This window comes from Hyperolius riggenbachi, chromosome 2 (genome assembly GCF_040937935.1).
Source record: "Hyperolius riggenbachi isolate aHypRig1 chromosome 2, aHypRig1.pri, whole genome shotgun sequence".
Lineage (NCBI taxonomy): Eukaryota > Metazoa > Chordata > Amphibia > Anura > Hyperoliidae > Hyperolius > Hyperolius riggenbachi.
The window spans coordinates 540,905,784-541,049,962 of NC_090647.1; the positions used below are offsets into that span (position 1 = coordinate 540,905,784).

The 144,179-nt window shown below is 47.2% G+C and overlaps 1 protein-coding gene across 2 annotated transcripts; it reads right to left on the reverse strand.

The window, feature by feature from the left end:
* Window positions 1-23,534: 23,534 nt before the first annotated feature.
* Window positions 23,535-109,499, reverse strand: LOC137545092 (uncharacterized). 2 transcript variants are annotated; one of them, XM_068266202.1, is made up of 9 exons: window positions 109,427-109,499; window positions 73,519-73,857; window positions 72,064-72,279; window positions 69,664-69,888; window positions 59,434-59,493; window positions 53,876-53,990; window positions 50,599-50,797; window positions 38,162-38,269; window positions 23,535-25,255 (listed from the first exon to the last, which is right to left on the reverse strand). In XM_068266202.1, exons 1-9 carry the CDS (start codon window positions 109,467-109,469, stop codon window positions 25,127-25,129), a joined length of 1,434 nt encoding a protein of 477 aa, XP_068122303.1. In that variant the 5' UTR covers window positions 109,470-109,499; the 3' UTR covers window positions 23,535-25,126. The 2 variants fall into 2 exon arrangements, with proteins under 2 accessions (XP_068122303.1, XP_068122304.1); XM_068266203.1 differs by lacking the exon at window positions 38,162-38,269.
* Between the last annotated feature and the right edge of the window lie 34,680 nt (window positions 109,500-144,179).

Below are 144,179 nucleotides of genomic sequence, written 5' to 3' on the forward strand. Positions count from 1 at the left end.
TAGCTCCCCATATGCTCACTGCACACAGCACGCAGGGGAGCTGCATTGTGTGCGGTCTTGTGTTGATTGAGGTCGGAAGGATATCCGACCTCAAATACCACAAGGTCGCACACAGCGCAGCTCCCCTGCATGCTGTGTGCAGAGAATAATAAGGGGAACTATAGCGGCGAGTGGAGGGGGCTGAATTATGGATGTGCAGAAGGATGGAAGAACTGCCACTTCCTCCCTGCCCATATTCAATGTTCTGCTCATTATGATTGAATAGGAGATACGGTAGGGATAGGGTGCACAGGAGGGGGGGGGAGGGGGGAGGATGGTGCTGTGTGCTAGTCACACAGCACCAGTAACAAAACATAATGAAAGTATTGGGGAGGAGGGAACCAGGTCAGGGGCACTTTAAGTAACCTATCTAAGCTGATTGTCAGTGTAGGAAAGAAACCGATTTGTAAATGAAATGCAATAAGTGATATAAGCAGGCAAGGATTAAGAGGAAATGGGGCTCTAGACAAGATAAGTTTTTGGCCACCACTGATGGTCACCTGGCTTTTTTAGTAAGATTTGGTGGAGAGTAGCATCCTCCAGACCCCTAGACTCCCTCTAGGCCCTAGGCAACTGCCTGGGTGTGCCTTGTGGATGATCCGGCTGTGGACCTAAGGCCCCGTTCACATCACAAACGTGGATGGCCATGCGTGCGGAACGCAACGTGTACGAACGCACGCCATCCGCGTTTGTGTGCGTTGCGTGGCTGATCCCACCACTGAAAAGTGAATGGGACAGCCATGCGTTTTTACAAAAAATGCGTGCAGCATGCGTTCCCGGACCGCACAGGTCCGGAACGCATGCAATGTGAACATCAGACAGTGCACTCTATGCACTGTCTGATGTCGTACGTGTCGGCCACCTGCACGCGTTTCCAAAACGCGGCTGGAAACGCGTGCAGTGTGAACGGGGCCTAAGTGGGGGGAACATTCCCTTTTTGCTGACTGGAATTCTTCTTTAAATGCTGCGTATGTTTGTATGTGTATATTATAGTTAGTCTTCCACCTCCTTTCGTGCTAATTGCAGTTATCATTTCTGATTCTTAGGAACACCAGGGAAGTTCACTAATAAACAGAAGACCAGGATCACATCTTGGGAGAAGAAAAACAAAAGAGCTGTTCCCTGGTGATCAGCACTCCTATGAGGACGACAAATTATGTGAACCTCTGAGCTGAAACTTCTGACATTTCAATGTTCTCACTTTTCTGCCTCAGCAAACCTTTACAGGGACAATCCAACCCCGTGCCAACGTGTCAAACCCCTTCTGACTCCAGCGCTGTGATTTATTTACCTGCATGATCCTGAAAGTTGGGTAGAACCTAAAAATAAGTAAACCCAGCTCGAGTACAATAGGCAATGTACTGAGGTGTGCACTCCCTTTAGCACTCGTTGGGTGATGAGAAAGAACAGCTGGTAGTAGGTGACAAGTAGTTGCAAACAGTAAATAATGGTGACACCTTGCCTGTGATGAGACATGAAACATACAGCTAGTAGGTGACTAGTGGCTAATAATAAGTGACAGCTAGCAGGTAATGAGCAGGGATGCTCATCCGGATTTCGGGTACCCAAACTACCCAGACAATCCGAACTTTTTCCACTATCCGAACTCGGATTCCGGATATCTGTGCAAATCCGAATAGCGCTATCCGAGTTAACACCGATATCTGTCCGGAATCCGGTGGGATACTGAGTTCAGATATCCGAATCCGCATACTGTAACTATGGAGATGACGTCATTGAGCCAATCAGAGGGCTCCCAGCCTAAGCCCTAGCACCCAATCACAGTAGGGAACCCTGGCCAGCCCCCCTTGTATATTAAGGAAGGGTGCCATGATGAGAAATCTCGTCCTTGCTTGTGACTGCTCCAGTGCTGCTGGCCTAGCAAGGGCTGTATACAGTGATAAACCTAAAGCTTTTCAGTGCTAAACACCTTCACTACACTATTGTTCTATTGTTTATTAGTTAGCTAGCTTGATTTAATTCAGTGACAGTCAGACTCTGTGCTGCAGCTAGGGATGGTCGCTGGATTCCGCGGAATTACGAATTCCGTGATTCTGTCTGGAAATTGGTGGATCCATTCCGTTGTCACGGAACGGAATTCCTAGATCACTATCGCGGAATTTCAGCGAAAAATTATGAAATTCTGCGGAATGCAATTTTTTTCCCCCCACTGAACTGATTTCTGCCTAAAAAACAATATTTCTGCTCAACAGACATCCTCCTCCTCCTCCCCCCTCCAAGAGAGGAGGGTCTTGTCTTCCAAGGAATTGTAGGATTTCAAAAGCCAGCTTACATACATTGGCCAGGAATCAAACCCAGGTCTAGTGCTTGGTAGGCATTTCTCCTCACCACTATAGCACCACCAACACTACATGCTAAAGCCAGCCTAGCATGTACCATTATGATATATCCAAGAGAACAATGAGCTTGCTTAGGCATTTGTAGGATGTCAAAAGCCAACTCACATACATTGGCCAGGATTCGAACCCAGGCCTACCACTCTGTAGGCTGCTATCCTAACCATTATACCACCAACACAACACACTACAATGTTACATGCTGAATCCAGCCTAGCATGTACCATTGTGATATATCCAAGATAAAAATTAGCTTGCTTAGGGAATTGTAGGATTTCAAATGCCAGCTTACATACATTGGCCGGGAATCGAACCCAGGTCTAGCACTTGGTAGGCTGCTATCCTAACCATTATACCACCAACACAACACACTACAATGCTACATGCTGAAGCCAGCCTAGCATGGTAAAGGTGATTTGGTTGCAAAGATTTTTTGCACTGAGCCTATTTGCTGATCTGTACTAAGTCAGCCATACGTGCTGGTAAGAGTATTTTAAATTACTACAAAACCCATGAGAAGACTGTGAAGTTGTGAGCAAGGATAAAAGTCGATTTTTTGGGACTTTTACTGCTACTATGGTAGTTTCCCCGTGCGATTTGTCTGCGGGGAAACTAAGGCTTTGCTCTTGCAGGGTGCCATGGAATACACCTGTATGGCCTAGTGCACACCAGAGCGTTTCGGCTGCTGTTTGCGATCCGCTTGCGGGTGCGGATCCGCTTGGGTAATGTATTTCAATGGGCTGCTGCAGATTTTGGATTGCGGATGCGTTTTTGCCTCAAAGTTAAGTATAGGAAAAACACAAACCGCTCTGAAAAACGGCACTTCAGAGCGGTTTGCCAGGCGTTTTTTGTTACAGTAGCTGTTCAGTAACAGCTTTACTGTAACAATACATGAAATCTACTACACCAAAAACGCTTCCCAAAACCGCAAAATGCTAGGTGAAACGCTACATCAAAATAAGAAAAAGCGTTTCAAAATCTGCTAGCATTTTGCGGATCTGCTAGCGTTTTTTGGTGTGCACCAGGCCTAATCCCAGTCATGGGAGGCTGAGGCTGTTGGATTACCTAGTTCAAGTTTGTATCGATTGTTTGACTTAAGGTTCACTTTAAGGGGCTATGTCTGCCGATTGGCCCATGTGGTAAAGCAAGGTGTAATAAACAAAGTACACCTAGCAGAGGATGGTTTCAATCCATCAACCTCTGGGTAATGGGCCCAGCACGCTTCCACTGCACCAGTCTGCTGCCACACAGTGAGTGCTTCATTGTAGGAAAAAGTGGCATTAAATTTCTTGGAGCAGACTCACTTCCTCCCGCCAAAAGAAACACATACATCCCCATAACTGAAAGGTTGGTGGTTCAAGCACACCCACGGATGGCTTTCTATAATCCTTTCATGATGACAAAGGCCAGAAAGAAGTAGGCAAAGGAGTGCCCATTTTTCCGTACGGCTAAACAGTCCCACTCACTTTTTCCTACAACGAAGCATTTGCTGTATGGCAGCAGAGTGGTGCAGCGGAAGTGTGCTGAGCCCATAACCCAGAGGTTGATGGATTGAAACCATCCTCTGCTAGGTGTACTTTGTTTTTTACACCTTGCTTTACCACATGGGCCAATAGGTGGCCATAGCCCCGTAAGAGAAAGTTTCATTAGGGCCTTCCTGTAACATAGATTGTAGTGTAACTATTTCAACTAATGTACCCTTCTTAAACTTGAGGACTGTATACAAATGTAAGCAGAGTGGTGCAGTGGAAGTATGCTAGGCCCGTAACCCAGAGGTTGATGGATCGAAACCATCCTTTGCTAGGCATGATTTTATTTTTGCACCTCACTTTATCGCATGGGCAAAACGGTTTCCATAGCCCTGTAAGAGAAAGTGAAATAAGGGCCCTGCCGTAACATAGACATAACATTACGGTAGCTAAGACTACTCCTGGGCCTTTCTTGTAGTTGAAGAGATGAGTGAACTGTGACACCACACTTAAAAAAAAAAACAGCTAACAGAGAAGCTTCCCCATATTGGCGCAATGGATTTGGTAAAGTCTTAAAGGGGAACTGAAGAGAGAGGTATATGGAGGCTGTCATGTTTATTTCCTTGTAGACAATACCAGCTGCCTGGCAGCCCTGCTGATCCTCTGCCTCTAATACTATTAGCCATAGCCCCTGAACAAGCATGCAGCAGATCAGGTGTTTCAGTGGTTCAGACTTATAAGTCTGATCTGACAAGACTAGCTGCATGCTTGTTTCTGGTTTTAATCAGATACTACTGCAGAGAAATAGACCAGCAGTACTGCCAGGCAACTGGTATTGATTAAAAGGAAATAAACATGACAGCCTCCATATACCTCTCTCTTCAGTTCCCCTTTAAGCCAATGTGTTGTAAGACACAAGTAAGCTTTAGGTTAGCAGGAATGGTTGAATAGCCACCTAGCTTTTCATCCTTCCCACCCTTGCCCTGGAATCTTCCAGACTTCAAATTCAGCATGTAGTGTTGGTGGTATAGTGCCTTCCAAGCAGTTGACCTGGGTTGGATTCCTGGCCAATGTATGTGAGCGTGCTTTTGACATCCTACAAATCCCTGGAAAACAAGACAAAACAAGGGAGGAGAGAGAGAGATGGCTATCTGGATTTTTTAAAAAAATCTGAATCGGTTAGCATAAAAAAGTTCGGATATCCGGAATCCAGATGAGCATCCATTAATAGGGATTATTAGATGAGCTACTTTTGATTTGATGCAACTGTTATGTTAATGTTATGCAGCTTGAAAATAGACCTGTGAAGTGCACCAGCTGATAAGTTTGATTCATTTCAGTTCACAACTGCATACATTTGCATGAAACGCATATAATATTTGGATCAAGTCAAACTGATTATCATCTCATTACCCATCCTTACTTGTTAGTACATCACCATCTCCCAGGGTGCTGAACAAAAGTCATTTTTGCATCGGTTCTAAAGCAGATTGAACGGCACATTTTAGTTAGTTTCTGCTAACTTGTGACAAAAAATACAATTTTCTATGAACTCACTATGCCCCTCGTGGAATACCTTGGGGTGTCTTCTTTCCAAAATGGGGTCATTTGTGGGGTGTTTCCCCCACCCAGCATGGGTATGTGTGAAAAGACACCCCAGACACAATATACTATTTCTCCTGAGTACGGCAATACCACATGTGCGACACTTTTTTGCTGCTGCCTAGCTGCACAAAGGGGCCCAAAGTCTAATTAGCACCTTTAAGCTTTACAGAGGTGCTCACAATTTAGCCCCCCCCCCCCCCAAAATGCTAGGGCAGTACAAGTACCCCACAAATTACCCAATTTTGGAATGTAGACACCCCAAGGTATTCACTGAGGGGCACGGTGAGTCCATGGCAGATATTTTTTTTTTGTCAGAAGTTAGTAGAAATGGAAGCACCAAGGTGTCATTTTCTGCTAACTTGTGACAAAAAATAAAATCTTCTATGATCTCACCATGCCTCTCAGTGAATATCTTGGGGTGTCTTATTTCCAAAATGGAGTAATTTGGGTAGTATTTAGACTATCCTGGCATTCTAGCACCTCAAGAAACATGACAGGTGCTCAGAACAGTCAGAGCTGCTTCAAACTGCGCAAATTCACTTTTTTAGTACCATAGTTTGTAAACGCTATAATTTCTCCCAAACCAATAAATATAAAAAAATAACACTTATTTTTTTTTTATCAAAGACATGTAGCACAATACATTTGGAAAAACGTGTATAGAAATTTTACTTTATTTGAAAAATGTTACCACAGAAAGTTAAAAATATAATTTTTGACAAAATTCCTGTCTTTTTTGATGAATATATTAAAAACAATAAAAAAAATTGCAGCAGCAATCAAATAGCACCAAAAGAAAGCTGTATTAGTGAGAAGAAAAGGAGGTAAAATTCATTTGGGTGGTAAGTTGTATGACCGAGCAATAAACCTTCATAGCTGCAGTGGTCTGAATTGTAAAAAATGGCCTGGTCCTTAAAGGGATACTGTAGGGGGGTCGGGGGAAAATGAGTTGAACTTACCCGGGGCTTCTAATGGTCCCCCGCAGACATCCTGTGTTGGCGCAGCCACTCCCCGATGCTCCGGCGCCGCCTCCAGTTCACTTCTGGAATTTCTGACTTTAAAGTCAGAAAACCACTGCGCCTACGTTGCCATGTCCTCACTCCCGCTGATGTCACCAGGAGTGTACTGCGCAGACACAGACCATACTGGGCCTCAGCAGTACGCTCTTGGTGACATCAGTGGGATCGAGGACACGGCAACGCAGTCGCAGTGGTTTTCAGACTTTAAAGTCTGAAATTCCAGAAGTGAACCGGAGGCGGGGCCGGAGCATCGGTGAGTGGCTGCGCCAACACAGGATGTCTGCGGGGGACCGTTAGAAGCCCCGTTAGACCGTTAGAGCGTAATTGGACAATGCAATGCAGGAGACCAGACCAGCAGCGGCACACAGAGCTCTTCTCTCGGTAAGTGATTCCCGCTCGCTGCCAAGTTTCCAAGTTTAGGTAGGCAGGTATATAGGTGTCCCCAGTATAGATATACCCAGGTCTATAGGTGTCCCCAGTTTAGGTAGGCAGGTCACCAGTTAGTGGGGGCCCCCATGCTGGAAGGGGGGGCAGTGGGCACAGAGTGGCGGGGAGGAGTGGAAGCCTTTCCCCCTCCCTCACCTAGGGTCCCCCTTCCGTGCTCCCCCTCCAAAATTGCAGCGGCAGCGAGCAGGAATCACTTACCGTATTTTGTTGCATGGGGTGTAAGGTTAGGTGCAATGGGGGTAATTAGTTGTCAGGGAGGTTATCACTTCTTGAGGGCGGTATTAGTTTCCCGGGAGGGGGAAGCAGGGGGGTATTTGTTGCCGACCATGGGAAGAGTGAGAGTAGGGATAGGTTAGGTTACAGTAAAATATTGACACATTTTACTGATATTTCACTATATCAATTAAGTAGTAGAATATTGGTAAATTTACTGATATTCTACTGCCGCTATATTATGTGCATTTAAACCAAATTTTTATTTATCTCCCTGTATTTGTGTGGGTTTCTTCCGGGAACTCTATTCCTCCCCCTCATGCCCAAAAGCATACTGGTAAGTAGAGATGTCATGAACATCAGATTTTGGGTTTAGGAACGTCGAATCCAAACATCCGGAAAAAGTTTGGATTCGTACGAACCGGGCGAGCCTTCATAGACTTCAATAGGCAAGCGAATTTCACAAACTACAAAGACTGTTTCTGGCCACAAAAGTGATGGAAAACTAGTTTCAAAGGCTCCATCACCTTGACAGGGGCATGGCGGAGGGGGAACCATGCCAAAAGTCCCACCAAAAATTATGGAGTTGATGCAGAGTTGGGTTTTAATCCCTAAAGGGCAGAAATCACAGTACATTCCCACATTTGAGGAAAAGGGCTGCTTTAACCATTTAAAGGGATACTGTAGGGGGGTCAGGGGAAAATGAGTTGAACTGCGAGAAGTACTGCGAGAGCGTGATTGGACAGTGTCAGTGCAGAATACCAGACCAGCGGCACACAGAGCTATCGCTCTCGGTAAGCCGTTCCGCTGGCTGGCTGGAATTCTGGAGGTGGGGGGGGGGGGGGGAGTGCGCAAGGAGGGGGGCCCTAGGTGAGGGAGAGGAGGCTTCAACCCCCTCCCCGCCGCTCTGTGCCCACTTTCCCACCTTCCTGCGCTGTGCCCCCCTCTATCCTCTTAGGAGGTCCCGCGCACCTGCCGATCCTGCAGAACTCCTGGGGATGAATGGCTGTAGACAGCCTCTGCAATCTGTATTGCATAAGCTAGAAACACGAAAATTGTTTGCTAAAACAAGAATTTTCGGCAAACAGTGTCATAAACAAAAGGGCTGCTGGGGAATCCCCGTTCCCCGGAGGCCACCTCAGAGTGTCAGAATACGCGTTATTTCACATGAATGGGTGGGTCCAGGGGATTAGGGCACCTCCTGCTCTGGTCACCTGGACCCACCATCTAGGTGAAAAATCACTGGTTTCGCCACTCTAGTGTGGCCTCCAGCGATCGGGGATTTCCCAGTGGCCATTTTGATTGCATCACTGTTTGCCGAAATTTCTTGTTTTAAAGGCAAAATTTTCGTGTTCTCAGCCTCTGCTATACAGATGCAGAGGCTGACTGTGACCATTCAGTGGTGGGAGTTCGTCAGTGTGGGAGGGTGGTGAGATGTCCTAAGAGGATACTGGCGTGGGACCACTCCTGAGGTTACTGGCGTGAGATTATCCCAAGGTAAGTATCCCTGGTTAATTTAGAACAATAAAGGACTTTTTTCGTTGTCGTGTTTTTATTTCTTTTTTTAACTCTGCTGAAATGGGTAAGGGGTACCGTGTACCCCTATACTCATTTCTCCTGGGGAGGGGGCGGCTCCCGGGGTCCGCTTGATAAAGGGGAACCCCGGATGGCACCATGAACCCCCCAGGACGTCGGCGGCCCCCACCTCCTCCTGGGGCACCGGAGGTGGGGAAGAGCCCCTTGTCCATTGACTGGACAAGGGCTCTGGGGGAGAGGGGGAGGTTGGCCGCCCCTCTCCTCCAGAGCCCCCCATACCATGGACCATGCGGGCTGGTATAGCTCAGGGTGCGAAGCCCCACGTGGCCGGGACTCCGCATTCTGGCTATCCCAGCCTGCATGGGGGACAAGGGGTTAAGGAGGTTTGGGAGGGGGGACCCCACGCTGTCTGTTTTCATGAAATGTATACAATATGTATACAGAACTCGGAATGCAGTAACCTGTTCTGCAGCAGTGTCATTTTACACAGTTTAAAAAACATTTTTCTTATGAAACTTTGAAATTGATTTGCTCAAAAACTATAAGCTCTTTTCACAATTTTTTTTTTTACCATGTTCCTACTCATCTGCTTAACATACATGCCAAATTTGGTGATGATAGCATGTACGGGGGCTTTACAATTAACCGCAGAAGTTAACACTATTTAATTCAATAGAAATGCACTCGGAACACGAAACTCGGTTTTCGCATGCGGTACACGAAATTTCGACGAAATCGGAATTTAGCTGTTCCGATCAGCCCTACCTCTAATATTTGTAGCCATAGTCCCTCAACAAGCATGCAGCAGATCAGGCGTTTCTGACATTGTCAGATCTGACAAGATTAGCTGCATGCTTGTTTCTGGTGTGATTCAGACACTATTGTAGCCAAATAGATCAGTAGGACAGCCGAGCAACTGGTATTGTTTTAAAGGAGATAAATATGGCAGCCACCATATCACTCTCACTTCAGTTCCACTTTAAGAGGGACCAAGAGGTTTTAAGATGGCGCACGGTTTGCTAGTGGTGACAACGTACCTGAATCAATAAAAGTAAGGGTTGGTTCACACTGCAAGAGCTTTTTCTAAGCGCTTGTGATTTTAAAAGCTCTTGCTAATGTAATGCTGTGTGTGTTCTCACTTGAGCGATGTGATTTTATAAAAATCATAGCCCTGCATTAGCAAGAGCTTTTCAAATCACTAGCGCTTAAAAAGCCCTGGCAGTGTGAACCAGCACTAAAAGGATTTACAGCAGCCTTTCTCAACCTTTTTACCCCGGAGGAACCCTGTAAATAACTTCTGGGTCTCAAGGAACCCCTGCAAACAATTTTTTGGTCTCGAGGAACCCCTACATTTATTTTTCAGGAGGCATGGTCTTTAAATAGGTTAGGCTGCTAATTTCACTATCTCCTATTACACTGCCACTCATTATACTGTCTCCTGACCCCCCAATTTAGTGCTTGTTGTTACAGTACCACCTATTATAGTGTGCTCTATTATACTTCCCTCACAATGGGGTAAAATGCCAAGGAACACCTGCAGAGTCCTCAAGGAACCCTGGGGTTCCAGGGAACCCTGGTTGAGAAAGCCTGTTTTACAGTATACTTGCCTGGGAGTTCTTATAGCCCCCTGTAGTCCATCTGTTTCCTTGCTGTCAGCCTAGGTAAAGTCCCTGACTGATCCAACTGGCCTTTTCTAATTAGAGTGCTGTGACCTGGAGTTGGTGGGGCACTGCTGGAGTCCTCCCTTTGCCCGCCCCCACCGCTCCGATTGCTCCTCTGGTGTCTCATCCTTACTGCCATCTGCTGCAAAAGCCAATTTGCACACTGGGTTAGGCACAACATGCGTCTGATCAGCTCAAAGAAGGCTTTGGTACAGACTCAAGAAGAGAGCTCTGTGCAGCAAAGCCGGATTATATGCTGCATTCAGCGTGGCTTTGCTGCCCAGAGCTCTCTCTTCTAGTGTGAGCCGAGCTGCCAAAGCGTGCCTGGAGCTGCTCACTCAGTCTCTGCATGCTGCTCCACCCCCTCTCACTGGGTCAACATGTTTCTTTCATTCAGCTGCCACCATTTTGGGGGTGCCCAGACAGAGAGACGGAGCATGTGTCAAAGCAGATCCAGTGAGTCCCAGAGGCAGCAGGTATGGACTGACATATGGCAGTGCAGGCCGCTCTGGACCTGCATCAGGGCCCATGCTACCGAACTACAGTGCTAATTACAACAGAGAGAGAAAATGTGTGCATCAACCAAGTGAACCTGACAAATCTGGCTTTGCAAATTTGGCCTATTGGCTAATCACGAGACATTGCTCATGCAAATATGAATTTGCTTTCGCATGCCTAAATATGCAGGGTCAAAAACCGCAAAACAATCGCCCTGCGGGAATTAGTTCATGCTATACAGCACTGTCCAGGGGCGCCACGAGGAGGCTTCCCATTGCCCCCTACAGTCAAGGATGTCCCGCCTCCTTGCACCTTTGTTGATTCTAGTCTTTGTCACCACTCGGTAGCAGCTCTATCCACACTTAGGAGTGCAGTGAAGCCGTGCCAAGAACACTGGAGATGCAAGAGTGGGGCAGCCTGGGAAAACAGCAGCTCCCAGTGACCTCTACTCCCCCCTTTCCTCTTGATTACACCCTGTAACCTCTCCCCCCTCCTGCAGCACTCAGTGACCTCTCCCCACCCATGGCAGCACCCAGTAACCTCTTCCCTGCCCCAGCAGCACTTGGTGACTTCTGCCCCCCCTTCCCCCCCAGCAGCTCCTTGTGACCTTTCCCAACCCCAAGCAGCACTCAGCGACCTCTCCCACCCATCCCCTGACACCACCCAGTGACCTTTCCTCTCCCCCCCCCCCTATCAGCACTCAGTGACCTTTACTAGAGTGACCAGATTTTTGTGGGTCCAACCTTGTACGGGGAGGGGGGTGGGTGGGAGGCAGCGCGCCGCGTCGAAAAGTGGGGAGGACTGAGGAGCACGCAGCGGCGAAGACTGGGGGGAGCCGCGCCAAAAAATGGGCGTGGCCATGACATTGTATGGGCGGAGCTAACATAATGATGTAACAGCGAGGCATAAGAAAGCAGTGTTTACGCCATGATGTGGACAAACGAGACTTTGCATCATGGGTGTGCAGAAACTGTGTGATGCTAATAGTATACCGTAACCACAAAGCAGTAAACATAGCCATCTATGACCATTAAATAATAAATGTAGTAACAGTTACCCCGGACACCAGAAAATAAACGCAATAGGCAACATGTCAGCACAAAATAACCGCAATGCGGGCAACATGTCAGTACAAAATAAAACGCAATGCGGGCAACATGTCGGTACAAAATAAACGCAATGCGGGCAACATGTCGGTACAAAATAAACGCAATGCGGGCAAACATTTCACCAGAAAAGAAACACAATGCGGGCAAACATTTCACCAGAAAAGAAACGCAATGCAGGCAAACATTTCACCAGAAAATAAACGCAATGCGGGCAAACATTTCACCAGAAAAGAAACGCAATACGGGCAAACATTTCACCAGAAAAGAAACGCACTGCGGGCAAACATTTCTCTAGAAAAGAAACAATGCGGGCAAACATTTCACCAGAAAAGAAACAATGCGGGCAAACATTTTACCAGAAAAGAAACAATGCGGGCAAACATTTCACCAGAAAAGAAACCTAATGCGGGCAAACATTTCACCTGGAAAAGAAAGCATTTACTCACCTGGCAGAAGTCTCCGGGCCTCTGGCGCGCTGCTCCTGGGACCGTCTTACTTCTCCTGCAGTCTCCCGCGCTGACAGCCTGGCAGAGCAGGGCTACGGCAAGATGGCGCCCGAAGCCCTGTACTGGAGACACAAATAGGTCTCCAGTACAGGGCTTCGGCAGCCATCTTGCCGTAGCCCTGCTCGCCTGCTGGTGTCGGAAACAGACACCGGAAGAGGAGGCTGGAGTGGGGCTGAAGGCAATGAACTGGCACGGCGTCTATAGACGCCGCTACCAGTTCATAAGGATAGAGTGGCCAGAGTCCCGAGGCCGGGACGTCCCGCTGCTGAAAGCGGGACGTTTCCCGGAACCTCATTAAGCCTGGGACAGCGGACCCCAAATCCGGGACGCGTCCCGGGCAATCCGGAACGTCTGGTCACTCTACCTTTACCCACCCATGGCAGCACGCAGTGACCCTCCCCAATCTCCCAGCGACCTTTTCCCACCTCCTGGCAGTACCCTGTAACCTTCCTCCCATGCCATCGGAAGCTCCCTATGACTTCCCTCCCCTTTACCCAGCAGCACCCATTGACCTCTCTCCTCTCAGCAGCAACCAGTAACCTCTCCCCAAGCACGGCAGCACCCAGTGACCTTTACTTCTTCACCCCCCAGTGACCTCTTGCCACCCCAGCAGCATCCAGTGACTTCTCCCCACCCCTGTCAGTATCCAGTACCTTTCCCAGTCTCCTACAGCAACCACAATGTCCTCTTACCACCCTTCCCAGGAAGCACCCAGTGACCTTACCCTCCCCCAACAGCAGCCTCAATAACCTTCATCTCCCCCCAGCAGCAGCTACAATGACCTTTCCCTCCCCCAGCAGCATCCAGTGACCTCTTGAACCTCCCAGCAGCACCCACAGGTGAACTGACCTAACTTGCCCCACATACATCATAATAAGGGCACCAGGAAAAAAAGGGTGCAGAGTATAGCCAACATTTTAAAACTTGGGCCTTGATTCATGGAGATGTGCTGCTATTACAGCAAAAGCTCCAAGACAGCGGTGCGACCTAAATCTAGTGCTACCCACTATGCGCGGTTGTGCAGTGTACCATGCCTTCCTTAGTTATGCACGCTGCTTACATAGCAACGCGTGCTCCTGTAAATCCCGGGTGCTGCTGTGAAGTATTGCAATCGCGATACATTTCAAAACGATAATTTACAAAATAACTCTCAAAATGAATTTCAAAACTATATTTTTCAAAACCGTAATTCTCAAAATGAAAAAATTCAGTTGGATGGGCACAGCGCCCACTATTTATCGGGTGCCCAAATGTATTTATGAAGATGATTTATGCAGTTGATTTTGAGGGACAGGATCAGAAGCCGCACAGGGGCCCCATGTCCTCTAGGACCCATGTACCTGCACCGGTGGCTGGATAGTGTAATGGTTAAGGGCTCTGCCTCTGACACAGGAGACCTGGGTTCAAATCTCGGCTCTGCCTGTTGAGTAAGCCAGCACCTATTTAGCAGGAGACCTTAGGCAAGTCTCCCTAACCCTGCTACTGCCTATAGAGCGCGTCTGTAACGATCGGTGTAACACAGAGAGGATCTGTTTACCGGTGATCTGCAGTATCACTGGGAATACAGATATATACCAGATTATTGATGATCTGCAGTATCACCGATAATCCGATATACAAACTAACCTCTGGACACCTGAGTAGAGTGTTTTGGTGCAAACAATAATAATGAGAGGACTGGCCTCAGAGCAGTAAGGAGTACTGCAGAATTCCTTCTGGACTCTCCCGGAGGGAGGAGTCAGGCTGAGAGAAGGAATCGACAGAACGAGAGTGACACTCAAGAGGAAGTGTCACTATCAGGACTGGGAACCGCCTCTAACAGTAAGGTCGGTTCTCGAGGTCGGGCAGATCAGGTCGTAACCACACGGACAGACAAAGTACAGAATCAGAAGGCAAAGGCGGAGTCTAAAGTACAGGCAGGGTTCGGTAACGGTATGAGAAATATCGAGGTACAAGATCAGAAGGCAGATGCAGAGTCTAAGAGCGAGCCGGGGTTCGGCAACAAAGTATCAGAAAGACAAAGTACAGGATCAGAGTTCAGGAGAATGGTCAGGCAGGCAGAAGGTCATAACAGATAATCACAATCAAACTAGTACTTTAACTATCAACAATCTCTAAGGCCTGGAACCCACTGAAATACGCAAACGCAAAACGCAACCGCTAGCGTTTTGTCTGAGCGGTTTGCAAGCGGATTCATGCACGTTTTGGGTTGTCTTTTGCAACATTGTATTTTTTTCCCCAGCGGGTGCCTAGCGTTTTGCGTTTTTATCCTGATTGGTCCTGTGAATTATTTTTCATTTTGTTACAGTGTGCTGAACCGCAAAACGCTAGCAGAACCGCTCAGTTTAGGTTTTGCTGAGCGTTTCTGCTAGCGTTTCAATACTTTACATTGAAGCGCTAACGCTCCCAAAATGCTGCATGTCCTGCGTTTGCGTTTCTGGGAAACGCAAACGCTCCTGTGGAAGTTGCCCCATCCATTAACATCAGCTGAGCGTTTTGGCAAAACGCTAGCGTATCGCAGCGCTGCCAAAATGCTCAAAAAAACGCTCTTGTGGGTTCCAGCCCTAAGTGTAGGATTACAGCTCCAGCTGGTCCCGGCACACTTTCGGATCTGACTCAGGTCTGCGTATTACCACGTAGTGATCGCAACACCAGACAACCAGCAACTGAACAGCCAGCAGTACATATACCAGAACACTCTCCAGGCCCCTCCATAATTGCTGGACCAATGAGAGTTGTGGAAAATGTCAGCTGACCAGCCTGGTCAGCTGACTCACTTCTGGCCGTCATACAAGCTCTGCCTCTGCGCGCGCGCGTGTCACTCTAAATCTTGGTGGACTATCAGTCCCAGCCACACCAGTACTGTCTTGCAATGTATCCATTGGACCGGGCGTGGGAGCCGCCGCACCGCTCACTACACCAGCGGCGGCTTCCCCACGCTCAGCCCCCATGTCAGGGACACTGCCATGCGGCAAGTCCGCCTCCTCTAATGCGGATTCCTATGCGGCATGCGGCGGTTTTTCCGCGTTGTGACGCCATGCTGGACGCGGAAACAGCCGCCTCACCCTGAGAAGCGGCGGCTTTTCCGCGTTTCTTCACAGTACCCCCCCCCCTCGAGGAGTGGACTCCGGACAACTCCTCCCAGGCTTCTCGGGATGCAAGGCATGAAACTCCTTCCTTAACTCGTCCGCATGCATGCGAGTCCCCGGTACCCATTGTCTCTCCTCAATGCCATACCCTCTCCAATGGACCAGATATTGCACCGAATTCTGGACCATGCGTGAGTCTAATATTCTCTCCACCTCGTACTCGGGTTTGTCATCCACCAACACAGGAGGAGGAGGAGCAGGGCCCACATGGACTGCCGGTTTCAGCAGGGACACATGGAAAGATCTTACGCCCCGCATGCTGGCCGGAAGATCTATGGCATAAGTGGCATTGATTTTCTTGGTCACTGAAAATGGACCCACAAACCTGGGGCCCAATTTGGCTGAGGGCTGCTTCAGGGTCAAATGACGTGTGGAAACCCAGACTAAGTCCCCTGGTCCTTTCAGGGGCACAAAATGGGCCATTTTGCTAAAACGGTCGACTACCACCCAAATGACCGACATGCCTTCAGACCTGGGCAGTTCCCCCACAAAATCCATGGACAGGTGGGTCCATGGCTCACTCAGGGTGGGCAGAGGCTGCAACCTTCCCACAGGTGCCAGCCGGGAGGGTTTACTTTTAGCACATACCGCACATTCCCTGACAAATTCCTTGCAGTCTGTTGCCATAGAAGGCCACCAAGCACACCTGGCAACCAGATCCTGCGTTCTGGCAGCTCCAGGGTGACCAGCATTCTTATGGGCGTGAAACATCTGTAGCACCTGCAGACGAAATGGCAGTGGGATAAACCTAACCCCCTCAGGTTTCCCCTCAGGGACATCCTGCTGGAAGGGACCCAAAACCTCTGTCCAATCCTCCCAGGTCTCCGTGGCTGCTAACACCAACCTCTGCGGGATGATGGACTCAGGAGCGGAGGGCTGTGCTGTCTCTGGTTCGAAACATCTGGACAGGGCATCTGCCTTGATGTTTTTGCTGCCTGGAGTGTACGTGATTATAAATCGGAACCTTGTAAAAAAATAAAGACCAACGGGCCTGACGGGGACTCAGCCTCTTTGCCCCCTCGATGTATTCTAAATTCTTGTGATCAGTGTAAACCGTGATCGTATGTTCTGCACCCTCTAACCAATGCTGCCATTCTTCAAAAGCCAACTTAATGGCCAGGAGCTCCCTGTTGCCTATATCGTAGTTTCTCTCTGCTGGGGAGAACCTACGAGAGAAGTAGGCACACGGGTGCAATCTACCCTGCAAGCCTGACCGCTGAGACAGCACAGCCCCCACTCCGACCTCTGAGGCGTCTACCTCAACAATAAATGGGAATGAGGTATCTACATGTCTTAGAATAGGTGCTGAGCAAAACAATTTTTTCAGATGAGAAAAGGCTGCAACAGCCTCAGAGGACCAGTGGTTGGTATCTGCCCCCTTTTTTGTGAGACTGGTAAGGGGGGCAATTATTGTGGAGTACCCCTTAATGAACCTCCTATAGTAGTTCGCAAAACCCAAAAATCTCTGCAAAGCCTTCAACCCCACTGGCTGTGGCCATTCTAAGACAGCTGTGACCTTGGCAGGATCCATCGACAGGCCTGAGGTGGAGATTACGTACCCTAAAAACGTGACGGTGGTTACCTCAAAAATTCACTTCTCGACTTTGGCATAAAGCATATTTTGTCTCAACTTGTCCAACACAAGTTTAACGTGGATCCTGTGCTCAGAGAGGTTGTTGGAATAGATCAGAATATCGTCGAGGTACACCAGTACAAATCTACCCAGCACCTCCCTGAAAACCTCATTGATTAATTCCTGGAAGACGGCTGGCGCATTGCACAACCCGAAGGGCATCACTAAGTACTCGTAATGCCCGTCGGGTGTGTTGAAGGCCGTCTTCCATTCATCGCCCTTTCTAATGCGGATCAGGTTGTATGCACCCCTCAGATCTAACTTAGAGAAGATCTTAGCGTCTGTGACCTGCGTGAACAAATCGTCTATCAAAGGTAACGGATAACGATTCTTTACCGTGATTTTATTCAGGCCACGGTAATCGATGCAAGGTCGGAGACCTCCGTCTTTTTTCTTAACAAAAAAGAAGTCGGCCCCAGCAGGCAACCGGCAGGCATGGGCTTCCGAATTCCGCGGAAGCTAAAATTCCGAAATTCCGCCGGAATTGGGGTTTCCGCATGGTTCCGCGGAATTCGGAATTTGCAATCCGGAATTCGGAATTTGCAATCCGGAATTCGGAATTCCGGCAAAATCGGAATCGGAATGAATTGACCAATCAGGAGATGCGGAATGAGTTGACCAATCATAATCAGCGGAGAGTTACTGCGCTAAAATAACGGTTTCAACATTTTTTTTATCCAAATTTACAAAATACAAATCAACTTTATTAACAATAGATATTTCAAATGAGCGATTGAGTGTTTCCTCCTAAATTTACGGAAATCCGTTTAAAAATTACGGAAGTCCGTTTAAAAATACGGAAAGTGCACGTGGCGGAATACCGCGGAATGTAGCGGAATTCCACCGGAATGTAGCGGAAGCGGAATTTCGGTAGTGGCGGTATGCGGAATTACCACGGAATCGGAAATTGGCTCTTCCGACCATGCCTGGCAACCGGGAGGGGCGGATGAACCCTTTGGCTAGATTGTCGCGGATGTACTCCTGCATAGCCACTTTCTCTGGTCCAGACAAGTTATACAGGTGACCCCGGGGGGGCATACAACCGGCACGGAGATCGATGGGGCAATCGAAAGGGCGATGAGGAGGTAACTTATCCGCTGCCTTGGGACAGAATACATCTGAAAATTCTGAATATTGCTCGGGAACACCCTCCACATGAATCTTAGTCTGCCCTAATATCACTTTCCCTAAACACTGCTGGGAACAGAAATCGGACCAACTGGTTAATTGTTCTGCAGCCCAATTGATCTGTGGTGAATGGAGCTGCAGCCAGGGCATACCTAAGACTATCGTGGATGTAGTCATTTGTAATACAAAAAAACTTAAACCTTCCTTATGCAGTACCCCAATAGTAACTTCCACCTCTGGTGTCTGAGACAGCGGACGGTCCCCTTGTAGCGGGGAGTCGTCCACGGCGGTAACCTGAATGGGTGGTTTTACTGGGGTGAGTAGAACGCCCAACTTCTCTGCAAACTCGGAACTCATAAAATTAGCCGCGGAGCCTGAATCAACAAAGGCCTCCGTGGCTTCAGATTTGTCCCCCCATGTAATCATACATGGAAGGAGCAAACGTTTTTCGTTTAAGGGTATGAGTCGAGCGCCTAGGGTGCTACCCTCTACAACTCCTAGGCGGTAGCGTTTCCCGGCTTATTCTTATTAGGGCAGTTACGTACCCTATGCCCTCCTTCAGCGCAGTACAGACAGAGCTGCTCAGTCATTCTCCGTCTCCGCTCCACCTGGGTCAATTTTGATCGACCTATCTGCATAGGCTCGGGTGGAGGTAGGACTGGAGCAGGTGAGACTGAGGGAGGTGACGCTACTTGAGGTGCAGCGTAAGACACTTCTCTGACACGATGACTACCCCTGGTCTATTTTTGGTAGCGCAGCCTGCGGTCAATTCGGATGGCCGCTGAGATGGCCTCATCGATAGTTCCGGGCTCGGGCTGACTTAGCATCAGATCAGAGACCTCATCGGACAGCCCTGAAAAAAAACAAACAGGGCATAAGTGTCCCACCTGGCCGTAACTGACCACCTCCTAAATTCGGCCGCGTAATCTTCAACCGGACCTTTGCCTTGACGCAAAAGCTTGAGCTTCTGCTCAGAAGTCGAGGCAAGGTCTGGGTTGTCGTAAATTACTGCCATGGCTTTAAAGAATTCCTCCACAGAGGTAAAGGCTAAGTCACCGGCAGGCAAATTGTACGCCCAGGTCTGGGAGTCACCAGACAGCAAGGTCTTAATATGACCCGTTGGGTCTCAGTCCCCGAGGATCGGGGTCTCAACTCGAAATATGATAACACTCTACTCTTAAAATTTCGAAAGTCAGACTTGTGGCCGGAAAATTTATCAGGTACGGACATACGTATGTCATCACTAGGAGGGGATCGCACCGAATCAACTGACGTCTGGAGGGTTCGCACAGAGCCTGATAGGGCATCAATTAATGCTTTGTGCTGGCCCAGTGCTTGATGGATGTTATCCACCGAAGTGGCAAGCACACCCAGGGGGTCAGCACGTGCGTCCATCTGTTTTTTGGTCTGGCGTTCTGTAATGATCGGTGTAACACAGAGAGAATCTGATTACCGGTGATCTGCAGTATCACTGGGAATACAGATATATACCCGATTATTGATGATCTGCAGTATCACCGATAATCAGATATACAAGCTAACCTCTGGACACCTGGGTAGAGTGTTTTGGTGCAAACAGTAATAATGAGACTACTGGCCTCAGAGCAGTAAGGAGTACTGCACAATTCCTTCTGGACTCTCCCGGAGGGAGGAGTCAGGCTGAGAGAAGGAATCGACAGAACGAGAGTGACACTCAAGAGGAAGTGTCACTATCAGGACTGGGAACCGCCTCTAACAGTAAGGTCGGTTCTCGAGGTCGGGCAGATCAGGTCGTAACCACACGGACAGACAAAGTACAGAATCAGAAGGCAAAGGCAGAGTCTAAAGTACAGGCAGGGTTCGGCAACAGGGTATCAGAAAGACAAAGTACAGGATCAGAGTTCAGGAGAATGGTCAGGCAGGCAGAAGGTCATAACAGATAATCACAATCAAACTAGTACTTTAACTATCAACAATCTCTAGCTAAGTGTAGGATTACAGCTCCAGCTGGTCCCGGCACACTTTCGGATCTGTCTCAGGTCTGCGTGCTACCACGTAGTGATCGCAACGCCAGACAACCAGCAACTGAACAGCCAGCAGTACATATACCAGAACACTCTCCAGGCCCCTCCCTAATTGCTGGACAAATGAGAGTTGTGGAAAATGTCAGCTGACCAGCCTGGTCAGCTGACTCACTTCTGGCCGTTATACAAGCTCTGCCTCTGCGCGCACGCGCGTGTCACTCTGAATCTTGGTGGACTATCAGTCCCAGCCACACCAGTACTGTCTTGCAATGTATCCATTGGACCGAACGTGGGAGCCGCCGCACCGCTCACTACACCAGCGGCGGCTTCCCCACGCTCAGCCCCCATGTCAGGGACACTGCCATGCGGCAAGTCCGCCGCCTCCAATGCGGATTCCGCCGCTCTGCCTATGCGGCGGTTTTTCCGCGTTGTGACGTCATGCTGGACGCGGAAACAGCCGCCTCACCCTGAGAAGCGGCGGCTTTTCCGCGTTTCTTCACAGCGTCCTAGAGGCTGCAGCTCTGGCGCTTTGAGTCCACCAGGAGAAAAGTGCTATATAAGTGTTTGTCTTTATTATTATCCTCTAGGTTTTTCTCCATGTATCTATCCCTGAAACTCATGAGAAGCAGTGATAACTTGTGCCCCAGTCATATACAAGTTTAAAATGTGTGCTACATGAATACAGTGCCTAGAGAATGTGACCTGGGTTCATGTACTTTAATCTTATCGACAGTGTTTGGATCTGTTATGAACACGCCCCCTCACATGGGGCCCGCTTCATTCACTCTGCACAGGGGCTCATCGTTGGCTTTATCCGCCACTGGACAGGGTATCTGGCACTATGTGGGAACAGGATTATCTGAACATATTTTGAGGTGGTCATGTTATCTGTGGTTTTTATTTCATATCATGGTGGCAGCGTGTATTATATGGCACATGGTTTATATCAAATGGGATGTGATATAGTTAATAACATACAATAAACACCAGGTGCTGGAGGAAGCCCCAGGTAAGTATAAAGCCTTTAAACTTTCATTATCTCAGGTTTATTTTAATTATACTATGTAAGGGCTCGTTTCCACTTCGTCACTCCCGGCGGGGGCGGAGCTTGCGATCCCATTCATTATACTGAAGCTCCCAGAAATGCAGCAAACCATGCGCGACGATTCAGCCGTTAATCGCCACGCTTAAGTAGAAACAGCAGACAGTGCACTCCTGTCCCTGCGATCGCGTTTTCATAAGCATGCATGAAAGCGCACTATATGGAAATAAACCCCAAGCAGGCATCTGCTGACTGCGGTCTTTGTGGCTTCCCCTCAATCACAGAGACACAAACCAGTTGTACACAGACAGAAACAAAACTTTATAAAACATGAAAATATATACACAATGTGCACAAATGTACAAACAAAAATGACTGTTCTGGCAAGATATGCTATGCATACATTCAAATGTTTGTGCGCTATATGTGCTTCCTGGGGAGAAGAGTGTTACAGAAGAATAAAACAATGATTTCACCTGGCAAAAAAGTGCATAAAGAACACATACATAAGACCAGATAAGCAGCTTGTGGTCACAGTGACAAATCAGAGGTTTATTTACCTCTAACCAATGAATCAGTCAATGGTAATAAGTGCAAACAGAGCTGCAGGGCAGCATGCAGGGAAGGATGGAGAGATAAATTATGAGTAGAATGCATACACACATCCAATCTTCATTAGATAATTTTATCACTACCATGTAATATGAGCACTTCCCTACACAATCTGTTCATAATATTAAAAATGTATTGGCCCTCATACTACATAGAGGTTGTAACATTGGGCAATCAAAATTGGATGTGTGTACGCAGTCTTTTTAGGTCCTTTCAGACTATGCACAGTGAGTTGCAATAAGATTGAAGCGGTGGTGAAGTTGAGTGTACGCTAGAAGTGTGATGCAGTGTATGCGGGATAATGAATGCATGCCTCGCTTCCACTGCAAATGTGCACATTGTCTGATAAATGCACAGCATGCTGCGGGCTATACTAACGGAACCCCCACATCCAATGTGAACGTACCATAGAAATGTAACTACATCATGCTGGAATGCAATTTATATTGTCCGTTAACTGTCCGTTATATTGTCCAGAACACAATGGATGCAATGAGAAAGGATTCTTGAGGCTGATAACTCTTGATTTAGCTCTCCTTGGGGTTGATGCACCGGCAGCACTGTTTTGCGAGTTACCCTATTAGCGCGACTCGCGGTAATCGAATAGCATGAGCGTTGCTATGGTAACTTGCATTACTACCATTAGTATTGTGCATACAAATCCCTGATGACGGCGCAAGGCCGAAACCGGTAGGAACTGGAGACTGGGCAACTTATATGAGATCGTTTTTTGGATTTTAAATGTGTACTGGGTTACACTATAAACTTTTAACTACTAAGGGTCCCTGTCAAAAGGACCCTGGAAGTAAGTCATTGTATATGTGATGTAGATTCAGCTTCTAATAAATGTTTATGTGATTCTTGGATGGAGAAGTGAACTTTCTCAATTTATTTCTGGTGATGGTCACTGTGGATATATGCTTTTGAGCACTGTGGGGTTACTGCAGATGCCAATTTTAGTACCAAGCGCTGTGGATTTGTATGCATTTTTCTTGGAACCGATTGTGGATGTGGTTTATCCTGAGCAGCTGGTGGAACATACACATGAGATAAAGTTTGGATCAGCGCCTGTATATACTACAAAATATGTGACCATTAGTATTGTGTGTTACCATAGGAACGCTTGTGCTACTTGAGTAGCACAGGTCACACTAATAGCATAACTCACAGTACACTGTTGCTGGTAGTAATGGTAACATTACCATGCACTGACTGCACACAGCAATATTACTGCACTTTAGGGTATCAACCCTCTAATCTCTCTAGAACTCATGATTTTTCTTTCCTTATCTGCTTAAAATAATGATCTAGAAAGATAAGTGAGACAAATCATGCATTAAAGGATACCTTGGTGCTGGTAAAATTAAAAAAAAAAAGGGTATGGGTGAGGGTGAGCAGGCATGCGTAGGAAGCACTCCTCATGCCCACCGATGCCCCCGTTCTCTTCTAAAGGTCCCCAAACCTACTTACGGGTTGGCGAGTAGTGCGCAGGTGCTGCCCATTGACGCATGTCCTTGATTGAGTGCAGGCGCCCGGGAGCATTCTGCGCATGATGGTACAACTATGTAGTGCGCATGTGCAGAGTGCTCCCAGCCATAGAATCAAGAATGTGCGTCACCAGGCAGCGCCTACGCACTACTCACCGACCTGGAAGTAGCTTCGGGGACCTTTAGAAGATAATGGAGCGGGACGGAGGAGCAGTGGGCATAAGGTCTGCTTCCTACACATGCCTGCTCTCCATTTTTACAATTTACCAGTGCTAAGGTATCCTTTAAGACAGAGAAGAAGAGATAAATCATGAGTGAAAAGAAACAAATAATTTGTGAAATTGAACAGTCTGCCAGGCCACGGCTCCACGTCTGTGTACTCGGCTCCTGACACGGATGTAGCACATGGACGCAGATTCCTGGGCATTTATTAGGTAGGATATTTTCTGATCCAACGCTTATGTGGCACAGCACTGTATTCCAGTTTACTGTAGTCATGTAAGTCTCATTATCAGGTAAGACGTTTAAATGCAAAAGGACAACCAGGCCTGTGCCTGGAGCACCCCCAGAGGATGCAGTTTTCATTTTACTTGCAGCTCCTGTGGCATGACCATTAAGCCATGGTAGCCCACTGTATAGTGCAGCCAGGTGAGGGGTTGCGTAAGGTGTTCACTCCTGGCTGAAGCAGCCTTGCCCCCTGCATAAGGAAAAGAGTGGCACTGACAGGAGATGGGAGAAGATCCAGTAGCTACACACCACATGGCTGCAAATGTCCCATTCTCTGCCCAAGTATGGAGTAGTGTAGCATAAATGGGAGGAGAGGTGGAGTTGCTCAGAAAACTGGCCCACAAACCACCAGCGAGATCTTGCTGATCCACCACAACCACCAGGAGTTAAGCAAGACCCTGTCCGTCACCCTCTAGCTGAAACGTCATCTTCTGTCTCTACTCATCACCTGTTCTTTGTCCCTTCATCCGAGTACTTGTCATCCACTTACTGCTGCTTTTCATCATATGATGGTAGTACTCATCTCACTAAAGATATGGATCAGAACTTCAGCCAGCAGCAAGGTCAATTTCTTTGAGGGTACCCTGAGCGAACAGTGGATACAATCGCATCCTTCACTTATAATGACCATATTCACGATTGGTCACACAAAGCTTGAGAGCAAACTTACCAGAGTTTGCCTATAGGACCACTGGCCCCAAACCTCATAAGGTGCAGTTAGAAATTGGAGTGCTGTCACTTATCACGCATTGTCAGTACTCATCACTTCTCATTATTGGCTGCTTGTCACCCACAAGCTGTTTCTTTTATGTCTCATCACAGGCTAGGTGTCACTTCTATTTACTGTTTGCAACTCCTTGTCACCTACTAGCTGTTCTTTCTCATCACCCAACAGGTGCTAAAGGGAGTGCACACTTCAGTACATTGTCTATTGTACATGACCAGGGTTTACTTATTTTTACGTTCTGCCCAACTTTCAGGATCATCCAGGTAAATAAATCACAGCGCTGGAGTCAGAAGGTGTTTGACACGTTGGCACGGGGTTGGATTGTCCCTGTAAAGGTTAGCGGAGGCAGAAAAGTGAGAACATTCAAATGTCAGAAGTTTCAGCTCAGAGGTTCACATAATTTGTCGTCCTCATAGGAGCGCTGATCACCAGGGAACAGCTCTTTTGTTTTTTTTCTCCCAAGATGTGATCCTGGTCTTCTTTTTTTTAGTGAACTTCCCTGGTGTTCCTAAAAGTCAGAAATGATAACTGCAATTAGCATGGAAGGAGGTGAAAGACCAGCTATATATACACATACAAACATACAAAGATACATATATATGCAGCATTTAACTACTTTCATAACAGCAGTATCTGCCCCCTTAAGGACCAGAGGGTCAGATTTATCAAGAGTGAGGGTACATTTCCACTAGTGCGTTGCGGAATTGCCGCGAATTCCCCGCGGACGAATTCGCATGCAGGAGCGAAATCGCATGCGGTTGTATGCGAATTTTACCGCAAATTCGCATACGATTTCGCATGGATGACGCTGTGTGCGAATTTAACCATGGCAGTGCCTGTGTGCTTTTTCATTGATTCCATGCGAAATCATATGCGAATTTGCATGAAAATTCGCATTAAAAAAACACCATGCGAATTCCCTATTAAATACATTGTATGCGAATCGCATGCGTGTGTGCAGTGTCCGAATTCGGATGGCTCTGCTGAGCAGATTTTTCCTGCGCAAGAAAACGCTCCATTTTCCTGACAAGTGGACACAGGCTCATTCACTTTTATTGGTTATGCGAATTTGCATGAGGGGAACGCATGCGAATTCGCGTTAGTGGAAACGCACCCTGAGACAAAATATTGGTAGGTTTTTAGATATCCGTGCAGAACTGTCTCAGGCATCTTAAGAAATCATGCAGATTCCTTCTACAACTGTTGTATAATAGGAGGAGCTAGGAACGTCTCTCAGGCAGTGCAGTGTGTGAGTTGGAATTCCTGTTGCTGAGGTAACAACACACCTGCTGTATTGATAGCAGCAGGCTCTGATGAGGAATTCAGCAGGGGGAGATTTGCACCAAACAAATAATGTTTAGCCTGCACTCTACAATCATGTCTAGCCTGCAGTTCTACATCTGTAGAACTGCTATCAAGAACTTCTTAATCTGCGCCAGTTTAGGGATGGATTTACACTTTTCTTAACTAGTGCAGCTCTAGAAATTCATGCTAAATTGCCACTATTACCTAGGATTTAAGAAGGTTCTTATCATGCAGAATTGTTCTCCCTGCTGGTTAGAACAGATTAAGAAGAAAAAACTGTTGGTAATGCATTGATAAATCTCCCCCATAGACTGCTGGCACGGTAAAATGCTGCCTCCCAATGAATCAACGCAATCATCCCACCATTCTGTCCCCGCCGCAGGTTCCTCTCTCTGTCATGGCTTACAGTGATGACAGGGTCAGGAGCCAATGAAATCGGCTCCAGACCGGCTCACACAGCTCTGCCGTCAGGGCGGGTGAGTGATCTGCGGCGGGGAGACAGCGGAACTGCGTGGCGAAATCTACGTCCTGTCAGATCCGCACAGCCCCATGCAGGACATAGATTTCAACTGCGTCGGTCCGGATTTGGTTAAAGAAGAATTCCAATTAGAGATGGGCTGAACGGTTCCAGGAGAACTTTAGGTGGTTCGCGTTCGCCAGCGAAGGCGAACTTTTGCGGAAGTTCGGTTCGCCCCCATAATGCTCCATTAGCGTCAACTTTGACCCTCTACATCACAGTCAGCAGGCACATTGTAGCCAATCAGACTACACTCACTCCTGGAGCCCCATCCCCCCTATAAAAGGCAAGGTTCTCCGGTCGTTTTACTCACTCGTCTGCCTACAGTAATTAGTTAAGGGACAGCTGCTGACAGACTCTGCTAGGGAAAGCTTAGTTAGGCTCTTGTAGGCTTGTTAGCTTGCTACTGGCTGATTGTTATTCCTTATATAGCACCCCACAACAGATTCTCCCTCCTCCCTTCCCTCTCTACCTATCTTGTCTTCCAGGGATTTGTAGGATGTCAAAAGCAAGCTTACATACCTTGGCCAGGAATCGAACCCAGGTCAACTGCTTGAAGGGCAGCTATGCTCACCACTATACTACCGACACTACAGGCTGAAGCCAGCCTAGCTGGCCTGGGAAGTATGAAAAGCTAGGTGGCCATGCAACCATTCCTGCTAACCTAAAGCTTTGTGTCTTACAACACATTGGCTTAAGACTTTACCAAATCCAATGCTCCAATATGGGGAAACTTCTCTGTTTGCTGTTGTTTTTTTTAAGTGTGGTGTCACAGTTCACTCATCTCCAACTACAAGAAAGGCCCAGGAGTAGTCTTAGCTACCTTAATATCTATGTTACGGCAGGGCCCTTAGTACACTTTCTCTTACAGGGCTATGGAAACCGTTTTGCCCATGCGATAAAGCGAGGTGCAAAAATGAAATCATGCCTAGCAGAGGATGGTTTTGATCCATCAACCTCTGGGTTATGGGCCCAGCACACTTCTGCTGCGCCACTCTGCAGTCTGCTTACATTTGTATACAATCGTCAAGTTTAAGAAGGGTACATTAGTTGAAATAGTTACACTACAATCTATGCTACAGCTAGGCCCTAATGATACTTTCTCTTAAGAGGCTATGGCGGCCATTGGTTAGTGCATTTGGCTGTTAACGAAAGGTTGGTGGTTCAAGCCCACCCAGGGATGCCTTTGTGTTTTGTGAAGGGAACTAATGTACCCTTCTTAAACTTGAAGATTGTATACAAATGTAAGCAGACTGCAGAGTGGCGCAGCAGAAGTGTGCTGGGCCCATAACCCAGAGGTTAATGGATCAAAACCAACCTCTGCTAGGCATGATTTCATTTTTGCACCTCGCTTTATTGCATGGGCAAAACGGTTTCCATAGCCCTGTAAGAGAAAGTGTAATAAGGACCCTGCCTTAACACAGATATTACGGTAGCTACGACTACTCCTAGGCCTTTCTTGTAGTTGAAGAGATGAGTGAACTGTGACAAACAAAAAACAAACAAACAAAAAAACAGCAAACAGAGAAGCTGTCACAGGAGCCCTAGTGGCTGACCCCAGAAATATGACAGATCTGGGAAGTTATGGATATGCTATGAGACTCAGGTTATTCCCAGGCAAAGGCTCTTTGAAGTTTGGAGCAGCCAGCGAGGTGTCGCCTCCCCTGCTGGGAGGGAGCCAGCGGGTCTGGCTTTTAGCCCAACTAGATTGCTTCTGCCATGGTGCTTGTCACCTTATACCTGATGGATGGGCCATCAGCACAGCTTGAAGCCAGGGACTCTCCGGGGCAGATTAGGCTCAGGCTCATTAGCATATCAAAAGAGCCATCCAGCCTTTAGGATGGTGCTCTCTCTGCTAAGAAAAGGACTTCAGCTGCCCCTACACACTCAACCCAGATTGTATCGATTTGAAGCGCAATCGATGCAGGGAATCGAGTGCGATCGCTTTTTCTTCACGGGCGGTTCCAGGACGCGCCTGCGGCCCCGCAACCGTCCGTGACAGAAGCTTCCCCATATTGGAGCATTGGATTTGGTAAAGTCTTAAGCCAATGTGTTGTAAGACACAAGTAAGCTTTAGGTTAGCAGGAATGGTTGCATGGCCACCTAGTTTTCATCCTTCCCAGGCCAGCTAGGCTGGCTTCAGCCTGTAGTGTTGGTGGTATAGTGGTGAGCATAGCTGCCCTCCAAACAGTTGACCTGTGTTCCATTCCTGGCCAAGTTATGTGAGCGTGCTTTTCTACAAATCCCTGGAAGACAAGATCCTCCTCCTCCGGAGAAGGGAGGAGGAGAGGAAGGGAGGATTCCACTCCCTGATTGATGTATATACATATAGTAGTGTAGGCCTGCAATTTAGCATTGAATGGGATTTCTCCCCTTAAAACACTGCTTTGTGTGAAAACCAAATTTTTTTTCCGGGACTTTTGACGTCCATCCCAGTCAACCATGTCTCCCTCCAGGCATTTGATGCTTTGAAACATCTTCTCCATTACTTTTCTGGCCAGCATAATTTTTTCTAATTTTTCAAGTTCGCCTCCCCATTGAAGTCTATGGTGGTTCGCGAAAGTTTGCGCAAACCGAACTTTCGCAGTAGGTTCGCGAACCTAAAATCGGAGGTTCGGCCCATCTCTAATTCCAATAAGCAAAAAATGGAATGTTCCCCCCCAATTAGGTCCAGATCTGGATCATCCAGAAGGCAAACCTAGGCAGTTGCCTGGGGCCTGGAGAGTGTCTAGGGGCCTGGTGGATGCTAGCCCCCACTAAATCTAACTGAAAACAGTCAGGTGATCATCAACGGTAGGCAAAAACTGCTGTCTTGCCCAGGGCCCCATTTCATTGAAATCTTTTTCTGCTTATATCACTTACTAGCTGATTGCCCGGCGTTGCCCGTGTATGTATTTGGCTGGTGTTGGCTCCGCCTACTTTTTCTAACACTAACACACAATTACTCACTGACCAAGTTTGTGAGCTTTGCGGTCTTTGGTATCAATAATCTGCATTGAAATGAAACAAATCTGATTGGCTGTGTCTGGCTCCACCCCTTTTTCTGAATTTGAAACCCAGACACCCAATAACCAACTGTACCAGGTTTGAGGCCTGTGCCATTAACAGTTCAAGAATAGTAGCAATTAAATATTCCCCTTGAAAAGCAACAGGTTAAGTTTGATTCACTTTTGTAGGCTCCACCCACTTTTCTGAATATTAATCCCAGTGACCCAGTGACCAACTGTGCAAAGTTTAAAAACCCTGCCATTAACAGAATGGCTGCAGTTTACATTTTCCCAGTAAAAGTTGTAATTGTCTCCACCCACTGATGACCTGGCGTTGCCCGGGTATGTATTTGACTGGTGTTGGCTCCGCCCATTTTCTAACCCTAACACACAAACACTCAATGACCAAGTTTGTGAGCTTTGGGGTCCTTGGCATCAATAATTTGTATATTCCCATAGAAATTAAACAAATCAGGCTGTTTGTGGCTCCACCCCTCCAGCATTTGAATCCCAGTCACCCAATGACCAACTGTAGCAGGTTTGAGGCATCTGCTATTAACAGTGTAAAAATGGCAGCAATTTAAATAATCCACTTGAAAATCAACAGGTGAATTTTAATTGGCCATTATAGGCTCCACCCACTTCCCCTGAATATTAATCTCAGTCACTCAGTGATCATCTGGGCAAAGATTGGGAACATTTAAATAAACAGTGTAAGAAGGGCTGCAGTTTACACTTTCCCAGTGAAATTTGTTTTTGGCACCGCCCACTTTTTGTAACCTGGACACAGTCACTAATCAATGCCCAAGTTTGTGAGTTTTGGGGTCCTTGGCATCAATAATTTGTATTTTCCCATGAAATGAAACAAATCTGATTCACTGTTTGTGGCTCTGTCCCCTTTTCTGAATTTGAACCTCAGTGACCCAATGACCGACTGTACCAGGTTTGAGGCTTGTGCCATTAACAGTTCAAGAATGGCAGCAATTTTAATATTCTCCTTGAAAAGAGACATGTGATTTTTGATTGGCATTTTTAGGCTCCACCCACTTTTCCGAATATTAATCCCAGTCACCCAGTAACCAGCTATGCTAAGTTTGAGAACCCTGCCATTAACAGTGAAGAAGGTCTGCAGTATACAATTTCCCAGAAAAATCTGTTTTAAACTCCACCCACATTTTGTAACCTTGACACACAGTCACTACTCAATGACCAAGTTTGTGAGCTTTTGGGTTCCTGGCATCAAAATTGTGCTAATGGAAGCAGTTTATCCAGCAAAGAAATCTGGCTGTTTTTGGCTCTGCCCCTTTACTGAATTTGAACCCCAAACACTTAACGACCGACTGTAGCAGGTTTGAGGCCTCTGCTATTAACAGTGTGAGAATGGCTGCAATTTCAATATTCCCCTTGAAAATCAATAGGTGAATTTTGATTGGATCTTGTAGGCGCCACCTACTTTTCCAAATATTAATCCTAGTCACCCAGTGACCAACTGTGTGAAGTTTGAGAACCCTGCCATTAACAGTGTAAGAAAAGCTGCAGTTTACATTTCCCCATGTAAAAAGTTGTTTTTGGCTCCGCCCACTATTTCTAATCTTGACATACAGTCACTTACTGACCAAGTTTATGAGCTTTGGGGTCTTTGGCATCAATAAGTTGCATTTTACCATTGAAATTAAACAAATCTGATTGGCTGTTTTTGGCCCGCTCCCTTCAGAATTTAAACCCCAGTCTCCCAGTGACTGACTGTAGCAGATGTTAGGCCTCTGCCATTAAGAGTGCATGAATGGCAGCAATGTAAATATTCCCCTTGAAAATCAAAATGTGAATTTTGATTGGCTGCTGTAGGCTCCACCCACTTTTCTGAATATTAGTCCCAGTCACCCAGAGGCCAACTGTGTCACGTTTGAGAACCCGGCCAATAACAGAATGGCTGAAATCAATCTAACAAATCTGGCTGTTTGTGGCTCCACCCCTTTAGTGAATTTGGACCTCAGTCACCCAATGACTGACTGTATCAAGTTTGAGGCCTCTGCCACTAAGTGTAAGAATGGTAGCAATGTGAATATTCCCCTTGAAAATCAATAGGTTCATTTTGATTGGCTGTTGTAGGCTCCACCCACATTTCTGAATATTCATCCCAGTCACCCAGTGGCCAATTGTGTAAAGTTTGGGAACCCTGCAATGTAAAAAATGAAGTTGTTGGCCCCACCCACTTTTTCTAACCTTGACATACAGTCACACAATTATCAAGTTTATCAGCTTTGGGGTCCTTGGTATCAATACTTTGTATATTCCCATTGAAAAATAAACAAATCTGGCTGTTTGTGGCTCCACCCCCTTCCTGAATTTGGACCCTAGTCACCCAGTGACCAACTGTACCAGGTTTGAGGCACCTGCTTTTAACAGTATAAGAGAATGGTAGCAGATGAAATATTCCCTTTGAAAATCAAAAGGTGAATTTTTATTGGCTGTTGTAGGCTCCACCCACCTTACAAAATCTTAATCTGTCACCCAATGACCAACTGTGCAAAGTTTGAGAACCCTGCCATTAACGGTGTAAGAATGGCTGCAGTTTATATTTTCCCAGTAAAAGTTGTTTTGGCTCCGCCCACTTTTTGTAACCTTGACACACAGTCACTCAATGACCAAGTTTGTGAGCTGTCAGGTTCCTGGCATCAAAAATCTGATTGGCTGTATGTGGCCCCGCCCCTTTAGTGAATTTGGACCCCAGTCACCCAATGACCGACTGTAGCAAGTTTGAAGCCTCTGCCATTAAAAGTGTAAGAATAGCAGCAGTTTAAATATTCCCCTTGAAAATCAACAGGTGAATTTTGATTGGCTGTTGTAGGCTCCACCCATTTTCTTGAATCTTAATCACATTCACCCAGTGACCAACTGTGTCAAGTTTGAGAACTCTGATTAACAGTCTAAGAATGGCTGCAGTTTACATTTTCCCATTGAAAATGAACGGCTGAAATTTGATTGGCTGTTTTATGCTCCGCCCACTTTTCCTGGATTTGTAACCTCGGTCCCCAAGTGACCAACTGTGCCAAGTGTGGGGACACTGGCTTGATTACTGTGAGAATGGCAGCCTTTTACATTTTTTCCATTGACTTGAATGGGTGGAATCTGATTTGCAGTTTGTAGCTCCGCCCAGGTGTGCAGGGGGGCCGCGAGACCCCCAGAACATATCATCCCAGGTAGTAAGGGATCTGTATACCAAGTTTCATTCAAATCGGTCAAGCCGTTTTCGCGTGATCGCGGCACATACACACACACACACGATTTTAAATATATAGATTGCATTTCATTTTCAAATAGGCTTCTTTTCTACACTTACAATCAGCTTAGATAGATTACTTCAAAGTACCCCTAACCTTTCCGTCCCCCCCCCCAATACTTTTAATGTTTTGTTACTGGTGCTGTGTGACTAGCACACAGCACCCCCCCCCCCCCCCCCACTCTGCTCAGTCATAATCTGTGACTGAGCAGTACATCAAATATGGGCAGGGAGGAAGTGGCAGTTCTTCCATCCCTCTGCGCATCCATAGTTCTGCCCCCTCCACTCGCAGCTATAGTTCCCCTTATTATTCTCTGCACACAGCGAGCAGGGGAGCTGCGCTGTGTGCGATCTTGTGGCATTTGAGCTTGGATATTCTTCCGACCTCAATTAACACAACACCGCACACAGTGCAGCTCCCCTGCTCGCTGTGTGCAGTGATTCATATGGGGAACTATAGCAGCGAGTGAAGGGGGCGGGCTAAGGACGGGTAGAGGTGTGGAAGAACTGCCTGCCCATATTTGATGTCAGAACGGGGCTGGAGGAGCAAAATATATTAAAAGTATCGGGGACCATACATTTATAGATTTGCAGCAGATTCGACCATCAGATAGATTTCTGGCAGATGCCTGTCAAGTCGAATCTGACAGGAGACTATCTGATGTGTGCCACACACTAGGAACAGATTTCTAAGTGGAAATCGATCTAAAATGCATTATTGGACCATTAGATCCAATGCAACTCTATGGGCCATCGATTTTCCATCCTGTCAGATAGATCAAATCGATCGAAATCGTCCGCAAATCGATCAAATGGGGAATTTGATAGAATCTCTTTCTGATCGATCAATTGATTCTACAGAATCGATCGATCGACTGATGGCCGAAATCGACCAGTGTATGGACCCCTTAAGAAATATGGGTTGCAGATTATAGCAACCTAGTTGCAAAGAAAGAAAAAAGAAGTAGGCACAGTGGATATCCGCCTTAGGGAGGGTTTCACTTCCTGGTATCAGAGTGCAGGGTATCACCTTTTGCGTGCTCAGATGGATAAAATAAATATATCTACTTCTACTGACATACCCTTCCAGAGTCCTGGCTGTGGGGCAATGTAGGGGCGGCAGCGGCCTGCCTGACGACCGTTTCGCTCAACGAGCTTCCTCTGAGGCTCCGTGCGCGGTGTTCACCCCATTATGGGGAGTTTTATACTCACGGGCGATAGCTCCGTGTTCCGGGCACGTGACGCCGCTACGTATCACTTCCTGTTAACGTCGGACGCGCGCGCCCCACTGGACACATGTCACGCGTACCACCAAACAGGAAGTAAATCCGCGTCATCTCCCGTCCTAGTCCGCCGTGCACATGCGTCCCATTGGACGCACGTCATGCGTACATCTGGACAGGAAGTGTATGCGTTCCACCGTGGATAACTTTGATCCACAACATATTTGGATCTCCGTATCCTCCACTAGATGGTGCTCAAAACATGCAGAAAGGCCCTGTATACCTACACTTTCTCATCTATACAGATTTACAATAAAACATACTTTTAATTCAAACTTTTTAAAAATCTTTTATTAAAATGTATACTACTAGGTATATATCTAAAATCTAATGCATATCAAATCTAATTCACTTCATCATAATTTTCATTTTCTCCTAAACAAATGGGGGGGAATTTTAAATCTGGTGGAACATAAATGGTGCTATCTAGTTTTTCTAAAACCTATAATTTCCACTATATTGTCCTTCTCTGGATATTTGAGCACCATATTATGCAACTCTCCCACATTACCCCCTTTGATAATGCATTATTTTCTAAAAACATAATTAAGTGCTCTGGACTAATCTCACTCATCATAACATGGTACATAAACAAATATTTCTACTCCACTAAGGGTCTAGGAAGCATTGCATGTCCAGGTGATCATTCAAACCTAGAGGTCCCATAGCATCACTATCCACTATGCACCTACTCTCCTTCCTCAGTAACAATTGCTCTCTATTCCCTCCTCTATTTGGGATAGGTACTTGTTCCAAACCTGCAAAGGAGAGACACGTTGGATCCCAATTATGTTCACTTCTACAATGCTCAATCAATCTACTACAACCTTTTACCGTTCTTACTGATTTCACGTGTTCCTGTATGCGTTCTCGCATTTCCCTTGTTGTCATACCGATATAAAACCGGTGACAGGGACACCAGATAATGTAAACCACGTATTTTGTTCGACATGTTATAAAATCTTTGGTTCTAATCTCTATAGGTCCCACTTTCAGGTATTTTCCTGGTTGCATTTGTGGACAGAGGGAGCATCGACCGCATCGATAGTTCCCCCTCTGTCGCAATTTCTCTAGCCACATTGGTTCTCTAGGCGTCTTAAACTGCGTTGCTGTTAATTTACTACCCAAAGTGGGTGCTCTTTTAAAAGTGATTAACTGGGGTTGTTTATATATTTCTCTTAGAATAGGATCTAACCAGATTTAAAATTCCCCCCCATTTGTTTAGGAGAAAATGAAAATTATGATGAAGTGAATTAGATTTGATATGCATTAGATTTTAGATATATACCTAGTAGTATACATTTTAATAAAAGATTTTTAAAAAGTTTGAATTAAAAGTATGTTTTATTGTAAATCTGTATAGATGAGAAAGTGTAGGTATACAGGGCCTTTCTGCATGTTTTGAGCACCATCTAGTGGAGGATACGGAGATCCAAATATGTTGTGGATCAAAATTATCCACGGTGGAACGCATACACTTCCTGTCCAGATGTACGCATGACGTGCGTCCAATGGGACGCATGTGCACGGCGGACTAGGACGAGAAGTGACGCGGATTTACTTCCTGTTTGGAGGTACGCGTGACATGCGTCCAGTGGGACGCGTGCGCGCGGCCGACGTTAACAGGAAGTGATACGAAGCGGCGTCACGTGCCCGGAACACGGAGCTATCGCCCGTGAGTATAAAACTCCCCATAATGGGGTGAACACCGCGCACGGAGCCTCAGAGGAAGCTCGTTGAGCGAAACGGTCGTCAGGCAGGCCGCTGCCGCCCCCACATTGCCCCACAGCCAGGACTCTGGAAGGGTATGTCAGTAGAAGTTATTGTTGACATCATAGAATGGTCTTGTATGTGAATGGAAATTAAAACTGACAAAACAAGAAACCTTGATGCAGTGCCAGATTTTTTCTGTTCTTTGAAGTGAAGACTATAGCAACCACTCAAGTGTTCATATTGGGATGTACTGCTCCCAATTGGCCTTGGTTTAGGCATTGGTCACTGCTATATATATAAAAAAAAAATAAAAAAAAATCTTGGGAACAAAAGATAAAATTCGATACAATAAGGAAAAACCAACTCCTGGCTGGAGGCTCCCAATGAGTACTAAAACAAATTAAAAACTGTGTATAAGGTATTTTATTAATAACCCAATGTTTAAACCCGGCTATGATAATCCACATAGTTTTAAATGGTGGAGAGAGAAGGGCATTGAGCAAATTAAGTTCCTGTTAGGTAGCTCAGGCATTTTATCTTGGAATGATCTAAGCGACAAATTTCAAATTTCATTTGCTGAGAAATTTCGTTATTTTCAACTTAGGCATTGGTTGCGCTCCTTTTTCCCAGCGCAAGTTCAATTTCCAATAACCCTAACACGATTTGAACATTTCTGTTCTACTGAACCCTTTGCCAGGGGCATAATCTCTGTCCTCTATACACATTTAAATGAACCACCTTCCTCTTTCCACCATGGGTATAGGACCAGATGGGAGTCTGACCTGAAAAGTAGCAAAACACAGGAGGAATGGGAGGAGACCTGGAGGGTTATACCTAAACTTTCCCTTAATCTGGCGGTGACTGAGTTGGCCTATAAAGTACTAATGAGGTGGTACTGGGTTCCTGCCAGACTATCCCACTTATCAGAAACAAACTCAGGTCAATGTTTTCGTGGTTGTAACACTAAGGGTGACATGCTCCACACTTTTTGGACATGCCCCATGCTTTCCAGATTCTGGGGCAGAATATATAGACTGATTCAGTCATTGACGGGCAAGAGGGTAACAAAGGACCCCTGGTCAGCTTTACTACATTTTAAAATGGACTCTCTCATGAAACATCAAAACTCTCTTATCCATTATATCTTTGTGGCAACAAACCAAACGATAGCTAAAGCCTGGAGAACGCAATTCTTCTCCTTTGAGGAGGTAAAACAGAGGGTCTCGGCCTTTATGATACAAGAGCAGATGGCAAGTATACTGGAAGACAGAAATATCAAGTTTCACAAAATCTGGGACCCCTGGATTTCATTTATAGGCCCATTTTGATATCGTGGCTCAAGATTCCTATTTATTTTTAGTTCCCATTAAGGTACTCTGGGGATACTCGCCTTGCTTTCCTTTCTCTTTCCTTTTCTCACCTTTTCTTCTATTTCCCTATTTTCTTATTTCTTCTTTTCTCCTACACTTCTCTCTACGAAGTACTCTTCTAGTAGCAACTCTTAGTGAGTTGATAGGTCGCTCTTCTTTGGACTTCCTTTAAAGAGACTCTGTAACATTAAAAAGATCCCCTGGGGGGTACTCACCTCGGGTGGGGGAAGCCTCCGGATCCTAATGAGGCTTCCCACGCCGTCCTCTGTCCCACGGGGGTCTCTCCGCAGCCCTCCGAACAGCCGGCGACTGTGCCGACTGTTAGTTTAATATTTACCTTTGCTGGCTCCAGCGGGGGGCGCTGTGGAGGCTTTCCGTTCCGAACTACACGGAAATACCCGATCTCAGTCGGGTCCGCTCTACTGCGCAGGCGCCGGAAACTTGCGCCTGCGCAGTAGAGCAGACCCGACGGCGATCGGGTATTTCCGTGTAGTTCGGAGCCGACAGCCGTCAGAGCGCCTGCGCTGGAGCCAGGAAGGTAAATAATGACGTCACCGCTGCCCGGACTCCACGGAGGGCTGCAGCGAGACCCCTGACGGATGGAGGACGGCGTGGGAAGCCTCATTAGGATCCGGAGGCTTCCCCCACCCGAGGTGAGTACCCCCCAGGGGATCTTTTTATGTTACAGATCCTCTTTAAGGCCTCGGCCTTTAAGACTCGGAGGGAATGTTTAATGTATCTCTTTCAAATGGAGCTTGTCAAACATTACATCATCTTGGTGTGAATTGCCTTTGGCAAAGTATCACCAGGCTCTGAAAATTTACTGTAGAAATGTATAATCCCTTTTATTGTCACTCATACACATTGTGTGTACAGTCCATTTAAAATTGCATTTGAAAACTTCAATAAAAATTTTGAAACAGAAAAACGGTGTATAAGGAAGGCAAGTGTTGGCTTACCTTCCCACTACTTGATTGGTGAGTTTTAGGACTTCTTATTGGAATAGTGTACAAATGTGGACTACGCGTTTCACAGCCCGAGGCAGCTTCCTCGGGTCGATACAGAGCCTTTTAATGAAGAGTAAAAGCAATGTTCAGAACCCAAACACACAGTAAATAAATTGTCTTACTTAAAGGATACCAGAGGTCAAACATTTTGGAGAAACGAGGGGATGCAGGCATATACTACTACCTGTCCTTATGCTCACCGGTCCCCCCATTCTCCTCTCTGCCCCCCGTAGCTTACCTAACAGCAACCTGATAAGCCCTGGGATCCACTTCTGGTTAGCCGGGTCGGTCTCTAGTGCACAAGCGCTTGCCAGCTGCGCGTCCTACAGCGTGGCCAGGAGCGCATGACATCAATACATCATATGCATGCACAGTGCGCTCCCAGACATGCTGTAGGACGCTCAGCTGGTAAGCGCCTGCACTCTAGAGACCGACCAGGCCAACCAGAAGTGGATCCTAGGGGCTTTTTGGGGGCTGTTAGGTAAGCTATGTGGGTCAGAGAAGAGAACAGGGGGAGCGGTGGGGGTCAGGACAGGTGTTAGTATATGCCTGCTCCCCCCGTTTCTCAAAAATGTTTGACCTCTGTTATCCTGTAATAATCATGTAAATAACAAATATAGTAATCAATAGGAATGCATAAAATATTACAAAGGAATATAAAGACATATACTATTGCACTGGTCTCCTATCAAGTATTGTGGCTGCAGTTCATAATTGTATCTTCTGTCCCCACTGAACTAAGGACTTGTTCCCACCTAGGGCGTTTTCACATTTTTTTTTTAAGCGCCGGTGATTTTCAAAATTGCTTGTGCAATGATTCCCTATGAGAGTTTACATCTGAGCGATTCGATTCCGATCCGCTCACCAAAGTGCTACCTGTACCATTTTTGGGGCGATTTCCTTATAATGGCAGGTATAGGGAAATCACTAGGGAATTCCCCTAGCGCTTTTAAAGTGGTCTGAAAGCCAGCGTTACTACTTTGCTCTAAAATATTCCTCACAGCTTGAAAGCTACTATCTCAAAAATTTTTTTTTGCAGAACATCACTGAAATGGTTAAACAAAGCACTTTGTCCTGCTATTCAGCTTCAAATCCGCATCCAAACTGGAGATAACAGTATATTTGCTACATTCCAATTTTTGTTACAATGTGTGTAAACACAGTGCAACACGTGAAAAGGAGCTCTCTGTACTTCAGACACACACAGTTCAGAATAGCTCATTAGAAGATGTTAATATATAATAAAAAGCAGTTTAAATAAAATGCAATTAGAGATGAGCGTAATGACCTAATTACGAATTTCCGAAATTTCGCGAAATTACTACAATTACGATTTTAGCAGTAATCGAAATTTCGTAATTTTCGCAAATTACGCAAATTTTCGTAATTACGATTACGAAATTTAGTATTTTAAAGTTTGCAAAGGTTTCTATCCCTCTAGATGCCTAAAATGAATAACCAACCTCCTCCTCCCCTCCCTCCCTCTCTCTCTCTCTCTCTCTCTCTCTCTCTCTCTCTCTCTCTCTCTCTCTCGAGATTTGTAGTATTTCAAAACCATACTCACATTCATGACATGTCCAGGGATCAAACCCAGGCCAACCACATGGAAGACAGCTATGCTCACCACCATACCACCAAACACACACTAAATAGACTGCTAACCTAAATCTTACTTGTAGACAGTCATATGAGACACATGCTGGGTGCAGGGCTTTGTGATTGGACCATGCGATAGAGTGAGGTGCAAAAATGAAATCATGCCTAGCAGAGGATGGTTTCACAGTGCTAAATGCTAGGCTGGCTGTGGTGCAATTGGTTAGTGTGTCTGGCTGGTAACAGCAAGGTTACAGGTTCAATTCCATCCAGGCATGTCTTTTCCTTTTGCGTTCAACAGTTGTCCAAACAGAGCCAACAGAGCCCCAGATAGCCATGTAGAGTTAGGTCACAGCTAGCCTGGCTGTGGTGCAATTGGTTAGTGTGTCTGGCTGGTAACAGCAAGGTTACAGGTTTGATTCCATCCAGGCATGTCTTTTCCTTTTGCGTGCGCGCGCTGCGCCATTGAACCCCATGGGGTATTTTGCGTGCGTAAAACTTTACGCATGCAAAACTTTGTGCTCGGTGTTTGGACAACTGTTGAACTCAAAAGGAAAAGACATGCCTGGATGGAATCGAACCTGTAACCTTGCTGTTACCAGCCAGACACACTAACCAATTGCACCACAGCCAGGCTAGCTGTGACCTAACTCTACATGGCTATCTGGGGCTCTGTTGGCTCTGTTTGGACAACTGTTGAACGCAAAAGGAAAAGACATGCCTGGATGGAATCGAACCTGTAACCTTGCTGTTACCAGCCAGACACACTAACCAATTGCACCACAGCCAGGCTAGCTGTGACCTAACTCTACATGGCTATCTGGGGCTCTGTTGGCTCTGTTTGGACAACTGTTGAACGCAAAAGGAAAAGACATGCCTGGATGGAATCGAACCTGTAACCTTGCTGTTACCAGCCAGACACACTAACCAATTGCACCACAGCCAGGCTAGCTGTGACCTAACTCTACATGGCTATCTGGGGCTCTGTTGGCTCTGTTTGGACAACTGTTGAACGCAAAAGGAAAAGACATGCCTGGATGGAATCGAACCTGTAACCTTGCTGTTACCAGCCAGACACACTAACCAATTGCACCACAGCCAGGCTAGCTGTGACCTAACTCTACATGGCTATCTGGGGCTCTGTTGGCTCTGTTTGGACAACTGTTGAACGCAAAAGGAAAAGACATGCCTGGATGGAATCGAACCTGTAACCTTGCTGTTACCAGCCAGACACACTAACCAATTGCACCACAGCCAGGCTAGCTGTGACCTAACTCTACATGGCTATCTGGGGCTCTGTTGGCTCTGTTTGGACAACTGTTGAACGCAAAAGGAAAAGACATGCCTGGATGGAATTGAACCTGTAACCTTGCTGTTACCAGCCAGACACACTAACCAATTGCACCACAGCCAGGCTAGCTGTGACCTAACTCAACATGGCTATCTGGGGCTCTGTTGGCTCTGTTTGGACAACTGTTGAACGCAAAAGGAAAAGACATGCCTGGATGGAATCGAACCTGTAACCTTGCTGTTACCAGCCAGACACACTAACCAATTGCACCACAGCCAGGCTAGCTGTGACCTAACTCTACATGGCTATCTGGGGCTCTGTTGGCTCTGTTTGGACAACTGTTGAACGCAAAAGGAAAAGACATGCCTGGATGGAATCGAACCTGTAACCTTGCTGTTACCAGCCAGACACACTAACCAATTGCACCACAGCCAGGCTAGCTGTGACCTAACTCTACATGGCTATCTGGGGCTCTGTTGGCTCTGTTTGGACAACTGTTGAACGCAAAAGGAAAAGACATGCCTGGATGGAATCGAACCTGTAACCTTGCTGTTACCAGCCAGACACACTAACCAATTGCACCACAGCCAGGCTAGCTGTGACCTAACTCTACATGGCTATCTGGGGCTCTGTTGGCTCTGTTTGGACAACTGTTGAACGCAAAAGGAAAAGACATGCCTGGATGGAATCGAACCTGTAACCTTGCTGTTACCAGCCAGACACACTAACCAATTGCACCACAGCCAGGCTAGCTGTGACCTAACTCTACATGGCTATCTGGGGCTCTGTTGGCTCTGTTTGGACAACTGTTGAACGCAAAAGGAAAAGACATGCCTGGATGGAATCGAACCTGTAACCTTGCTGTTACCAGCCAGACACACTAACCAATTGCACCACAGCCAGGCTAGCTGTGACCTAACTCTACATGGCTATCTGGGGCTCTGTTGGCTCTGTTTGGACAACTGTTGAACGCAAAAGGAAAAGACATGCCTGGATGGAATCGAACCTGTAACCTTGCTGTTACCAGCCAGACACACTAACCAATTGCACCACAGCCAGGCTAGCTGTGACCTAACTCTACATGGCTATCTGGGGCTCTGTTTGGACAACTGTTGAACGCAAAAGGAAAAGACATGCCTGGATGGAATCGAACCTGTAACCTTGCTGTTACCAGCCAGACACACTAACCAATTGCACCACAGCCAGGGTAGCTGTGACCTAACTCTACATGGCTATCTGGGGCTCTGTTGGCTCTGTTTGGACAACTGTTGAACGCAAAAGGAAAAGACATGCCTGGATGGAATCGAACCTGTAACCTTGCTGTTACCAGCCAGACACACTAACCAATTGCACCACAGCCAGGCTAGCTGTGACCTAACTCTACATGGCTATCTGGGGCTCTGTTGGCTCTGTTTGGACAACTGTTGAACGCAAAAGGAAAAGACATGCCTGGATGGAATCGAACCTGTAACCTTGCTGTTACCAGCCAGACACACTAACCAATTGCACCACAGCCAGGCTAGCTGTGACCTAACTCTACATGGCTATCTGGGGCTCTGTTGGCTCTGTTTGGACAACTGTTGAACGCAAAAGGAAAAGACATGCCTGGATGGAATCGAACCTGTAACCTTGCTGTTACCAGCCAGACACACTAACCAATTGCACCACAGCCAGGCTAGCTGTGACCTAACTCTACATGGCTATCTGGGGCTCTGTTGGCTCTGTTTGGACAACTGTTGAACGCAAAAGGAAAAGACATGCCTGGATGGAATCGAACCTGTAACCTTGCTGTTACCAGCCAGACGCACTAACCAATTGCACCACAGCCAGCCTAGCATTTAGCATTGTGAAACCATCCTCTGCTAGGCATGATTTCATTTTTGCACCTCACTCTATCGCATGGTCCATGGTCCAATCACAAAGCCCTGCACCCAGCATGTGTCTCATATGACTGTCTACAAGTAAGATTTAGGTTAGCAGTCTATTTAGTGTGTGTTTGGTGGTATGGTGGTGAGCATAGCTGTCTTCCATGTGGTTGGCCTGGGTTTGATCCCTGGACATGTCATGAATGTGAGTATGGTTTTGAAATATTACAGATCTCTGGAGAGAGAGAGAGAGAGAGGAAGAGGAAGAGGAGGAGGAGGAGGAGGAGGAGGAGGGCTGGCTGTGCTATTCATTTTAGGCATCTAGAGGGATAGAAACCCTTACAAACCTGAAAAAGTAAAATTTCGGTTGGAGACACGAAATTCGTCATTACGGGAGTGAAATTTCGATTACGAAATTGTAAATTACGATTTGAAAATTAATTACGAAATTACGAATTTGGGTCGTAATGTTAAATTTCGCATTCGTAATAAAAGCAGTTCGAAATTTCGAAAATTTCGGCTCATCTCTAAATGCAATGCCAGCTTTAAGGGTACGATAAACTACTCTTTGGAAACTTGTAATTTGTAAACAGACAATGTTACTTGTGCACAAAAGCAAATATGATAACTGTATGAGTAATAAAAAGTAGGAAATCAAATTTTTATTGAATGTTATGTCAGAGTTTCAGACCACAAAAAAAAAAAAAAAAAGTTCCCCTGGGGGTACTCACCTCGGGAGGGGGAAGCCCAATGAGGCTGCCCTATAGCTGCAGGCAATCCAGCGCTGGCTCCCCTGAAGTGTCCCGCAATCCTGGCTCGACTTGATTTATTTACCTTCCCTGGCTCCAGCGGGGGCGCTGTTGCGGCTCTCTGCATGGAGATAGGCAGAAATAGCCGATCTCTGTCGGGTCCGCTCTACTATGCAGGCAGACTACTAGCGCCTGCGCAGTAGAGTGGACCGACAGCGACCAGCCATTTCCGCCTATTTCCAAGCGGAGAGCCGATACTGCGCCTGCGCTGGAGCCAGGAAGGTAAATATTTACATCCCTGCTGTTCGGAGGGGCACAGCGAGACCGCCGTGGGACACAGGAGGACTGAGAAAGCCTTGATAGCCTTTTTTTTAGTTACAGGTTTTCTTTAACAATAAATACATTGTATTTATTCTTTTCCAGGTCAAGGAGTTCACTTCCTGACTTGTGTCAGGAAGTGAAAAAACAAATCACTCTGCAGAAGCGCTTTGAAAAGCACTTTACGCAAAATCACAACGTGCAAGTAAACACCAGGAGGGGGGAAAAAAAAAAAAAAAAATGCAAAAATCGTTGGTGTCACAAATTTTGATGTGAACAAAGCCTAACAGATTTATAGTTCATGAGTGCATACTATACCATGTGCTGTGCTAACAAAGATAAGCCAGACAAGCAAATTCTCAGAAGCAGAATCTATTATTTCCTAATGCCTGGTACACACACCATGCAATTTCCCGTCGGATCGGTAAACCGATAATTTCCGACGGGTCCAATCAGGTTTCAGATTTTTTTCCAAATCACTTCTGTACAAAATCAGTTAGAAAACTGATCAGACCTGTCGGAAATTATCGATTTGACCAGTCAGTCTGATGAGAAATTGCATGGCATTATGCAAAATTACACGAAACCGAAAATATTCATTACAGCCAACACTAAACAATACACCGGCTGGAAATGGAACGGTGACAAGTTCAGCTGCAAAGTGAGATGGAACAAGGCTGGGGATTTGTCCTACAAGAAGTGTGTGTGTGTGTGAGAGTAAGTGTGAGTAAGTGTGTGTGTGAGAGTAAGTGTGTGTGTGTGTGTGTGTGAGAGTAAGTGTGTGTGTGTGAGAGTAAGTGTGTGTGTGTGTGTGTGTGTGTGTGTGTGTGTGTGTGTGTGTGTGTGTGTGTGTGTGTGTGTGTGTGTGTGTGTGTGTGTGTGTGTGTGTGTGTGTGTGTGTGTGTGTGTGTGTGTGTGTGTGTGTGTGTGTGTGTGTGTGTGTGTGTGTGTGTGTGTGTGTGTGTGTGTGTGTGTGTGTGTGTGTGTAAGTAAGTGTGTGTGTGTAAGTAAGTGTGTGTGTGTGTGTGTGTGTGTGTGTGTAAGTAAGTGTGTGTGTAAGTAAGTGTGTGTGTGTGTGTGTGTGTGTGTGTGTGTGTGTGTGTGTGTGTAAGTAAGTGTGTGTGTGTGTAAGTAAGTCCTACAAGAAGTGTGTGTGTGTAAGTGTGAGTAAGTGTGTGTGTGTGAGTAAACGTGTGTGTGTGTGAGTAAGTGTGTGTGTGTGTGTGAGTAAGTGTGTGTGTGTGTGTGTGTGTGTAAGTAAGTGTGTGTGTGTGTGTGTGCGTGTGTGTGTGTGTGTGTAAGTGTGTGTGTGCGTGTGTGTGTGTGTGTAAGTAAGTGTGTGTGCGTGTGTGTGTGTGTGTAAGTAAGTGTGTGTGTGTGTGTGTGTGTGTAAGTAAGTGTGTGTGTGTGTGTGTGTGTGTAAGTAAGTGTGTGTGTGTGTGTGTGTGTAAGTAAGTGTGTGTGTGTGTGTGTGTGTGTGTGTGTGTGTGTGTGTGTGTGTGTGTGTGTGTGTGTGTGTGTGTGTGTGTGTGTGTGTGTGTGTGTGTGTGTGTGTGTGTGTGTGTGTGTGTGTGTGTGTGTGTGTGTGTGTGTGTGTGTGTGTGTGACATAGCCGGCCTTTGATATGAGCGACCAGAGCGGTCGCTCAGGGTGCCAGCTTCCAAGGGGGCGCCTATACTGAGGGCACCTACACCTGACTTCCTATACTGAGGGCACCTATAGCTGGTTACCTATACTGAGGGCTTCAACACCTGACTTCCTATACTGGGGACACCTATAGCTGGCTACCTATACTGAGGGAGGGCACCTACTCCTGGCTACCTACACTGGAGGCACCTACGCTTGGCTGCCTATGGGGGGGATGGAGACCTTCAACTGACTTCCTATACTGGGGGCACCTATGCTTGGCAACCTATATTGAGGGCACCTATACATGAGGTCCTATACTGGAGCACCTATACCTGGCTACCTATCTATACTGAGTCTGAGGGCATTTTGGAGGGAGGGGGGCACTGCAGTTACAATGCGTGGTGCAAATTCTAAGTGCTGTGCTATCATTCTAAATGGGGGAGGAGGCGGCTAACTGTCCCACAGATTGTTTTTATTAATATTCCTAAAAGGTTCTAGCCTTCATTTTTAAGTGTATTCATGATAATGCTCTCTTTCCATCCATTGCTGGTTATTAATAGTATTTTTCTGTTATACATAGCGTGACGTGTCATGGAGATCTGAGCATTTGGCATGATGTGTCACAACATCAAAAAGGTTGGGAACCACTGTTCTAGGAGATGTTTCAGGAGAAAAGGGGAATTGCATATGGCCCTGTGTGTGTGTATACGTGCGTGTGCGTGTATATGCACGTGGGAAAAGGATGAAGGGGGGGGCACAAAAATCAGGTTTCGCTCAGGGTGCTGTGAAACCTAAGGCCGGCCCTGGTGTGCGAGTGTGTGTGTGAGAGAGAGTGTGTGCGAGAGAGTGTGTGCGAGTGTGTGTGTGTGTGAGAGAGAGTGTGTGCGAGTGTGTGTGTGTGTGAGAGAGAGTGTGTGCGAGTGTGTGTGTGTGTGAGAGAGAGTGTGTGCGAGTGTGTGTGTGTGTGTGTGAGAGAGAGAGTGTGTGCGAGGGTGTGTGTGAGAGAAAGTGTGTGCGAGGGTGTGTGTGAGAGAGAGTGTGTGCGAGTGTGTGTGTGAGAGAGAGTGTGTGCGAGTGTGTGTGTGAGAGAGAGTGTGTGCGAGTGTGTGTGTGAGAGAGAGTGTGTGCGAGGGTGTGTGTTTCCCTAGGATGGACTCGATCTTTGCACGGGACTGATCAGTAGAGGAGGCCAATGAGATTCCACCAATTCTGGCTTTTATGCAAATTATTGTATGTATCTAAGAGTTGGACCAGTAAGGGCTTATTCACATCTAGGGCGTTTTCGGCCTTTTTTCAAGCGTAGGCGATTTTTAAAATCGTCCACAAACGCTTGTGCAATGAATCTCTTTGAGAAGGTGCATATCAGCACGTTCGTCCTGCACCAATTTTGGGGGAGATTTTGCTCTAATGGAAGGTATAGGAAGAGCGCTAAATGCTCACAAAATCGCTTTATGCGGAGATTGCATTTTTTTAGAATAAATACATTGTTTTTATTATTTTCCGGGTCAAAGAATTCACCAGAAAGTGAAGTGAATTCACCGGAAAGGTAGTGAAAAAATGGAATCGCTCTTCAAAAGCGCTTTGCACAAAATCGTAGCGCGTAGTGGCAGCGGCGGGAGTGGAAAAAAAAAAAACCACGAAAATCGCTGCCGTTAAATGTGAACAGAGCCTAAAATTCACAAGGAAATGCATTTGATCAGCTCAAAATTAATACAATCACCTAAAGCTCATCCCCATTAATAAATAGAGGAGTCACCCTACTGGCTGTGCAGTGCAGCGGGAGAGTCGGGCCTGGACGCGACAGTGCAACGAGCTGGGGAACGGGGCATGATAGAGACAGCTGAGCATACACAGAAGGTTAACGTTGACCTGAACTTCTGCACAGGACAGAAGAAAAAACAGACAAAAATGCACCCTGTATGTATTTAGAGAGTTTAGCCTAATTCCCCATCATCTGTGACTAATCACTAGTTGTAATTTGATCCCTTGTGTCAACTGTCTGCCTCGGCAGAGCAGCTAACTTGTAAACACAGGGGCCCACATGCAATTAACTTTTTCTCCTAGGAGATAATTTTTCATCTTCTATTTAAAAGCGGAATGAAACCCAGCATTTCTTCTTTGCTCTAAAAGATTATTTACAGCATATTATATACTACCACCATTTTTTTTTACTAGAACAGCATTCAATTAGTTAAACACAGGACTTTCAAGTTTCCTACAGAGAAAGCTGGACACATCAGAACTGGATAAAATGTTATCTTGTGTTTACATTCCTCACTTGATATAATTAAGTAAATACTTCTCTGAAAGTGCAGACACTCCCGAACACAGTCAGACACTCAGAAAGCATTTCTGCTCAACATTCAAGATGAATAAATCAGTTATGAATAAACTGCAAAGGCAGCTCTCAGAGAAAAAAAACAAAAACACAAACACAAAACTGTACTTTGGGAACTTGTAATTTCTAAATGATTATTAATACTTATGCACAAAAGCAAATATGATAACTTTATGGCATATAAAAAGTAGGAAAACCTGTTTTTATTGAATATTATGTCAGGGTTTTAGAATGCTTTTAAAATAACTTTTCAGCATTTTGCAATTGAAAAAGTACCAGCCAAATTTTGAGTATTTTCTTGCATGCTGGTAGTTTAAAAGGCATTTTATTGACAATTTTGAAAAAAAGGAGAAAAAAGTAACTTGCAAATGGACCTGAATGTTAACCCTATGTCTGCTTCCATGAAAGCAGGAAGTTGACACTGCAGATTTATTGCAGGATTTTATATTAGCTGTAACAGACATTTTTTTGTTTAAAGGTTATTATGCTGTTGCATATTTTTTTGAGCAGAGAGGAAATTCTAAATTCAGGTCCGCTTTAAATTTGGCATGGATGGGAATAGTTTTAATAGGGGATTAGAAGGGAAGGCTTTTTATCTGATGGGGAGTTCAGCTCCATAGAATAGACTGTGTAGGTATGGCTCTCATACTACATGGAAGGGGGTAAAATTGGTCTGTGACCTTTCATTTTCCAAAGACTATGGTCTGATGTGTGTATGTAGCCTAAGAGAGTGGGAGAGAGGGAGATGGGGGGGGGGGGGGGGTATATAGCGCTCTATAAGAAGATGGGAGGAGTTTGCCCTATAAAGAGATTTCCGCAGAAGCTGGAAGTTAGGGAGAAGCTCCCCCTATGTGTTAAGCAGTTAGTATGTTGGGCTGTGTGGAGCGCGGTGTATTTTGTGGCAATTCAACAGCCTAACATGCTGTCGATTCTCCATATTCCTTTCCCTAAATTAACAGGATTTGTTGTATGCTTTTTTTTCTTACATTTTTGTAATGTAATATTTAATTAATAAAGGAGGACTGCTTTGGCCTATAATGTCCATCTTCAAGTAAGCAGTCCTTGTGTTTATTCGTTAATGAGGTATGGTTGGATTGTGGAAATAAATAAAATATTGGCGCCATACATTGTGCTAGGGAAATATTTTAAACGTTGCAATAACCAGGACAAATGGGCAAATAAAATGTGTGGGTTTTAACTACGCTAGCATGTATTATTTTAAAACTATAATGCCCGAAAACTGAGAAATAATGATTTGTTTCCATTTTTTTTTCTTGTTAAAATGCAGTTAGAATAAATTAATTCTTAGCGAAAAGTACACTTCAAAAAAAATCTCATTTGTGGCAAAAAAAAAAAAAACAATACAAGATATAGATTGTTTTGTTGAGATAAGTAGTAATAAAGTTATAGGCGAATGAATGGAAGGAGCACTGAAAGGTGAAAATTGCTCTAATTTTTAAGGGGACAAACTTTAAAGTGGTTAATAAAAAGACCCTTATTCTACACTTTCTATGGTATACAGTACAGTATATATGGTAGCTCTTCCTTTTTACACACACTTCAGCTTAGTTCACATTATAAATCGCTAGCAGAATCGCTTTTGTGAGAGCTTTGAAAGCAATTTTCCCTTCGCTTCCAGAGCGACTTGCACTTTAAGTGGTTTTGTTCGACGATTTTTTTTTCATTCCTGACGACACTTAGGAAGTGTACTTGACCTGGAACTGAATAAATACAATGTATTTATTCTTAAAAGCACTCGGCAAATTGCTTTTCAAAGCGCTTTGTGATTTTTCTATACTTTGTATTGAAGCGCAAACGCTCAGGAAATGGTGCAGGAGCCGCGTTTACGATTGGAAAGAAAGCTCATCGCTCATGTGAGAACACTCACAAAAAAAAGAAAAATTAAAAAAAATTTAAAAAAAAAAGCGAAAACGCTCTCAGTCTGAACAAGCTCTTCCCTTTGATTTGGTTTGAATCTGTATGCTGATCCTCCATAATTATGTTTCCACTGCAGAGTCCTGAAGTTACCACAGTTCACTGTTCACTCTAAGAGCCAGTCCACACTAGGTCCGGAAACGTATCCGTGGCTGCGTTTTTCAAACCTGATGAAAAACGGAGTCCCGGATACTAATGTTGAAAATAGCAGCCAGCCTCACCCAAGTAAAAAACGGATCCGTCTGCGTTTGCGGGGATCCGTTTTCAAAACCTGAACGGAAGGTCCGGAACTGCTGCATTTTCATGCAACGGATCAGGACCACGGATACACGCAGGGGTAGTGAAAGTAATGAGAAAACGCATCTCCAGCTCCACTGGCAAAAAACGGATGTTAAAACGGATAGCCTGAGCTTTATGATTGGCCCAAAAAAATCCTCCCACTCCTTCATAATGATGGAGACGTTTTCTGTCAGGGAAAAACCTGAACGGAAACTGATGCAAAACTGATGCACTTTCATCAGTTTGCAGTACGGTGGGTACTTCCCCTGATCCGGACTGCAGTGTCCGTCCTGCAACCGGGTCTAGTGTGGACCTAGCCTAAGAACTCAAATCTCCAATACAGAGACACTATTTCTGTTTGCTATAGTAATAAATGGACAGATAATACATACCTTGCCAGTTTCCTGGTCTGAATTTCTGGGCGTTGCAGGTATTTTAATTTGTATTGAATTTCTGGGCGTTGCAGGCAGGGAGTTGGATTTGTCAGACTTCGAGTATTTCATTGGCGAACACGCCAGCAAATACTTCGCAATCAAAGTAGGTGTTCCAGGTCCAGATTTAGCATCTTTCTTTGGTGTTTGTTGCTGTGAGCTGTGATTATAAGGGAAAAGAGTGATTAGATTTAGTCATCGTGAACTACAGTATATGATTGAAGTTACTCTACAGCCATTACTTTGGATATTTAAAGAGAACTTGGACTAAAAAAAATAAAAAAATAAAAAATAATAATGATAAAAAAAAAAGCCCTCTGGGGGATGCGTACCTCGGGAGGGGGAAGCCTCAGGGTCCCAGTGAGGCTTTGCCCTTCCTCTGTAGCTTCGGGGAATCCAGCACTAGTTCCCCTGAAACGTTCCCCAACAAGCTTGACAACAGTGCGCAGGCTATAGTTACCTCTCCGCGATCCTGCGCAGGCGCAATAGCGGCTCTTCATTCGGGTAAGGCGGAAAAACCCAAACCCGCTCGTATCCTCTCTACTGCGCAGGCGCAAAGGACTCGCGCCTACGCAGTAGAGTGCATCCGATCAGGTTCGGCTATTTATGCCTTACCCGAACGAAAAGCCGCTAGTGCACCTGCGCAGGATCACGGCCCCTGGAGAGTACTTACTTCGGGAGGGAGAAACCTCTGGATCCTAAAGAGGCTCCCCCCTTCCCCCGCAGCATGAGGCATTCAGTGCTGGGACCTCCCAAAGATCTTTTTGTTGGCACTTGTAGACCTGCGTGTATGAGTCGTAGCGCCATTCTGCTTGGGATCCGGCGGAAATAGCAGAGCCCGTTTGGGTCCACTCTATTGCGAAGGTGCAACCCGTCTGCATCTGACCAGTACACAGTACAGCAGTGCATTTCAACGTGTGGGCAGTGGTTAAAATGCATTATGAATGTGCAGCACACACTAATAAAATATAAAGTCTATGGGCAGCGCATAGTAATGCATGCTTAGTGCGTTTCAGCACATGAATCATGCATATAAGCTCCATGAATCAGCCAGTTTCCTTTCCCTCTATGTTATGTTACTTCACAGTGGTTTGATTACTCAGAAAAGCGCATGGAAATGCATAATAAAATGCACAAAAACAGACAAATGCAGGCGGTTTTACATGCATTTTAATACATTTACTAGTGTGAATGAGCCTTTTGCGCTTTTTGTAGTAAATTACAGTAGCAATTCCTGGCATGTGCCTAGCGATTTTGGAGTAATTAGCAATTTTGTAGTTCTTATGGCAAAACAGGAAGTGCACTTTGACCTGGAAGTGAACATCTTTTGGCAAAAAAAAAAAAAAAACTTTGAGAATTGCTCTATTCAGTGATTTTACAGTTTTTCTATACCAAACATTGAGGTGTAATCACTTATAAAATGGTGCAGGACCCGCGTTTTGGGGGGAGAAAAAAAAAATCACATCGCTCTGGTGTGAACTAGCCCAGTGGGTTGAATAGCCCAGAGAAGCTCTTTGGCATAGATCACTTTTTTTTTTTTTTAAACTCTTCCTGTACTGGAAAACAATAGGAGCCTCTATTCTTTGCTACTAATGTTCTATTTCTGTAGCCGTACTACACATACAATTCATTATCTCATAAGTTTATTTTCTCTTCAGGTTTGCTTTAAAATGTGACTGCTGTTTGGTGACAAGTGTTTGCAACTTCATCCAGGTCATATCACGCAGCTGCCAGGAATGCTTTAAAGGAGTTGTCAGGGGAAATATAGTAAAATGAGTGGTACTTACCTTGGGGGGGGGGGGGGTGTTTCCTCCAGCCCCAAGCTCCCAAGACCTCCCTCGCCGCAGCTCTCCCCGCAGCCTTTCGCCGGAGCTCCGACCCGGTCCCCGGCGATGACGTCAGAGTGACCTGGAGGTCGCTTTGTACTGCGCCTGCGCGAGCGGCGCTGTCAATCACCGCCACGTAGGCCGGAGCGGACTGCGCAGGGGGTAGTAGTTCTGCGCCTGCGCAGTCCGCTCCGGCCCATGTGGTGGTGATTGACAGCGCCGATCGCGCAGGCGCAGTACAGAGCGACCTCCGGGTCGCTCTGACGTCATCGCCGGGGACCGGGTCGGAGCTCCGGCGAAAGGCTGCGGGGAGAGCTGCGGCGAGGGAGGTCCTGGGAGCCTGGGGCTGGAGGAAGCCCCCGGTAAGTACCACTCATTTTACTATATTTCCCCTGACAACTCCTTTAAAGTGAACCTGGGGCTAATTTATACTTACCTGGGGCTTCCTCCAGCCCCGTAAGTGCCGAGGCCTCCCTCACCATCCTCCTCGGCACCTCTGTTATGCCACTTTGACGCCCGGAAATCCGGGCAGTCGCGGCCTTCTGCAAATGTGTGGCTTAGCTGCGCATGCACCCCCTCATCAGTAGTAATACTGCGCAGGCGCAGAACGCTCCAAGGGACAGGAGCGCTGTTGGGGCGCAAGTGGCTGAGCCGCGCATGCGCAGAAGCCTCTGACTAGCTAGGGGCTGAAGATGAAAGCGAGGGAAGCCACGGTGCTTATGGGGCTAGAGGAAGCCCGGGTAAGTATAAATAAGTGCTAGTGAACCATCTCTGGTGCACTTTAAAGTGAACCAGAGACGAAGCTCCCTCATGTATTTTACCATATATATCAGTGGGAACATTAGAGAAAACACCTACCATGCTCTCTGTTTTATCCTTCACTGCTCAGCCTGCTTGTTTTCAGCCCTGATAAAATCCCTGACTGAGCATTCTGTCTGGCTTTGCTCCGGAATCATTATAGCCGAGTCATTATAGCAGAGCCAGAAGGGGGCAGGCTTGGGCTTGAAAAGACATCAGAGAAGACAGACTCAGCTATAATGATTCCTGTGCAAAGCCAGACTGAATGCTCAGTTAGGGATTTTATCAGGGCTGAAAACAAGCAGGCTGAGCAGTGAAGGATGAAACAGAGAGCAGGGTAGGCGTTTTCTCTAATGTTCCCACTGATACATATGGTAAAACACATGAGGGTGCTTCGTCTCTGGTTCACTTTAAGGCGAGTGAATGAATGGCTGTGTGATTGTAGTCAGATGCACAAATCCCCACACCTGCAGCAAGAACGTCCGTATAATTAATCCAGGTTTCATTTGCTGCATCACTCGTGTTCTGCAACTCGGAAGACCCCACAGTAAATCAGGCCCATTCCACCCAGCCTCCCACCAGCCATTCACACTCAAGGCATTCATGTCACTTACTTTTTTCTGATAGAAGCCAGGATTACAATAAGGATCAGGAGAGATGATATTACACCAGCTGCACTCAGCACCTGATATTTGTACACGGGCTCTGTGGTTGTTCCTGGGGTTGTATCTGTTAGAAAAAGGCAGATTCCTGACATGAAACAGAGCAAGAAACTCTCGTTTAGTCTAAACACAGCTCAATGACAGCCACATGTGATCATGCTTCAAGGACCACTATCGCGAAAATCATTTAAAACAAACATCTAAACACATTAAAATAAGAAGTACATTTCTTCCAGATTAAAATAAGTTATAATTTACTTTTCTCCTTTGTCGCTGTCACTTACAGTAAGTAGTAGAAATCTGACAGAACCACCAGGTTTTGGAGTAACCCATCTTCTCATGGGGGATTCTCAAGATTTTCTTTATCTTCAAAAGCACTTAGCGAGAGGCAGTTACTCCATCCAACTGCCAAAAACAGTGTGAAGCCAACAGGGAAGCTGGCCAGCATCTTTTTATAAATCCTTTTCAGGGAGTGTCTTTTTATAGAATAAAAGGCCACACTGAGAATCCCCCATGAAGAGATGGACTAGCCCAAAACCTGTCGGTTCTCTCAGATTCCTACTACCTACTATCAGTGATAGCAACATAGGAGAAAAAGTAATTTATGGCTCACTTCATTCTGGAAGAAATGTACTTCTTATTTGAATGTGTTTACATGCATTTTAAAAATTTTACGATTTTCACGATAGTGGTCCTTTAAATTTAGTCCAATCACTCACCCTTTGATAAAAACAATTGCAGCTATGCAAGAAAGAACTAACAAGCTCTTACTATTTTAATATGCCGTTACACAACTTAGCCAAAGCATTAGTTCCACTTTTCAGCACTATTTGGCACCGGACAACAGGACGGAGGGCATTCCATTTAGCTCTGATACTTCCTCTTTCTAGCTTGGAACCAGGAAGTATCAGAGCTAAATGAAACACACACCACCCGGCTGTCCGGTGCTAAATGCGGCTCTTCAGGTTCTGAACCACATGGTACAACACTAGTACTGAACATCACTCTGGCTTCAGGGAGGCTGCATTTAATTGTTCCATTTGTCAGGAAAGTTGGAGTTCCTTCCCCAGCACAAAGCAGATCATCTGACTCAGCCCACCCCCTATCACTGCTAAAGCTCCTTTCACTTCAATTCACTCCTCATACGATTCTATGAGGTCTGTTCACATTTGTGGGTTGTAACGGATTGCGTTATTCTAATTTGCTGTATGTAGGCTTTGAATTAACATCTACCGGTATGTCCAGTTTCCATCTCAGGTCACATATCTAATACTATGTGCAAAGCGGGAATCCATCCTGAGCAGTAGTACTCATCCAATATTCGGGTATCCGAACTACTCAGACAATCCGATTTTTTTCAGCTATCCGAACTCGAATTCCGGATATCTGTTTAAATCCGAATAGCACTATCCGAGTTAACTCGGATATCTTTCTGAAATCCAGTCGGACGCTTAGTTCGGTTACCCAAATAGAGGTTTTTAAGGTCAGAATTCACATTGGAGGGGAGGGAGGAGAGAAGAGGAGAGAAGAGAGAAGAGGAGAGTGAGAGTGTGAGAGTGAGAGAGAGATTAAGCAATATGTAGAAGCTTTCCAGAGGCGCCAATAGAATAAAAATCACTTAAACGAGCTTAAAACCAATGGGGCAATGGTGGGCCTATCCCATCCATGCAGACAAAGCAAACAAAGGAAGGACTGTGGCATCAACAGTCAAACAATTTATTTATACTCCACAGTAAAAATAGGCAACGTGTTTCACAGGCTCAATCCCGCTTCATCAGGCCAATCAAAAAGGAGCATACAGCTTATCAGCATCAAAGAGGCGCTCAGTGTGGTTTTGATGCCGATAAGCTGTATGCTCCTTTTTGATTGGCCTGATGAAGCGGGATTGAGCCCGTGAAACACGTTGCCTATTTTTACTGTGGAGTATAAATAAATTGTTGTTTGACTGTTGATGCCATAGTCCTTCCTTTGTTTGCTTTGTCCGCATGGATGGGATAGGCCCACCACTGCCCCATCGGTTTAAAGCTCGTTTAAGTGATTTTTATTCTATTGGCGCCTTTGGAAAGCTTCTACATATTGCCAAGTCCACCCTTGGTGGAGGGTTGTACCCAACTTCTTCCCATCTACAGCGACTTTTAATCCTGAGTGGGGTCAGGTTAATCTCCCCACCTGCCTTCACAGTGGTTGCCTAATGGTAACCCTGGTTTGTGAATATTAAATTGTTATATTACTCATGGTGCTCGGGCCTTTTCCTATGCAGCCCCTACTCTATGGAACTCACTTCCACAATCAGTACGAGAGGCTCCTTCTCTGGACAGCTTTAAAAAAAGGCTAAAAACTCACCTCTTTTCCCTAGCCTTTGAGACTGCATAATGCAGGGTCACAGCGCTTTGAGTCCCCAGGGAGAAAAGCGCTATATAAATATTATTGTTATTACCTTCCTGGCGTTCTATTAAGATCGACAGGGCGGCTGCGGGAGGGATTTTTTAAAATAAAAAAAATAAAAAATAAAAAACTATTTCATGCAGCCAACTGAAAGTTCAAAAGCACACGCGGCTGGCAAAGTGCCGGCTGCGTGTGCTGCTTTTTTTCTGATAAAAATCGGCCCTGCAGGGCCTGAGCGGCACCCTCTGGCGGTAATACCGCTCAGGAGGTTAATTATCATCTATACAATATCACACTATTGGTCTCTTGGTGTCCCCCCTCCCTTTATATATTAAGCAATATAAAGGCCGCTTCCGGTTTTCTATCCGGATATCCGAATCAATTCGGATTTCCCGGATAATGGGTTTCGGATATCAGATTCTATTCGGATTCCGGAATGTTCGGATTTGGATTTCTGATTCAGATCCGGATATCTGGGTATCCGGATCCGAATTAATTCGGGTTTTAAAAAGTTGGTATCCGAGCAGCCCTAAGCCTGAGATATTAACTGTTTGTGGCAAACACTGTAACATTATAAAAGCCAAGTATACCTCATCTTCTTGCCCTGATTACTAGAAAACATTTCTAATGACTTAGTTTAACTTTTTTTGAATGAACACTATGAGGTGTTTGAGAAGAGTACTGCAATATTACATGCAGAGCAGCGATGAAGTGGACAGATGCTGATGATGGGATTTGGCATAAAGAGTGAATATTTATAAGAGTAATTTGGGATCAGTGACCGGCGGGTGATGACAATTTTCCCATGTTCATGGAGCATTTGGTGGGAAGTTGGCACCCTAGTAATGTGGGAAAAAAGCTAACATGAAATAGAGTACCATGAAGGAACGGAAAATACATTTCTCCAACAGAGAAAGCAACAACAAAAGGCTAACAACAGAACACAACAAACCAAATAATTCTCCACACTAAAGGCCTAAACCAACATGCGATATTTCAGAACTTTTTTTTACCGACAAACGATTGTTTCCACAATATTGCGCAGCATTGTTTAACAAAAATTAATTAAACAATGTTCTATGATGCACATCACCTACGGTGCTTGCTTGTTTTTGAACGACCGTCAAGTTGGATTAAATCACTGACTTTTTTTGTGATTGTGTAAACAATCGTTTAAATGATTGTTCTTAAATGACAGTGCAAACAACGCTTGCAGATTCCCCCAAATCGACAGGGTAACGATCAGTCCTTGGAGACCCCCAATCCATCTGGCTGTTTGTACTTTTCCAGATCCTTGGTACATATTTATACGCCCGTTTACTTCACTTGCGGATCAGGCACACACACACACACACACACACACACACACCCCTATATAGTTTACTTACCGGGGCCGTTCCCGAATGCCACGCCATTTCCATTCGTGCCTTTCCGTGATTGGGGTATGAGAAACAGCTGTTCCCAACCCTTATTACTGTGACTATGATGAATGGGAGCTTGTGGCAGTGAGAGACAGCTCTCATTGAAAACAGAAAGCAGGCTGATACATGCATTCGTTCCTGTCGCCTGTAGACAGGAACTAAGCGTAGTGCCATCTTGTGGCCAAAAAGTAAAATACACCCAAATACACCATAATACACTTTTACATAGAAAAATTGAATAAATCATTTTTTAACCCCTTCCACCCTACCCCATAGTTACCAAAATAAAAGTCTTATAAAAACAAAACAAATTAAAAAAAAATCTACATAAATAGTTACCTTAGGGACTTTAATATGTATGTCAGAAGGGTATATTACAGTTGCTTTGTAAATAAAGGATTTTAATTGTTATAATACAAAAAAATAAAAAACCTAAAAACGGAAAAAAATACACCTTTGTTTCCAAATAAATCATTATCGTAATACATTGTACTAGAGATACAAATTAAATGTTGTAATAACTGGGACAAATAAAATGTGTTTCCGCTTTATCTACAATAGCACGTTTTATTTTTAAACTACAGTAGCTGAAAGCTGAGAGATTATATTTTTTGCCTTTTTCTTCTTAGCAAACAGTACTGCCCAAAGAAAGCCTAGTTTGTTTTTCACAAAAAAAAATATATAGATCATTCCAGTGTGATAAGTAGCGATTTTATTATGGCAAATGAATGGGAGGCGCAGGATGTGAAAATTGCTCTGGTACAGAAGGGGGAAAAAAAAAACATGGTAGGGAAATGACACTGACACTTATGTGCAGTGCTGTCAATTGCAATGCACTGCACATTGTGTGAGCTATCTCCATGGTAACATGAAACTCCATTGATTTTCATGTTACCGTTCACAGTACAGGAATCCGTTCTGATGTAACGCACCTATGAAACACTTTATCACATGATTACCTATCAGTTTGTGTTGGAGCCACCAATGTCGCGCTTAAACGGACCCCTGCTGAAGCGTGTGCCGCGTATGGATTTCAAAATTAGTGGCTTCCGGTAACGCACAGTACCTTGTTGCCATTCATTTATAGCATCGGTGTAACGTGTATGATAGCGCTTAGTTCAGTGTTATTCCAATGGACCCCAATGTGAATGGGCTTATGTTGGGATCACTGCGGCACCTTGCTGTGCGATTACATCTTATATTATAACGCACCACAATGTGCATAGTATCGATGCTCACTAAAAATAGGCTTCGGGTGGGAACTGAACCATCCAGATAAGCATACCTCTGCTGTGCTCCTGTGCTATGCAAATCCAACTCTGAGCTCAGAGAGAATTGTAGCTGAAAACTCAGCAGAAATTATAGTAAGCCTTGGCTGGAACAGACAGATGTCACACAGAGAGACGATGGGACTGAAGCTAGTAAGTGGCTGGAGTGTACAATAGAGCAATACTGAAGCGAAGCTGAGCAAAGGCTCTGGACCCCATTGAGCCACCCTGTACACTCTCCAGGCCCTCAGTCCACCACTGCTGTAGAATTTCAAAAGGGGACATTGAGAGAAGATCGAATCCAGAGCCGTCCCTTTACATAAATGTGTATCGAACTTTTTTTTTTTCAGCTTTGCTCGAGTCCAGTCCCATAATCCTAAATGGTGCATGAATCACATGACTCAGGCCCTTGCCTCCAGCATAGCAACTTACCCACCTTTATATGCTTCTTCTACCATGCCTTTCTTCTCCACGTCCACAGCAGCTGTAGTCTGACCTATTGTGAAAAATTGAAAAATATTCCAATAAGACTGCAGTAATTGGAATTTCAAACATTTGAAGAGAAACTGTAACCAGGGATTGAACTTTATCCCAATCAGTAGCGGATACCCCCTTTCCCATGAAATCTATTCCTTTTCTCAAACGGATCATCAGGAGGCTCTGTATGGCTGATATTGTGGTCAAACCCCTTCCACAGTGGGATGTCAGGGCACTGACATCACACTGTGGGAGCGTTGTTGCATTGAGGGAAATAACAGCTGTTTCAAACTGCCAAAAATGCATCATCTCCTTCCAGTGACATCACCTGCCAGCAGTAAAAATGTCACCATGTGATAAATGTCAGAATGTAAATCAGGGAGAGGAAAGATTTTACAATGGGCAAACACTGACTAAATCCTTTATACATAATTATTGTACAAATGAAGCACTTTTTTTCATTATGTTCAGTGGCAGAGCTTGAGATCATGCGCCCCATAGCAAAACTTTCATGGGGCCCTCAGGTGTTGGTGCTTTTAAGCAATGCCACCTTCCCCTACCCTTTGGATATGAGTTAGTTGGGCAATTTACATTCCCATGCAATCAACACTGCACATAGTACATGGGCAGTAAGACAGAGTCAGAGGCTGGAGAAACACAATAAAGTTAATAGTGAATACATTAAGTACCACCTGGGCCCCCTCTGCTGCTATGGCTATTGCTACGCCCCTGATTACGTTTTCACTGCAGTTCCTCTTCCTGTTCAAATGGCTCATGTGTAGTAATTGCCCTAAACAATTTATCATTGCGAGGGGCAGATTTATAAAATACCCCATTTATAACAGTGGCAGTCGCCCAATATAATTATAATATAAGGCATTGTCATTTTGCAGAACTGACAGTTTGCGATTCGAAAATCATTAGTTTTGGGAAGATGGACATATTTATAAAGTAGCACTTAAAGGGAAGGTTCAGGGAAACGTTTAAAAAAATAAAAATCCATATCCACTTACCTGGGGCTTCCTCCAGCCCGTGGCAGGCAGGAGGTGCCCTCGCCGCCGCTCCAGAGGCTTCCGGTCGTCTTCGGTGGCCGACCCGACCTGGCCAGGCCGGCTGCCAGGTCGGGCTCTTCTGCGTCCCACGCGGGCGCGCTGACGTCATCGGACGTCCTCCGGGCTGTACTGCGCAGGCGCAGTAGTTCTGCGCCTGTGCAGTAAAGCCCAGAGGACGTCCGATGACGTCAGCGCGCCCGCGTGGGACGCAGAAGAGCCCGTCGTTGGAGCGCAGAAGAGCCCGACCTGGCAGCCGGCCTGGCCAGGTCGGGTCGGCCACCGAAGACGACCGGAAGCCTCTGGAGCGGCGGCGAGGGCACCTCCTGCCTGCCACGGGCTGGAGGAAGCCCCAGGTAAGTGGATATGGATTTTTATTTTTTTTAAACGTTTCCCTTAACCTTCCCTTTAACCTGATCGCCACTTTACAGACCTGTATGTAACGTGCACCACTCTGAAAGTAGAGGAAGCCATTAGCAACAACACCACATACGACAATCCTAAACGGTGCTCTCTGATTTTAAAAGTGAGTGGATAACCACATCTTTGTAAAAGCGGAATATAACCCTTCATTTTAACTTTGCTCTAAAACATTATTTACAGCAGATTATAATGCAACCAGCATTTTTTTTTACTAGACCAGCATTGGAAGGGTTACACACAGAGCTTGAAAGTTCCATGGATAGAAATGCTGCCGCAGCCGAAGTTTGGATAGATACATTTAAGTAAACACAATGTAACAAGTGTGGAATGTGACACACACTGACTGTGTAGGAGCTCCCGGACACAGAGATAGTGAGTCACATTCCTCACTTGTTACATTGTGTTTACTTAAATGTATCTATCTAAACTTCGGATGCGTCTCAATTTCTATCCACGGAGCTTTAAAGCTCTGTGTGTAACCCTTCCAATGCTGGTCGAGTAAAAAAAAAAAAAAAAATTTAAAAAAATGCTGGTTGCATATAATATGCTGTAAATAATGTTTTAGAGCAAAGTTGAAATGCAGGGTTATATTCCGCTTTAAGTCGGAATATTGTGCCATCTCTGTCCCCTGTACATCCTCTATGCCCCCCCCCCCCCCCCCGTGCCTCCAGTGTTCCACTGTGTGTCACCTCTGCTCTCTGTGCCTGCTTATACAACTTTAAAAGCCAATTTTTTCTTTGATTTTTTTAAAATCAAATTTTCTCAAACTACAAATCTAATTTGAAAAATGTTTTTTTGGACTTGCTCCCATGGAAACACAGAATCTATGCCGTTCATATCGGCAGGTTGTTCGTAAGTCTGGTATTCGTAAGTCGGGGACTACCTTGTATTGTATTGTATTGTATTGTATTGTATCTGAGAAGTCATGATAGTGAGGACTTTCCTCTTTAAAGGGAGTGTCCAAGCAAAATAAAAAAATGAGTTTCACTTACCTGGGGCTTCTACCAGCCCCATGCAGCCATCCTGTGCCCTCGTAGTCACTCACTGCTGCTCCAGTCCCCCGCTGGCAGCTTGCCGACCTCGGAGGTCGGCGGGCCGCATTGCGTACATTTTTACGCATTCCCGCTAGTGCAGGAACATGATCACATACAATTTTACGCATGCCTGGTTCAATGCATAAAAATTTACGCATGGCACCACTAACGCGTAAAAATGTATGTGTTAATCTTCCTGCACTAGCGGGAATGCGTAAAAATGTACGCAATGCGGCATGCCAACCTCCGAGGTCGGCAAGCTGCCAGTGGGGGATTGGAGCAGCAGTGAGTGACTACGAGGGCACAGGATGGCTGCATGGGGCTGGTAGAATCCCCAGGTAAGTGAAACTCATTTTTTTATTTTGCTTGAACCTTCCCTTTAAAAGCAAGCCAGAAAGAACAATAAACTTACAGGATAATGAATTGTATGTGTAGTACAGATAAGAAAGTGAACATAAAAATATGAAGCTCTTTTCTTTGCTGCGTATGTTCTATTCATTATCCATACTACATATGCAATTCATTACTGTGACGAATCAACGTTTATTCGTCCAAAAAAAGTAGTTAGAGCCTTATAAAATATTCCCTGTCGCAACTATTAAAAAGTGACAGATAGGGAAAGGCTTAATTTACAAAAAGATCAGGGAAGCCAGGGGTTAACAGTTCCTCTCCCTGGTCAAATGTAGCAAACCCTGGCTCTTTGGTAGCTTCTAATTACAGCTCTTCTCACCTCTGTGTTAAAGCGGTTCCCCCAGCATCCCTGGAAAGGTTATAGCTTATCTATCAGAGATTAGATGGACAAAAGCTAATAAACCGCCCCTTCCCCCAGACGGGTAGGAACCGATCACAGCAGGGGGTTCTCTCAGGATTACCTCAGCTGAAGGATCAAAGAGAATCAATCTCCCAGCTGACCTTTCTGTGATCTCATAAATATGAAATCCATCTTTTGTCATAAAGATGACTTTCCAAATAGGCAACGGCCTTTAGAACCCGCTTATTATGAAATTCGGAACAAACCACACAATTGGATGTTTCTGAATTAAAGGTAAGCCCTGCCAAAGCAGAGATATGCATTTTGGGGTCACCGTTCACTCTAAACCCCCCAAGTTTGATATCATTGTTATCGTTAAATTCTGATCGGCCTGAAAAAGTTATTAGATTTAACATAACCTGTATGGTTTGAAGATTAGCACACCTATCATGACTAAGCTATATTTTTGTGTTCATGCGAGGGGCGGGCAGATCTCCTGTTCCAAAGAGGTGTGTGATCCCCGCCCCCTCACCCCTCCTTGCTGGAGTGGGGGCTATAACCACAGAGAGCCCAGAAAGCTCTGGGTCCTTTAACTTTAATCTGACGCCTAGTAACATCCTGGCAGCCCGCAAGGACACGGGCCAAAACCTCCATCTTGGAACTATTTCTAACAAAGGCCTGTTGGCCGCATGGCAACCGCCATTTTGGACTTTACGCCAAAGACTTGCGATTGCCGCATGGACTACCAATAACGGTATTTGAACTGTATATTCGGACATTCTGTTTCTTTTCATCTCTTCTCTCTGTCAAATCAATCTGTTCTAAAATAAGCTGTGTGTATGTAGTTTTAGAATAAAACTAACGATTTTATCGTTCAGTCTTGTGCCTGTTCTGGTCATCTGATTGCTGCTATAATGAATCTGCTCTCTGAAGAGTCAGTCATACTACCGCATTGTTTTATGATTTGCTTATAAATTGTTGATTTGCTAGCTAGGTTGTAAATAACCGTTTCTTCCTTCTAGGATTAGCTAGTATCCGATTTCCTGTGCAGAATCAATAACTTTAGTTTTCTCGATTGGAGACAATCGAGATTGCATCATATATGGACCCTGTAACCTTTCTTTAACATCGCATTGCTCACAGTCTTTAAAGGAGAACTGCAGTGAGAGGTATATGGAGGCTGCCATGCCGATTTCCTTTTAAGCAATACCAGTTGCCTGGCTATCCTGCTGATCCCCTGCCTCTAATACTTTTAGCCCTGGACCTGGAACAAGCTTGCAGCATATCAGGTGTTTCTGACATTTTTGTCAGATCTTACAAGATTAGCTGCATGCTTGTTTCTGGTGTGATTCTGCAGGCAGATGGCTAAGCAGGGCTACTATGTAACTGGTATTGCTTAAAAGCAAATCAATATGGCAGCCTCCATTTACCTCTCACTACAGTTCTCCTTTAAGCCTTCGGAAGTGACTATTCCCCGAACGGTGACTGGAGCATGTTGAACATGATTGGGCTGGCTACCGTATTATGATAGCGTTGGGGTCTCTTCGCCCTAGTTGGAGACTGTCTGCTCCTCAATCAGGCAGTGGTGGCAGTGTATTTACCCAATTTCCAGCGCGAAATCGATATTTTTATAGTTTACAGATTGTACATACAATCAGAATTGTACATGTATGGGCACCTCCCACCGATCTTAACAGTTTACTACGCACGCAGTGAATTTCCCTTCAGCAGTCTCTAGTGCATGAGACCTGCATGGCAACAGTGGCCTAGTGATACGGGATTGGTGGATGTTTGTCCCATTACATATTTTCGGCAGCTGCGCGACCAATCTTTGTCAGTCTGTTCACCGTACTTCCTGCGTATGCTAATGGGAGCAGATTAGACGGGATTGGCACGCTCTGTCGCCTTTTATTTCTTACCTCTGACGACGATCCAGCAACCGGTCTTCGTTGTCCGTCTGCGCCCGTACTTCCTGCGTACGCTAACGGGAGCAGATCTCGATGGGATCGCGGGGCTGGATTGTCACAATTACATCATACTTTTTTTTTCCGCTTCAGATTTGCTTTAAAGGCAACTGAGCACCAGGATTTTTTTTTAAATGAACTTGTGGTACTCATAAGAGAGGTTTATAATGTAGTGTGTTGTGGGGAGTGGGAGTTTGAGCCTCAGTACTTACCTATGGGGTGCTGCTTCTCTGGCCCCCAGCCCGTATTGCAAGTGCCATCTTCTGCATCTGCAAATTTTTGTAGTTCCCGGCAGTGTCTCATACGCACCACAATGCATGCTGAGAGATGTAGTCCATGTAATAAGTACAGATATGTTCTTGCATTCAGGGACTACACCTCCCAGCATGCATTGCGGCGTACGTAAGACACTGACAGGAACTACAAGACTCGACAGATGTGGCCAGTCTGTGGAGAAGACGGGTTGGGATCAGAGAAGCAGCAACCAGTAGGTAAATAGTGAGGCTCAACCTGACAGCACACTCCATTACAAACCTCTTTTATAGGTAGGTGCATTAAAAAAAAAATAGTGCTCAGATCCATTTAATAAATACAGGCTGTTGGGTTCTTGCTGTGGGTGTGCAAAAACTCTGATTCACCAACCTCCCAGCAGTTCATGGTTGAACCAATTTGAAGTGTGGATTGCAAGTTGGTGGTACCTAACAGCATCCAGTGCATGGTTGCTGGTTCATGTATGGTATCCATAAAGTCAGTGGAGATGCCATAGCAAATCAGTTCCACAGTGTAGGTGGTGGGTTTAAAAGTGAACCTGAAGGGAAGAAACTCCTTTCAGATTAGATTAGCGCCAGGCAAACTACAGCCCACAGGCTGTATCCGGCTCTCGTGCGTTGGGTCTCCTCTCCTCCCCCCCTGGAGAGTTGTGAGCGGGTGGCGGGGGGGAATTTAACCCCTTCCGACCGCCTAACGCCACTAGGTGGCTGGAAGGTGGCAGCCCCAAGACTACGTAACGCAGAAAGGCATCAAGAGCAGTGGGCGGAGATTAGCGGGGATCGCATCGCCGCTAACAGACTGAAAAAAAAAGTAACAGCCATTTCTTTCTGTTGTACAGCGCTGCAATCTAATGCAGCGCTGTACTGGGGACAGCCCTGCCACTCAGCTGTCCCCTGGAGGGGAAAAAACAAAGGTTCGTTCTCATAGGCTGATGCCTATGAGAGACAATCCTGTTTGGCTGACAGGGGGAGGGAGGGTGAAAATAAATGAAAAAAAACAAACAAAACGATTTTTATACAAATAAATTAATAAAAACCTCTGCAGCAGCGATTAGAGCCCACCAACAGAAAGCTCTGTTGGTGGGCAGAAAAGGAAGGGGGGGGGGATTCATTTGTGTGCTTAGTAGTATGGCTCTGCAGCAAGCTATTAAAGCTGCAGAGAACTAAATTGTAAAAAAAATAGCCTGGTCACTGGGAGGTGGGAAGTCTGTTGTCCTTGAGGGTCCTTTTCCACTGCGAAACGCATGCGTTTGCGAGCAATTTTGATTATGATGTGCGCTTTTTATGCGTTTGCGTTTTTTTGATTGGCAAGTGTTGTCCTGACTTTTGAAAATAGATACTAGTGTTAAATCTATACAAAACCCAAATGCATTTCTACGCGTTTTTCATGCGTTCCTATACTTTACAATACAACGCAAAGTGCATCATAATTGCACAGTCATGCGTTTGCATTTTTTTTTTTTAGTGGAACGCAGCAGTGGAAAAGGCCACCCAAGATTCCACTTCCCTACCACGCTATGTTTTGCTGATCGGTGCTGCGTGGGCTCTCCAGCCCGCAGCACCGATCAGCTAGCAGCCAGGCCGATCAGACTTCCCCCCTTTTTTCCCCACTAGGGGGATGTCCTGCTGGGGGGGTCTGATCGCCGCCGGCTGCTTGCGCTTGCGGGGGGGGGGGGCTCTTCAAAGCCCCCCTCCGCAGCGCTTCCTGGCCTCCTTCCCCTTCCCTCCCTCTCCCTCCCCCTGTGAGCGGCGCAGGACGGATTTCCGTCCTGCGCCTGATGGGATAGGCTTTAGCCTATCAGATGCCGGTGATCCCCGGCCAATCAGAGGCCGGGGATCACCGATCTCCTCTACGGCGCTGCTGCGCAGCAGCGCCGTATACATGTAAACACCGGGGAAGATCTTCCCCGTGTGTTTACATTTACCCTGCGAGCCGCCGATCGGCTCGCAGGGTGTTCACGGAGACACCCTCCGGGAACTGACATGGAACGGCCGCTCATACGAGCGGCCGTTTCCATGGTATACACTTCTGGATTCAGGGGCGTGTATATACGCTCCGAGAATCCGGAAGTGGTTAAACAGGCTGCACTTAAGGATCAGCAAACGCATGCAGCAGGCTTGGGAAGCACTCGAGTTCCTGAGTAGTTTCCTAGATGGGTGCGCCCAGGGCTAGATTACTGGAAAGGCCACCAAGGCTCGGGCCTTGGGCGGCAGCTAGCCAAGGGGCAGCTGGGCATGGAAGAGGGATTGCTGCATATAGAAAAAAAAGAGATTGCAAATGGAATACAAAGGTTGCAAATTAGGAGCAACACAGTGAAATAGGGAGCTTCTTTCCAAGGGACTGGTATAGAACTAAAGTGGGCTGCTTTACATGAATGTTAGACATGGAAGAGGGGGCTGCACAAGGAATAGGAGGGGTTGCTGCACATGGAAGGGAAGCTACATGAAAGTTGGCAGAAAAAGTATAAATCCATCATTGGGCACCCCCAATCTGCCCATGTGTGAACTCGGACAGTATGGATCTGCTCATCTTCAGAAGTACTCGGGGAGTTGTGGCTCAATGACAAAAAGCAACATCCCGACAGCTGAAAACTGAGTGGGTTCCGGGAGAAGCTGCATGATCCAATCGTCACCCCCTCTAGTTGGGGACCTCTGTAAGTGGATGTTAGGAGGACTTGGGGTCCAAGAGGAGGCACAGAACCTCCCCAGTCCTCTCTCCGTGCACTGCTCTCCCCTTTTTGAATTTATTTGTCCAACTGGCCAAATATGTGTTCGGAAGTCCTTGTGAAGCTTCAGAAATACTCGAAGATGAGCAGGTCCGCACTGCGCCCGTCTTCAGAAACACTCGGGGATGTGAGAGCTTCCAAAGCCTTCTGAGGACTCCCAAAGACATGGAATTTCAACGGGGGACAGCAACGATGGACTGAGGACACAGAGAGAGGACCTGTAGGGCTGTACGAGATCCAGAGCTTTCCTTCTATATAAAAATAGAGGAGTATCAAACTTTTATTTTGTTTGGCTTTACATTTGCTTTAACCCCCTCCCAACCGCCAATCAGCGTTGGGAGGGTGGCAGCTCAAGGATCGCCTAACACCGAAAGGCATCAAGTTCTGGGGAGAGGTTTTGCAAGAGAACACACATGCATCTCCGATTGAATGACGGAGCTCCGTCATCAGTCTCCCAGCGCGTTCGCTGCTAGGAGACTGTCAGATGGCGAGACTATCGTCTATTTACATTGTACAGCTTTGCAATCTGTGGCAGCGCTGTACTGGGGACAGCTGTGTCACTCGGCTGTCCCCTACAGAGGCTCAGAGAGCGATCGGCTCTCATAAGCTGATGCCTATGTCAGCCAACTGCTGTCATTGGCTGGCGGGGGGGGGGGGGGGGGGGGAGGGGACAAGGGAGGGGAGAAAGAAAATAAAAATACATTAAAAAAAATAAAAATAAAACAAGTAAATAAAAAAAATAATCAATCAAAAACGATCAGAGCCCACCAACAGAAAGCTCTGTTGGTGGTCAGAAAAGGGGGGGGGGGAGGGAGAAAATTTGTGCGTTAGTTGTGTGGCTCTGCAGGAAGCCATTAAAGCTGCACAGCCCTAGTTTGTAAAAAAATAGCCTGGTCACTAGGGGGGTAAAGTTTGTGGTCCTTAAGTGGTTAAAGTGGGATAATACTCTGACATAACATTCAATAAAAATGTGTTTTGTTACTTTTTATTACCCAGTTGGTTATCATATTTGCATTTGTGCACAAGTAATATTGCCTGTTTACAAATTACAAGTTCCCAAAGTACCCTGAAAGCTGCCATTGCATTTTATTGCATAGCTGTTGTATTTATATATTAAGATATATCTAATGATCACTTCTCAGCTCATTTTCAGCACAGCTAGGAATGTATCTGACAAAGAAATGTAAACAAAAGATAATGCTATCGCCTCTTTGGATGCCGCCAGAAGCTGCTCACTGAAGCAAGGAGCTTTCCACTGAAGAATAAAGTGTTGCATTTACCCGTTTGAATACTGTTCTGCTACATTTTTTTTTGTGGTAGTAGGCTTAAAGAGGAACTGTAACGACAAAACGGCCCCTGGGGGGTACTCACCTCGGGTGGGGGAAGCCTCAGGATCCTAATGAGGCTTCCCACGCGGTCCTGCGTCCCTCGGGGGTCTCGCTGTAGCCCTCCGTACAGCCGTGACGCAATATTTACCTTCCTGGCTCCTGCGCAGGCGCTCTGATGGCTGTTGGCGCCGAAGTAGGCGGAAATACCCGATCGCCGTCGGGTCTGCTCTACTGCGCAGGCGCAAGTTTCCGGCGCCTGCGCAGTAGAGCGGACCCGACGGAGATCGGGTATTTCCTTCTATTTCCGTGCCGAAAGTCGCCACAGCGCCCCCGCTGGAGCCAGCAAAGGTAAATATTGAAGCTACAGTCGGCTCTGTCGCCGGCTGTTCGGAGGGCTGCAGCGAGACCCCCGTGGGACAGAGGACGGCGTGGGAAGCCTCATTAGGATCCGGAGACTTTCCCCACCCGAGGCGAGTACCCCCCAGGGGAGGTTTTTGTTGTTACAGAGTCTCTTTAAGGCTGTAAATCTATTAGAGCAAAGAAGAAATGCTGAGTTTCATACTTTCAATACAGCACATCTAAAACTTCTCATATTGATCTACCTATAGGAAGTGATACAGTCCCAGTTTATGCAGGTATACATACTGTGAGTGAAGTTGCAGTTTATCTTGTGCTCAGCAGATAGTGAAGATGCAGAGAGATGCAAGGTGCTGGTCACGGTGATCACATCTCCGGTCTTGTTTTCTTTGTCTTCCCGGCTGATGGGATCCCCTTCATTCTGCCACATAATCCTGAGCTTATCTTTCCCGGAAGCTTGGCACTGAACAACAATCGTCTCATCCGCCCTTTTACTGGGATTACTCAGACTTTCTGGAACAAAATCATTAACCAGAGGAGGTCAAGGAGATGCCAATACTTCAGGCTTACATACAATTTTATGCAATTGAATGCATAATTGGAACTGGGCCAATGAAATTTCACAGGAAGTGCATTCAATTGGTGTAATCCCAAGCTGCATACAATTTGCATGAGCCCCACAATGGGTCGCACCGAGGTACTCGTCCTGACGCTTCCCCGCCACAAGGACTAAGTAAGTCTATGGAGACTGGCACACTTCACGTGATGCGACGTAGTGCAGCGAAAGTATCCAAATCGCCGCAATGCCGATGTAAAGGCTGCAGCGCATTACCACATGATCTCTGCCTACCGCATGGATTATGTATTAATGCAAGTCAATGGGCGACACAGGCAGTGTGCACGACAAGTGTGCGGTGCTGCATGGTGCACATGCGCAGACCAACAGGAATCCCAGTGATCTACTTCCTGCCCAGAAGGGGTATGTTACTAGCACGGGGTTGGGCCTATGCATATGATCCTGTTGCCATACCATGGCGCTGGATCATATGAAGCCTCATATCTGTGGTGCGATGCGCACATGTTGCACCAACCAACTGGACAACCAACTCATTTACATACTGCGCACGCAAGCAAAACAGACTGGATCACACGGCCATATTCAAAACAAGTGCATTTTGTTGCTCAAACGTCTTTACTAGGATTGCAGCAAATCGGAGCTTTTCAAATATATCAAATCACATGCTTCTCCATAAGTTCTCCTAGAAACCGCCATCCCTATTGGCCATTCAAAATTGGATGGGTGTATGGGGGGCCTTTCTTACTGTGCAACAAATACAGTATTTATTGTAGCTTTTAACAAACAAAAAAAAGTTTTTTTCTTCAAATTCTGTGTTTGTTTTTTACTTTCCAGAGAGACAGTACCAATAGTCTGCTCTCTTCATACTACAGAAATAGACTTGTGACACTATGGGCTTGATTCACTAAAGCGTGCAAAGTGTTAGCACGCCAATGAAAAGCCACTTTGCATGTGCCAACTACTCAGCTGAGTAGTTAGCCCGTGCCAACTACTCAGCACCCTAGTTAGCCCGTGCCAACTACTCAGCACCCTAGTTAGCCCGTGCCAACTACTCAGCACCCTAGTTAGCCAGTGCCAACTACTCAGCACCCTAGTTAGCCCGTGCCAACTACTCAGCACCCTAGTTAGCCCGTGCCAACTACTCAGCACCCTAGTTAGCCCGTGCCAACTACTCAGCACCCTAGTTAGCCCGTGCCAACTACTCAGCACCCTAGTTAGCCCGTGCCAACTACTCAGCACCCTAGTTAGCCCGTGCCAACTACTCAGCACCCTAGTTAGCCCGTGCCAACTACTCAGCACCCTAGTTAGCACGTGCCAACTACTCAGCACCCTAGTTAGCACGTGCCAACTACTCAGCACCCTAGTTAGCACGTGCAAAGCTTTTAGGCGTGATAACTCAGTTATCACGCTTTTGTGAATCAAGCCCTATGTGTGGTTCTTCCTGCCCCTGCGATCAGTGTAGGCAGCATGATCATGTGACTTGGTGAGCATCGAGCCACCCTGCAAACAGCTTCAGAGCTGCTGTAGCAGCAGAAAACCAATCAGATAAGGCAGAGCAGTTCTACATTCAGTACTTTAAGATATTAAAGAGAACCCGAGACAACGTAAAAAAAAAAAACAACAACACAATTTACACATACCTGGGGCTTCCTCCAGCCCCCTGCAGGCCTCCCGACCCTCCTCCATTATGGGTCCCGGTAAATGAGCAAGCCAGAGCGTAGTGCCTCCCTCCTCCCGCCAGCCAATCTCATAGGTATCAGCCAATCACTCCTGAGCCTGCCAGGGGGACAGCCGTATCACATGGCTGTCCCCAGTACATCGCTGCCGCAGATCGCAGCGCTGTACAGGGTAGACAGACGGCGGTATTGCCATCCAACAGTCTAGTGGTGATCGCTGCTGGGAGACTGAATGACCGAGCGGAGCTCTGTCATTCAAGCGGAGATGCACACACATCGGCGCACGTGAACTCCTGCAAAACACACCCCCAGGACTGCCTGCCAATTGGCGTTAGGCGTTCCTGGGGCTGCCACAGCGCTCACGCAAATTGGCGTGAAGCAGTCTTTTAAGGATTGATATTCTGGAAATCTGACTGGATTAGCCCTAAGACGCACCATGCAGGCTCCGGCTCCTTCTTGCTCTGCTGTGTAGTGTAAATGTACAGTTTGGATTGAGGTTTGTCTCATTTTCGGGGTATTCTCCCTTCTGCACGGATCTCTCTGCCCCGCTGATGCTGTGCTGCACATGGTGACGTGTCTGTATCCGCTGCGGATTCAGGTCCACGCCGAGGTCACTTCCTCTTGCGGTGCACTCCACTTTGTTTACCACACCTAAATAAATAAAAATATAACATTTGTAGGTAGCGAGATTACACAGGCAAGAACTTGACATTGGCTGAAACCTGCTAATTCATCACAGGCTGGCAAGCGGAATTGGATGTATTTTCTTTACAATGCAGATCCGTTGATATTTACTTTTTACAGTAACAGTAACCACTGCAGAATTGTTTGATGCCCTTTTGGCACTTGGCCCTGCCCAGCGGTGTAACAATAGCCCCTGCAGGCCCAGAGTTATGCAGCAGAGCTGTAGATTTACCTGTTCCAGCACTGCATCTGGTCTCCTTTCCAGCAGCCTTTTGCTTTATAGTGTATACCTCATAACATGTATAGGGAGCCTGAGGTGTGCAGCTGCTGGGAAACACTGAGGAGACCCAACACAGCGCAGGAGCAGGTATATGCAATGCTCCACAGCAACTCTGCATTGTGTAGTGGGAAGAGTATAGTTTGGGTCCAGCAGAGGGCCCCCTTCCCTCAATGGGAAGGGGGCCCTATGGCTGCACTGTGCAGGTGCAAAGAACGGCCTGCTCCTGCACAGTAGCATGGTGCTGCTCGTGCATGGAATTTTTTTTTCAGTGCACAAGCAGGTCAGGCATGAACCCTACTGGCGCCTGTGCAATGCAGCTTTTCTTGTACAAGGAGGAGAGCGCAGCCATGAAGATGAGAGTCTCAGCCCGCAGCATTGGGGTCACGGAGAATCGGGGAAGCTTCTGGAACATCCTGAGGCATACACCTAAAGTTACAGGTATCCTTCAAAATCCTTCCCAATGCCAAACCTTCTAATTCTAAAAAATAAAGCTAACCTTCCTCTATACTATATGTATAACCTTATATGTACCCCTAAAGCAAACCTCCCCCTCCCTATTGTATAACCATATCTGTACCCCTAAAAGTAGCCTCCTCTAGCCTATATGTACAACCTTATATGTACCCCTTTATAGAGGACAGAGCTTACCAGTTGACAAGTACCACCTGGAATAACATCTAAGGTACTCCTTGCAACATATGAATGGCTTAGGAACACTCCTGAATTACATGTAAATTATTTCTTAGTACACTGATATACTATTAAATAGCTAAAACACTTATTCCGGTTCATGTATGATTTATCAGATAGTAATAGTAAGGCTACACTAGAACACCCTAATTGCCCCCACCCACTGCTGCCCTCTACTCACCATTATCCTAGGGGCTTTCCATAGTGCCCTGACATGAAAAAGCACTTCAACTCACCAAGTTTATGAAGGCAAACTTCTCCGGGGTAGGCCCCTTCTGGGTAAGCATTAAAGAGACAATTGTAGCAAGCTTCATCTTCTGTCTCCAGCTTAGAGATCTGTATTGAGGATATGGTGGAATTGGCTTGAAGAACAGAAACATGATTCTCGAATCGTCTGTCGATGTTTGTTCCGTACTTCTCGCTGTGTGTCACCATGTTCTGGGTGTTCTTACCCCTCTTCTTCTGCCAAGTGACTTGCAAGACATCCTTATTAGCTAGGAAGTTACACGTTAGGATCACATCTTCTCCAAGCCCAACTGTGCCTTCCTGTCTGCAGGTGACCCAAGGCTCTAGTGCTGCAAATAAAGGGTAGAACAAGGTTACCAATAAATGCCAAATATAATATAGTAGCATCTCGGTTATTATGAACTCAGCTAACCAGCAGTCTCAACCAACCAGCACAAATCACCGGCAGTACCAACAGTGGTGAAGGACAACTTCTTAGGCTGTTTGTGGACTCTGCTGTGCTTAGACGGGGTTCCAGGGCTTCCCAAGTTTAATATACTTTAAATAACTGTATTTTAACATTTCATAAAGAGTTCATGGTATGTATATAGAGTGGGATATAGTACTGGATTAGCTAGGCCTATTTTTAACACTAGGGGCCATATGCAATTCCCTTTCTCACCTGAGTTTTCTCCTAGGAGAAAAAAATTCATCTTCCATTTAAAACAACATTTTAGCACTTTGCAATGGAAAAAGTATCAAAAAGTAGGTAAAAAGTAGGTAAAAAGTACTATCACAATTATTTTGAGCATTTCTTTGCTTGCTAATGGTTTAAAAATCAATTTATTGACAAGTTTCAAAATATCATCTAGGAGAAAAGTCAGGTGAAAAATTCCATTGCATTTGGGCCTGAGTCTCAAGCAACCACAAGTCCACAATACAAACTTCAAGAGAACCCGAGGTGTGTTTAAAGAATGTTATCTGCATACAGAGGCTGGATCTGCCTATACAGCCCAGCCTCTGTTGCTATCCCAAACCCCACTAAGGTCCCCCTGCACTCTGCAATCCGTCATAAATCACAGCCATGCTATGAGGCTGTGTTTACATCAGTAGTGTCAGTCTCAGCTGCTCCCCCGCCTCCTGCATAGCTCCGGTCCCTGCCCCCGTCCCTTCCCTCCAATCAGCAGGGAGGGAAGGGATGCAGGCGGGGACTGGAGTTCTGCAGGAGGCGGGGAGAGCAGCAGACTGACACTATAGAGATAAAACACAGCCAGCTCTGACAAGCTGTTTGTCAGCAGCGTGGCTGTGATTTATGAGGGATTGCAGAGTGCAGGGGGACCTTAGGGGGGTTTGGGATAGCAACTGAGGCTGGGCTGTATAGGCAGATCCAGCCTCTGTATGCAGATATTATTCTTCAAACCCACCTCGGGTTCTCTTTAAAGAGAACCCAAGTTGGGTTTGTGAAATCATATTAGGATACAGAGGCATGTTCCGTATACAGTGACTAGCCTCTGTGTCCTTCTATAGTACCACCATCCACTTCCCCGGGCTCTGCTGACCCCCCATAAAATAAAAAGCACCAGGCTAGCGACACGCAGATTGTGGCTAGCCTGCTAATTACCTCTGCCTGTCATTAACCCGCTGCTCCCCCGCCTCCTGTATAGCGCAGCTCCCCGCCTGTGTCCCTTCTTACCTCCGTAAGCCGATTGGAGGAAGCTGATGGAGGCGAGGAGCCGCGCTATACAGGAGGCAGGAGAGCGGCAGGTGAATGACAGGCAGAGGTAAATAGTAGGCTAGCGACAATCTGCATGTCGCTAGCCTGGTGCTTTTTTTTTTTTTTTTTTTTTTTTTTTTTTTTTACCTCTAGCAGACTGCGTCACGCCGCTGGGCGTGGCCGCGGCAGCAGCCCCAGGACTGCCTAACGCCGATCGGCATGAAGTCCTGGGGTTCTGTTTTGCAGGAGATCACGCGCATCTGCTTTGTGGGCGTAGCAGAGCACCGCCTTCAGTCTCAGAGCGGCGTCTAATTACCCGTATAGCGCTGTACTGGGGACAGCTGTGTGACACGGCTGTCCCCTCCTGAGGCACAGAGGTGATCGGCTGTCATAGGCTGAAGCCTATGACAGCTGATCACGTGGAGTGGCTGGGATTTTTATTTAAAAAACATAAACAAAACCAACATCTGGGGGGGCGATCAGACCCCACCAACAGAGAGCTCTGTTGGTGGGGAGAAAAGGTCTTTGGACTGGTTGTACTATAGAAGGACACAGAGGCTAGTCACTGTATGCAGAACACGCTTCTGTGTCCTAATATGATTTCACAAGCCCACCTCGGGTACTGGTTAAAGGAATACTTAAGTGAAACAATTAAAGAAAAAGATTTGAACTTACCTGGGGCTTCCTGCAGCCTCATGGAGTCATCCTGCTCTCGCGACGTCCTCCCGATCCCCTCCGGCCACTACGGCGCAACAGTGATTTTCACGTACTCCATATGTGCAGAAGTGCGATCAGGGTTTCATGCGGCTCTTGGCCAGGCATGCACAGAAGCAGGCAACTGCCCAGCTTTGTGGGTGCCCCCGCTGCTGGCCGGAGGGGATCGAGAGGACGTCGTGGGCACAAAACGGCTGCAGTTAAATTAAAATCATTATTTAATTTCACTTAACTATTCCTTTAACTGGCATCAACCGATCCCAGTTGGTGCCGGATAACCAAAACTCTACTGTATACATGAGGAATTTATGCTGAATGCCTCCCATAGAAAGCTGTCACTACATTGGATAATATTATATAGGAGAGAACAGAGGCGCCAAAAGGATAAAAGGGGTTTTAAAGGAGCTTAAAAGCCAAAACTTGGTAATTAGAGGAGGCAGTGGTGGACTTACCTCCTCCAAGCAGACACAACACGACTGTACATTCAGTCTATTTATTAACAAACTCCAGATAAAACAAAGCAACGAGTTTCACGGGTCAGCGCCCGCTTCCTCAGGCAATAGAAAAAGGAGTTACAGCTGCAAGTGACAGATATCAGAGGGTATATTGTTTCTGCAGAAACAATATACCCTCTGATATCTGTCACTTGCAGCTGTAACTCCTTTTTCTATTGCCTGAGGAAGCGGGCGCTGACCCGTGAAACACGTTGCTTTGTTTTATCTGGAGTTTGTTAATAAATAGACTGAATGTACAGTCGTGTTGTGTCTGCTTGGAGGAGGTAAGTCCACCACTGCCTCCTCTAATTACCAAGTTTTGGCTTTTAAGCTCCTTTAAAACCCCTTTTATCCTTTTGGCGCCTCTGTTCTCTCCTATATAATATTGTATCCACCCTGGGTGGAGGGTTGCAACCCTTTCTACTATCTACAGAGAGCGACTTCTTATTCCTGAGTGGGGTCAGGATAATCTCCCCACCTGCCTTTACAGTGGTTGCCTATTGGTGACCCATGTTTGTGAGTATAACAACTATTACTCTTTGTCATTACATACTACACTATTGGGGCTCTTGGTGTTCCTCTGTTTATCACATTGGATAATATGGTGGCCAGGGGTTTGCACCTTGTTCCAAATAATGTCACCACAGCAAGGAGATCCTGTAGAAGCTATATTAATACACAAATCAGAAACCGTTGTTTAAGATCTTGAGGCCCATTTTGCACTAGCATGCTTTCATTGCATTACCCTTTCTGCATGCAGGGCAGCCCAACAGCAATGAAAGTCCTATGGAGCCTAGCACACTTACCCTGCTTCGTTGGAAGTGCCGATTTTGCCTGTGAGCCATCACAAAGTCAGCAGCTCATTACCACCGGACTTCCGCGGTGAGGGAATGCATGCAAGTCACTGGGCAACACAGAAAATGTAAATACATTGGCGTACATGTGTGGAACGATACAATTCCGACGGGGGAACCCAGGAACCCCAGTGATGTACTTCCTGACCAGCAGGGAGAATGTCAGCGGGCGAGGGGTGGTGACAAGCATGTGGCACTATGCATATGACCCTGTTGGCGCACTCTGCTGCAGGGTCATATGAATGCAGTTGTTTTGCGTTGTGATGCGATGGGGTGGAGCATCGCACTGCAAAGCCCAGGTGAAAAACCGGCCTAAAAAGCTTATAGTATTGAATATCTGTTGACCCTCATACTACATAGAGGTGGTAAAATTTGTCAGTGAGTGGCCAATCATAACTGAATGTGTGTACCAGACAAAAAAAAAAAAAAAAAAAAAAAAAAAACGTACGTTTCTAAATCTCCATACAGACTTGAGACTAAAGGTCCATACACACATCCAATTTTTATCAGCAGATAACTGGCCAATTATACCACTTCCATGTAGTATGATAACATACTTACAGTCTGTTCATAGTATTTACAATCTGTAAATACCCTCGTACTACATGGCAGTGGTAAAATTGGTCAGTCATTTGCAGATTAAAAATTGGATGTGTGTATGGAGCCTAAAGCCTGGTACACAATTTCAATTATGATTGGCCAATCGTTGACCAATTCAGACTTTTATTTTAAATGGGAAAACGTAAACTGCAGCCATTCTTTTTTTTACTTTCAAAGATTTTATTGAAACAACAACAAGAATTAACATAGTGAATGGGTTGACAATTATCAAGGTTTATCATAACATTACAAGAAGGTAAAGCTAAGGTCATATATACATACATGAAAGGATTTTAACAACATTATCATGGATTGTGTTGAGGAATTAGTGTAGAATCCCATAGGGGAGGTTTCTAATACCCTTTCTTTTACTATTATTATTACCCCGTCTATGACACCTAGGAGAATTGGTGAGAATATTGGGAGTAACCAACTAAGCCATGGTGGAGATGGGAAGCTGAAATGTGCCTAATGGAATTGAAATAAAGTAGATTTGTAAATGTAGTTGGATAAATATTAGGAAGTGCCTCAGTGGTCTTAGTAGATTATTGGGAGGTATAGGGTAGAGTTTTAAATTTGTGCTACTCAAGCTGTGTTTTGATATGAGAACCTTCCGGTGATTTTAACCATAGGTCCCAGATATTAGAAAAAAGACAGTGTTATTTTCCATAAGAAGGCTGGAGAGATATTCGTTTATACACAGGGAATTTGTTTTTTGGATAATCAAGTGCCATTGTAGGTCTGATTTACGCCATGAGGCCGCTATAACCTGTCTTGTGGCGGTGCAAAGTTTGGTCAGGAGAGTGTTCTCCCATTTAGTGAGCATTAGTACCAGGAGGTTTAGTAGGGCGTTTGTTATCTCTGGGTAGATTTTAATATTAGTAGCGTTGCTTATCCAATTATAAACTCTCATCCATATATTTTGGACTTTCGGACAATCCCACCAGATGTGTCTAAAAGAGCCTTTAGTGGTACATTTCCTAAAGCAATTAGGGTCTTTGTCTGGGGAGATATTAGTGGAACACTTCTGGGTCAGCTTCCAGATTTTTTCCCAATCATCTTTTGATATAGGGGATGAGATATCCGTTTCCCAGTGTATTTGTGCCCCGGTTTTGTCGTCCAGGTTGGGGGTAGTTAATTGTTTATAGATGATTGAGATTAAGTGTTTAGGGAGTTTATTGGATAGTGTATAATGAGAACCTGGAAAGTAATTGACTATTGGGTGCATGTAGAGTTATCAATAGAAAACTTTAATAAACATTAATATAAACATCCATTACATAAATCCTAAAATCCAAGGTTGACAAACACATAGGAAAAGAGGGGGGAGAAGGGGTTTCTAACCTACTGGACATATATAGCTAGCTTGGCACCAGAGAGAAAAAAATGGGGCTGCAGTCCCCCGGCTCTGAATGTTCTTAATTCAAAAACCCTGACCAACAGTCTTGTGAAAACGACCCCAATCAGCAAGGCCACTCAAAAATATAGCGACTCCTCTTTCTTGTGCACCACTGGGCAACAACAATCCACAGACCTTCCCACTCGCAGAAGATGTGGTGACATTTGTAAGTTCACTGACGATATAAGTGAGGCAAGCAAAGCATCCACTAATCATTCCTCCCGGCAACTGCCGTGGTTACTGCAAGCCATCCAAGCAATGGTTGAGCATAAGCAACATGCATCATGAGTTAAAGACAGTTCAATGGATTCCTCCATAAGGTTTGCACAGGTTAATATGAAGCATAAAGGCTGTTAGTAATGGCTGCATGCATCAATGGAATGAAACAGTTCAAAAGATTCCTCCACATAGTGGATAACGCCTGCATATATTGTTACCAGTCCATGGTAGGCCGCTATAGATGAAGGCTACTTGACATCGGTCGCTGGGTCAGGCAACTCTCTGGTGACAGATGCTTAGCAAGGATGGTGCCAGTTATTCAACATGTTTCGCCGATATAAATCCTCGGCCTCATCAGGAATTGGCATCCTCCATATTCTTGTCCGGTGCCAGCCTTGTACACGTCTTTATCTACCCCTTGAGACTGTGTGGAGGCCGCCGGCCCCTCCCCCGCCCCGCCCACACGCGCGCGCACGGACGGACGCCCGACGGCCCAACCAGCACTCGCCGCCACCGCAACTGCGCGATGCGTGCCACTCCCCCCGCTACCCGGAAGTGCGCGCTCCGAAAACCCGGATGCGCACCACCACCAGGCTCGCCGGGAGAGGGCCGTGGACCGCAAGCGGCCGCGCCGCGCATGCGCGCAGGGAGGGGGCCGGGCAGGGAGCCAACCGCCCATGCCAAACATCAATGTAAACAAACAGTGACATAACCAATATCAAAACATCCTAGGGATGTACTAGAGCATAATATTACAACGCCCACAATGACAGTCAGTGACTCCCAAAACTAGGGGAGTATTAAACGGCACACTCCTCCTCTGCCAAGCCCAAAAGGGAAAAATGGCAAGGTTTATGCACCTTTCTTCACCGGCTGATGTGGACCCTAAGTAGAAAAATACATATCACAGATTACTGCCAAATATAGGATACAACATATCAGTTTAAGTCAACGTGTCCAGAGCGGTATGTAGAAAAGAAGAAATTGGGCAAAAAATGTATATATTTCTTTGCCCCAAAATAAGAAACCCCCACCCAATATGGCGGAGGACAGCAACGAGGAGAAGAGATCGGTCGCAAATACCCAGATTGAAATAGGAGGGACAAGGAGAGCCCACAGAGGGACATGCGGGAGGCGGCTGCAACATACCAGGCCAGAGATAAAATAGGAATCACTAATCCGACTGATGGATCAGGGCAGGTTGGGTGGGTTGATTATTGATTCAACTTTTATGTATATATACACCGTTTTTATAATGATTTACTCTGGCAGAAACGTGCCTAATGGAATTGAAATAAAGTATATTTGTAAATGTAGTTGGATAAATATTAGGAAGTGCCTCAGTGGTCTTAGTAGATTATTGGGAGGTATAGGGTAGAGTTTTAAATTTGTGCTACTCAAGCTGTGTTTTGATATGAGAACCTTCCGGTGATTTTAACCATGGGTCCCAGATATTAGAAAAAAGACAGTGTTATTTTCCATAAGAAGGCTGGAGAGATATTCGTTTATACACAGGGAATTTGTTTTTTTGGATAATCAAGTGCCATTGTAGGTCTGATTTACGCCATGAGGCCGCTATAACCTGTCTTGTGGCGGTGCAAAGTTTGGTCAGGAGAGTGTTCTCCCATTTAGTGAGCATGGGTACCAGGAGGTTTAGTAGGGCGTTTGTTATCTCTGGGTAGATTTTAATATTAGTAGCGTTGCTTATCCAATTATAAACTCTCATCCATATATTTTGGACTTTCGGACAATCCCACCAGATGTGTCTAAAAGAGCCTTTAGTGGTACATTTCCTAAAGCAATTAGGGTCTTTGTCTGGGGAGATATTAGTGGAACACTTCTGGGTCAGCTTCCAGATTTTCTCCCAATCATCTTTTGATATAGGGGATGAGATATCCGTTTCCCAGTGTATTTGTGCCCCGGTTTTGTCGTCCAGGTTGGGGGTAGTTAATTGTTTATAGATGATTGAGATTAAGTGTTTAGGGAGTTTATTGGATAGTGTATAATGAGAACCAGGAAAGTAATTGACTATTGGGTGCATGTAGAGTTATCAATAGAAAACTTTAATAAACATTAATATAAACATCCATTACATAAATCCTAAAATCCAAGGTTGACAAACACATAGGAAAAGAGGGGGGAGAAGGGGTTTCTAACCTACTGGACATATATAGCTAGCTTGGCACCAGAGAGAAAAAAATGGGGCTGCAGTCCCCCGGCTCTGAATGTTCTTAATTCAAAAACCCTGACCAACAGTCTTGTGAAAACGACCCCAATCAGCAAGGCCACTCAAAAATATAGCGACTCCTCTTTCTTGTGCACCACTGGGCAACAACAATCCACAGACCTTCCCACTCGCAGAAGATGTGGTGACATTTGTAAGTTCACTGACGATATAAGTGAGGCAAGCAAAGCATCCACTAATCATTCCTCCCGGCAACTGCCGTGGTTACTGCAAGCCATCCAAGCAATGGTTGAGCATAAGCAACATGCATCATGAGTTAAAGACAGTTCAATGGATTCCTCCATAAGGTTTGCACAGGTTAATATGAAGCATAAAGGCTGTTAGTAATGGCTGCATGCATCAATGGAATGAAACAGTTCAAAAGATTCCTCCACATAGTGGATAACGCCTGCATATATTGTTACCAGTCCATGGTAGGCCGCTATAGATGAAGGCTACTTGACATCGGTCGCTGGGTCAGGCAACTCTCTGGTGACAGATGCTTAGCAAGGATGGTGCCAGTTATTCAACATGTTTCGCCGATATAAATCCTCGGCCTCATCAGGAATTGGCATCCTCCATATTCTTGTCCGGTGCCAGCCTTGTACACGTCTTTATCTACCCCTTGAGACTGTGTGGAGGCCGCCGGCCCCTCCCCCGCCCCGCCCACACGCGCGCGCACGGACGGACGCCCGACGGCCCAACCAGCACTCGCCGCCACCGCAACTGCGCGATGCGTGCCACTCCCCCCGCTACCCGGAAGTGCGCGCTCCGAAAACCCGGATGCGCACCACCACCAGGCTCGCCGGGAGAGGGCCGTGGACCGCAAGCGGCCGCGCCGCGCATGCGCGCGGGGAGGGGGCCGGGCAGGGAGCCAACCGCCCATGCCAAACATCAATGTAAACAAACAGTGACATAACCAATATCAAAACATCCTAGGGATGTACTAGAGCATAATATTACAACGCCCACAATGACAGTCAGTGACTCCCAAAACTAGGGGAGTATTAAACGGCACACTCCTCCTCTGCCAAGCCCAAAAGGGAAAAATGGCAAGGTTTATGCACCTTTCTTCACCGGCTGATGTGGACCCTAAGTAGAAAAATACATATCACAGATTACTGCCAAATATAGGATACAACATATCAGTTTAGGTCAACGTGTCCAGAGCGGTATGTAGAAAAGAAGAAATTGGGCAAAAAATGTATATATTTCTTTGCCCCAAAATAAGAAACCCCCACCCAATATGGCGGAGGACAGCAACGAGGAGAAGAGATCGGTCGCAAATACCCAGATTGAAATAGGAGGGACAAGGAGAGCCCACAGAGGGACATGCGGGAGGCGGCTGCAACATACCAGGCCAGAGATAAAATAGGAATCACTAATCCGACTGATGGATCAGGGCAGGTTGGGTGGGTTGATTATTGATTCAACTTTTATGTATATATACACCGTTTTTATAATGATTTACTCTGGCAGAAACGTGCCTAATGGAATTGAAATAAAGTATATTTGTAAATGTAGTTGGATAAATATTAGGAAGTGCCTCAGTGGTCTTAGTAGATTATTGGGAGGTATAGGGTAGAGTTTTAAATTTGTGCTACTCAAGCTGTGTTTTGATATGAGAACCTTCCGGTGATTTTAACCATGGGTCCCAGATATTAGAAAAAAGACAGTGTTATTTTCCATAAGAAGGCTGGAGAGATATTCGTTTATACACAGGGAATTTGTTTTTTTGGATAATCAAGTGCCATTGTAGGTCTGATTTACGCCATGAGGCCGCTATAACCTGTCTTGTGGCGGTGCAAAGTTTGGTCAGGAGAGTGTTCTCCCATTTAGTGAGCATGGGTACCAGGAGGTTTAGTAGGGCGTTTGTTATCTCTGGGTAGATTTTAATATTAGTAGCGTTGCTTATCCAATTATAAACTCTCAGCCATATATTTTGGACTTTCGGACAATCCCACCAGATGTGTCTAAAAGAGCCTTTAGTGGTACATTTCCTAAAGCAATTAGGCCCGGTTCACATTAGCGGTTGTTTGCCAAACGGACCGGATGACCTGACCGGATCCGGACCGGATCCGGATCGGAACCGTACGGTTCTGATCCGGATCCGATCCGGATCCGGTCAGGTTGCATCAGGTGTCCATCAGGATGCGATCCGGATCCGTTTGGCAAAAGTTACGTTAAAAACAAAAAAAATGTTGGGGTCTGGGAGGTCAGCAGAAGGGGGACCTGTGGAATCAGGCCCTCTGCTGTTTAGCACTCACCTCCACCTCCGACATGCTGCCAACATCTCCGGATCCGGATCCAGCTGTGCTGCTCCACTCCAAAATGCTTGCCCATGTGTCCCCATCCAATATCGCCGCAACAATCCCCATAGGAAGTGGGGTAGAACATCCGGATTTCTCAGCCAGTGTGTTGTGCGCTCTCCGGTTCCCATTGGTTTGTATTGGCCGGATGGTGCAGTCCGGCTCCGCCCCGGATACGGCTGCCGGAGGAGCCGGATGAAAAAATAGCGCATGTTGGAACGGAGGCCGGATCCGGCCCGGATCCGGTCCGGCTCCGGTTCGGCAGAACGGACGCATGTGAACGGACGCATAGGCTTTCATTGCTATGCCGTGCGTCCGTTCCGTCCGTTCTGCAAGCGGTGCGGCTCCGGCACGGCGATTCCGGAGGGCCACCGCAAGTGTGAACCGGGCCTTAGGGTCTTTGTCTGGGGAGATATTAGTAGAACACTTCTGGGTCAGCTTCCAGATTTTTTCCCAATCATCTTTTGATATAGGGGATGAGATATCCGTTTCCCAGTGTATTTGTGCCCAGGTTTTGTCGTCCAGGTTGGGGGTAGTTAATTGTTTATAGATGATTGAGATTAAGTGTTTAGGGAGTTTATTGGATAGTGAAAGTTTCTCTAGTGGTGATTTAACCAATATTTTGCTTCCGGTATATGATTTTTGAAAATAGTGGTGTAGTTGACAGTAGCTGAAATGCTCTCTCAGGGGAATATCCGAGTTCTGGCGTAAAGCTTGAAAAGTAACCATGCTGTCACCTACTAGTAGATCGGAGAAATTTTCTATATGATTAAGAGTCCACCAGCGGTAGGATGAAGGATTAGTACCTGGAGGAAAATCTGGGTTTAAAACTATAGGGGCGAGAATGGAGGGGGCAGATACTAATTTGTATTTAAATTTGAGTCTATTCCACAATTTGAGAGCTGTAGTGGTAGTCGGGAGTGCTTTAGACCATAGTGAAGTTGGGAAATTCTGGAGCCAGAAAGATGATTGTATGGAGTGTGGACAAATAAAGGAATTTTCTAGTTCTTTCCATTTGGGCCTATGGTGTTTAAATGTGGCTTGGAAAATTTGGGCTAATCTTGCTGCCTGGTAGTATTTATAAAAGGACGGGACCCCTAAACCTCCTTGAGTCTTATTTCTATGCATGATGTTAGCTTTTATTCTAGATCTTTTAGAGTTCCAAATAAATGAATTTATGAATGATTGGAAAGGTTGTATTTTATTCCTAGAAATGTCTATAGGTAAAGATCTGAATTGATACATGACTTTAGGAAGGATCACCATTTTTATTATATTGATACGCCCCATCCAAGAGATTTTCATTCTGTCCCACCCCTTGAGTTTAGTCCTAAGGGAGTTGAACATTGGGGGGGAAATTCAAATCGTACGAAAGATTTGGGTTATTTGGAATCTGTACTCCCAAGTACTTGATAGATTTGTCCCTCCATGTAAATGGGAAGTTAAGCTTAAGGTGGGCCTCTCTTTCTGGAGGAATATTTAAAGTTAAGGCTTCGGTTTCTTCCTGGTTACATTTCAGACCCGAAAGGAGACCGAAAGCTTTTAGTGTGTTGTTTATGTTTGGGAGAGAGATTAGTGGTTGTTGAATGGTTAAAAGAAGGTCGTCTGCAAACGCATTGCATTTGTATTCTATACCATTAACTTCTATTCCTTTAATTGATGGGTTAGAGCGTAGTGATTCTAGCAGGGGTTCAAAGGCCAGGGCAAATAGGGCCAGGGAGAGTGGGCAGCCCTGCCTCGTTCCCCTTTTAATTAAAAAGGGGTCTGAGTCCAGGCCTGACACTAGAACAGTCGCAGATGGGTTAGAGTAAAGGGTTTGGATAGTATCTGGAAAAGGCCCTTAAAACCCAAATTTTTTAAGCACTTGAAAGAAGTAATCCCAATTCAGGGAGTCAAAGGCCTTTTCGATATCTATGGCCAGTAGCATAGCTTGGTTCTTGTTTCTGCGACTGGCCAGTATCAGGTCTAGTAGTTTTCTTATGTTGTCTGGTCCCTGTCTAGAAGAGATGAAGCCAACTTGGTCTGAGTTAATTAATTCCGGGAGGAAGGAGTTAAGACGATCTGCCAATATTTTTGTCATTCATTTATGATCTATATTAATTAGTGAAATCGGGCGATAGTTTTTGCATAGAGACAGATCTTTGTTTTCTTTAGGGATGACAACTATTGTAGCTTTGTTGGCTTCTTCGTTTACCTGTTCTCCTTTCCTTATTGAAAGGAAGTATTTGTACAGTTGGGGAATCAGTATATCTTGGAATGTTTTATAATATGCATCTGTTAGGCCATCGGGTCCTGGGGCTTTAAAGGGTTTTAGGTTCTTGATCGCCCTTCTAATCTCTTCTTCACTTATAGGGGCACTCATCATATCATTCTGTTGGGAGGATATTTTAGGGAGATGTAGTTCTTGGAGAAATTTATCGATGTCCCCTGGGTTAGAGGAGCTATTGAGTACAGTTTTTGGTAGAATTGTTTAAAAAGTGAGATTTTTGTGGGGTTGTATGTTAATCCTTCATGGGGTAACCTCAAGGGATGGGACAAATTCAATCTCTTTTTAGCTTGGATTTTCCTGGCCAAAAGGGAATGGGCCCTATTTGCAAGAGTAAAGTATTTATGGCCTATCCAAAGGAAGTTTTTTGCAACTTCTTTGGTTAAGATGGTATCTAGTTCTTCTCTTATTTTCTGGATACTTCTAAGAATTGTGATAGACATGTTTGAGGCATAGGTGGATTGCAGTCTGTTGAGCTCTCTTTCTAAGTTATCTTTAATGGATTGTTTGTTTCTCTTTAAGTGTTTTGTGAGGCTGATAATTTGCCCTCTAATAAAAGCTTTATGGCCGTTCCACCAGCTTGAGGTGGGTGTAGATTGTGGTAGGTTGATTTGGAAGTATTCCTGGAGAGCTGAGGAAATTTGAGAGGTATTTTTTTTGGAGGTGAATGTAAAGGGAGGAACTCTCCACTTCGGGCGTGAGGGAAATTTTGAGAAGGAGGAGGTCTTAGTTATAATCATGGAGTGGTCTGATATAGAATTATGGACAATATCCGACTGTTTCAACCCATTAATCAGATCTTTAGAGAGTAGGATGTAGTCTATTCGAGCGGAACGTGTGCCCCTGCTAAAACGCCGCTATCCCGCGGCTTAACGGGGGTCCCTGACCCCCCAAATCCGCTCCGTACAGCGGGGGAGCGCTTCCTGGTTGGGGCAGGGCTAACCGCCGCAGCCCTGCCCCACGCGCGTCTGTCAGCACGTATCTCCGCCTCTCCCCCACCCCTCTCAGACTTCCTTCACTGAGAGGGGCGGGGGAGAGGCGGCGATGCCCCGCTGACAGACGCGACTGGAGGCAGGGCTGCGGCCGTTAGCCCTGCCTCCAGGAAGCAATAAATCACGACCAAATTTGCGACCAAGTGTTGCAGTGGTCGGTTTGGGGGTGAAGGGACCCCCGTTTAGCCGCGGGATAGCGGCGTTTTAGCAGGGGCACACGTGCCCCTGCTATATATAAGACCTGAAGCGAGATTTTGTCTCGCTTCAGTGTCTCTTTAAGTCGCCTGCTATAATTAAACTGCCTTTACTGTGTTTCCTTATTGACTCTAGGCAGTCAGTGTAGAAAGAGCTGCATTTAGTGGATGGGCCATAAATGTTAACTATAGAGACCTTCATCCCCTCCATCGTACCTGTGACTATTAAAAGTCTACCCTCTTTGTCCTTAAATACATCATCGCATATAAAAGAGGTATTCCTGTGGATTAGAATTGCCACTCTGCTAGTTTTAGCATGTAAATTGTTAGAGAGGTAAAAGGTGGGGAAATCCTTGTGGAAGTACGAGGGGTTATATTGCCCTCTGAAGTGGGTTTCCTGGAGTAAAAGTATATTTGGTTTCTTTGCTGAATATACTTTGAAGCATTTTGCTCTCTTAAAAGGGCTGTTAAACCCCTGGGTATTATGTGTTATGATTTTTGTGCACATTTTATGTGTATATTGAGACTATTGACAATAAAATCCACAGGTAATTCCTCAACTAGTTCTTTAAAGGGACTCCGAGCTCTACTTAAAAAGTAAAATAGTACTCACCGGGGGCTTTCTTTAGTCCAGCGCTGGTCGGGAGGTCCCACCACGGCGTCCTGGCTCCTCTCCTAGGCCCCGCTCCGGAATGGCTGGACGGCGGCAGCCCGGGCGACACTCGGCTGAGTGTCGGGCTGCTCCTTCCGCGTATGACGCGGCTGACGTCACACGCCGGCCGCCTCTCGTCATCACGGCGGCCGGCGTGGCAGTACGGCGCATGCGCGATTAAAGCGCGCATGTGCCGTACTGCCACGCCGGCCGCCATGATGACGCGAGGCGGCCGGCGTGTGACGTCAGCCGCGTCATACGCAGAAGGAGCAGCCCGACACTCACCTGAGTGTTGCCCGGGCTGCCGCCATCCAGCCATTCCGGAGCGGGGCCTAGGAGAGGAGCCAGGACGCCGTGGTGGGACCTCCCGACCAGCGCTGGACTAAAGAAAGCCCCCGGTGAGTACTATTTTACTTTTTAAGTAGAGCTCGGAGTCCCTTTAAGCAGTGTAAAGCATGGTAACACATTGTACGATACCTTCTTCCTATGATTGCTCATAACAATAGCGAGAATGAAGTGATAATTGTAGAACAAGTAGACAAAAAAAAAACAAAAAACACAATTGTTTAACCTTCTTGAACATGCAACGAGAAGAGTTAGCAGGGGATCTTCATGTGACTGGTGTCTAACATGCCCAGCCAGAAGAGCCAGTTGGGGTGCCATTTACACTAACCCGATATGAGAGGGATAACATAGTTTTGTAGTATTGTAGCCCGCCTGAAGTATAACGAGGAGCGACGTTAGTGTTGATTAATATTAAGGACATCTTAAATCTGCCAAGTGGGTGGTTATAGGCACTGACGCCCTTATGAACAAGCCTTCAAAAAGAGAGTATATCATTGTTCCCTATAAGGAAAGAGATGAGAGGTATATAGTTCTCAGGTTTGCATGGGTAACGCTTTCCTTGCTGATGGAATTTCGAGGGGGTGAGTTGTCTCTCCTTTAATTTCTTGGAGGAGGAGTGTGTGACCTCCGTCCTTTCTCTCTGAGGTCTCTTGGAAGTGTTGGGGGTTTCTGTAACCATATCTTCCTGGGATGATAGCAGGTTGTTATCTTTCAAAGCCTTCAGACCGGACTGCAGGGAGTCGATTTGGTATTTCTTTTGACCTAAAGTTACATGGAGGGCGAAGGGGAAGCCCCATTTATACATTATGGCTTTCTTCTGTAGTATGTTAGTCACTGGTTTCAAAGGTCGGTGCTTTGCTAATGTTATTGGAGATATATCTGGGTAGATCTGGATTTTGTGATCGCCGATTCCTTGTGTTTCCAGTTCTCTTGCTGCCCTTAGGATGAGTTCTTATTTCAGGATAGTGAAGCTTCATTATTATGTCCCTTGGCTTCTCCGGGTCTCTGGCTGGTTTTAGCGCCCTGTGGATTCTATCCATGCAAAATAGTTTGTCAGGCTGCTCAGGTATTAGGGCTTTAAACATAGCAAATATATAACCTTTATAGTCTTTTATACTTTCTGGGACTCCCCTTACTCTCAGGTTTTCTCTGCGCCCCCTGTTATCCAGGTCTTCTAATTTAGATTCTGACATAGCATTAGCTTCTTCTTGTGATGCCAATTTATCCTGCATTGTATTCACAGTGTCTGACATGTCATCCATTATTTTTTCTAGGTCGTTTGTTCTCTCCCCTAACTCCTCAATCTGGGAGGATAGGGTGTGTACCGCTGAGCGTATCTCTAGCCTAAGAGTCTCTTTTAGATCCATGAGGAGCTCTGAGATGTCTTTCAGTGTTATTGTACTCACTGTGTTCTCAGCGGATGCCTCCTTTGACTGTGCTTCTTCTTCTCCGTGGCCCTGTTGTTTCTCGGGCGCCATCTTAGGACGGTCTCTCGGCCTGAAGAAGTCTTGTGCGGGAGGTATTGACTCTATTTTTCCCGGCTTTTGCGGTCATACCCCTGTTGTGCCGGCTCTTATTCACCTGTCTGCGTAAGTTTCGTGAGGTCAGGCGAGCATTTAGAAGCTTACGAGCCCTCTTTGAGCGGGTCCGGTGCGGAGCTCACAGGAGACACATCTACCTCGTGACGCGCCGCACATGCGCCCCCAACTGCAGCCATTCTTACACTGTTAATGGCAGGTTTCTCAAACTTGGCACAGTTGGTCACTGGGTGACTGGGATTAATATTCAGGAAGGTGGGTGGAGCCTACAACAGCCAATAAAAATTCATCTATTGATTTTCAATGGGAATATTTACATTGCTGCCATTCTTACGCTGTTAACGGCAGAGGCCTCAAACAGTACAGTCAGTCATCGGATGAATGCGCGCCCTTGTCGCCAAGAGAGCTCTGCACATTTTTTTTTTCACTTTTAAACTCATCACAGGAAGCCTTTAATGGGGGAAAGTAACCATTTAAGCCGCGGGAGCGCACATGGCCTTCTGGACTATATCAGATTGCAAGATACAAAATGAATAACAAACTCCAAGGCACTCCAAGGGTGAGAGTGCCCGGCCCTTGCAAGTGTGTGTGTGTGTGTGTGTGTGTGTTTCATATCTAGTAAGATCTAGTAAGGAGTACAACTTGTCCAGAGGGAATGGCCTAAGTTAGAGCGTGTGCTTGGCGGAAAAAAAAAAATAGTTTTGAGGGAGCGTTTAAAGATTGGGGAGTGATTCTAGAGGAGGACAAAACAAGGATCTGAGATTGCTGCTGAGTTGGTATCTGGAAACAAGTGAGGAAATGTTCATGTAGACAGATCCTGATATTACAGTAGTAGGAAGCATCCATACATGTCATTTTGTAGCAGATCCGTTGTGGTCGGCCATACGCAAAGTACCGACCTACAGGATTCCCATAGAAACCTATGGTGGAAATGCATCAACTCCATACTCCAAACAGACCACCAGAGCGGCTGCTGCACTGTCTGCTCGGGCTGGCCGTTGGTGATCCAGCTCAAGCATGGACCGAGCCTCAGCAGTGATAGCTGCATTCTCTACACACTCATTCCTGTGAGGACAGCGTAGCCATGTGACCTATCAGTGCACTAAAGAGCTGTTATAGCTGAAAGTGAAAGTAAGAGCAGAGGAAGGAGGCGGTGCTCTCTCGGCATTCTTTAACTATTTAAATCAAAACTTCCCAAGCATTGTTATTTTCGAACTCAGTAGGAAGTGGCTAACCAGTAGACTGGAGGCGTGACCAGCAGAGCAAGGCAACAAAACTGCAGTTTTCTATGTGATAATCAGACTGTGGGACTGAATGAACAGTTGCTGAACGTTGCCCCCAAGCTGCTGTATTTGCAAGTGCTTTATTACTGTGCTGCATGTGTCTGCCAGCACTCAGTACTACGTGTTCAGACCAACGGCTGCCAGCATTTACCAATCAGGATCCATTGTGTTGCCATTGCATTGTCATTGAAATAAATGGGAGCGTTCACATCATGTCATTGACTGTCAATTGCTGTCACTTAAAGAGACTCTGTAACATTCAAAAGATCCCCTGGGGGGTACTCACCTCGGGTGGGGGAAGCCTCCGGATCCTAATGAGGCTTCCCACGCCGTCCTCTGTCCCACGGGGGTCTCTCCGCAGCCCTCCGAACAGCCGGCGACTGTGCCGACTGTCATTTCAATATTTACCTTTGCTGGCTCCAGCGGGGGCGCTGTGGCGGCTTTCCATTCCGAACTACACGGAAATACCCGATCTCATTCGGGTCCGCTCTACTGCGCAGGCGCAGGAAACTTGCGCCTGCGCAGTAGAGCGGACCTGACGGCGATCGGGTATTTCCGTGTAGTTCGGAGCCGACAGCCGTCAGAGCGCCTGCGCAGGAGCCAGGAAGGTAAATATTGACGTCACCGCTGCCCGGACTCCACGGAGGGCTGCAGCGAGACCCCTGACGGATGGAGGACGGCGTGGGAAGCCTCATTAGGATCCGGAGGCTTCCCCCACCCGAGGTGAGTACCCCCCAGGGGATCTTTTTATGTTACAGTTCCTCTTTAAAGGAGTTATCAGGCAATTTGCATGAAAATAAGGGCTACTTACCTGGGGCTTCATCCAACCAGAAGCTCCCAGCATGTCCCTTGCTGGAGTTCCACCGTCAGCCGTTCGCCTCCTCTTCCTCCCGATCCCCGGCGATGACGTCCAGCCTGTACTGTGCCTGCGTGAGCGGCACTGTCAATCGCCGCCACGTGGGCCGGAGCGTACTGTGCAGGCGCAGAAGTACTCCAGTCCACATGGCAGTGATTGACAGCGCCGCTCGCGCAGGTGCAGTACAGGCCGACCTGACGTCATCGCCGGGGACCAGGAGGAGGAGGAGAACAGCTGACGGTGGAGCTGCAGCGAGGGACATGCTGGGAGCTTGGGGCTGGACGAAGCCCCAGGTAAGTAGCCCTTATTTTCATGCAAATTGCCTGATAACTCTTTTAAAGGGAACCCGAGATGAGAGCCATATGGAGGCTGCCATATTTATTTCCTTTTAAGCAATACCACTTGCCTGGCAGTCCTCTTGATCCTGTGTCTCTAATACATTTACCCATAGACCGTCAACAAGCATGCAGCAGATCAGGTACTCTGACTCAGGTTTTATTGGATTAGCCATGTGACTTAAAGAGAACCCGAGGTGTGTTTAAAGAATGTTATCTGCATACAGAGGCTGGATCTGCCTATACAGCCCAGCCTCTGTTGCTATCCCAAACCCCACTAAGGTCCCCCTGCACTCTGCAATCCCTCATAAATCACAGCCGTGCTGTGAGGCTGTGTTTACATCTGTAGTGTCAGTCTCAGCTGCTCCCCCGCCTCCTGCATAGCTCCGGTCCCTGCCCCCGTCCCTTCCCTCCAATCAGCAGGGAGGAAAGGGATGCAGGCGGGGACTGGAGTTCTGCAGGAGGCGGGGAGAGCAGCAGACTGACACTATAGAGATAAACACAGTCAGCTCTGACAAGCTGTTTGTCAGCAGCGTGGCTGTGATTTATGAGGGATTGCAGAGTGCAAGGGGACCTTAGGGGGGTTTGGGATAGCAACAGAGGCTGGGCTGTATAGGCAGATCCAGCCTCTGTATGCAGATAATATTCTTCAAACCCACCTCGGGTTCTCTTTAAGACACTACTTTTGCCAGAAGATCGACAGGGCTGCCAGGCATGATATACAAGGAAATAATAATAAATAGTCGGTGGGTGGGGAGTGGGTGTATGTTAAAGGACAACTGAAGTGAGAAGAATGTGGTGGCTGTCTTAATTCCTTTTAAACAATACCAGCTGCCTGTCAGCCCTGCTGGTCTATTTGGCTGCAGTAGGGTCTGAATCACACCACAAACAAGCAAGCAGCTAATCAGTCAGATATTGTCAGATGTGACAATAATATCAGAAACACCTGATCTGCTGCATGATTGTTCAGGGCCTATGGCTAAAAGTATTAGAGGCAGAGGATCAGCAGGACAGCCAGGCAACTAGTATTGCTTAAAGTGTACCATAGACAACAGCTATTAAAGATTTGTTTTTACTTACCAGGGGCTTCCTCCTATACTTTAAATAGCTGTATTTTAACATTTCACAAAGAGTTCATGGTATGTACAGTATATAGAGTGGGATATATAGTACTGGATTAGCTAGGCCTATTTTGAACACCGAGTCTCAAGCAACCACAATACACACTAAGGCTGGTTTCACAGTGGGACGTTACAGGCGCACGTTAGAGCAGCCTGTAACGCAGCCCCACCGCACAGTAATGAAAAATCAATGGGCTGCTCACAGTGCCCACGTTGCGTTACATTGTAACGCAGCACGTCTACATAATGTACTGCATGCAGTACTTTACATGCGGCTAAGCCGCGTTAGACGGTTTGCACATGCTCAGTAGGTTTTTTTTTTCTTCATTTTATGGGCGGAGAGGAGGCGGAGAGAGGCCGCTACATAGCCAGGCACATGGCTACTTATTATTTACTGCACTTGCAGTGGTTACTTCTTGGAGCGGCCGCTGATTGGCTGGCAGGAGCACGTGATGCGGAGAGCTCCACTCACGTGGTCTCCGCAGTGCCTCCGACAGAGCAGGCGCACCAAGAGCTGCTTGTAACGCGGCTCTTGGTAGCGTCCTGCTCCAATACCACCAGGCGTTGCGTTAAGGGCACGTTATGCGACCATAACGTCCCCTCAAACGCAACGTCCCACTGTGAAACCAGCCTTAAAGGGATACTGCAGGGGGGTCGGGGGAAAATGAGTTGAACTTACTTGGGGCTTCTAATGGTCCCCCGCAGACATCCTGGGCCCACGCAGCCACTCACTGATGCTCCGGCCCGCCTCCGGTTCACTTCTGGAATTTCAGACTTTAAAGTCTGAAAACCACTGCGCCTGCGTTGCCGTGTCCTCGATCCCGCTGATGTCATCAAGAGCGCACAGCACAGGCCCAGTATGGTCTGTGTCTGCGCAGTACACTCCTGGTTACATCAGCGGGAGCGAGGACACGGGCCTGCAGGCGCAGTGGTTTTCTGACTTTAAAGTCAGAAATTCCAGAAGTGAACTGGAGGCGGGGCTGGAGCATCGGTGAGTGGCTGCGCCAACCCAGGATGTCTGCGGGGGACCATTAGAAGCCCTAGGTAGGTTCAGCTCATTTTCCCCCGACCCCCTACAGTATCCCTTTAAAGAGACTGAAGCCAATGTAAAAACGGGTTTTTAACTTTTATTTATGTTAAGCATGTTTGCCTGTTAAAACGCTGCTATCCCGTGGCAGAACAAGGGTTTTTTACCCCCCAAATCCCCTGTGGCACATTGCAGGGCTTCTTCCACATAGAGGCAGAGCTTTGGGCTGCAGCTCTGGCTCTACACGCTCCATTAGCGCGGATTGCTGCCGCTCCCCGCCCCTCTTAGTCTTCCTTCACTGAGAGGGGCGGGGAAGAGGCAGTGATCAGCGCTGATTGACGTGCGTGGAGGCAGAGCTGCAGCCCAAAGCTCTGCCTCCCTGGGCAGCAAAATCCACGACCAAGAAAGTCATGGAATTTTGCACAGGGGATTTGGGGGGGGGGGGGGGGGGTTAAAAAACCCTCGCTCTGCTGCGGGATAGCATTGTTTTAACAGGGACAAACATGCTTAACATAAATAAAGTGTAAAAACCCGTTTTTCCATTGGCTTCAAAGTCTCTTTAAAAAGAGAACCCGAGGTGGGTTTGTGAAATTATATTAGGACACAGAGGCATGTTCTGTATGCAGTGACCAGCCTCCTTGTCCTTCTATAATACCCCCAGCCTTGCTATCCCCCATAAAAAAAAAAAAAAAAAGTGCCAGGCTAGCGAGGAATACAGGTGAAATACTGTAATTAACCTCCTTGCCGGTTATCCCGAACTCAGTTCGGGGTAGCCTGCGCAGGAGGATTTCTCAGGCCCCGCTGGGCCGATTTTTTTTTTTGTTACAAGCAGCTAGCACTTTGCTAGCTGCTTGTAACTTCCAATCGCTGCCGCTCGCCGCCGATCCGCCGCGCCGCTCCCCCCCGCCCCAGACCCCTGCGCTGCCTGGCCAATCAGTGCCAGGCAGCGTTGAGGGGCAGATCGGGATTCCCTATGACGTCCCGACATCGGTGACGTCGTCCCGCCCCGTCGCCATGGCGACCGGGGAAGCCCTGCAGGAAATACCGTTCTGAACGGGATTTCCTGCTTACTCTGATCGCCGAAGGCGATCGGAGTGGGTCGGGGGATGCCGCCGCTCAGCGGCTATCATGTAGCGAGCCCTAGACTCGCTACAGGATTTATAAAAAAAAAAAAAAAAAAAAAAAAAAAAAAAAAAAAAAAAAAAAAAACCTCCTGCGCTGCCTCTTTGCCGGAGGAATTGAACCGGCAAGGAGGTTAAAGAAAAAGATTTGAACTTACCTGGGGCTTCCTGCAGCCTCATGGAGTCATCCTGTGCCCACGACGTCCTCCCGATCCCCTCCGGGCACTACTGCGCAACAGTGATTTTCGCGTACTCCATATGTGCAGAAGCGCGATCACGGTGCACGCAGTTCGGGCCACGCATGCACAGTAGCGGGTAACTGGCCTGCTTTGTGGGGGTCCCCGCCGGCTGGCCGGAGGGGATCGGGAGGATGTTGTGGGCATAAAACGGCTGCAGGAAACCCCAGGTAAGTTAAAATCATTATTTAATTTCATTAAAGTATTCCTTTAACTGGCATCAGCCGATCCCAGTTGGTGCCGCATAACCAAAACTCTACTGTATACATGATGATATTATGCTGAATGCCTCTGTAACCCGTATGAAACCGCTTGTACCAGGCTCTGGCTGAATGGAATCCACCAGACACTGATTCAGATGAAATTATCAAAGATTTATTCACAACCGAACAGCGGTCACAGAAATTGTCAGCCAAAAGACTTTAATTTCAAAACACTCCTCCCTTGCACATCAAAGGTCAAAAATACACAATATTTAGTCTTCACAGCTGGTGCACCGGTAATACCTGTAGAAGGAAACGGTTAGTTACACAGAAATTATAGTGAGCTACAATAGGTCTTCTTGTACAACAATCAACCACTTTACAGCATATACAGTACAGATCACAGTACCGATGTTGGGTGTGGGCTGGGGAAAGGGCTGGTCTACTGAGTTCAGTACCTAATCAGTTCTCAGTCCCTTGCAACCAAGTCCAAGCTATATTGTTCAGCAAAACCTTGGGGGAAACTCGGGACAGTTCACGATATGGTACTGAATAGATGACAGTTTGTTGGTTGGTCCAATCAGGACATTCACCTTGCTCCAAGATATTGTAGACTCTTTAGGTTGTAGTTGTAGCACTCAATACACTTTACTCTTAATACCTCCCCTTAGGATTGGGCTCCCCAAAACAACAAAATAAAAAGCAAATAATCAAAAAGGGTTAACGCAAAATAAAGATCAATGAAATAAAATATAAAGTGACCGATGCACCCCTCTATACCATCAACACCACCCTCCTACAATAGAACTTTAAGAGCACTTTGACTTTAAAGAGAAACTCCGACTAAGAATAGAACTTTATCCCAATCAGTAGCTGATACCCTTTTTTACATGAGAAATCTATTCCTTTTCACAGACCATCAGGGGGCGCTGTATGGCTGATATTGTGGTGAAATGGCAGTTTCCTGTCTGTGAACCTTGCTGCATTGTGGGAAATAGCTGTTTACAGCGGTTTCCAACTGCTAAAAAACATGCAGCAGCTACATCACCTGCCAACAGTAAAAATGTCACCATGTAATAAATGTCAGAATGTAAATCAGGGATTTAAAAGATTTTACAATGGGCAAACACTGACATAATGATTGTAAAAATGAAGCACTTTTTTATTGCATTATTTTCACTGGAGTTCCTCTTTAAGGCTGAATAAATTCTGAATTAGAGTTGGTGGACTTTTTATAAGCAATAGCAACTTGTCTCACTTGAGATCAGCAGCTTTCTTCTGCATAAACAACTGTATTCTCAGCACAAAGTCTCTGTGACTGTACAGCACTCTTACATAGGCAGTCTTTAGCAATACCACTCAGGAATACAATCTGGGCCTCTCCAGGGTCTAGTTTGCTATCATCAGCAAGTGACGCTGGACACTGGCTACTAACTGTACACACTTTATGGCTTAGATGTGGCTCTCAGGCCTATACTCATCTGACTGCGAATGCTTTTAGGTAAAGGTTAGTCCGGGTCTGCCGTTTTGGGTCCGGGTAGTGTCCTGGCCAACTGCCGCTGTCCTTGCTGTATGACCGCAGGGTCCCCCTAGCTTCCGGGCGACTGCTACGGCCTGTCTCTGCACTTGTCTGGGCTCCCACCCTGCTCCGTACCGCTCGCTCCTGCTCAAGTCCTCACTTCTTCCACGCTCTCCAACTGACTCCAACTAGTTCCCGCCGGTTACACCCTTCTAGACACTGCCCTCTGCGCCTGCGCTGTATGCTTCTGACAGGCCGTGCGGGGCTCGGGAAAGTCCCATCAAATTCCCCTAATTTGCAAACTGTGGTCGCTTGGCAACAGTCTATGCAGCCTTACCTTCGCTTACTGGCCCTTCTCATGCACTGTTTTTGTTCTAGCAGCATGGGACTTCGTCCTAAAGGCGCCACACATATGGGAATGCTTAAAGGGAAGATCCGCGCAGAATATAAAAAACAAACTGCACTTACATGGGGCTTCTTCCAGCTCCTGGCAGTCGATCGGTGCCCTCGCTGCAGCTCCTCTCCCTCCCGGCGTCCAGCGGTGAAGAAGCCGACCTCGCCAGGTCAGCTTCATGTGCGCTCCACAGCGCGGGTCACGTGGTGTAAGTGACGTCATCTGTTCTCTACTGCGCAGGCGCAGTAGTTCTGCGCCTACACAGTAGAGACCCGATGACGTCCCTACATCACGTGACCCCTCGCCGTGGAGCGCACAGAAGACGACCTGGCAAGGTCGGCTTCTTCACTGCTGGACGCCGGGAGGAAGAGGAGCTGCAGCGAGGGGACCAATCGACTGCCAGGAGCTGGAAGAAGCCCCAGGTAAGTGCAATTTGTTTTTTATATTCTGCATGGACCTTCCCTATAAGTAATCTGTAACCCTCTTTTGGGGGGTTACACCTCCAATATAAGGGTGTCATGTTGGATAATATGGTGGTCAGGGGTTTGCACCTTGTTCCAAATAATGTCACCACAGCAAGGAGATCCTGTAGAAGCTATATTAATACACAAATCAGAAACCATTGTTTAAGATCTTGAGGCCCATTTTGCACTCGGGACGCTTTCATTGCATTACCCTTTCTGCATGTAGGTCAGCCCAACAGCAATGAAAGTCCTATGGAGCCTAGCACACTTACCCTGCTGCGTTGGAAGTGCCGATTTTGCCTCTGAGCCATCACAAAGTCAGCAGCTCATTACCACCGGACTTCCGCGGTGAGGGAATGCATGCAAGTTACTGGGCAACACAGAAAATGTAAATACATTGACGGTGGCGCGCACGTGTGGAACGATACAATTACGACGGGGAACCAGGGAACCCCAGTGATGTACTTCCTGTCCAGCAGGGAGTACGTCAGTGGGCGAGGGGCGGTGACAAGCGTGTGGCACTATGCATATGACCCTGTTGGCACACTCTGCCGCAGGGTCTTATGAATGCAGTTTTTTGCGTTGTGATGCGATGGGGCGGAGCATCGCACTGCAAAGCCCAGGTGTAAAACCGGCCTAAAATCTTATAGTATTGAATATCTGTTGACCCTCATACTACATAGAGGTGGTAAAATGTCAGTGAGTGGCTGATCATAACGGAAAGTGTGTACCAGACAAAAACTTCTAAATCTCCATACAGACTTGAGACTAAAGGTCCATACACACATCCAATTTTTATCAGCAGATAAATGGCCAATTAAAACCACTTCCATGTAGTATGATAACATACTTACAGTCTGTTAATAGTATTTACAATCTGTGGCCCTCGTACTACATGGCAGTGGTAAAATTGGTCAGTCATTTGCAGGTTAAAATTGGATGTGTGTATGTAGCCTAAAGCCTGGTACACAATTTCAATTATGAATGGCCAATCGCTGACCAATTCAGCCATTCATTTAAATGGGAAAACGTAAACTGCAGCCATTCTTACACTGTTATTGGCAGTTTTCTCAAACTTGGCACAGTTGGTCGATGGGTGACTGGGATTAATATTCAGGAAAGTGAGTGGAGCCTACAACAGCCAATCAAAATTCAACTATTGATTTTCAAGGGAAATATTTAAACTGCTGCCATTCTTACACTCTTAGGGCCTAGTTCCACTACACACAGATTGGATGCAGAAAAACCGACTCCAATGAATGCCTATGGGAAAATCTGCATCAGAAAAATTGCATTTAGTGGAAACAGGCACATAGGCTTTCATTGGAGTCAGTTTTTCTGCATCCAATCTGCGTGTAGTGGAAATAGGCCCTTAATGGCAGAGGCCTCAAACAGTACAGTCAGTCATTGGGTGACTTCACGCCCCTGTCGCCGAGAGATCTCTGCGCCTGTGCCGTTTGCTCCCAGTTGCGGAAGCATGACAAGGGTGCGAGCGCACCGGACTGTGCCAACTTGGGAAATTACCAGGACCCATGGCGGTGAATCCAGGCGGTGGAGAAGGACCACAAGAGACCGAACCGCCTGATAGGGGGCTGGAGGAAGACACAGGTATGTATAATTTATTTATTTTTAACCCATTTCAGCAACCTTTTAATGGGGGAAAAGTTGCTTAATCTTGTTTGGGGGAAGAGAGGGAAATCCTGCCTAGTGCCTGCCACACATGTTGCTGAGCGGATTTCATCAGCACATATCAATGTGTATTACAGTATGCAGGGACACCAGGCAATGCACAGGCAGCACTTTCTGATGGGCACACTTGCTCTGAATGGCAGTACATTCTGACAATGCACTGCTGCATTCATTTTGAGCGCAACACAGTGCTGTCCGATTCAGTATAACTGAAACACTGGAAGTTTTTGTCTGTTTTAAAGATCATCAAATTATTATTGTTTTAAAGTGTCAAGATACTGTATTCTGTTGTGCTGTACAAAATACAGAAATCGGTGACATATAGGCCCATATGCAATTCACTTTTTCACCTGAGTTTTCTCCTAAGAGATAATTTTTTATCTTCAATTTAAATTAACTTTTTAGCACTTTGCAATGGAAAAAAGTACCACAAAGCAGATGAAAAAGTACTATCAAAATTGTTTTGATCATTTGCTTGCTTGCTGGTTGTGTAAAAGGCATTTTATTTACAAGTTGTTAAAGTATCACCTTGGAGAAAACTCAGGTGAAAAAGTGAATTGCATATGGGCCCATAGTGTCACCGATGTGATGAATAAAATGTATACCAGATTACAAGGTACAAAATTAAACTCCAAGACACTCCAAGGGTGAGAGAGCGCTGCCCTTGCAAGTTTACAATCGAAAGAAATGATGGTGGTGGTGGTATACAATACTCACATCTAGAGGCAGTGTGTTTTTAGGTTATCTAGTAAGAAGTACAACTTGGCCAGAGGGAATGGCCTAAGTTAGAGCGTGTGTTTGGCGGAAAAAAACGAGTTTTGAGGGAGTGTTCCAATCTACACGATACGATTCTTTGTACGATTAGATTACGATTCTATTTACCATCCGATTAAATCCGACATGTCCGATTCGATTAGATTCAATTCGGTTTGCCATTGCAAAACAATGGTAAATCGAATTGAATCCCGATCGGACATGTCAGATTTAAATCGGATCGTAATCGAATCGCACAAAGAATCATATCGTGTAGATGGGGCTTTGAGGGCTCGTTTCCACTGTTGCGGTATCGCCTGGATTCCACCACAGACGAAATCGCATGCGGATGCGTTTCCGCATGCTGTTTTTCCCGCGATTTCGCATGCGATTTCGCATGGCTAAGAAGCAGGCAAATTTAACCATGTCACTGCCTGTGTAAATTTCCATAACATTACATGTGAAATCGCACGCGAAATCCGTATGACAAAGCCGCATGCGATTTCCCTATTAAAAGCATTGCGGGCGATTTGCCCGCATTCCAGCTGCACGCGAAATCTGACGGCTCTGCCGTGCAGATTTCCCCCGCACACCAAGATGCACCCGCACAAGTGGAACCAATCCCAACCACTTGTATTACCTATGCGAATCCGCATGCGGTGCCCGCATGCGGATTCGCTATAGTGGAAACGAGCCCTAAGATTGGAGAGTGACAAATGTGTTGTGGAAGGGCATTCCAGAGGTGGGGTCAAGTACCAGAGAAGTCTTGTATATGTGAATGGGAGGAGTGGATTCTGGAGGAGGACAAAACAAGTTCGTGTGCAGATCCTGAGATTGCTGCTGGGTTGGTATCTGGAAACAAGTGAGAGAATGTTCATGTCCACAGATCCTATATTACAGTAGTAGGAAGCATTCATATATGTAATTTTTATAACAGATCCATTGTGATCAGGTGAACACTTAGGCTATGTTTCCACTTGTGCGTTTTGTGTCAGTTTTTTTGCTCAGAAAATTTGCATAGTCAATGCAGCTGTTTCCACTACATGCAAATTTTCATTAGCGTTCGTACGCGTGAAAAAAATCTGAGGTACTGCATCATATTTTCAGACATCGCGTACGACTCGCGTACAATGCTTTGTATAGACAATGCGAATTTTCGCGTTATTTGCACGAAAATTCGCATTAGATCCATGGTTACAGAAAATTGTCAGCAGTCATGACTAAGCTGTTACTAGGCAGATTATGTATATTTAACTAATGCGAATACTAATACAAATTTACATGTGAATTTTCACCAATCAGAAAAAATTTATACGATTTTTTGCAGGGGAAAATGTCACGCTACAGTGGAACCGTAGCCTTAAGTACTGACCTGCAGGATTCCCATAGAAACCTATGGTGGAAACAACTCCAGACTCCAAATAGACCACCAGAGCGGATGCTGCACGGTCCGGCTGGCCGTTGGTGATCCAGCTCAAGCATGGACCTCAGCAGTGATAGCTGCATTCTCTAGTCTACACAATCATTCCTGTGCAGACAGCGTGGCCATGAAACTTATCAGTGCACTAAAGAGCTGTTATAGCTGAAAGTGAAAGTAAGAGCAGAGGAAGGAGGCGGTGCTCTCTCGGCATTCTTTAACTATTTAAATCAAAACTTCCCAAGCATTGTTATTTTTGAACTCAGTAATAAGTGACTAACCAGTAAAAGCACTAGAGGCGTGACCAGCAGAGCAAGGCAACAAAACTGCTGATTTCTATCCTATAATCAGACTGTATGATTGAATGGACAGTTACTGAACATTGTCCCCAAGCTGTTTATTTACAACCTCCTGATTGCTGTGCTGCACGTGTCTGCCAGCAACTAGTAGTGCATCTTCAGAGCAACGGCTGCCAGAGTTTACCGATCAGGATCCACAGTGTTGCTGTTGCGTTGTCATTGAGATGAATGGGAGCGTTCACCTCATGTCGTTTAGGCTGGATCCACACTATAAGTGCTTTTGTGAGCGCTTGCGATTGCTGAGCGTTTGCTGAGTGCTTTTTCCCCCCATTCACTTTCATTAAAGTCACATAAAATACACAAAATAAAGATTTGACGTGATTTTTACCGTTATTTGTAATGAAAGTGAATGGGGAAAAAAAGCACTCAGCAAGCGCTCAGCGATCACAAGCGCTCACAAAAGTGCTTATAGTGTGGATCCAGCCATACTGTCAATTGCTGCCACTTAGTCAAGTGCCTGGGTTGATCGAGATTTCGCTCATGTAGTTTCTGGCATTGTTGGCATTTGCAGTTAGAGCTTAATTGCAATGACAAATTGACTGCAAATGATGTCAAAAGCTTTTCTGAATGGTATTAGCAACATATTTGGCCATGGGAAACGAGCCACCGGCCATGTCGACCAGCTCAAAAGTCCCTTCCACACTGAAGAATGCGATTTTCAGTTTTGTGCCGACTGTATTTTGCTGCGATTTACAGGTGTGATTAGCGTGCGCAATGGTGGTTTTCAAACATGAAAAGAATAAAAAATAAGTGGGAACTTTTTTTCAAATGGGAAATCGCATTGCAAATCGCATAGCACTGGGATTGCAATGCAATTTACAATTTAATATACAGTAAGGGCAAATGCAGGAAAAATGCAGCCTGCGCCATGTTTGCGATTAGGTTAAAATTGCCTCGCACCACTCTGTACAGGGCAACACTTGAAGAAAAAGGCTGGCACTAGATGCTAACTGGAAGTTAAGTGGCTCCACTGGATTGTGTACCAACAAAAAAAAAATGTGCTCTCAAAAAAACAAATAGTCACTTGGCAAATGAAGAGTGAGGCACTGAAAGTTGCAATTAGGTATCTTTAATCTCAGTGCACAGACATCGGGAAATGCAGTGGGGGTGAAGGAAGGAGGCCTGACAGCCATTTTGCTTAAACAAAAGCTTCCTCAGAGGCCAATACACTTTATTGACCTCTGAGGAAGCTTTTGTTAAAGCGAAATGGCATGGCTGTCAGGCACAGACCATACTTGGGTCCTGGTGACATCAGTGGCAGCGAGGACACGGCAATGCAGGTGCAGTGGTTTTCAGACTTTAAAGTCAGAAATTCCAGAAGTGAACCGGAGGCGGGGTCGGAGCATCGGTGAGTGGCTGCGCGGGCACAGGATGTCTGCGGGGGGACCATTAGAAGCCCCAGGTAAGTTCAACTCATTTCCCCCCGACTCCCCTACAGTATTCCTTGAACCTCCCCGGCGTTCTATTGAGATCGCCAGGGAGGCTGCGGGAGGGTTTTTTTTTTAATTAAAAAAAAACTATTTCATGCAGCCAACTGAAAGTTGGCTGCATGAAAGCCCACTAGAGGGCGCTCCGGAGGCGTTCTTCCGATCGCCTCCGGCGCCCAGAATAAACAAGGAAGGCCGCAATGAGCAGCCTTCCTGGTTTGGCTTTCCTCGTCGCCATGGCGACGAGCGGAGTGACGTCATGGACGTCAGCCGACGTCCTGACGTCAGCCGCCTCCGATCCAGCCCTTAGCGCTGGCCGGAACTGATTGGTCCGGCTGCGCAGGGCTCGGGCGGCTGGGGGGGACCCTCTTTCATCGCTGCTCGCGGCGGATCGCCGCAGAGCGGCGGCAATCAGGCAGCACCCGCGGCTGGCAAAGTGCCGGCACATGCACTTTGCCAGCCGCGGGTGCTGCCTGATTTTTATTTGAAGAAAATCGGCCCAGCAGGGCCTGAGCGGCAGCCTCCGGCGGTGATGGACGAGCTGAGCTCGTCCATACCGCTCAGGAGGTTAAAGAGGGACTTCAGCCTAAACAAACATCCCGTCATTAAGTTACATTAGTTATGTTTATTAAAATAGATAATAGGTAATATAATTTCTTACCCACCCTGTTTTAAAAGAACAGGAAAATGTTTGATTTCATCAGGGCTGCCATCTTTTTGGTTGAAAGGAGGTGACAGGGAGCATGAGACACAGTTCCAACTGTCCTATGTGCTGATCACCTCTCCCAGTTGCTAGGCAACGTGAACAACAACATAGGAAATCCCATCATGTTTTGCACAGCATCAGGGGAAAAAAAGCCCAAGACGTTTTCTTTGATGGGCAGAGCTTAGCTAAAGCTAAAAATGCAGCTAAAAATGATGCTTTGGTAAGAAAAAGAAAGCTCTGATGCCGTGAAACTGTTAAAGAAACACCAAACCTTTTCAGTGCTGCTGAGTAGATTTTTAGTCCGGAGGTTCACTTTAAAGTTAATAAAATAAATCACTTTAAGCTAAGCTAGTATAAGTAGTAGCAATAGCACAATCTAGTGTTAACACAACGCTAAATAGCTTTTTAAAATGCAATGACTTTAAAAAGCTAAATAGCGGTTTAAGCACTTTATGCGCCATTTTTTTCCCGGCGCCTCTTTTGGCTGGATGCCACTTCCCGATGTCTGTGCACTGAGATTAATGGTACCTAATTGCAACTTACAGTGCCTCACTCTTCTCTTCATTTGCCAACTCTGTACAGGGCACTGCAGTTAGTATGTTAATTACGGAGCCCTTGCCACAAAACAGTAGTCTGTTTAATCCACGGCTGATGGAGGAACTACAATATCATATAGTATTGCACTACACATGGGTATTAGTGATAAAGGCTGGTGCTGCTTTATGCATATTAGTTTAAGATTCTGCACTCCTTCAGAAGATGCTGTTGCTAGGAGACACTGCAGGAGGGATAGCCAATAGCTGAGAAGTAGAGGTTACCTGTGACTGGGTGATACAGTTTCACTTTCAAAACTGCTCCTCCAGTCAGAAGTTGTGTAGAGAAACTGACATCTACCTCGAAGCACAGGACTTTAGAGCAGTTGAGCTGTAGCTATATGCTGTCATGTGCTATAACAGCTTGTGGTCAAAGTGAGTAAATACTACGGTAGCATGCCTGTTAGGCCTCGTTCACATAATTTAGTGCAGATGGCTGTGCGATCAGAACGCAACGCTATCTATGCCCTTCTACCATTCTTGCGCGTCACACACTATACGCGCTGCCAAAATGTGCACGGCAGCGCGTATAGTCTGAACGAGGCCTAGTACCACACTATGCCAGATTGGCAATGTGTACAGTCACAGCAAAGCCAATATACGATCCACTGTGTCCATGCATCCATTTATGTTAGCATCAATTGTAGCATCTATTGTCAGTTACCCAGGCGGTTTCCGGGGATGTTGTGCAAGGCAGGACAAATGCCATAGTTGATTTTGATTAGTCCAATTTCAAGGCACATATATTTTGTATCTCACTAACCATCACTAGTTGAGCAGCTGAAAATGATGCAGGCGGCGTCCTATGTAAAAAAGGAACGCTATAATAGTGGGAGCAGTGGCCGCCCACTATACAAATTGCGGCTACACATAGCAGGTGCTTTGCATGTATGCATCTCTAGGGAGTAGGGATGATCAGTGAAATGCAAATAATTCCAAGTTTAGGCTAAATTGTGCAAATTTTTAGTGCAAGCAGCTTGAGAATGGGACCAATCGAATGAAGCTGAGATTGTGATTTCATTGGTCCATTTTCAAGCTGCATAAGTTTGCAATAAAAATGTGCATAGTTCTGCAACAACTCAGAATTATTTCCATCTCGTAAAATCTCTAGTACTAGGCACATACAGCAGATCATATCCTGACCAGGAACTGAAACGCGGGAGTCCAGCACTATGATCTTCTGAGCCACAGCAATGCATCTGCATGTGGGCTTTTAAAGGGACGCTGAAAAGCGGTAGTCTACCTTAGGACACCCAGCAGAAAACCTCATAGGAAAATTGTAAGTTGTTTTGGTTGACCGCTCCGTCTCGAACTGCAAGGTTACAGATAGGTTGTAGTAAACCACACCCACACTATTTGGCCAATCACGTTTCATGATCCAGAGGGTGCTGTGATTGAAGAACTGTTCTTTAAGAAGCTTACTCCGGTATCCCATAAAGTAGACTAGCGACGAGGGTAGGCTCTGGGTAGTATAGAGCTTTCTTGTTCCTCTGTCCAGCCCATCATGTCTCAGCTGTCTGCCACTACAGCTATTTGACCTGCTGGTTTGAACAGCTCTTTGTAACTTTACTCATGTTCCCAAGTAATTCCGAGGACAAGTGAACCACCACTGCACATGTGCAGAATCATATTAGCAATAGTTATGCACCTCTCCTTGGAATTACTCAGGGACACAAGCTCTTGGATGAACAGCTTTACTATCTGACAGCACAAACAGGCCTGAAGACCAGGAAGCTCTATACTACCCAGAGCCTTACCTCTTCTTTAGGTAAATATGAAACGTGTTCATTTGCTTTAGGACCCGTTTCCACTAGGGCCGAATGCAACCCGAATCTGCAGCATTTCCCTGCTGGCGAGTCGGGTGGGGAAACACTGCCTACACCTGTAAAGAATTTGGCATCCAAATTGCACTTAGGGATTATTCACATCATACGCGCTTCCGTGCACATTTGGAAGTACGCATGACGTGGTAACATGCGAAAACAGCAGAATGTTGTACTGTTCACATCAAAGGCGCTGCGCTAGGATGCACTTGCGTACTGCTGCATGCATTCTGCCCGCAAGCGCAGAGCTGACCCATTCACTGTAATGAATGGGATCAGCAGCGCAGCGGGAAGCAGCGCAGATGGCATGCGAATGTACGCGTTGCATTCCAATCGAACGGCCATCTGCACTACATAGATGTGAACGAAGGCCTTAGGTGTGATTCTGAACAGCATGATTCTTGCAGCACGCACAAAAATCCCTATAGCTGTGCATGTCACGGCTAGGCGGTTCTGATGAGTGTTCGCATTACTACAAGTGTCAGCACACGTGCTAAAGGAAGCGTGTCGGGTCAGTGGAAACCTGCCCTTAAAGTGAACCAGAGATCAAGGGAAAGAAGAAATGTATACATACCTGGGGCTTCCTCCAGCCCCCTTCAGGCTGATCGGTCCCTTGCCGCCCTCTTCCACCTCCTGGATCCTCCGCTACAGCTCCAGGAGCATAGTGCATGTTAGTGATGGGTCGTTCGCGAACGAGCCGACTCTAAGAGCCGGCTCTTTGCTGTGAACGACAAGAGCCGGTTCTCAGTTTTGAATGAGCCGATGCCTCAGCCGCCCCACAGAGCTCTGCTTTGCTCTGTAATAAAGGGCGCTGAGGCATGCTGGGAGATGTAGTCCTCCTATCGCAGCTTGTGGGAGTGTATGGCGCAGAGCAGAGCAGTAGGGATTGCACCAGTCAGAGAAGCAGTCTGGAGTTGTCATGGAGACGGGGGCGGGGCTTTTACTCCGATTCTGAGTGGTGTCCAGTGATATTTAATGAAGAGCCGATTGAGAGCCGTAAGAGCCGGCTCTTTAATGGGAGCCGATTCAGAAGAGCCGATTCTCTGAGAAGAGCCGGAATTCCCATCACTAGTGCATGTCTATCCTGGTTTATTTTCCTTCATATTAACATTTTAAAATTCGTAATATATCAATTTAAATGATGGGAATAAAGTTTACAGTCAAACACATTTTTAGGAGAAACACTTTTTCTTATTTTTCTGTAGCGTTTCACCTAGCATTTTGCATTTTTGGGTAGCGTTTTTTATGTAGTAGATTTCATGTATTGTTACAGTAAAGCTGTTACTGAACAGCTACTGTAACAAAAACGCCTGCAAAACCGCTCTGAGGGCCCTTTTCCACTAGCAATCGCTAGCGTTCAAGCTGAACGCTAGCGATTGCTGAATCGCAATTACCGGCGATTCCCCGACGTTCGCGGCCGCGATTTTGCTATGCTATGCACTGCATAGCAAAATCGCGGCAATTATCGCTCCGCCGCGCGTTCGCGTTCCCGGCAAAAACGAATCGCGGTAGTGGAAATGACCTACCGCGATTCCCATGTTAAAAAGCAAACCGTAGCGATTGTAAAATCGCTAGCGGTTTGCGTTTTTGCGATTCAGCCAGCGCTGGTGGAAAAGGGCCCTGAACTGGTGTTTTTCAGAGCGGTTTGCGTTTTTTCTATACATTACATTGGAGGCAGAAACACCTCAGAAATCCCAAAAATGCTACAGACCGGGAGTATGCGTTTCTGCAAAACGCCTCCCGCTGTGGTGTGCACCAGCCCATTGAAATACATGACCCTAGCGGATCCGCACCCGCAGGCGGCTGTAAAAACGCGTTAACACACGCTCAGTGTGCACCAGCCCATAGCAAGACTGTAGCTGGATCCCTGGTTATTCTGTACTTTAGCTGCCACCATTTAGCTATCATGACAGGTTCACTTTAAGAAAAGAAACAAACAAACAACATAGAAGTACAGCATACTGAGTAAAAGCAGAAAATAACACAGCACAGCAATGCAAACTACATGTAAAGCGTGATGAATGATATGATACAGACTATATGTGATCAATGACACACACAATACACAGATCAGCCTACCCATAACTGCTGGAAGGAGCAGAGAGAGCTGCAGGAGCATCATGCTGTGCCGGGCTGGGGACGGAATAACATGCTGCTGTCTGGGAGTTTAACTTTGAATTTGGAGCTGTTGCCTTCATTCACCAATCACCTGGAGCTGACGCTTATCTCTCCACCCCCTTCCTCCCCCTGTGTTACATTGTAGAGCGTGACGTCACCGCTGGTTCCAAGAAGACAGAGCACGAGAGCAGTGACCGAAGCCCAGCTGTGTATACATCCCCTGTGTGTAGAGTGATCACTGTGCTGAGAAATCAGTTAGTATCTATAGACACCCCCTGTGTATAGAGTGATCGCTGCGGCTCAGACTGGTGTCCTCTCAGCCCTTCCCGTTCACTGCCACGCAAGTTATTAACCCCACCGTGACCAGCAATGCTGCCACTATGAAGACTGGACTTTATGCCAGAAGTTTTTGGTTTAGTTCTGGTCAGCGGTTGAAAGGAAATCTGAGCTAAAAAATAAGACAAGAAGTATGCACGCCTAGGACTTCTCCTAGCTCCCCCTCCCCCATAGTCTTCCTGGTCCCTCAATACCTTTGGACTCTTTTCCCTCATGCTGCTGTCACCACTTAGGGCTCGTTCACATTGCGTTCCGTTGGCATTGGGCTTTTTTGACGGAATTTTTTTTTCGATTCCAGGCGCTTGGGTGGGTGGGTAATTTTTGTGTAAAGTGCTTATTATTATTTCCAAGCGGTTTTTAATTCACTCCCAGACACAAGTTGGGAAGTGAACTCTTTGACCCGGAAAAGAATAACCACAATGTATTTATCCTTAAAAATGCAATCACTGCAGAAAGCGATTTTGTGAGCGATTTGCATTTTTCCTATACCCTCCATTGAGGCAGAATCGCCTCAAAAATGGTCCAGGCAGCGCTTTGCCGACCACAAAGTGGGCGCAACACGCTGATATGAACCTTCTCACAGAGATTCATTGCACAAGTGTTTTGGGGGCGATTTTAAAAATCCCCTGCGCTTGAAAAAAGTCCGAAAACGCCTCTAGTGTGAATGGCTCGTTCACACTAGAGGCGTTTTCTGACTTTTTTCAAGCGCAGGGGATTTTTAAAACTTGTGCAATGAATCAAAGGCCTTCCGAGCTGAGGCGAGGACTAACCAGATTTGACTCACCTGGGGACTCTTCCAGCCCCTGGCAGCCGTCTCAGTCTCTCACCGAAGCTCCTGTCTTCCGCGTTGTCCAGCTGGCTACCCGTGATGATCGCAACCCTGTCGGCGGGTTAGATCTTCTGCACCTACATGAGCATTGGTGCCTGCACGCCCGTGTGTACTGCACCTGCACACAACTACCGCGCAGGCACAGTACGCACTAGATGACGTGGACATACAGGCGCAGAAGGCATGTGCAGTTCGGCTCCAGCATCGCGCTCCTGTCACCAAGGGACCACGTGCAGCCAAGCCGCGCATGCGCAGTATGCCCCAGACCAAAAGACTTTATGGGACGAATTGTAGAGGATTCAGGTGGCGGCGTACGGCAAAGGAGCAATCAGCCTGGAGGGGGTTGGAGAAAGCCCCAGGTATGTATAATTCTTTTTATATCCTACCGTCTCAAGTTCCCTTTAAAGGACAACTGAAGTTAGAAGTATATGGAGGCTGCCATATTTATTTCCTTTTAAACAATACCAGTTGCCTGGCAGCCCTGCTGATCTATTTGGCTGCAGTAGTGTCTGAATAACACCAGAAACAAGCATGTAGCTAATCTTGTCAGATCTGAAATAAATGTCAGAAACATCTGGTCTGCATGCTTGTTTAGGGTCTATGGCTGAAAGAGGCAAAGGGTCAGCAGGACTGCCAGGCAACTGGTATTACTTAAAGGGAAATAAATATAGCAGCCTCCATATTTCTCTCTCTTCAATTGTCCTTTAAAGTGAACCTTAAGTCTCCTAAAAAAATGAGTTTTACTCACCTGGGGCTTCCCTCAGCCCCCTGCAGCCGATCGGTGCCCTCGCCGTGTCTCTGCGATGCTCCAGTCCTACTTCCGGTTTCGCCGTCAGGACAGGCATGGGAACGTGAGTGATTATTCGTGTTCCCAGCCACAATATCGCCCCCTATGCTGCCATTGCAGCAAGGAGGCCGCAATAGCAGCATAGGGGGCGATATTGTGGCTGGGAACGTGAAGAATCACTCGCGTTCCCAGCCTGTCGGGTCCTGACCTCGAAACCGGAAGTGGTCGCCGGCGGGAACGGGAGCATCGCAGAGACACGGCGAGGGCACCGATCGGCTGCAGGGGGCTGAGGGAAGCCCCAGGTGAGTAAAACTCATTTTTTTTAGGAGATTTAAGTGCCTCTTTAAGCCTGGTACACACTTTTAATTTACAATCACTGACCAATTTTACTACCTCTATGTAGTATGAGAGCTTATCTACACAATCTGCTCATAGTATCCAACATCTGATGACCATCACTCTACATGGAGGTGGTAAAATTGGTCAGGGATTGGTCAACCATAAGTGAAAGTGCATACCAGGCCAGGCTTTTAGGCCCTGTTCATACTTGTATACGCGAATCAAGATTTAGATTTTTTTGGCAAATGCGTTTTGCGATTCTCATTCTAGTGACTGAGAATCATGACACAATCACCGGGAAATGCTGCATGCAGTGCTTTTGCAATCAGTTATATTCACAGATGCGCTGTAAACGCTGCAGTGAGAGTAATCCCATAGGATTACTCATACAGCAGCGCTTTGCTGATCACCAGAGGTGCAGCTAAGGTTTTGGTGGCCCCAAGCAGTCCATAACTTGAGGCCCCTATCTATGTATCTAGTGGCGCATGAAGCGCGCCATGATGAAAAAATGGGTAGCCACACCACAAAACAAAGCGGCTTCGCGAGCCGCAGTGATACATGGGCGTGGCAAAAGCATGATGTGGGTGGAGCCAAATACTAGCAATTTCTAGGCTAAATTGCACCCAGGGCGAGGGCGTAATGTGCCCGCAGTATAGGTAGCCAGCTATAGGTCCCCCCCCCAGTATAGGTAGCCCAAATAGTTGCCCCCAGTATAGGTTAGATAGGTAGGTGCCCCCATATAGGTTAGATAGGTAGGTGCCTCCAATATTGGTAGCCAGTATATTTGTCCCATTATAGGTTAGATAGGTAGGTGCCTCCAGTATAGGTTAGATAGGTAGGTGCCTCCAATATAGGTAGCCAGCATAGTTGCCTCTAGAGTTGGGCCGAACCTCCGATTTTAGGTTTGCGAACCGGGTTCGCGAACTTTCGCAGAACGTTCGGTTCGCGTTAAAGTTCGCGAACCGCAATAGACTTCAATGGGGATGCGAACTTTGAAAAAAAAAATTATGCTGGCCACAAAAGTAATGGAAAAGATGTTTCAAGGGGTCTAACACCTGGAGGGGGGCATGGCGGAGTGGGATACACGCCAAAAGTCCCCGGGAAAAATCTGGATTTGACGCAAAGCAGCGTTTTAAGGGCAGAAATCACATTGAATGCTAAATGACAGGCCTAAAGTGCTTTAAAACATCTTGCATGTGTATACATCAATCAGGTAGTGTAATTAAGGTACTGCTTCACACTGACAACCCAAACTCACCGTGTAACGCACCGCAAACAGCTGTTTGTGTAGTGACGGCCGTGCTGGACTGGTGCGCACCATGGCGAGAGTGCAGGTTTTGGTGGCTTTACAGCCCATATGGTCGCCTGGCTGATGTAGCTGAATGACAGAACAGTGACTGTCCAGCTGATCAAATTTGATCTGACCACAATGAAGCAACGACCTTATTATCTTTTGTGTGCCCCCCGAGACACTCATCTAGGCGCCGGTCATTGCTTCATTGTGATACGCAAGCCCCTTCACCACGGCAAGGTAATGATCACGAAGGGGAATGGGCAGGGTCGGACTGGGACACTAAGGGCCCACCAAGGAAGTTTCAGCCTAGGGCCCACCAAGGAAGTTTCAGCCTGGGCCCCCCCCCCCCCCGATCCCCTCCTCCTCCTCCCCCCCCCCCCCCATTTTGGGCTCACATACACATGTACTCTAGAAATTTTGCATGAGTTTATGGTAGGGAAAAGATCGTGAGCACTTCTGAGGACAGTCTCCAATAGGCATATGTCCACATGCGCGCGAATGTAAATGGGTGTCACCACGCACTGGAACATCGGCGTGGTCACGATGAGTCATGGACAGACTTAAAAAAAAAAACAACATAAGTAGCGGTGTTATTCACAGAAATTAGGTCCGACCAGATACATTTTAGATAAAATATTCAAGTAGTTACATGCCTCATGATAATTCATCAAGTAGTCAAATCGCAGCAGATTTTCCGACAAAATGCAATCAGGTTGGCGGCAGATACCCCCACAACATGCAATCAGGTTGGCGGCAGATACCCCCACAAAATGCAATCAGGTTGGCGGCAGATACCCCCCAAAATGCAATCAGGTTGGTGGCAGAAACCCCACCCAAAAGTGGGCAGCAGTGACCAGAAAATCGTAATGTGGGCAGCAGACACCTGAAAATCGCAATGTGGGCAGCAGTGACCAGAAAATTGTAATGTGGGCAGCAGACACCTGAAAATCGTAATGTGGGCAGCAGTCACCAGAAAATCGTAATGTGGGCAGCAGACACCTGAAAATCGTAATGTGGGCAGCAGACACCTGAAAATCGTAATGTGTGCAGCAGACACCTGAAAATCACAATGTGTGCAGCAGACACCTGAAAATCACAATGTGTGCAGCAGACACCAGAAAATCACAATGTGTGCAGCAGACACCAGAAAATCGCAATGTGGGCAGCAGTTACCAGAAAATCACAATGTGGGCAGCAGTGACCAGAAAATCGTAATGTGGGCAGCAGACACCTGAAAATCGTAATGTGGGCAGCAGACACCTGAAAATCGTAATGTGGGCAGCAGACACCTGAAAATCGCAATGTGGGCAGCAGACACCTGAAAATCGTAATGTGGGCAGCAGACACCTGAAAATCGCAATGTGGGCAGCAGGCACCAGAAAATCGCAATGTGGGCAGCAGACACCAGAAAATCGTAATGTGGGCAGCAGACACCTGAAAATCGCAATGTGGGCAGCAGGCACCAGAAAATCGCAATGTGGGCAGCAGTGACCAGAAAATCGTAATGTGGGCAGCAGACACCTGAAAATCGTAATGTGGGCAGCAGACACCTGAAAATCGTAATGTGGGCAGCAGACACCTGAAAATCGCAATGTGGGCAGCAGTGACCAGAAAATCGTAATGTGGGCAGCAGACACCAGAAAGTCGTAATGAGGGCAGGTTGGTGGCAGATAACCCCCTCAAAATGCAATCAGGATGGTGGCGGGCAAAGATCGGCGGGGTGAGGCGGAAGCCACCCCCCTCCCTCACCTAGGGGCCCCCCCTCCAGAATTGCAGCCAGCGGCAGCACCGGGGATGAATCACTTACCAGCATGACGGAGATCCGTAGCTCTGCGTGCTGCTGGCTGGTCTCTGTCTCCTGAACTGACTGTCCAATCACGCTCTCGCAGTACTTCCTGCGAGAGCGTGATTGGACAGTCAGTTCAGGAGACAGAGACAGACCAGCCAGCGGCACGCAGAGTTACGGATCTCCGTCATACCGTTAAGTGATTCTTCCCCGGTGCTGCCGCTGGCTGCAATTCTGGGGGGGGGGGGGGGCGCGGAAGGGGGGCCCCTAGGTGAGGGAGGGGGGGGGGGCTTCCGCCCCTCCCCGCCGATCTGTGCACAATGTCCCCCCTTCCTGCGCTTAGCCCCCCTCCTTTTTAGCACTGGGGCCCCCAGGAGGCGGGACGGCCGGGGCCCACCGATGGGACCATCGGTGGTTCGGTGGGCCTGTCCGAGGCTGGGAATGGGCGCATATACATGCCTTTTCTTTTGTTGTTGCAGCTACCCGCAGTGCAGCCGGAAAAATTAGGCAGTCATGTACATGCACCAGAAAAATTATTACAGCGGCCGCTGCTAGCAGCGGCCTAAGACAATTCAGCAATCCGCCTGGAGTCCCGGACCCTGTTGGTGGTGGCGGAGAAGGTAGTCAAGCGGCCTGCAGGCAGACATGCTGTGTGGAGGGACTTGGAGCGACTTAGTCTTCTTGGGGCAGGCCAGGCAGCCAGTCACACGGCGTGCAGGCAGAGATGCTGTGTGTGCGGGGACTGACTTAGTCTTGGGGCGGGCAGCAGCCCTCCGGGATCCATGCCTCATTCATTTTGATAAAGGTGAGGTACTTAACACTTTTGTGACTTAGGCGACTTCTCTTCTCAGTGACAATGCCTCCAGCTGCGCTGAAGGTCCTTTCTGACAGGACGCTTGCGGCAGGGCAGGAGAGAAGTTGGATGGCAAATTGGGACAGCTCTGGCCACAGGTCAAGCCTGCGCACCCAGTAGTTCAAGGGTTCCTCATCGCTGTTCACAGCAGTGTCTACATCCACACTTAAGGCCAGGTAGTCGGCTACCTGCCGTTCCAGGCGTTGGTGGAGGGTGGATCCGGAAGGGCTACGGCGAGGCGTTGGACTAAAGAACGTCTGCATGTCCGACATCACCATGAGATCGCTGGAGCGTCCTGTCTTTGACTGCGTGGACACGGGAGGAGGATTAGTGGCAGTGGTACCTTGCTGGCGTTGTGCTGTCACATCACCCTTAAAGGCATTGTAAAGCATAGTTGACAGCTGGTTCTGCATGTGCTGCATCCTTTCCACCTTCAGGTGAGTTGGTAACAGGTCTGCCACTTTGTGCCTGTACCGAGGGTCTAGTAGTGTGGCCACCCAGTACAGCTCATTCCCCTTGAGGTTTTTTATACGGGGGTCCCTCAACAGGCAGGACAGCATAAAAGACGACATCTGCACAAAGTCGGATCCAGTACCCTCCATCTCCTCTTGCTCTTCCTCAGTGACGTCACGTAAGTCAACCTCCTCCCCCCAGCCGCGAACAATACCACGGGAAGGTTGAGCAGCACAAGCCCCCTGCGACGCCTGCTGCGGGTGTTCTCCTGCCGCCGTCCCCTCCTCCTCCTCCTCCCCCAAAGAAACACCTTGCTCATCATCCTCTGAGTCTGACTCGTCTTCTGCACACGACTTCTCTTCTTCCTCCTCCTCCCCCCTCTGTGCTGCCGCAGGTGTTGAGGAATCAGCTGGGTCTGATGAAAATTGGTCCCATGCCTGTTCCTGCTGTAACGGTTCCTGGTCACGCTCATTCTCAGCTTCATCCGCCACTCTACGCACAGCACGCTCCAAGAAGTAAGCGTAGGGAATTAAGTCGCTGATGGTGCCCTCACTGCGGCTCACCAGGTTGGTCACCTCCTCAAACGGCCGCATGAGCCTGCATGCATTTTTCATCAGTGTCCAGTTGTCGGGCCAGAACATCCCCATCTTCCCAGACTGTTTCATTCTACTGTAGTTGTAGAGGTACTGGGTGACGGCTTTCTTCTGTTCTAGCAGGCGGGAGAACATGAGCAGGGTCGAATTCCAGCGAGTCGGGCTATCGCAAATGAGGCGTCTCACCGGCATGTAGTTTTTCCGCTGAATTTCCGCAAAGCGTGCCATGGCTGTGTAAGACCGCCTCAAATGCCCACAGAACTTCCTGGCCTGCTTCAGGACATCCGCTAAGCCAGGGTACTTTGCCACAAATCTTTGAACAACTAGATTCATGACATGTGCCATGCAGGGTATGTGTGTCAGCTTCCCCATATGCAAAGCGGCAAGCAGATTGCTGCCGTTGTCGCACACCACGTTGCCTATCTCCAGGTGGTGCGGGGTCAGCCACTCATCCACCTGTTTCTTAAGAGCAGCCAGGAGAGCTGCTCCAGTGTGACTCTCCGCTTTGAGACAAGACATGTCTAAGATGGCGTGACACCGTCGTACCTGGCATGCAGCATAGGCCCTGCGGAGCTGGGGCTGTGTAGCTGGAGAGGAGAACTGCCACACAGCCAAGGAGGAGGAGGACAGCGAAGAGCATGTAGCAGGAGGAGAGGAGGTGGCAGGAGGCCTGCCTGCAAGCCGTGGAGGTGTCACAATTTGGTCCGCTGCGCCCTGCTTGCCATCGTTCACCACCAGGTTGACCCAATGGGCTGTGTACGTAATGTAGCGGCCCTGCCCGTGCTTGGCAGACCAGGCATCCGTGGTCAGGTGTACCCTTGACCCAACGCTCTTTGCAAGAGATGACACCACTTGCCTCTCAACTTCACGGTGCAATTGGGGTATGGCCTTTCTCGAAAAATAAGTGTGGCCTGGCATCTTCCACTGCGGTGTTCCGATGGCCACAAATTTACGGAAGGCCTCAGAGTCCACCAGCCGGTATGGTAACAGCTGGCGAGCTAACAGTTCCGCCACGCCAGCTGTCAGACGCCGGGCAAGGGGGTGACTACCGAAATTGGCTTCTTCCGCTCAAACATTTCCTTCACGGACACCTGACTGCTGCTGTGGGCAGAGGAGCAGGAAGCGCTCAAGGGCAGAGGCGGAGTGGAGGAGGGTGCCTGTGAAGGTGGAAGTGAGAAAGCGGCAGAAGCAGATGATGCACCTGAAGGAGGAAGAGGAGAAGGAGGGTGACTTTTCTTTTGTGTGCTGCTGCTGCTTTTGCTCAGGTGGCCATCCCATTGCTGTTTGTGCCTTTTCTCCAGGTGCCTTCGTAAGGCACTTGTCCCTACGTGAGTGTTGGCCTTTCTGTCAGGAACCGGCCCGCGGCACGCCTGCGTATACGGTTCCCGACTGCGGGTTTGACCCGACTGAGAGGGGAAGCAGCCTTAGTCAAGCTAAAACAAGGCTGGGACCCCTCAGAACGCCTCTCACTGCCACCACTAGCGGTTCGCTAGACATTTCCACTCTGCTGTCGAGTCCTCAGCGCGCACTCCGCGTTTTCATATTTGGGTCAGCGTTGCGCTTAGGCCAAATACGGGAACGCCACGCACCCACACACACACACACAGTTGCAATCTTACACTGTCGTGAAGCAAAGACCCGCCAACAGTCATTCCGAACGATACTGTTAGCCCCTCTGCTGTCGCTACTCGCACTGGCGTTGTTCGTACGTTGGGTCAGCTGCGCGCTTAGGCCAACGTATGAAAAACGCCCCCACACACAATGCAATTACAATTTCATACGGTAGTGTTGCTCAAGCGTACAATTAGGCATGAACTTATACACGGTTACACTTCAGTCTCTTCTAGGCTATGAGTGTTAGTTTAGTACGGCAGAAGTCAAACTTATTAAATAATAATTTAATATTCTAGAAAAACGTAGAACAATGCAGAACTTAATATATACAAAAAGATTACAAAAAGACAAAGTAAAAAAGTTACACAATTAAGAGTTACAAAGATAACACACACGGATATTTGCGTTAAAATAAACGGGGGGAAAAAGAACGTTACCAGCTTAGGTTAGAACGTTGTTTGACGGGAGGACGCCGTTTCGACCAGGAGTCGCGATCCTCCCTAGCTATTCGCTACCTCCGAGAGAAGACACTGGTGGCTGTCCTGGGCCACCTTAAATAGTCCGAAGTGTCCCCTGGGGCATTTAATGTCCAGCCCCCAGGAACTAATGCAGTTTCCCCGTTTGTGACATCACCGAACGCTTGTCATAATCCTTCTTGTGATATGCACTTCAAAGGGGGTTCCTGTTTTAGCTTCTTGAAGTTTGGCAGGACACAATGTCACCCATTGAACTCTGCAGACATCAAAAAGCTTCCTCCACATTATTTCCTTGGTTAAAGTGTATTTTAGCACATCCATGAAAAGATCGAATTTTGGTTACAGGTAGCAGTTTGCCTGTAATCCTGTTTACACTTACAGATTTCAAAGCAATTCCACTTCCGTTTTTAAAGTCTGTAGAAATTTCCAACCCCTTCCATGTAAATTTCCAACCTTCAGGTGTCCGCTTCCCATCCCCAACACTCTGGCAAGCTTGCTTTGTATGATGGGACAATGGCTGATTCCAGTTCAAAAGCCATGCCGACCAGCCTATTCTTCCTCAATTGGCCGCTAATTAGCAGTACACACAGTTTCCCCGGGTGGACAATGAGGGCAGAGGTAATGTACATTTACATGCAGACTTACATTATCCTTCAGATTACTCTGGCCAGGTGGCCAATTACTACCAAGCACAATACACATCTGAGGTTTTACCCAGTAGACAGAAAAAAAGACAGAAATATGTTCTGTTATTATCCTTAACATTATCAGCACCCCAATATATCACCACACCTCCCCTCTTTAGAATGGGGCAAGGCAGATGATCTTCCCAGATTATCCTGCCTGCGCCTACATTGTTGGTTCTGCTTGACGGGACAACCCATCAGCATTCCCATGATTGCTCCCCTTCCGGATAGCGCTGGCAGGTGATTCTAACGAATCATCCCGCCAAAGCCTACATTGACGGCCTGGCCGGGTGGGGTAACCCTTTAGCATTCTCAGGAGGGTTCCCCACTTGTCAGTTAGCTCCAAGCTACACGAGTGGAAAGCTAGGTCAGGTTGCTGCAATGTGTCGTTGCCCTTGGCAACCTGACGTAACCAACCAGGGGAATGTGAGTCAGTGACAACTGTGAATTGGCGACCATAGAGACAGTGCTGCAGCTGGGGAAGGGTTCCAACCGTCGCTACACGCACTTCCTCTGTAGTGGCAGGAGCTATCTCTCGGTCCCTTTGGGGAACGATTATCTGCCGGTCTGCCTCCTCCACTTCGGACAGCTCAGAGGGAATAACTTCCCAGGACCCTCTCAGCCCGCCCCTCCCAGCTGGTGACCTGCTGGCTAGCCCCCTGGGCTCTTCCAGGCTGCTGTCAAATGGAACAGCCCCAGAGAGCTCAGTGCTGCCTGTCACACATTCCAGGAAGGCTGCAGACGGAGAGGCCCCTGGGCCCTCCAGGCCAGGTTCCGGATTGGATGTGGCTGACCCAGCGACATTTGCCACTTCGGTGGACAGTCCCTGTGCTGCAGACCCGCTAGCACTGCGGGTTACCACTGCAGCGGAGGGAGCGTCCACATTACACGTATCACAAACCACCTCACCTTTGGTCTTAAAAACATCGGAAGGGGGAAGACCCGGCCTGGTGCCGTCTGCCCCTTCAGTGGACAGTCCATCTGCTGCAGCCCAGTGACCATTGCTGGTTACTCCTGCAGCCGACGGAGTGTCCACAGGACAAGCATCATTATGTAGCACAACACATATGATATCAACATTATCTGCAGCATTACACTCATTTCTACTCAGCACTTCACAATTATCATCAACAGTTCCTGCCTCGATCGCCTCGATAGTCCGTGCGTCATAAATGACCTCATCCGTTTCTGCATTCTTGGTATCAACAGGTTCCACTCCAGGCCTAGGCACTGGAGACTCACTAGGGCTGGCTCCTAGTACACAGTCCATAGCCCCTGGGGCCTCGCCAGCATTCCCCACTTGCACAGCATTATCAAACAGTACCTTGCAAGAGTCCTGAACTTCTGCTGGGGGTGCAGGCCCCACAGGGTTTGGAGCAGTCTCATACCGGGCCACTAACCGTCCCAGGTCAGTACCCAGCAAAACGTTGGTGGGGATTTTGTCAGTTACCCCAACTTCTTTCAGTCCACTGCCGGCCCCCCAATCCAGGTGGACCAAGGCGGTGGGTATGGCTGGGGTGACACCCCCAATTCCTCTGACAGCAATCATTTTCCCAGGTATGTACTGCTCCGGGTTCACAAGCTGGGGATGTATGAGAGTCACTTCTGCTCCAGTGTCTCTCAGCCCAGTGGCAACTGTACCCCCAACCGTGACAAGCTGCAGATTCTCTGCATAGCCAGTGGCATTCCTGGTAGCACACAGAGCAGTTGGGACTTCACGGGGGTTTGAGGCCTCACTGGATTTTGGGGCCTCCCTCTTCCTCTCTGGGCAAGTCGTGCTGATATGACCCACCCTGTCACATACAAAGCATTTCCGAGTGTCAGGTTGCTTGAATCCAGGAGACAGCGGTGCTTGCCTCCTCTGGGTGCTGGGTGAAACAGGTTTAGCCATCTGTTCTCCTCTCCAGCTGGGCGTAGTAGTCCTCCGGGACTCAGGTGCTCTATGGGCGGTGTAGGCATCGGCCATTTCCGCAGCCTCATCCACTGTCTTTGGTTCTCGATCCAGCACAAACAGCCGGACATCAACAGGACAGGTGTGTAGGAACTGGTCTTTTATCATCAGCTCCTGCAGGGCATCCAAGGTTTTAACTGACAGTCCTTTTAGCCACTGCTGGAAGGCAGTGCGCAGGTTGCAAGCATGATCCAGGTAGCTGTCATTAGGACCTCGCTGCACTGTCCTGAAACGTTTTCGATACACCTCTGGCGTGAGGTGGTATCGTGCAATGATGGCTTTCTTAATTGCCTCAAAGTTTGTTTCTTCCTCCTGGGGGAGACTCACAAACGCCTCCAGGGCCTTGCCTCTCAGCCCTGGTGTGAGGTATCTTGCCCACTGCTCACGGGGCACCCCATACTGCCGACAAGTCCTTTCAAACCCCTGTAGGAAAGTGTCTATGTCGGAGTCCTTGTCCATAGCGGGGAACTTATCCAGGGGGATTCTGTGGACTCGCTCACCTTCGCGTTCTGCGCGTCCAGCAGACCGGTTCTGCTGCTGAAGTTTAGCCAGCTCCAGCTGGTGTTGCCGTTCAGCTCTTTCCCTCTCGGCCTGGAGTCGCTGTGCCGCTTGTTCCTTCTCTGCCTGTCGGTGCAGTAGGATCAGCTTCAGGCGCAGTTCAGGCTCAGCCGAACCTAGTAGCTGTAGGTCGGCTTCCAGAGATGTCATCTCCGTGTTCGGCGGATCGTCCAGGACATCGTCTCCACTCGCATCCTGTGGCGGGAGCGATTCCTCCTCTGGCGTGTCGTGAGCTGCATCCGCTGACGTTGAAGCACGGGCTTGCTCTGCCTCATCATACTCCTCGAGCGCACGAACTAACTGCTCCTTAGTCTGGCCGCTCACCGTCTCGATGCCTTTGTGCTCACACAGGTTGAGTAGCATCTCTTTGTTTTGCCTTGCATAGCTGGATGCTTTCTGAGCCATCGTGTTGCAAAAAATAAAAAGAAAAAAGGGGAGGAGGGAAAGCAAACACCAAGTGTGTATCTTTGAACAAAAAAAAAAGTATATAGATTCTGCACTGAGTAGACTTCTGTAGGCTAGTTGCTACTAGCAAGCTTCCAGCCTTTAGTACTCAGAATAGCGAGCTAAACTGCGTACTAATGTACTAAACGTTCCCACCACTGCCAGCCAATTATGTCAGGAACCGGCCCGCGGCACGCCTGCGTATACGGTTCCCGACTGCGGGTTTGACCCGACTGAGAGGGGAAGCAGCCTTAGTCAAGCTAAAACAAGGCTGGGACCCCTCAGAACACCTCTCACTGCCACCACTAGCGGTTCGCTAGACACTTCCACTCTGCTGTCGAGTCCTCAGCGCGCACTCCGCGTTTTCATATTTGGGTCAGCGTTGCGCTTAGGCCAAATACGGGAAAGCCACGCACCCACACACACACACACAGTTGCAATCTTACACTGTCGTGAAGCAAAGACCCGCCAACAGTCGTTCCGAACGATACTGTTAGCCCCTCTGCTGTCGCTACTCGCACTGGCGTTGTTCGTACGTTGGGTCAGCTGCGCGCTTAGGCCAACGTATGAAAAACGCCCCCACACACAATGCAATTACAATTTCATACGGTAGTGTTGCTCAAGCGTACAATTAGGCATGAACTTATACACGGTTACACTTCAGTCTCTTCTAGGCTATGAGTGTTAGTTTAGTACGGCAGAAGTCAAACTTATTAAATAATAATTTAATATTCTAGAAAAACGTAGAACAATGCAGAACTTAATATATACAAAAAGATTACAAAAAGACAAAGTAAAAAAGTTACACAATTAAGAGTTACAAAGATAACACACACGGATATTTGCGTTAAAATAAACGGGGGAAAAAAGAACGTTACCAGCTTAGGTTAGAACGTTGTTTGACGGGAGGACGCCGTTTCGACCAGGAGTCGCGATCCTCCCTAGCTATTCGCTACCTCCGAGAGAAGACACTGGTGGCTGTCCTGGGCCACCTTAAATAGTCCGAAGTGTCCCCTGGGGCATTTAATGTCCAGCCCCCAGGAACTAATGCAGTTTCCCCGTTTGTGACATCACCGAACGCTTGTCATAATCCTTCTTGTGATATGCACTTCAAAGGGGGTTCCTGTTTTAGCTTCTTGAAGTTTGGCAGGACACAATGTCACCCATTGAACTCTGCAGACATCAAAAAGCTTCCTCCACATTATTTCCTTGGTTAAAGTGTATTTTAGCACATCCATGAAAAGATCGAATTTTGGTTACAGGTAGCAGTTTGCCTGTAATCCTGTTTACACTTACAGATTTCAAAGCAATTCCACTTCCGTTTTTAAAGTCTGTAGAAATTTCCAACCCCTTCCATGTAAATTTCCAACCTTCAGGTGTCTGCTTCCCATCCCCAACACTCTGGCAAGCTTGCTTTGTATGATGGGACAATGGCTGATTCCAGTTCAAAAGCCATGCCGACCAGCCTATTCTTCCTCAATTGGCCGCTAATTAGCAGTACACACAGTTTCCCCGGCTGGACAATGAGGGCAGAGGTAATGTACATTTACATGCAGACTTACATTATCCTTCAGATTACTCTGGCCATGTGGCCAATTACTACCAAGCACAATACACATCTGAGGTTTTACCCAGTAGACAGAAAAAAAGACAGAAATATGTTCTGTTATTATCCTTAACATTATCAGCACCCCAATATATCACCACACTTTCCACGGCTCAATTTTTGTTGGCAGAGCGAACAGATGGCTTTGGTCCGATCTGAGGCACACACATTAAAAAATTTCCACACCGCTGAGCCACCCTGGGATGTGGGCACTATGGGGACCTCAGCAGCTGATGCTGAAGGGCAAGTTGGCTGGCTGTACATAGGTGGCGATACATGGTGCCGGACACTGCCACCAGCTGTTTCTGACGAAGAGCTGCCCCAGCTCCTTTCAGCAACTTCTCTCCTCCTACTACTCTCTGACTCCCCCTCTGAACTGTCCCCCTCTTCATCTCCTCTATTGGGAACATACAGAGGATCCCTATCATCGTCATCATCGTAATCATCCTGCCCAGCTTCGCTTGCCTCAGACAAATCCAAACATGCACCATCAGTAGGTTCTTCATCCTTCTTACACGTTACATCCATAGTGTTGCCGCGTAACTCAGACATATGAGCTGGTGAAAATTCATCTGGCTGTAACAACAATGGCTGTGCATCAGTGATTTCAACACTAAATAATTCTTGCGAAGTGTCAAATGCAGCGGAAGTGGTGCTAGTAGTAGCGCTGGTGGCTGAGCAAGATGAGGTGTTCTGTGTCGCTAAATACTCAACCACGTCCTGACAATCTTGGGAGGTGATGAGGCGTGCCTTCTTCCGAGCACTGTACTGTGGGCCAGGTCCACACGAAATTACATTTACACGACCTCGCGCAGACCTGCCGGGTGGCCTTCCTCTGGCTCTGGCACTACCTCTTCCTCTATCTGTTTTGTCCATATCGGGTATGCACGGAGTGGTATATCACACTGCGTGCACTCACGTAGGTAGGTGGGTTCACTTAACTGCACAGGTATGCGCACTGATGCGGTGGGTTCACTGAACAGAACAGGTATACAGTGGCGGGTTCACTGAACAGAACAGGTATACAGTAGCGGGTCCACTGAACAGAACAGGTATACAGTGGCGGGTTCACAGAACAGGTAGGCAGTGGCAGGTTCACTGAACAGAACAGGTATGCAGTGGCGGGTTCACTGAACACAACAGGTATGCAGTGGCGGGTTCACTGAACAGGTATACAGTGGCGGGTTCACTGAACAGAACAGGTATACAGTGGCGAGTTCACTGAACAGAACAGGTATACAGTGGCGGGTTCACTGAACAGAACAGGTATACAGTGGCAGGTTCACTGAACAGAACAGGTATGCAGTGGCGGGTTCACTGAACAGTACAGGTATACAGTGGCGGGTTCACTGAACACAACAGGTATGCAGAGGCGGGTTCACTGAACAGAACAGGTATACAGTGGCGGGTTCACTGAACAGAACAGGTATACAGTGGCGGGTTCACTGAACAGAACAGGTATACAGTGGCGGGTTCACTGAACAGAACAGTTATACAGTGGCGGGTCCACTGAACAGAACAGGTATGCAGTGGCGGGTTCACAGAACAGGTATGCAGTGGCGGGTTCACTGAACACAACAGGTATGCAGTGGTGGGTTCACTGAACAGGTATGCAGTGGTGGGTTCACAGAACAGGTATGCAGTGGTGGGTTCACAGAACAGGTATGCAGTGGCAGGTTCACTGAACAGGTATGCAGTGGTGGGTTCACTGAACAGGTATGCAGTGGTGGGTTCACTGAACAGGTATGCAGTGGTGGGTTCACAGTACAGGTATGCAGTGGTGGGTTCACAGAACAGGTATGCAGTAGCAGGTTGACTGAACAGGTATGGTGGGTTCACTGAACAGAACAGGTATGCAGCCAGGAAGGAACAAGCTAAGCCTAACTAATCTTTCCCTATGAGAGACAGTCTGCAGCAGCTCGCCCTACTCTCACTAATGCAGTCACACGAGTGACCATAATGGCCGCCGCTGCCTGCCTTATATAAGGAGGAGAGTGGCTCCAGGGGCTAGTGTAGCCTAATTGGCTACACTGGGCCTGCTGACTGTGATGCAGAGGGTCAAAGTTGACCCTCCATATGCATTATGGGGCGAACTGAACTTCCACAAAGGTTCGCCTGCGGGATGCGAACGCGAACCACGGAAGTTCGCATGGAACCGTTCGCAGGCGAACCGTTCGGCCCAACTCTAGTGCAGGATTGAGGTAGGTGAGTTGAAACTTCGCTCTGCCCGCTCCCCCCATCCCTGCGCCCACCCTCCTGCCGCTCCGCACCACTTGCACGCCCTCCGCCAGTAGCAGAGCGAGGCCCCCAAGGGGAAGTGGTGGATATTAGGACTCCTGCACTTACATGCCTGCTCCTTCCATTTCTACAAAGCAGTTCCCCTTTGAGTAACCTTTAAAGGGCCAGGACTGGGCGGTTACAATTGTTTCCGAAATGCACGTGTACAGAATGCTACCAGGCACAGCAGCCTTGCACAGCCGCGCTGATGGGACAGAGCATGTGCCATAAGTGTAGCCGAACCTAGTCACAGCTATTTAAAGCAAATCTGTAACATAAAATCCCTTTTCTGGGTGATACTTACCTTGGGGGGAAGCCTCTGGATCCTAATGATGCTTCCCCTGTCCTCCTCCGTCCCGTCAATACAGAGCTGACACCCAATCCCCCCCTCCCCTCGAAGAGCAGCAGGTAAATATTTACCTACCGCGATCCAGCGCAGGCGCAGTAGTAGCTTTCCAATGGGTTGATGCAGAAGTAGCCGAGCACGACAGGGTATGCTCTACTGCGCAGGCACTAGTCCCCTGCATCTGCACAGTAGAGCGCACCTGATCAGGCTCAACTATCCATCAGAAGTCCATCAGAAAGCCGCTACTGCACCTGCGCTGGACAGTGGTAGGTAAATATTGCCACGCCTGCGCAGTGCTTGTTGGGGGAAGTTTCGGGGGAATGAGTGCTGGATCCCCGAGGCTACAGAGGACAGGGAAGCCTCATTGGGATCCAGAGGCTTTCCCCTCCTGAGGGAGGTATCCCCCAGAGGGTTTTTTTTATTAGGGATGCTGATTCAGATTTAGTGGAATTGAATCAGAATTTCCAATCGGAAAAACGAAACTCGGAAATTGTACTTCTGCGGAAATACTGCACTACTGCAATTGGGTAATTTTAGCCCAATCACAGAACTCGGAAGCAATGGACCAATCAGAGAATGCAGAAAGTTACAACTCGGAAGCATTCGGCCAATCAGAGAAGGCAAAAAATGACCAAGAAAACACTACTCGGAAATTGGAAATCAGAACTCGGTAATTTTAGCCCAATCGCAGAACTCGGAAGCATTGGACCAATCAGAGAATGCATAGTCATCTCGGAAGTATTTGGCCAATCAGAGAATGCAAAATATGACCAAAAAAAACCTCCACGTATATTGGAAACGGATCGGAAATCCTCGCAATCGGTAATCGATATTGGCAGAACTCGGAATTTCTGCAGAATCAAAAGTCGGCATTTCCCACCATCCCTATTTTTTATGTTACAGATTCCCTTTAAAGAGAATCTGTACTCTAATATTCTTACACTAAAAAACATACCATTCTATTCCTTATTTTCTCCTGGGCCCCTCTGTGCTGTTTTTGCCACTCCCTGCTGCAATCCTGGCTTGTAATTAACAGTTTTAAGCAGTGTTTACAAACAAACTAACCAGCTTGTAATAGGCTCATATAAGCAGAGTGTGTGAGTCATACAGAGTGTGCAGGGGGCCTGTAGAGGGTGTGTATAGCTTCTATCCAATCACAAACAGCCCTGCACATTCCACACATTCCAGCCTTAGCCCGACACGACAGAGGAAAGTAAATAAGATTTATTACAGAGACAGTGCAATTAGGAAAGGCTGCAGTAAGCCAGAGCACATTAGAACAGGCATAGGAACTTATAGGATAGAAGAACTAAGGCTGAAAAATTTGTTACAGAGTCTCTTTAAGCTGAATGAAAGCAGCATGATGGAGCGGAACCCAAAGGTACTGAGGGGGCAGGAATGCTAAAGGGTGGCTGGAAGAAGCCCCACATATGTATAAATCCTGTTCTCAGTTATCTGTTCTGAGTTCTCAGCCTATCAGCGCTGTCCCTGTGCTGGATTTGCCCTCACTTGTTGCCGTCACTGTGACACCCTTATATGGGCATGAAGGCATTGGACCATATAGCTGGCTACATACTCATCAATTTTCAATTCCCAGCAGCAGAGATGGATTAAGACATAGGCTATCATTCATAAAGCATTTCCGCATGCGGAAATGCTTAAAACAGCTGACTTTACCGACCACTTAGCAAAGTCAGCATTCATAAAGGCTCTTTCCGCATGAAAAAATGACACTACCGAGCAGAGTGATAAATCACCGCCTTGTGCGGTGATTATCAGAACAAATGTAGCAAAATGTTAATTCATAAAGATCACCGCAAGCGGTGTGAGGTCGGGAAGTACCGCTCCCTCTGATGTGGCGATACCAATGTAAGTGAATGGAGACACACAGACCTCCCAGGCAGCTGCAGCAGAGCGGAACACGGAGAAATGTATCAACTCGGCAGCTTCCGTGTCTCCGCAAGCCTACCGCCTGCCTACCGGCAGCCTAGTTCGGGGAATCTCCGCACTGCTATCGCACATGGATACATTTTTATGAATGCCCACCCAGAAGTCTAAAATACCGGCAGCGGTGTTTTCCCGCACTGATTCTCCATACCGACAGCACTTTCATGAATGATAGCCATAATGGGGCCATAGACAAGGTAGTAGATTTCAGGCCCCCTTGCGATCCTTTGGTAAGTGAGCTGAAGTAAAGAGAGGTCACAAAAAGGTGGCAGGTGGCTCCCCTGACACTAACTAGGCCCCAAGCACCTGCCTAGGCTGCCTGGTGGATGATCCTGCTCTGCCCAGCAGGTGCGATCACTCTGAGCGAATCTGTTCAGAAGCAACGCAACTAGAGAGTCCGACGGATTTACAGCTGGGTATTGATTAGACCGAATGAAATATATAGGCTGATCAGGGCCGGAGCAGCGAAGGATCAAACCCCCATAGCGTTGCAGTGCGTAGAACAGCAGAGATGCTCATTTGGATCCCGTGGAATTGAAATTTCCGCATTTCAGATCGGAAATCAGCATTTCCAATCGGAATACGGAAATCGAAATTCCGTGGAAATCCGATTTACCACAACTCGGTAATTATAGCCCAAAAACAGAACACAGAAGCACCGGACCAATCAGAGAATGCAGAATTTTTCCACAAAAATCGGATTTCCGACATAATTTTAGATGCATCACAAAAAATTCCATCTTTCCAATTTTCTATTTTTTTTGTCACTTTTTGCATCCTCTGATGTAAAAAAAAGACAAATAAAATACTTGGAAATTGGAAAGTCGGAAATCAGAAAAATGGAAAATTAGAAAACGGAAATCAGAAATTGGCATTAACGGAAATCGGAATTTCTGCAGAATCAGAAATCTGCAAATTCCGACCATCTCTATAGAACAGTGATGCCCTTCGGTTTAATCGATCTATCAATAGATTCCCTGCAGGGAATCTACTGAGAATTGTTGTATAGTGTGTGGTAAGAAGCAATTCTGATGAGAGAGGAAGCAATCGTTTTGGAACATTGGAAAGAAGTCTTTGTGTGTGTAAAGGTTTTTTTTATACTAGATGCGATTTTCTGCATCTTCCGATCCGTTTTCAAACGCATGCAAAATGTAAGGACATGTTCAGAGTAAAGGAAATCGCTGGAACTCTGACATACAACTGCAATTCGATTGGAATACAATTTTGCCAAACCGCAAATGACCTGCATGTTGCATCCCTTCTACGTTTCTCCTCAAGTTTATAAATGCAATCGCAACAAAATCAAAATATAAGAGTTGTATTGAAATTGAATTTGGCATGGCATTTAGCCACTTGAGCACTGCAGTGTTAAACCCCCCTAAAGACAAGGCCATTTTTTGCAAAATTGGCCACTGCAGCTTTAACGTGAACCAGAGATGAAGCACCCTCATGTATTTTACCATCTATATCAGTGGGAACATGACAGTAAACACCTAATCTGCTCTCCGTTTCACCCTCACTGCTAAAAGTGTCTGTTTCAGCTGTGATAAGAATCCCTGATTGAGCACTCAGTCTGGCTTTGCTGGGAATGATTATAGCTGAGTCATTATAGCAGAGCCACAAGGGGGCAGGCTTGGGCTTGAAAAGACACCAGAGAAGACAGACTCAGCTATAATCATTCCGTAGCAAAGCCGGACTGAATGCTCAGTCGGGGATTCTTATCAGAGGTGATAACAGTCAGATTAAACAGAGAACAATAAAACAAAGAGCAGATTAGATGTTTACTGTCATGTTCCCTGATTTATAAGGTAAAATACATGAGGGTGCTTCATCTCTGGTTCTCTTTAAAGCCCCGTACTCACGGGCTGCAAATGTTGCCTGTCGCCAGCACACGTGAGCGTGTGGGCGACAGGCCGGCGACAGCTTCTCGCCAGGTCCCTCCGCGTACACACGCGGAAGAGGGACCAGCGGCGAGGCGGAAGCTGTCGCCGACGTTCCTCCTCCCCCCGCCGGAAGCTCCATTTGATACAATGGAGGTTGCTGTCGCTAGTCCGCGTACTCACGCGGACTAGCGACAGTTGCGGGGGAGGTGCGGCGGCGACTGTCGCCATGCGATTGAAACTTTCAATCGCATGGCGACATGAGCGGCGGGCGACAGTTCGGGGTGCGCGCGCGTGCGGCGGCCCATACTCACGAGCGACCTGTCGCCGCAACACGCGCGCGCCGTGTGTTGAGGCGACAAAAGTCCCTCGTGAGTATGGGCCATTAGGCCTCGCTGCAGGGCTGCACAACTCAGTACACAAGTGATTTCCCCCCCCTCCCCTTTCTCCCCACCAACAGAGCTCCCGCCAGCCAATCAGCGTGATCGGCTGTCGTAGGCTTCAGCCTATGACAGTGGATCACTTCTGCAGCTACAGAGGGGACAGCCATGTCACACAGCTGTCCCCAGTACAGCGCTGCCTTAGATTGCAACGCTGTACAGGGTAATTAGACGGTGATCGCCGCTGGGAGACTGAAGGCAGAGCGGAGCATCGGCGCACACGATCTCCTGCACATCCCCGCCTCAGGACTTGACGCCAATTGGCATTAGGCGGTCCTGGGGCTGCCGCCTTGATCACGCCCATGGGCGGTCTTCAGGTAGTTAAGTAGCATTAGTATAATGCATTTAAATCAGACATGCGATCTTACATGCCACCACATGAGATCACTCATCCATAGTTTACCCTGAGATGTACAATCTCTCTCCCTGGTACATATCCTCACTAATTTCCAGATACAAACCCAATCGCAATCTCAGATTGGCACATTACTTTGTACAGCGCCACGGAATATGTTGGCGCTTTATAAATCAACAATAATAAAATAATAATAAATATTGTGATAGAGAACAGAGGCGCCAAAAGAATAAAAACAATATTTAAAAATTTGAAACTATTGCTTAGGAGGCAGTGGTGGACTCACCTCCCACAAGCAGACACAACAACTGTGTATTCACAAAAGGAACATTTATTGGTATACTCCAAAAAAGATCGCAACGCGTTTCGCAGGTCAAACCCGCTTCATCAGGCAATTACAGGACGGAGCACACAACAGCAGTATGTCCAGATAGCACCTGGCGCCAGGTGCTATCTGGACATACTGCTGTTGTGTGCTCCGTCCTGTAATTGCCTGATGAAGCGGGTTTGACCTGCGAAACGCGTTGCGATCTTTTTTGGAGTATACCAATAAATGTTCCTTTTGTGAATACACAGTTGTTGTGTCTGCTTGTGGGAGGTGAGTCCACCACTGCCTCCTAAGCAATAGTTTTAAATTTTTAAATATTGTTTTTATTCTTTTGGCGCCTCTGTTCTCTATCACAATACTGATTGTATCCACCTTTGGTGGAGGGGGATACCCCTTCTTGTTTTTTCAAGCCTACAGAGAGCGACTTCTTAATCCTGAGTGGGGACAGGCTAATCTCCTCACCTGCCTATACAGTGGTTACCTGGAGGTAACCCTGGTTTGTGAGTATACAATTCATACTCTTTCTAATTACCCAATTAACTTGACATACTACACCATATCGGGCTCTCGGTTCTTCTCTTCTTAATAATAAATATGTACAGGTGGACCTTGCTGTCACATCTCTCCTTTCCCATAAGAGACAACTGAACAAGTTGTGGCTGCAAGTTTCCATTTTTGGGCACCTTTCCCACACTCCTGCTGCACCCAGGATCTTCCTCTTATGTCTGGTGCCCAAACTTTGGTAACTGGTGGGGACCGACCTACCGCCGTGTTGACCAACATGCATCCATTCATTTGCAGCTACTCCCTGCCAGTGCGCCCTCTGATTATTAAGTATTCACCCCACCTTTTTCCCCTTGGAGAACGTCTTGGGTTTGAGAATGTAACTTTCCTCTCCTTTGATTCTCACCTCCTGCCTGTGCTGTCACTGTACTAGCTAAGTACCTCAGATAGTCTCCTCACATGTTTGGTCATCTGACATCAAGTGACCATAATGCTGGAGATCACATTAGAAGGGATGTAATGTAAAGCCGGACCAGGTTCTCGGGAGTTGGGAACACAGTGACATCAGAGCTGGGAAAGTAGATTTGAAGGAGAGTCTCAGAGGGGACAGTAATTTACAAAATGGCTACATAGCTATACCCCGCCACCAGTAGTCTTTGCCTGACACAGAGTCTGTCTAGACTTAATTGTTATTTTCAGCAAATAGTATCACCCCTCAACCCTACCAGTATAATTCAGTTACACCCCCCACACCCTTACCCCTTGCCCATAAAGAAATAAATGTGTAATCTACAATTTCCTCAATACAACTAACGTGACTTGTCAGTGGCAAAGAAGCAAAATGGCTTTATCTAGAATAAAAAAAAAAAGTTATTTCTATTTAAAGCTGCATACATTTGCATAAAATAAACATGTAATTTCAAGCAATTAGCATTTTTTACCATCCCCTGGAGTATCCCCATAATAATAACAATAATCCAAACATTTGTGTAGCGCTTTTCTCATGTCGGACTCAAAGCACTCAAAAGCTGCAGCCACTGAGACACGCTCAAGAGGCCACTCTGCATTGTTAGAGAGTCTTACGTTGTACTCCTTACTGAATAAGTGCAAACACTAGCCAGGATTTGAACCAAAGCATCCCATGTCAAAGGCACCTTAACCAGTATACTATCCAGCCACTGATGGTAGCCATTAATAATTCATTAATTTCCCATAGTGCCACTAGATGGCAGAAGTGAGATAGTGATGTCATATAGATGTGAGCTTTTAGGAGCTGAGTGTAAGGGCCCTTTTACACTTAATCAGTTGGTGTGCGTTAGTATGCGTTAGTACGTGTTTTTTCCATAGCAGTGCATTGTGAAAAAGATTTCAGTAAAAACGCGTCAAGTGTGAAAGGTGCCATAAGAAAACATGTGAATTACTTTGAAAATCAGTTTTCTTTCCGTTTTAACTGAGAGCAACTGATTGAGTTTAAAAGGGCCCTAAGGCTTAGCTCTTGCCGGGTGCTGTGGAATGCACCTGTAATCCCAGTCATGGGAGGCAGTGGTGCTCATCAGAGCTAGGATATCCGAGGTACTCGGATAATCCTAGCTCTTTTTCACTATTCGAGCTCGAATACCGAACTCGAATAGTATTAGCTATCCGGGCTGTGCTATCCGAGCGCACTCGGATAGCAAGCAGCTATCCGGAGATATCCTAGCTATCCGAGCTCGGATAGCGTCACGAGCTCGGATAGCGTCACGACAAGACGTCACCTCGAGTCCTCACGAGCGAATCAGAGGGCTCCAAGCCCTCTGACTGCAGCCAATCACAGAGGGGGAGTCTGGCCAAGCCCCCCTCTATAAATAGCGGACGCCATCTTGCCTCACTCGTCCTGCTTGCGACTTACTGACTGATAGTACTGAGATAACTGCTCCAGTGCTTTTTGTCTGTGTGCAAGTGCATTTCCATTGCTCTAAACCTAGCATTTTTACACTCCAACACTTGATCTTCAACTGTATTGCTTTGTATTGTAGATAGATTGTATTTTAGGCAGTTTAGTTAGTGTGATTAGGGACTAGGGAGGGAGACTGTCACTGGTGCTGCTGCAGGCCTTCAGCCAGCAGCTAGGCCCTGTGCCTGCCCTGCTCTGTGCTCTAGTCTCTACCTCACCTGTGCTCTTACCTGTCCTACTCTACTCCTGTACTACTACTTCTGTGTTAGATAGAATATTGTACTATTTTGTAGTTAGCAAGGCCCAGCTTTACTGCTATACCTGTCCGGCTGTATCTGCCTCTCAGTAATCTAGTCACACCTGTTGTACTATTTAGCTCGATTCTTCTATTGTTTAGTTAGTACTAGTAGTACTGTGTGTACTCACTCACTGTACTCTAGTCTGTGTTTAGGGACCGTCAGTCAGCGTCAGCTAGGGTCTTAGTGTGCGTGCGCACGCACCCTCCAGTTAGTGCTACACCCGTCCTCCTATTGTTTATATATATACCACTTCTATTGTGTCTTAGCTGAATTGTACTGTAGTCTGACACCGTCAGTCAGCGTTAGCTAGGGTCTTTGTGTGCGCAGTGCACATCTGCGCTGTCAGCACCCTCCAGTTAGTGCTACACCCGTCCTCCTATTGTTTATTTATCACTACTTCTATTGTGTCTTAGCTGAATTGTACTGTAGTCTGACACCGTCAGTCAGTGTCAGCTAGGGTCTTTGTGTGCGCAGTGCACATCTGCGCTGTCAGCACCCTCTAGTTAGTGCTACACCCGTCCTCCTATTGTTTATATATCACTACTTCTATTGTGTCTTAGCTGAATTGTACTGTAGTCTGACACAGTCAGTCAGCGTCAGCTAGGGTCTTTGTGTGCGCAGTGCACATCTGCGCTGTCAGCACCCTCCAGTTAGTGCTACACCCGTCCTCCTATTGTTTATATATCACTACTTCTATTGTGTCTTAGCTGAATTGTACTGTAGTCTGACACCGTCAGTCAGCGTCAGCTAGGGTCTTTGTGTGCGCAGTGCACATCTGCGCTGTCAGCACCCTCCAGTTAGTGCTACACCCGTCCTCCTATTGTTTATATATCACTACTTCTATTGTGTCTTAGCTGAATTGTACTGTAGTCTGACACCGTCAGTCAGTGTCAGATAGGGTCTTTGGGTGCGCAGTGCACATCTGCGCTGTCAGCACCCTCCAGTTAGTGCTACACCCGTCCTCCTATTGTTTATATATCACTACTTCTATTGTGTCTTAGCTGAATTGTACTGTAGTCTGACACCGTCAGTCAGCGTCAGCTAGGGTCTTTGTGTGCGCAGTGCGCACTCTCTCGTTAGCGCTACACCGATCTCTGCTGTAGAGTACACCTGTCCGTCACCTCACACACCCACCACCACCAGTCCCACCCCATTAAAGTACCCCACTTGTCCCACCCGCCTTTACATACATAAGTTTTTTTTTTCATTTGTATAATATTAAAAATATACAATGTCTGGCACTGGCAGCCGCGATCTGGGCAGGGGCAGCAAGGGCATCGCCAAGAGAGGAGGTCGTGGGCGTGGCAGCCGCGCCACCACCACCATGCGCAGTTCTGCGTCTGCACCAGTGGCTATTCCGCCATTAGCCACTGGCCGTGGACGCCTTGGCCGCCCAACAGCTGGGAGTCACGCTGCAGAGACACAGCAGCAGCAGCAGCAGCAGCGTGTGGCCCAGATGTTCCTCCCACCGCCAGGTCGTAGCCGTCCTATTGAGGAGAAGGACGCAGACGCTGTGGTGGAACTGATGGTGGATGAGCAGGCCACCATTAGCTCTGGAACAGAGTCCTCCACCCCCGCCACCACTCCTGTTCGCAAGAGCAGCAGCAGCCGCCCAGCACTGCCTGAGGAGCAGGAGGAGGAGTGCAGTTCTCCAGCCCCAGCGGGCGACACCAGCACCCTGTCACTCAGCACCTTCTTATGGACCCCAGAAACAGAGAAGGTATGGAGTGCTGTTGCGGAAGAATTGGCAGAGGAAGGAATGCTCATGGGCACTTTGGGGGATGATGCTTTGGACAGTCAGACAGTGGTGACTGTCCATCCGTCCATGCATGCAGAAGGGGAGTTTGGGGGATCCCAGCAGGACATGTTTGTGGAGGGGGAGGATTATGATGACATTGTGAAGGACAAAGACTGGCTGCCACCAGGTCCTAGGAGTGGGGATGTCATCAGCTCTGAGGAGGATGCATCTGCGGGCCTTGCTAGAAGGATCAGCATCGCAGGCATGGGCAGGATCACAAGTGGGCGTGGTATGTAGGCCACACAGCGTGCTGATCAGGAGACGAGTTCTGCCAGTGCCACCACCAGCCGCACCAAGAACCCCCCCCAACCACCACAGGGAGACCAGCGGCAGGCTGGCAGCAGCACCTTCCAGCCGAAGGGGCAACTTCACCTCCCCAATATGGAATTTTTTCACCCTTCCATATTTGGAGTGCAAGTATGCCACCTGCAACCAGTGCCGCAAGCAGCTCAGCAGAGGGAAGGAGCCCTCTGCGTTTGGCACCACCTCTCTGGTCAACCACCTTGCAGGGAAACACTTTCACGAGCATGAGGAGTTCGTGAAGTTGAAGGAAGCTGGCAGTGGCAGACCCGCCACCACTGCGAAGCCGTCGGCAGCAGGAGTGCGTCAGCAACGCACTGCTCCTCCTCCCTCTGCAACTCCTGCCGCCGACACTGAGGCCTGTTCTGGCAGCCAGTCCTCAGTGGCCTCCTCCGCTCCCTCCACTGCTTCCCGTGCCAGCAAAAGACCTCGCCAGACCCTGCTCAGCGACACCTTCCAGGGGGTGGTCAGGGTTCTGCCTCCCAGCAGCCGTCGCGTGCGTCAGCTGAACGGCTTGCTGGCACGGGCCATGTGCTCCCAACTCCTGCCTTATTCCCTTGTGCAGGAGGGGAGCGACATGCGTGCCCTCCTGATGTGTGAAGCCCCCGATTGGCCAATCCCCAGCCGACAATATTTTGCATGCACGGCCATCCCTGCACTTCACCTCTCTGTGATGGCCAATGTCGGGAGAGGGCTGGAGCACGCGGTGGGTCAACGGGTCCATGTCACCATGGACTTGTGGAGCAGCCGGTTTGGGACAGGCCGCTATCTGTCCTTCACCGCGCATTGGGTCAGCTTGGTGGAAGGGGGTGAGGAGGGGGGAGCAGCATCAGCCGGCACTGCCAGAGCAGCAGCAGCACCAACAACGCAGTGGGTGGTGCCACCATGCAGGGTCAGCGGAACAGCAGCAGGTTCCTCTGATCCGCTTCCATCCTCCGCCACACCAGCCCAAACCCCCCGCCTCAGCAGCAGCGTGAAGCCCCGCCACTGCCAAGCGCTGCTGGAATTGGTCAGCCTGGGGAAGACCAAACTGACGGCGAACCACGTCCTGGCCAAACTCCGAGAGCAGGAGAGGAATTGGCTGACCCCCAGAGGCCTCAGAGTCGGAGAGGTGGTGTCCGACAATGGGGCAAACCTGGTCGCTGCCATCAGCAGGGAAGACCTGACCCACATCCCCTGCCTGGCGCACGTCCTGAACCTGGTAGTCCAAACGTTCCTGCGGACCTACCAGGGGATGGACCGACTCCTTGAGGCGGCAAGGAAGGTTGTGCGTCACTTCCGGCACTCGCCTGCAGCCGTGGCGAGCCTGGAAGAGGTGCAGAAGGAGCTGTACCTGCCACAGCACCGACTCATGCTCGATGTTCCAACTCGCTGGAACTCCACCCTGGCGATGTTGGAGCGTCTGGTTGAACAGAGGCAGGCTGTCAGCCAGTACGTTGCACGAGCAACAGTTGCCTCCCTCACTGCAACTGGGCGTGCCGCCACCAACCTCCCGTCCATCATCTCCACGGAGGACTGGGGGCTCATGCAGCAGGTGTGCTCAGTCCTGGCACCCTTCCTGCAAGCCACCAACATGGTGAGCAGGGACCATGCAATGGTGTGCGAGTGGGTCCCCTTGGTGTGTGTGCTGGACAGGGCCCACTGGTGGAAGAGGGAGCGGCAGCCTTGGACCAGCAGGAGCTGCAGGCATCTTCACAGGCCACCTCTGAGGAGGAGGGCTCGGAGTTGGTGGAGGTCCCTGACCTTGCTGCTGATGAGGGGGAGCAGCAGAGCGCAGCTGGACTGGTGCGGGGGTGGAGAGAGGATGAGGTGGAGGAGGCAGAGGAGGACAGCAATGTCGGCTCTGGGGCTGCCGATGATGTGCCAACAGACGTGGCCAGACTGTTCCCAATGGCAGCGCACATGCTGAGGTGCCTGCGCAAGGACCCAAGGGTGATCCAGATGAAGCAGAGGGAGGACATCTGGATCTACATGATGCTGGACCCACGTCTGAAGGGGAAGCTCAGCCAGTTCCTGCCTGCAGGAGGAGACCGTGCGCAACAAATGAGGGATTTGCAGCTGTCCCTTGTTGAGCGCTTGCAGGAAGCCTTCCCTGAGCCATCCACCCCCACTGTCCAGCCAGCACAGAGGCAGCAGCAGGTGCCTGCATCCACCAGCAAAGCGCTCGCGCACCACAGACCTGCTGTCTCTGACCCAAGAGCTCTACATGAGTGTAGAGCAGCCAAGGACTAGAGAGGAGGTGCCTGCAGCAGCATCCTTCTCCAGTCACAGGCAGCGCTTGACCCGCATGGTGGCTGACTACATGGGGTCCTTCAGCGGGCTTGACAGCGTGGCCCCTGTTGATCCCATGGAGTATTGGGTCAAGCACCTGCCGATCTGGAGCGAGCTTGCGCAGTACGCCCTGGAAGTGCTCTCCTGCCCCCCTTCCAGCGTACTGTCAGAGCGTTGCTTCAGTGCAGCCGGTGGAGTCGTCACTGAGAAGCAATCTCGTCTGTCTCACAAGTCTGTGGACAGACTGACGTTTCTCAAAATGAACCAGGCTTGAGTGGAAGGCGAATTCATGGCCCCTGTTGTCGGCGAGAGGGGTACATGAAGTGACGACTGGCACACACACATACACCTGCTGCTGCTGCTGCTATATTTCATCCTGCTGTCTGTGTGTTTCCACTGCCAGGGAACACATTACAAGGTGCTGCTGCCCAAGCGCCACCAGCTATTACGCTCAACAATAGCTGCATTATTTTGAATTAAAAAAAAAAATTGTAATTATTTTAGAGGTGTCCGGGTTGAAAACTGTGCTGTCCCAATTGTGTATTGGACACAATGTGGGCTTCACAACCGCTGTCTGGAACCTCATGCTGTTCATTTACGGCCCTGGGACCACCGCTAGGACCCAGGGCCTACTATGTCTCGCTGCCTGCCCTCCTGCCTGCTGCCAAATGCCAGTCTGCCACACACACTTATCCTCCTCACGCTGCCTGCTGTTATATTCTCTCCTGTAGTCTGTGTCTCCTCTCCACTGCCAGGGAACACATTACAAGGTGCTGCTGCCCAAGCGCCACCAGCTATTACGCTCAACAATAGCTGCATTATTTTGAATTAAAAAAAAAAATTGTAATTATTTTAGAGGTGTCCGGGTTGAAAACTGTGCTGTCCCAATTGTGTATTGGACACAATGTGGGCTTCACGACCGCTGTCTGGAACCTCATGCTGTTCATTTATGGCCCTGGGACCACCGCTAGGACCCAGGGCCTACTATGTCTCGCTGCCTGCCCTCCTGCCTGCTGCCAAATGCCAGTCTGCCACACACACTTATCCTCCTCACGCTGCCTGCTGTTATATTTCCTCCTGCTGTCTGTGCCTTCTCTCCACTGCCAGGGAACACATTACAAGGTGCTGCTGCCCAAGCGCCACCAGCTATTACGCTCAACATTAGCTGCATTATTTTGAAAAAAATAAATAAATTGTAATTATTTTAGAGGTGTCCGGGTTGAAAACTGTGCTGTCCCAATTGTGTATTGGACACAATGTGGGCTTCACGCCCGCTGTCTGGAACCTCATGCTGTTCATTTACGGCCCTGGGACCACCGCTAGGACCCAGGGCCTACTATGTCTCGCTGCCTGCCCTCCTGCCTGCTGCCAAATGCCAGTCTGCCACACACACTTATCCTCCTCATGCTGCCTGCTGTTATATTTCCTCCTGCTGTCTGTGTCTCCTCTCCACTGCCAGGGAACACATTACAAGGTGCTGCTGCCCAAGCGCCACCAGCTATTACGCTCAACAATAGCTGCATTATTTTGAATTAAAAAAAAAAAAATTGTAATTATTTAAGAGGTGTCCGGGTTGAAAACTGTGCTGTCCCAATTGTGTATTGGACACAATGTGGGCTTCACGACCGCTGTCTGGAACCTCATGCTGTTCATTTACGGCCCTGGGACCACCGCTAGGACCCAGGGCCTACTATGTCTCGCTGCCTGCCCTCCTGCCTGCTGCCAAATGCCAGTCTGCCACACACACTTATCCTCCTCACGCTGCCTGCTGTTATATTTCCTCCTGCTGTCTGTGTGTTTCCACTGCCAGGGAACACATTACAAGGTGCTGCTGCCCAAGCGCCACCAGCTATTACGCTCAAAAATAGCTGCATTATTTTGAATTAAAAAAAAAATTGAAATTATTTTAGAGGTGTCCGGGTTGAAAACTGTGCTGTCCCAATTGTGTATTGGACACAATGTGGGCTTCACGACCGCTGTCTGGAACCTCATGCTGTTCATTTACGGCCCTGGGACCACCGCTAGGACCCAGGGCCTATTATGTCTCGCTGCCTGCCCTCCTGCCTGCTGCCAAATGCCAGTCTGCCACACACACTTATCCTCCTCACACTGCCTGCTGTTATATTTCCTCCTGCTGTCTGTGTCTCCTCTCCACTGCCAGGGAACACATTACAAGGTGCTGCTGCCCAAGCGCCACCAGCTATTACGCTCAACAATAGCTGCATTATTTTGAATTAAAAAAAAAAATTGTAATTATTTTAGAGGTGTCCGGGTTGAAAACTGTGCTGTCCCAATTGTGTATTGGACACAATGTGGGCTTCACGACCGCTGTCTGGAACCTCATGCTGTTCATTTATGGCCCTGGGACCACCGCTAGGACCCAGGGCCTACTATGTCTCGCTGCCTGCCCTCCTGCCTGCTGCCAAATGCCAGTCTGCCACACACACTTATCCTCCTCACGCTGCCTGCTGTTATATTTCCTCCTGCTGTCTGTGTGTTTCCACTGCCAGGGAACACATTACAAGGTGCTGCTGCCCAAGCGCCACCAGCTATTACGCTCAACAATAGCTGCATTATTTTGAATAAAAAAAAAAATAATTGTAATTATTTTAGAGGTGTCCGGGTTGAAAACTGTGCTGTCCCAATTGTGTATTGGACACAATGTGGGCTTCACGACCGCTGTCTGGAACCTCATGCTGTTCATTTACGGCCCTGGGACCACCGCTAGGACCCAGGGCCTACTATGTCTCGCTGCCTGCCCTCCTGCCTGCTTCCAAATGCCAGTCTGCCACACACACTTATCCTCCTCACGCTGCCTGCTGTTATATTTCCTCCTGCTGTCTGTGTCTCCTCTCCACTGCCAGGGAACACATTACAAGGTGCTGCTGCCCAAGCGCAACCAGCTATTACGCTCAACAATAGCTGCATTAATTTGAAAAAAAAAATTGTAATTATTTTAGAGGTGTCCGGGTTGAAAACTGTGCTGTCCCAATTGTGTATTGGGCACAATGTGGGCTTCACGACCGCTGTCTGGAACCTCATGCTGTTCATTTACGTCCCTGGGACTACTGCTAGGACCCAGGGCTTACTATGTCTTGCTGCCTGCCCTCCTGCCTGCTGCCAAATGCCAGTCTGCCACACACACTTATCCTCCTCACGCTGCCTGCTGTTATATTTCCTCCTGCTGTCTGTGTGTTTCCACTGCCAGGGAACACATTACAAGGTGCTGCTGCCCAAGCGCCACCAGCTATTACGCTCAACAATAGCTGCATTATTTTGAATTAAAAAAAAAAAATTGTAATTATTTTAGAGGTGTCCGGGTTGAAAACTGTGCTGTCCCAATTGTGTATTGGACACAATGTGGGCTTCACGACCGCTGTCTGGAACCTCATGCTGTTCATTTACGGCCCTGGGACCACCGCTAGGACCCAGGGCCTACTATGTCTCGCTGCCTGCCCTCCTGCCTGCTGCCAAATGCCAGTCTGCCACACACACTTATCCTCCTCACGCTGCCTGCTGTTATATTCTCTCCTGCTGTCTGTGTCTCCTCTCCACTGCCAGGGAACACATTACAAGGTGCTGCTGCCCAAGCGCCACCAGCTATTACGCTCAACAATAGCTGCATTAATTTGAAAAAAATAAATAAATTGTAATTATTTTAGAGGTGTCCGGGTTGAAAACTGTGCTGTCCCAATTGTGTATTGGACACAATGTGGGCTTCACGACCGCTGTCTGGAACCTCATGATGTTCATTTATGGCCCTGGTACCACCGCTAGGTACCAGGGCCTATTATGTCAGTCACATCACACTGCCTGACACACATTATTCCTCCTCCTGTAGCTGCATTGAGCTTCTGCTGTCTGTGTGCTGCTACCACTGCCAGGGAGAACAGAAGAAGAACTATTTTCTACTGCCACCTGCCCACCCACTCTCCTACCGAGTACCGACCGACTATTACCACACACTACAAATAGCTGCAAGCCTGCAACTACTACTTCCTCCTCCTGCTGATGTCTGTGTTTTACCACCGCCAGGGTACACAGAAAAAGGCGCTGTGGCTTGCAATGTGCCACTACCTACCTATTATGCCATCAACACAAATATAACTATGGTGTTATTACAATAAAAAATTTCCAAAAATGAAGTTAAAAAAAATATTACAAAAGAAAGGAAAACCAAGACACATAATATAATGATAGAGAAGAAGAGGAAGAAGAAGAAGAAGATATAGAAGAAGAAGATATAGAAGAAGATGAAGAAGATACAGAAGAAGAAGAAGATATAGAAGAAGAAGATGAAGAAGATATAGAAGAAGAAGATATAGAAGAAGAAGAAGAAGAAGATATAGAAGAAGAAGATATAGAAGAAGATGAAGAAGAAGAAGATATATAAGAAGATATAGAAGAAGAAGATATAGAAGAAGAAGATATAGAAGAAGAAGAAGAAGATATAGAAGGAGAAGATATAGAAGAAGAAGAAGAAGATATAGAAGAAGAAAATATAGAAACAGAAGATATAGAAGAAGAAGAAGATATAGAAGAAGAAGAAGATATAGAAGAAGAAGATATAGAAGAAGAAGATATAGAAGAAGAAGAAGATATAGAAGAAGAAGATATAGAAGAAGATGAAGAAGAAGAAGATATAGAAGAAGAAGATATAGAAGAAGAAGATGAAGACGACGTAAATGAAGACTTCCAACAACCATTGTGGACACACCTTCTCATGCAAACACTTTTCATGAAGTTAATTTACTTTTTTTGAGACCTTTTTTATAACTACTACATCACCACATAATCACTTGATGTTTTTCTTCATAAAAAAGGTGGTTTCATGCATCATTGACCTCCTATACAAGTTTTACAAGCTATTTAAGGCCAGCTCGAATATTTTACTCGAATACAGACTCGGATAGTGACGTCGGATATCCGAGGTCGAATCGGATATTCGATTACATCGGATATCGACTTCGAGTAAATTCGGATAGTTTACTATCCGAATTCGACCAAACTCGAATAGGATAATGAGGTATCCGAGCAACACTAATGGGAGGCTGAGGCTGTTGGACTACCTAGTTCAAGTTGATCCTTTGCTATTCACACACATGGATGGTTGCACTTAGTTTGATATGAACATTAATCCTGAGGGGCTCAAACAGCCCAGGTTTGAAGTCATTCCCCTTCCTTCCCCTGTCCCTACACTCTCATGGAGTGGGATGGCACTTAAACATTCCCTTCCTGTACTCTGATAGAGTAAATTAGCACTTGAGGAACACATAGCACTTAAAGCGTTTGCAATGGTAAAACACAGCCTTCTTTTATAGCAAAATTATAATATGATTGCTATTAGGGATCGGCAGTTAGATGAGCTACTTTTGATTAAAGATGTCGCGAACCTCCGATTTTCGGTTCGCGAACTTCCGCGGAAGGTTCG

Coding starts and splice junctions, on each gene's coding strand:
- LOC137545092 (XM_068266202.1), bottom strand. CDS start 109,469: ATGATGCTCCTGCAGCTCTCTCTGCTCCTTCCAGCAGTTATGG. Junction 59,494..69,663: donor AAACTGCAACTTCACTCACA/GTATGTATACCT, acceptor TTTTCACAATAG/GTCAGACTACAGCTGCTGTG. Junction 50,798..53,875: donor CTGGCTTCTATCAGAAAAAA/GTAAGTGACATG, acceptor TTATAATCACAG/CTCACAGCAACAAACACCAA.